Here is a 144,179-nt window from a genome sequence, read left to right on the forward strand (position 1 = left end):
ATAAGCCTTTGTTCAGGATACTTAAGTCTCTCACTGAGGAGAGCTCAGAAATATTCTTGCAGATTTTTATTCAGTGAAACAGCCCAAACTAAAGTCTAATTAAAATACCCCTCCCCATTTGAATATAATTGCAGTTTTTGAAAATCCAGCCTGATTCTAGGAGCAGATTTCAGTGGAACTAATGCTAGGTACACAGGGTTCCAGCCATGCAATTGAAACCCCTCATTATGAAGGTCAGTGAAAATCCATTGAAGACTCACTATGTTTCATAAGGCTGGAGATACCCATCTCAAAATTAAAAATATGGGCTTTCAGATTATACAGTACTTTGAATGAACCACAAATATGTTCCATTTCATTTTCTTATCTTGCCTAAAAGGTGGTTGCAATTTGTGTATGTCCTTCTTTGTAAGCAAAAAGTCCCAGTTATTCAATGTAATGAGATTCAGAGTTGTGCAAATAAACAGGGAAAGATAAATAGTCAAAAGATAATTAGTCAAAGGTTTCCCTTTGACTAATCATTTACTAGCTGGAGAAACAAAAAAACAGAATGTTGTTGATCTCAACTAAACAATAGGTTATTTTTTTATCTATTAATAATACCACCCAAGTATGGATTGCTGAAGATGATCAGAAATACTTGGGGGGGGGATTTATTTATTACATGTGCATTGTGCTTTCAGATTACTTGGAAATGGTAGAACCTCGGGTTCTGCTCATAATTGGGTTCATAAAACTATTTCTCCAAACAACTTATCTGGTTATTCTAATCTCAGTTATGAATCATATTGAACCTTTCCATGCAATCTGTCTGATCCCTTTCCTAATTCCTCCCATGAATCTCCAAACCCTTCCCTCCCACTCACTCACTTTCCTTGATTATGATTGTTTTACTTGTGTGATTATTTATAATTATTTGTTTCTCATTTTATGTTGTGGATTTGCCTTGGGCATGGTGGGCTTTCCACCATGCGGAAAGGCAGATATTAGTACAAAAAATATAAACATGAATGAAATAATCCAGATTTCAGCATTTAAACAACAGGTGATTAATCAAAAGAGTGGGCCCTTGGTCATCGCTATGTATATATGCTACATTTCTGTTCATTTAGTGATTCTATTTTTGTTTTATACACAAAGTGCTTCTCTTGCTAGAATTATTTCACCTTACCATTGATAGCACGCGGCCGTGAATGTTTTACTGGTAATTCTTTGTATTGAAGAAAAAAAAATCGAAATATACTTTTTTATTAAAAAGGAAGAAAGACATCAGCAAAAAGTGGGGGGCACAGATTTGCCTAAAATTTACATTAGTTGCAGATTTTGGAAATAACTATTATAATTTAAATAAAAATACAATGCATCTCACCATAGTGGGGAAGACCAAGTGACCTGTTTGCCTGTTTTGTCTGCTACCAGGGACTAACCCCTGATGGGCCACTTCAAGGCCTCGGCTCTCTCTTATTATGTTTTTTTAAAATATTTAAACTGGCCCTTTAAAGAAAGAAAGGACTCCTTCAGTTAAAGGACTGTTCTCTAAAGTAGGACACATGGCCACTCTAGTAGCTTTTGTCATTTCCCCAGCAAGGTTTCACCAGTAAGTGATTTGCACTTCTGTTCTGAGAAGCTGTACTTTGACCACTGTGTTCTAACTTAAAACTATCTTGAAGATGGATGGCCCCACATCCAAATCCACTTCTCAGCAAAGCATTCTTGGGTTGTCTCAGTATCGTCCCTCTTATTGAGATGTATGGTTTTCATTTTGCAGCAAATAACCAAGGAATGGCATCTCCGCAGCTGTGGTCTGGTCTTGCTGAGCTGAGCTGACTCTGGTACCCATTTTAATAACTGGGGTAGCTGCTCAGCACAGGCGACTACAAAATGAGGGGGGGAGACAGCCCACCAAATTAAGTGAGGGGCAAGAACTGCTCCCCCATCCTGCCCCGGGAGGGTCCTCACAGGACCAGCAGTGCCTATAAGCCAGTCCATCTGGAGAGGAGAACACCAGGCCCCTCTGAAGGGCTAGGCGGATATAACAGCAATTTATACAGCTATGTTTCCAGATCTTTTTTTAATAGCCTCCAAATAATACCACACCAAAATGGGGAAACAGGAAAAGCAATATAGAACCCAGAGCATTTAATCCTCCGCCTCTTCCATGCCTCAGGAGGATCATGGGAATCTTTTCCCACTCCCTCACTTGCTGACATCCCTCGACATGAAAAGAATGGAGCCCTAGTTGGGAACAGCTGGTATATTTTTTAAACAGGCTGAGGCTGTGAGCAATGTGTACATTGGGACATTCCCTCTGTCTCTCCCTGCAGCACCAACAGTGTATCTGGTTCTTCGCAGAGTGATATAAAAAAGGTGTTACAAGACCTGTGTTTTGAGACAAGGAACAAGGAAGGGGAAAGGAGACACACAACTTGCAATAATGTTCAATAAAGCACTTTCAAGCGTTCAAGGTGCTTCACGTGCTTTTTACCCTGTAAGTTAAATCAGTATTATTATCCCACATAGCTCCTGCTGCTGTGCTTACAACCATGACTTGCCTCTCGACTCTTGCTCTTCTCTCTCTCATAAAGCAGCAGCAATGCTTCTGCTTCTGGGCAGAAGTTGGCTTCTGGGCAGAGCAATACAGTGATACCTTGGTTCTCAAACTTAATCCATTCTGGGAGTCCGTTCGACTCCCAAAACCGTTCAAAAACCAAGGCACAGCTTCCGACTGGCTGCAGGAGCTTCCTGCATACAAGTGGAAGCTGTGTCGGATGTTCGGCTTCTGAAAAACGTTCGCAAACCGGAACACTTACTTCCGGGTTTGCGGCGTTCGGGAGCCAATTTGTTTGGGAGCCAAGCCATTCGAGTACCGAGGTACCACTGTACTAAGAGTAGGAAGGCAACATGCATTTTAAATTCCATTCAGGAGCGAGGCTACTGCCATCCAAGCTGGCCTGAGCATGGCAAAGGAAAACAAGCCTTTAAAACAGAGTTTGACTTACACCACCCTTTTTTGCTGGCATACGTTCTGCTGTGTTGCCAGGCCATGTGACTGAGCTGCAAGCATTTTTTAAAAAATCTCTTCTTTCCCCCTCCTGCCCCCACCACACCACTGGGACACACTTTCAGGGGACATATGCTGGCAAACATTCTGCTGGCTGAAATCAAGGGGTGGGGACAAAACCAAACACTGTGGCTTTGTTTAACCCAGGAATGGAGAATCTCAGTCCCAGGTCCTGAATGTGGTCCACCTGATCTCTCTATTTGGCCCATGTGACTCTTCCCAGGCCGCATCCCTCTCTGACCACACTCCTCACAGCCCCTCTCCCAGGTGGTTTTGCTGGGCTGGAATATGTCCTTAAACTGATAAAGCCTCTTGTTTGCCTTGATGGAGGACACAGAGGGGTGTGTACGTAGAAACGAGCCTAAGGTACAAAAGTAACCTTTACATTAATTGTTCCACCCACACCACATTAGCCTTTGTCCCCACCCACCTCTGGCATGTGATGTGGCCCTTAGAAGGTTGTCCGGAATAGAATGTGGCCCTCAGACTAAGAAGGATTTGCCCAACCATGTGTGTGTGCGTGCGTGCGCGTGTGCATGTGCATGCATGCATGGGGGCTTTCTTCTGGGTAGTTGGAATGGAACCCCAGGTTCAGTTTGCCAACATGTCTTATCTGATGCAAAATTTTAATTCATTTCTGGTGCTGAATATGCGTTCCTATACCCACATACCTGGAAGCCAACCCCACCGGCCTCAAGTGGGACTTGATGCTGAATTAGACATGTGCAGGGTCGGGCTGTAAATCTCAGTTCCGAAAGTCCTGGGCTGTTCGGCAATGTGGTTTCGGGTATTCAAGAATGTCGATGTAAAAAACAAACAAGCCCCGGAGCACAACAAACCTCTTGTATATGCAATCTTGCTCAGTCAAGATGGGTTCAGAGGGAAACTCACTGGGTTTATCGTTTTAGTATATTTTCCCTGGGGGAGGGAGAAACATTCCTGAATGAATTGGTGTATATAGCGAGACGCCACACATGAAAATGCAATTGATGACTAAGTCTGTGCGCCTCTTCCAGGAGGCCGGTTAACTCAAAAGCAACACGTGCAGCTAGTGCCTGTGTTGCACAATAGCATGATGGAGCCTGTGTAAAAAGGCTATTAATACTCTCTGATTCAGTTAACGGGAGGCTTGCTCTGATGTGCTGCCAGGGACCTTTAAAGTAGCCCATCCAAACAGATAGAGGAGGGCCTTGATGATCTTGTTTATCTAACCCTCACACATCCAAAACCCTCTTGCCCCCAAACAGAGTCATATCCTCATAAGGCATTCCCAGAAATGCGGTCTGGAGAAACAGCTGGCTGGATTTCTCCAAACTGGTTGGCTTAGTTTTTCGTTTGCTGGGCCTCCACTAGGGATGCATGCATGAACTGTGAGTGACACGCAAAGGAACAGACAGAGCTCCCGTTATTGAAACACTTTTAAGAGTTGCACGGAACAGAGTCTATTGGCAGGAACAGCCTTGTAAGGAAGACCCAAACCAGCCCTTACAAAGCTCTTTGCTGTGATTTGTTCTCAAGCCAGGAGATGGGGAGGCATATCCTGAAACATTTCAGAGGCTGCTTATTTTAATCTGCTTCAAATAAGTGTTTGCTCTTCTCCTCCCAGAAGGTGATGGTGCAATGCCAAAAATACACCGGTTTGGAAACCGAATTGATTCACTATTTTGGCCCACCCTTGACAGCTTGTCATGCAAAGCTGCACTTAGTGAAATCCCCTCTTCTCTATGACTGTTAAGGAACTGTGTCCTCCTTTCTATCTAGCTATGAAAAAGCACTCTAGGCCTGTCCCTCAGCTCACACCTAATAAAGTCTCAGATTGCCCTGAGAATCAGCTTTCACCTAAAAGCTGGAAATGATATCAACAGAGTCCCCTGAGATTGCACCCTCAGGCTTACTCTGCAGATGAAGTGCTAAGAGATGTGAACTGGCCAAAGTCTCTCGTGAAGTTTGTGGCAGAGAAGAGAAATGAACAACACTGAGGATGAACGGGGTGGCCATATGTCCTATTTTACTCCAGACAATCCTCTACTTGAAGGGCTGTCCAGGCCAAAGTCTGGTTTGAATATATGTCTGGTTATCAAGGCCTTCCCCTTGAAGATGATAACACTTCATGTGTTTGGCAATATGGGCCCTAGTCTGTGAAAGCTTAGGTCATAACTCTGTAACCTTTGAAGGTGCCACATTGTTTTGCTGCAACAATCTAGCATGGCTGCCCCTCTGAAAGAGATGTTGCCTCAGATATGCCAGTGTGCTTTCAGCTTTCTTAACTGATAACTTTTATGAATCAATTTATGCATTCATTTTTCACCACTCTAGGCATCCTCGAGGTGACATGCGTCACAAAAATAACACCACTGAAGTACAATCCCCTCCCCAAAGCCAACAGCAATTAAACAGAGAGACTACGGCTGCAGGCACCCCATACATTTAGAGCACATTTAAAGCATATTACTTCTTCAAAAGAATAATGGGAACTGTAGTTTACCCTTCACAGAGCCAACACCCATGTCAAACTACAGCTCCCATTATCCTTTGGAGGAAGCTGTGTGCTTATAAATGTATGATGTGTATGCAGCCTATTGATTTCTATAGGAGCAGTTCAACCATTTTGATTTCTCTCTCACAGAGAGAGCTCAGCTTTAGCTTATAGTCGTTCTTATTTTACTAATATGTTATGGAATAAAATGGGCAAAATTATAATACGCCAGAGGGGGAAACATAGCTACCTACCTTGTGGTTTTTGAATAAGACCTTGAGCCAATAAGGTCATTTAAACTTACATCCCTTTCCCCAAAGCTGGTCCATAGAAACAGTTCTCCCCTGCCCCACATGAATATGCATGCCTACCTATAAGGCTTCTCTTTCTCTCTCCCCCTCCCCTTCTCTCAGACTTCCTGACAGAATTCTTACCCATCTGAGTGGCCTTCAAGAATGGACTGTAACTCTGCTCAGTCTAAAGTGGGGAGAGGGGGAGACAGGCTTTTCATTTAAACGCACCCCCCCCCCTCGATAAAGAGTAAACATTGTTCCTTTCACAAAGGAGCAGATTGTATTAGCTGGGAGATCAAGATAGAAGGAGAGACTCCTATGAGCAGAAGGCAAACGGGATGTGAATATAAATTCTGCAAATATTTTCTTTCAGCCGCTGTGCGTAATCCCAGGAAATGGATCCAGTTTCGTTGCTGGAGGTGGGGGAGAGGATAGCACTCTGCATTCCAGTTGCCACAGGTTTCTTTGTGACTGTTTAAATATTTCATCCATTGCGGGGGGGACGGGGACTTTTCTTCAGACATTATTTAACCATGCTCATATCTGGGGGAAAACACACACAAAAGGAAGCAGCAAGAAAAAATGGCAACAGGTATAGGTTTTTGTAATGTGGGAATGGTTATCGTTCAAGATAACGGAAGTGAAAATAGGGACACTTTTGTTTTCAGCACCCCCTTTTTTGCACAGGAACATAGGAAGCCAGCCCTATGTCAAGTCAAACCACTACTCCATCAACCTCCATCAGCAGGAATATCTGGTTGGCCGCTGTAAGAACAAGATGCTGGATAGGGCCTTTTGTCTGATCCAGCTTTTATTTTGTTCAGTACTGTCCACAGTGGCAGGCAGCGGCTGTCCAGTGTTTCAGATGAGGGAAATTCGCAGCTCTGCCTGGAATTGTCTGGGATTGAGTTCTGAATGCAAAGCAGATTCTCTATCACTGAGCTATGGCCTTTCCCCTCCAGAAATATAGGAAAATACAGAAATGCTCAAACACAGGAAGTATCAGTGCTTGGTCTCTTTCCACAAACCCCACCCTCAATCAGAACACGATTTCTACAAACCAGATGTTGCCATAGGTTTCAGAGAGCCTCTTAGTTGCTCTTTCAAAAAACCGGTGAGAGGCACGATCTCGTCTTTTATTCAGGTTTCCCAGAGTTTCTCTTGAGCTGGGTGGGCTCAATTGCATTAGACCACAATGTTTCTCGAGGCCCGCTATTCCATCTGACAGAAGCCATGAGGCAGCACTGTGGTGGTGTATGTGGTACACCACATCATTAAGATGCTCTCGCTGGATCCAAAAAAGGTTTCTATCATACACTTCAAGTTACAAACGCCAGCATCCGCCAGGTCCACCAGATGGCTTCCATTAGAGAGGCCCAAAGTGGTGCCAGTCTCAGGTCTATTTGGCACATGAAAGGGGTGCATTTTATGGGGCAATGTAGCAAATAGAGTCAGAACAAGAAGTAATTATAAAGGGCTGCCACCAATTTGAAGGTGACCCAGAAACTACAATTAATCCTGAATGCATCAGCTAGACTGGTGACATATAACTCTGGTCCTGAAAGACCTACTTTGGCTCCCAGTACGTTTCTGAGCACAATTCAAAGTGTTGGTGCTGACCTTTAAAGCCCTAAATGGCCTTGGCTCAGTATGCCTGAAGGAGTGTCTCCACCTCCAGTGTTCAGCCCGGACACTGAGGTCCAGCTCCGAGGGCCTTCCGGTGGTTCCCTCACCCCAAGAAGTGAGGTTACAAGGAACCAGGCAGAGGGCCTTCTTGGTAGTGGCACCCGCCCTGTGGAACACCCTCCCATCAGATGTCAAGGAAATAAACAACTCTCTGACTTTTAGAAGACATCTGAAGGCAGCCCTGTTTAGGGAAGTTTTTAAGGTTTGATGTTTTGTTGTGTTTTTAATATTCTGCTGGGAGCCACCCAGAGTGGCTGGGGAAACCCAGCCAGATGGGCAGGTATAAATAATTTTATTTATAGTAATATTTATTAATTATATTATTATTAATAGTCATTCATGACTGATTTGGCTGCATGTTTCACCTTTATAAAGACCAGGCATGGGGTGGGTTTATATTTACACTATAGGTTGCCTCAGGGGTCTCTGACAAGCGCAAATAGCTTTCAGTTCAGCTCCCATTGGTTATAGCCAGACTGCTGATAGACTGCATTTAGTTTCTGCAATGTAGGAGGGTGAAGCAGATAGGAGGATGGGATGAAACTCAAACCAACATTCTATTTTCTTGCAGGTATGCTATAACTAGGGATGGTCCATTTCAGTTTCTTTCTGCTTCTATTTTTCCAATCTTAAATTCAATGGCCCACATTTGTTCTGCAATCTGCATTTTTTTTAAAAAAAAAAATGTAATGGAAATTAACATTTTATTGCAAATTTCATGAATTGACATATGCATATGATGATGATGATGATGATGATGCTATGCCTCACCTGGAGAAGAGCCTCAGATAATGACCACAGAGGTTTGGATGGGAAGAGGTAATCATGCAGGAAGATGCAAACATATGTGTAGCGAAATAAACAATAGATAGCTGCACTGGCAGAGGAAGAGGAGTGGGGGGGGAGAGCACTGCCCCCAGCAGCGCGACCCTGGTGGGGTGCCATTGCAGCTGCCCCCCTCGCCCGTGCTGGCCGCCAGGCCCCCAGGACTCACGCCCCATCCCAGGACACATGCCCCGCCCCAAGGACATGCGCCAACCCCGCCTGCTCTCCCCCCCCCCCCCCGGTGCTGGAGCATGAAGCTCCGCCACTGGTTAGCTGGCCTCACCTGTGGGCCAAAAAGTTGCTGTGACTTCTGTTTTAATGTTATCTCTCCCTGCAACCTCAACATGGATTAATGTAGACAATTAAATGGGCTTGTGTGGAAGAGGAACCAGATAAAGTGGTATGTTGTTAAGATCCACAGAGAAGCAAATCCCTACCATCACAAGAATTCAGTATGCAAGAAAGATGACATCAGGTGACTGACAGGTGGGTTGCCCTGCCTACCTGTCAAAGTCGCTTGGGCACCCAACAGTCAGCTGGTTGTCGGGTGACTGGGAACTGCAGCACAAGGGGCTTTGTTGAGCATAAGGTTGGCAAATCTGCTTTCTGCAGGAATTGGCTGTGTGATCAAGTTACCCATTGCAGGTCTTCAAGCAGCAATTGGACAGCTTGGGGGTAACTTAACGCTGACTTTTCTGCATCATGCAGCGGGTGGTTGAACTCTAAAACTATATGTTTTAATTGGAAGGGGGGGGGACAGATGACTTCAGCTCTTGAGAGAGATGGGGAGCTGAGGGGTAGAGCATTTTAGACAAAACACTCAAGAATGTCCATAGAAACGTCATGATAAGAGGCTGTGTGACAGAACTCCATTGTTTACACTAATTCTCCCTTTGTTAGGGACCCCTCTGCTTTAAATTTTCCACCTTAACTTTGCTCCCAGGTTTTTCTATTATTGCCACCCTAGGTTTCCATAGAAATAACCAGCTCAGGGAAACAAAGGACTGTTGACGACGCAGAGCAAGGTGCAGAATGCAGAATGAGTTGCATCACAGCATCACCAGAGATGGGAGGATGGAATGGATGGACCACTGGTTTGTTCCAGTCTGACAGCCTCCCAGCTGTTATTCAGGAGCTGAGAAAAGGATTAAGAAAAATGCCCAATTACAATTTTCTTTCTGTCTGTTGCACATTCTTTTTAGTCTTTTGGCAACTAGTGAAGCAACTGTGTCTAGAATCCTCTTAATCACTCCTCCCACCCAGCAATAACACAATAGCTGGGATGATGCTCCTTTGCGTCTCCCCCCCCCCCCCACTTCAGAGCTTAAGAATGCAGTTCTTTCACTTCACCACATCACTAGTAAATTGATTTGCAGGCCTCACCCAGAGGCATTTGCCTAGACTTTTCAATACCAGCATATTGCATACGTATTGTTCTGCCTGGGACAGAAGACCAAAGGCCTCCCTGCAACCAGGTCAAGATGCAGAGTAACCGAGGTCAGTCAAATTTCTTTGGGATCCTACAAACCCCTCTTCCTTTCCCCAGCAAATAGCTGCTTCTGCTGCTTCTCTTCTTCTTGTTGTTATTACTACTGCTACTATTTGGTGCAGTTACCTGAGGCAACCACTTAACTCTACCCAATGATAGGGCCAGCTCTGCCTACAAGGAAAAGAACAGGGACCCCACTTCCAACTCAGAAACAGAAATTCCTTCAATATGGTTGGCACCAAGAGCTCCCAGGTTAATCCATAGACGAGTCTGAGGTGGTGGCAATGGACAGAGGAGTGATCTTGAACTGTGTTGGAAGAGCTGTGACAAACTTTGAGGATGCTATTAAAATACTGCGCCTTGTCAGTGTAAAGATTTCTACTTGCTCAACTTGCTCTACTTCTAATTCCTCCATTCTCTCCTGTATGTCCCATGCTCTCCCCAAATCTGCTCCCAAGGGGTGGGGGAGCCCCTAGGACAGATTTAGTAGGCATTGGAGGGGGGAGGAAAAAGGGGGAGAACGTTCTCTGGTGCAAGCAGAAGTCTTTGCACAGATGAAACATTCATATAGAATCATAGAATTGCAGAATTGGAAGGGGCCACAAGGGTAATAATAATAATAATAATAATAATAATAATAATAATAATAATATATTATTTAAATCCCGCCCATCTGGCTGGGTTTCCCCAGCCACTCTGGGCAGCACCCAAAAGAATATTTAAAACATGATAAATCTAGTTCATCCACCTGCAACACAGGAATCTTTTGCCCAATATGGGCCTCAAACTCACGAACCCTGAGATTAAGAGTCTCATGCTCTACTGACTGAGCTATGCTGACACAGTGCTGCATAGGATATAAACCTGAAGCTTTAACCCCTGTTGAGCTTCCAGTGATGCCATCAGGAGCATGATGTGGTACAGAGTCTTCTGTGAAGCCTGGGACATCTCTTGGATGGGGTCTTCCTTGCCATAACCACTTGCATTGCTTCTGGGAACAAGGGCAATGGGCAGGGTTGAGTCCTGGTTGGAAAGGGTTGGAATAGGCTGTAGGGAGGCATCAGGCAGCCTGCACACATGTTTTTGAGATATCTGGCATCACAGAGACTACAAACAGAGTTGGGTTCATTTTCAGATGTCTGCTGAATTAATCCTTTTATCTGATTAACTTAGAATCACATGTAGGGAGTCCACCCGTCACCCATTATTGGAGGGCACATGGAAATTCTACATTACATTTGCTGCTACTGCTTGTTGAAGGCAACTAGTACTGATATCTCACTATCTTGCACTTTCCAAGTTCATTAATGTCAGATCAAATTTCCTGGAACTAAAATTCAGTTTGCTATAGTTGTATGGTGAACAGTCATTTTACACTGGCCTGGATGACTGCACTCGGATTTCTGAGAAAAATCATAACTGAGTTATCCAGATCATTATGGAATAGATTATCCTGGTCCTTAGATGCATAGTTTGTCTAAGGGTTTGGCATTTTCATCTTCACAAACTATTGATTTTGCTAAGTGAATTTCCCATTGCTATTTGGTACTCACGAGAATGGGTTTATGTAACATGTTTTGTATAACTTGTGTTTGTTAAAAGTATGTGCTGCATATGTCCTGGCAGTGGAAGGAAGTGTCTCTTAGATTCAATAAAAGTTGTCAAGAATTAACCAAAGCCAACATTGCTGAAACAAACAAGTTGGCTATATCAGTTAAATGACAATGGGTTTGGAGCTGGATAGGAGACAACAGTGTAAAAAAAAAGCCATTTAGGTTGCATAAACGCAAATGTAGGGCATGTAATTCATGGAAATTAAAAATACTACTCTAGTTGGCATTGGTTAAGCCTCCCTGTAGTGTTGTTGCTGGTTTTGATCATCGTCTGAATAAGGATGCAAGGAAACTGGTCGTCCCCCCCCCCCCCCCGTTCAGCACAATATGGTATGAAGAAAGGAACTTCAAAATTATAGTGATGTGTCAAATGTTCAGTTTTTGTATCAAAGGAAGTACTTTCAAGGGGTAGAAATATTTCTTAGAATTTTTGGGGGGAGGAAAACACTCACTTGTTCTGACCATTTCTCCACTAGCTGTTATTTCTTTTTATTTGGTGGTTCACTGCCACAGCGGTGGAGTTTGTCTTCAAGGTGCTCAGGGTGAGCGGCTGCACTGGGTGTGTGTGTAGAGGGTGACATGAGGAGGATGCAGTAGGGCAGGCACTTGTTGTTGTTTAGTCGTTTAGTCGTGTCCGACTCTTCATGACCCCATGGACCAGAGTATGCCAGGCACTCCTGTCTTCCACTGCCTCCTACAGTTTGGTCAAACTCATGCTGGTAGCTTCGAGAACACTGTCGAACCATCTCGTCCTCTGTCATCCCCTTCTCCTTCTTGTGCCTTCAATCTTTCCCAACATCAGGGTCTTTTCACACCCTTCCAAACAGTCGGATTGGGCTGATTTTCAGGGCGCATGCCTGCTGCATCCTCCTGGCGTTGTCCTGCCAGCCTCATGCTGCTTTGCAAGGCTGGGTGATCAGAGACACAAAGCAGCGCAGGGGTGGCAGGGGCAGCATGAGGAGCAAAATGCGCTCTCAAAAAAACCAACAACAAACCCTGTGTCCAATGCAATGCTCCCCCCTCGCCCATGCTATGCCTCTGCACTGGCATGCAGGGGCCGATCTGCTATGAAACTATTCTACTTCAGGGCCCCTAAACTCAGAGGGGCCCCAGAAGCAACCTTAATCCACATTGCTTAATTTTTTGGGGTCTAGTAGACCCAGTCTGAGTCGCACAACTCAAATTGCTAGTTGTTGTTGCTGTTATTTTAGTGTATTTTTGGTCTCTGTGGAAGCCGCCCAGAGTGGCTGAGGAAACCCAGCCAGATGGGCGGGGTACAAATAAATTGTTGTTGTTGTTGTTGTTGTTGTTGTTGTTGTTGTTGTTGTTGTTGTTGTTGTATTTCAACAGTCTCAAAGCTTAAGAGCCAGACCCTCATAAAAGTGCCTGGCCTAAAACCGTCTATCAAAAACTCCACTCTTGTGGTCTATCCCCACAACACCTACTCACTATGGGCCTCACTAAAGCAAACCGTCTAATTGGTCAACGTCTAAAAGATATTGAACATCTGAACATTCTGACCACTATAAGGAAATTCTGCCCTTGGTATGTTTATTTTCCACCTTTCCATTTTGATTCTCTGGCCCCATATCTGCACAAACTTATTATCCCCAAATACAGACGTGCTTTTACACTTGCAAGACTGGGTGTTTTGCCATCTGCAGTACTTGAGGGTTGATTCCAAAAGATCCCACCTGAGAAACATCTTTGCCCCTGTGGAGACGATAGCACCGAAACAGTGGCACACATCCTCCTGTCTTGCACTCTCTACAAAGACCTGAGGAACAAGAACATCACCCCACTCGTACTATCCCAGGGTGCTCAACAACTGCCACAATGTCCTTTCTTCTAACAGATCAAAATGAGTGCAAAGGTTGCTAGGTTCATAGCAGGGGCAATCAGAATAAGGGCCACTAACTGACTGCTGAAGGTCCATATAGATAAAGCTATGGTTTTCCCAGTAGTGTGGGTATGGAAGAGCTGGACCATAAAGAAGGCTGATCGCCGAAGAATTGATGCTTTTGAATTATGGTGCTGGAGGAAACTCTTGAGAATCCCCTGGACTGCAAGAAGATCAAACCTCTCCATTCTGAAGGAAATCAGCCCTGAGTGCTCACTGGAAGGACAGATCCTGAAGCTGAGACTCCAATACTTTGGCTACCTCATGAGAAGAGAAGACTCCCTGGAAAAGACCCTGATGTTGGGAAAGATTGAGGGCACAAGGAGAAGGGGACGACAGAGGATGAGATGGTTGGATAGTGTTCTCAAAGCTACCAGCATGAGTTTGACCAAACTGCGTGAGGCAGTGGAAGACAGGAGTGCCTGGTGTGCTCTGGTCCATGGGGTCACGAAGAGTCGGACAGGACTAAACAACAACAACAACTGACTGCTGATTCAGGACTTTAAATTGTGCTCTTATATCAGATTTCCCTTTCTGCATATACTGTAATGTTTTATTGTTGCTATGGCCATTGGCTAATGCGAATAAAGTTTTTATCTTATCTTATCTTGAGAGCCAGTAGCACAAATGTTGTAAAGGTGTGGTGATCTGCTGTGGAACAACTCCACTGCAGAAGGTAACCGTGGTTACCCAGACCATTGCTGGTTGCGAAAGGATGGCAGTTCATCCTTCAGGGCCCCCCAAATGTAGGTCTGCCACTGCTGGCATGTACCGTGTCCTTTTCATCTTACATTATATGAGTTATTTCAGTGGTGAGCCTGTCACTGTCTCTTAGCCTAACCTACCTCACAGGGTTGTTGTGAAGATAAAGTGGGGAGGAGGAAAACTGTGAAGGTCAGTTTGAGCTCCTTGAAGAAGAGATAGGATGTCAAAGGAAAAGTAAATAAATAAATGGGCTTAAGGACAGAAATATAAGGCTGAATGGTCATGGAGAGTTTGAAAGCAAGGACAAGAAGTCTGTGCTAGATCTGGGAGCAGAGAGGAACATAGCGCAAGGATGCGTTCATTAGAAATGATCACGTAGATGTGCAAATGTTTTTGTGGGGTTTTTTATGTATATATAACTCCTACACAAGAGTGGTATCAGTGTAGGAAAATCAGGCCTCAAGCAGCCCCAAGAGGCTGAGAGGATTCAGATAACCATGTTTGCTGTTTTTGGAGCAGGGTATAAAACCCCATCGTCTGTGGAGTAAGTTGAAACAAAACAGGTTTATTAAAATGTAGTGAAAACCAGAGTTTGTTTGTTTGCTTTGAAATGTCAGATACATAGGAGCACTTTTTCTTTTGGCAAAAAATTAAAACGTACGATATTGGTTGACAAACCGTGGCCATAATTCAAATGAATGGCTTGTATGTCCTATAACTTTTAAAAAAGAAGATGGAATATTTATCTTCTCAATGGAATGAATCAACTGATAATTTTGGATATAGTTTAATTATTCCATACCGGCATTATAGACTTGCTAAAAGTTTCCAGATGAGACCAAGGCTTTACTGACGTTGGATGCTTTTTCCTTGAAGCTTTGAGCAGTTTAAAAGTTATTTTGATGGGTTTGCAGCAAAGATGCCAAGACTTATGTCATTTGTTGTAGCTGCGATGTTATCCTCAATGCTTATTAAATCATAAACTCCTCTACTAATGTGTGCTACAGACTGAGAGGCCATAATGCATGTTCCATAATTGTGTAGAAGTATGAATGAAACAGAATCTCTGGATAATCTCTCACAGTTACAAATCAAGTCTGTGGGAAGTAGTAGCATAAACAGAAAAGGACACCTACCATTCCCAATGAATGTGCATTGAGGGTTAATTGCATGTTCACATTTGCATTCATGGTTTCCTCAGAATTTTTACCCTTGCTTGTTTGTTTAACCCAAAACCTCTGCAGGAAGCCACTTTGAATCAGGACTGGAAGTTTGGGTAACGGGAAGAGGATGCTTATTTCTATTGCTGCATGCTGTCTATCAAGTAATGGTCAAGCACTCTGCTACCAGGGTGAGGTGGGGATGCGTGACCAGAGCTCCCATTTTAATTTTAACTTGGAGTGGCCCCATACTATGCATTTACAGCGTACCCCTTCTTTATTCAATTTTTACAGGGCATCTATATATTATCATCAAACCCTTCCTGTGTTTTCCCTGAGCTCTTTCTGAGCTGAATCCAACAAAGCTTGTGTGTGTGTGTGTGTGTGTGTGTGTGTTTTACGTTGTAAATTGCCCTATGGTCTCTTGATGAAGGATGGAATATACATTTAATAAAGAAGAAGAAGAAGAAGAAGAAGAAGAAGAAGAAGAAGAAGAAGAAGAAGAAGAAGAAGAAGTCACTCTGTGAGCAGAACAATTTCCACTCACAGAACCCTCCTTCTCCTCCCACAGTGTATCGCCCTCCAAATCTCCTCCAGTGAGATTCCTCAAAGCAGAATTGAGAGGCAGTGCAGGGAAGAGAAGGAGGGAAAGTTTTGTTGCGCAAGTGGACGTTGTTCCGCTTCTGCAATGTGTTAGTTGGACGTCTTGTTAAAGTCTGTGAGGAAACCGACTTTTTGGAAAGAACTGAACAGTAGCACAATCTTTACAGGTGTAGCCAACCTTAGCATTACCGTTCCATCTTTGTCGATTCAGAGTTGTGAGTTTCCAAACAATAAAACACAGAGGAACCATGTACATGTGTGTGTGAATCAGACATAAGAAGCTGCTTTGTGCACCAGAGGCCTCCTGTCCTTCAGCAATGAACTATGGATTTGTATAACTGGTTGCTGTTCTATTTCAGCACTAGGTGAACATCCAGATGGATCCCATTCTTATTAATGGTTCAATACACATTTTGACCACAGGCCAACAGGCGTTCAGCAGATGGGATTTTTTTTGAGGCTTGCTGAACTTGTAGTGACCTGAGATTGAAACATGTATTGAGCCATTTACAAGATGAAAATATGTGTGGGGTTCCGTGATGAGGGGTGGCTACAGAATGCCACCTTATCTTGGAAAAATAACAATAACAAAGGTTGTAGGAATCATTCTTCAAACTGTTGCTGATTGGGAGACTGTGTTAACATGGCTAAAACTAAGTTTGTGCTTACTGGAATAAAACACACAAAGTTTTGTGTGACTTACATTTCGACAGGAGCGGGCAGCGTGGTGGGGCAGTACCATTTGCCTCCTGTCGGTCATGTTGCTGCTGCTTATTGGGAAGCGGAGCAGTGAGGTGGTGGTGATGTTAGTGCAGTGCAGACATGCCAGCAGAAATGCTGGATTAGCTCCATCAGTGCACTTGCACCACAGCAACCTTGCCACCAACTCATCCCTCTGCCTCAACTACTTGGTAAGCTGCAGCAGTGTGACTGACCAGAAGTCTAGTATTTTTTTTATTTTTTACAAAATAATTTGAATATTTCTGCAACCACCTCTGTTCACTGAATGCCACAAAAAAAGTATCTTTGTAAACAACAGGCAAATTTATGATATATGCAGAATTGACAGGAAATTGGTCCTGTCAATTGGAATGTTCTTTTGCAAACTACACTGGGCTATTTACTTATGTAATGATGTCCCATCCAATTTGCATCAACTGAGGACTGGAGCCATGCACATTTCCCCCTCCCAGTGTGGTGTAGTGGTTAAGAGCGGTAGTCTCATAATCTGGGGAACCGGGTTTGCATCTCCGCTCCTCCACATGCAGCTGCTGGGTGACCTTGGGCTAGTCACACTTCTCTGAAGTCTCTCAGCCCCACTCACCTCACAGAGTGTTTGTTGTAGGAGAGGAAGGGAAAGGAGATTGTTAGCCGCTTTTGAGACTCCTTCGGGTAGTGATAAAGCGGGATATCAAATCCAAATTCTTCTTCTTCTTCTTCTTCTTCTTCTTCTTCTTCTTCTTCTTCTTCTTCTTCTCCCCTTGAAAGTGCTGTAAAAAAATTGCTCTCTTTCTTTTGGCAGAATGCAGTGAAACCAAATGAATTCAGCCCAGGAAAGAGGGTGAATGTTATAGACTGTAGCATCTTTATCACCTGTGGTAAATGATTACCACCAGAATTAGTGGTGGGATCAGGCTGGAACACAAGACGTTCTTCATTTTGCAATACAGCACTAGAAGATTTATATCACACAGCCTGTGATGCAAGATGTTGCTGGACTACATATCTCATCATCCATAGCTATTTGCCATTCTGGATGGGACTGATGGAAGCTGGAGTCCAGCAGCTTATAGAGAGGCACTGGTTCCCCTCACCTGATTCCAGTAGTGGCCATTATGGAGGGGCGAAGCTGCAGAGCCACCCTCCATATACGAGCATCCCTGCAAGTTATCTGGATAGAGTAGGGCAGAGCAGCAGTGAGGTTGGGGTTGTGGAGGTGCAATGGCAGGAGAGCTGATTTAGCTCCACCAATATACCTGTGCAGTCCCTCTGAGCCACTGCCCGGGTCAGTATTGTAGGATGGACAAGGATGGTGGAAGCAGCTGTGCCTGGCCAGCCCTGGAGGAGAAGCACCTCTGTTTGCAATACTAGGGGCTATAAGGTTCTTCCACTGATGTCACCCACCCACAGCAGCACACATGGCAGCGCAGGGACATAGGAAACTGCCTTCTGCCAAGTCACAGCCTTGATCGCTCTAGTCCAGCATTGTAGACAATGAGTTTTGCCGGTCTGAAACTCCACAGAGCCTCTGCAAAACTCATTGAGGTGCCAGTGATCAAAACTGGGACCTTCTATGGGCAAAGAAGATGTTCTGCCACTGAACTATGGCAGTTCCTATATCCATTAATGGACACATATGGGGCAGAACCCAAAGTGATGAGGTTAGATGCTAGATGAAGAGGCAGCAGTAGCTGTCTCAGCCAGTGCTTCTCTCACAAGAAGAACAAGAAGAAGAAAATACTGGCATCAGTCCAGGTGGTCTTCCAGGGCCCTGAAGTGGGCCCTGGCATTTGGCCAACTGTGCCTTGTGTCTACACTGAGTCTGTCAATGCTCAGGCACAATATACATCTATACAGTAGATACTGGAGCATACAACAGTGGAAGCCTGCTTTCTTCATGCTCTGTTTGAGTGCTTCCTTGTCTCACTTAGTTACAAAATGCGGGACAAGATGGACCTTATGTCTGATCCTTAAAAAACCTAACGTTTGTATGTTTTTATTGGCAGAGGTTTTTGTAGCTGAGTATCACATGCAGAGGGAGTTGGGATGAGTTGAGACATAAGACTGTGATATAAAATGCTCCCAGAAGCTGTAGCAGATGAGGATCAGGGCTGCCAGGAAACACTTTTTTTTGGTATGAAGAGTATCGTGAACTTGGAGAGCATGTTTTCAGGGTCTGTGTTTTGGAGCAGATTTTGGAAGGAGTGGATGGAGAAGTAGACAGCTTCCTGATCCGTAAACTGATAATTTTTGGAGTATAACTGAAGTTGGATTGTCTGATCTCTCTTTCGTTTCAGTTCTGGCCTATTGGGTTTGTTGGGTGGTTTGTGTAACAGGTACGAAGCTGGAAAGAGTGCTGCACAAACCAGCAAACAGTTGTCTTTTAAAACAGGTTTGGGCAGCTGGGGTTCATGGGAGTTGTAGTTCAGCAACATCTGGAGGGGCAAATGTTCCCCACCCATTTTTAACAACATCTGCATGGCTGGCAGAGGTTCAACAGGTGAAGCTTTGCCCATCATTGAGTTACAACAATAAGGGGCATTTTATCTCTTGAAAATGTTCTGCCTCTGCCTGTGGAAGCCTCCTCTTTCTTTAAGGTTTTTGATGAAGATGATGGCTTTTTTTGATGTGACGGCAGCAGAACGGTTACATATTGATTACATTGTCATAGCAACAGGTCTTGAGCCAGTCAGAGGCTAACTGCATTACTTCATTAAATTAGGGACTAAGCATGCACGGGAAATTTTTCTACTCTTGTGCCTGGCCCCTCCAAATACCATACCAAATACTACTCCCCTTCTAAATCATGGATGTGTTTCATATCACCAGTTGAATAAGACATCTGTTCATATTTCTGAAAACTGTCAGAAATGGAGAGGATAAGAGAGAACATTCCCCTTGAGGAATATGTGCTTTCATGCTCCAAATCTATTATGGATTTCAGCTGCAATATTCTCACTGACAAGAGTCAGTTGCTGTTTGCAAGGCATTCTTGGTGAAAAGGAGCACACAGGGTTTTGAAATATCTGTATCCCTTTTATTCATCTTCTGTGTTGTTTGTTTGTCTTACATTCTGTTTATGCCTGATTGTGCAATTGCAGTCATCTGCATATAATCATATATGCTTGTGCGGGTATGTCTGTGCAGTTGAGCTCTGGCAATGATATGCATTCCAGAAAGGATATGATTGTCTCTGTTGTTGTCGTTTTTTAAACAGAAGCATTTCTAACCTTCATAGTTGATAAGGAAAATACACATGAAGATGATAAGCAGATGAAGGGAGAATTGGGGCACTGAAATAATTTTTTCTTTTGAGGGTGCTGTGCAGCTCTGTAGACTCTGAGACATGCGGTGCACTCTTACAGGATTCCTATGAGTGACCAAGCATGTTTCCCTTTGATGTAGCAGTGTCCAGACTGCAGCAGTTTGTGTTTCTGCATAGGTAAAGGTAAAGGGACCCCTGACCATTAGGTCCACTCATTGCCGACTCTGGGGTTGCGGCACTCATCTCACTTTATTGGCCGAGGGAGCCGGCGTACAGCTTCCGGGTCATGGTGGCAGCTGGGCATGATGAGGGGGCAGGGCAGAACCCCGGATCTGCTGCAGGGCATCACCGTGGGGAAGAGGCAGCGCCAGGGCATTTTGCCTACAGCAGCAAAATGTCTTTGGCCAGCTCTAATTGGACACAGAAAAAGAGATTGACAGAAGCGCTTGGCCAAGCCTCTGTAAATTCATAGAAGTATAAAATATATGTGGGACAGGGAAGTATGCATGGCTTTGGGGTTTTTTGTTTTTTTTAATAAATATTTATTAAAGTTTTCACAATATTACATAAAGAAAAAAGAAAAAATAGGAAATAAAAAACAGTTAAAAATAATTCCATCTTTACATCACTTATCTTTCATTTACTTGTTTCCCGGACCTCCTCATACCTCCATTTTTTGTATTCCAGTTCAGTTTATTAGTTCAGCAATTCCTTTCCCTCCTTATTATCCTGATCTTTAATCTTAATATATTATAACATTAAATTTTTACCTGTTAAAAATCCATTTTTTCCATATTCTTTTAAACCATTACAGCTAGAAACCACTTAACTTCAATCCAACATCATTCTAACATTCCTTAATTTTGCAATATTTCTGTAAATAGTCTTTAAATTTCCTCCAATCTTCTTCCACCGACTCTTCTCCCTGGTCTCGGATTCTGCCAGTCATTTCCGCCAATTCCATGTAGTCCATCACTTTCATCTGCCATTCTTCCAGAGTGGGTAAGTCTTGTGTCTTCCAATACTTTGCAATAAGTATTCTTGCTGTTGTTGTAGCATACATAAAGAAAGTTCTGTCCTTCTTTAACACCGATTGGCCAACTATGCCCAGGAGAAAGGCCTCTGGTTTCTTCAAGAAGGTATATTTAAATACCTTTTTCAGTTCATTATATATCATCTCCCAGAAAGCCTTAATCCTTGGGCACGTCCACCAAAGGTGAAAGAATGTACCTTCAGTTTCTTTACATTTCCAACATTTGTTATTGGGCAAATGGTAGATTTTTGCAAGCTTGACTGGGGTTATGTACCACCTGTATATCATTTTCATAATATTCTCTCTTAGGGCATTACATGCCGTAAATTTCATACCTGTGGTCCACAACTGTTCCCAGTCAGCAAACATAATATTATGTCCAACATCTTGTGCCCATTTAATCATAGCAGATTTCACCGTTTCATCCTGAGTATTCCATTTCAACAGCAAGTTATACATCTTTGACAAAGTCTTAGTTTTAGGTTCTAACAGTTCTGTTTCTAATTTTGATTTTTCCACCTGTAAGCCAATTTTCTTGTCCAATTTATATGCCTCCATTATCTGATAATAATGAAACCAATCACGCACTTTGTTTTTTAGTTTTTCAAAACTCTGCAATTTCAATCTATCTCCATCTTGTTCCAATATTTCCCAATATTTCGGCCATTTGACCTCCATATTGAGCTTTTTCAAGGCTTTCGCTTCAATCGGTGGCAGCCACCTTGGGGTTTTATTTTCCAATAAGTCCTTGTATCTTATCCAAACATTAAACAATGCTTTCCTGACAATATAGTTTTTAAATGCTTTATGCGCTTTGACCTTATCATACCACAAATATGCATGCCATCCAAATACGTTGTTGAAACCTTCTAAATCCAAAATATCTGCGTTTTCAAGAAGCAGCCATTCTTTCAACCAGCAAAAAGCTGCTGATTCATAGTAAAGTTTCAAGTCTGGCAGGGCAAATCCACCTCTTTCCTTTGCATCTGTTAGTATTTTAAATTTTATTCTGGGCTTCTTGCCCTGCCAGACAAATCTAGAAATATCTCTCTGCCACTTCTTGAAACAGTCCATTTTGTCCACAATTTGCGATGTTTGAAACAAAAACAACGTTCTAGGCAATACATTCATTTTTATCACAGCAATACGGCCTAACAGTGAAAGCTTCAAATTTGACCAAATTTCCAAAATGGCTTTGGGGTTTTTAGGAGGAGGAGGAGTTTAAACAATGGCTTAACATTCTCTTTGGGAGGGCTATGCCCTAGTAACCTAACTTGAAGAGCTTCCAATGTCTGTGTGTCCTTCCAGCTTCAAATAAATGAATCTGCCTCTGTGCATGAATGCTGAAAGGGCAGAAAAGCACAGCTTATGTGTCTGAGATGCACGAGGTCCCAGAATACCATTCAACACAGAGCTCGCTACACTGAATTCTGGCACAAGGCCACGGTGACCTTTCATTCTACTTTTCAGTGCACATCCCAGAAACAGCATTTCCTAGTGGTGTAGTTGACATTTCCTGAACGGCCCAAAGGACCAATGAGTTCTGGCAGCAGAGGGTGGGAGCATGGGATGCAGATCAGAAGTGATGCGGCTTGGCACTTGGCAAAGCTTTCTGGGACAGTTTGTACAGTGCCTTCTCCTTGCACAATGGTTGTGTCTAGCCATCGCGGTCCAGCTCCCCTTTTTCATGAGCAAGCCGTTCAACCGAAAAGTAAACAGGAAAAACGTGACCATCTCAGATCTTATAAATATCTGATTGTACATTATTTATAATGCTACTTTCTCCGGCGTTCAGATTGCAACACAAAGCAGTACGTGACTGCTTTTTACATTCTGCATTTTTGACATAATCTGTGTAAAAGGGTGAACAGTATGCTATCCCCCTTCAGGACAAGGAAGGCTCCATAGCTTTATCAGCAATAGTTTCTACCAAGATGCAAGGTGAGCAGCAGAGACTGATTTCGCCGTGAAACGTTTTCTGCACCTTTACGCAGCAGCACTGCGTAAGTCCACATGTAGTGTTGTAAGGTTGGGCGTTTGGACAGGAGAGATTAATGGAGACAGAAAAACAGTTGAAGACGGCCATAACAGCCCTGGAAACAGGGGCAGCCAGTGGAGAGGGGCACCATTACAAACTCGGTCTCCCATCATTGGCATCGCTGAGCTTTTGCTGCAACAGACTAACATATGTTGGCTACCCATCTGGAAACTCCCTTGCTCGGAATAAACCAGTTCAGTTCAACAAAGTGTACTGAATTAGTTCAAAAATCTCAAAATTTCAAACTACACCCATAATTACTGGGTAAGCTGAGAGCCCATCCACACTTAACTTTTGCCCCCTGCTTTTTAGGCACAGATCCATATTTAAAGTGCTGTGTTTGAGTGTCTTTTTTCTTATGCCCTGGAGCTTTTCCTGCAAAAACCCACTCTCTACTGCTAAATTGGAACAAGTGGCAATTTGGGCAAGCGCTGTACTGCTCAAGGAAGAGGGGTTTTCTTTTGTCTTTTTACATCAAAAGCTTCTACACAGAGACTGAAAGCCACCTATTGAGGATCCTGTTGCAGCAGATTTCCTGGGTTGTGTTACTACACAATCTTCCAGTTCTCTGGTTCTGAGTTGGACAAGTGTAACAGTATCTTCTAATGCAGGATAATGTAATCTCCCATATGATTTTGAAATCCAGTAATCACTCTGTGCTAGTTGATGTACTCTCTCATTTCATGCTGCAAGCTTCTGCATTCTGTGCTTCCTTTTCATGTCTGATTCACTTATTCAGAGCAATCCGCCACAGAACTGAGTGCTCATTGATCTCAGTGGTCTTAACCACAGCTAACTCTCTGCTGCTCATGGCCTTTTGGTGATGATATGGAGAGCTCATTAATGGATTTTGAGGTTTTCCTCCTGTCAGGGCATGGTGAGAGTGTTGATCATTCAGCCACTTTGCCATGTGCTCTGTTCTCAATTTTTCTACATCTTCCCGCAGTTTCCAAAGCTTTGTGGGGGCACAGTAAATCAAGAAGGGGAGCAGTTGGTGAAACCAGTCCAAAACCACATCACCACACCACCCAAGAGGCAACCCTCCCCTCAAGTACGTTCATACAACACACAACACACATTTCATTCTCTAAACATATCTATGCCAAGCAACTTGGCTCCAGCTCCTGTAACACCTATAGGGGGGGAATTCAGCAAAGCGAGAGAATGGGCCCATTAGACAGCCCCAAATAAAGACCTTCCCTTGGAGGCAAAAGACCAAAGTCTTGGCCTGAGCGTTATCCTAAGTGACACTGACAGCTGATCAGGTTGGGCCTTTTAAACAATGTCTTAATTACAGGACATCCTCTGCTGTGACGTTTTCTAGGGACACTTTCAGCTCTTTTATAAAGGAGCCTTCTCTGCCCTCCCTCCAGATCGGCAGCCAGGGCTTGAGCAAGAGCTGCTGAAACAGTGAGGATATTGTTCGGTTCTCAGCCTGAGCAGCCTTGGCTTCATCAGCTGTGAAATTGCCTAGAGAATAACTAAACAAACTAGAGACAAACACTTCTTTAAAGCAGCAATTTCCCCTGCCTGGCATCTGTGTTCAAGCTGCATTTCTTGCTTTCCTTTCCCTGCTTCTCCTTTCCTCTCCTGCTCCTTTCTCTGTCTTTCAAAGCCTAAAAGTGTTCTGTGGTGCCCCCAGTAAAGAAAAGGGGGACCCTATCAGCTTGTTGGGAATGCTAAGCAATCATTGCACCAGCACCCTCTTTATTTCTCCCCAGGGACCCAGGAGCACTTCAAAACTTTGAAACTCTTTTCACGTCTTCAGTGAACTCACAGAGGGTGAATATGGATTGTGCCCATTTTCCGCTGCTCAAAACTCTATGCAGTCAGCTACAGGTCCGAATAGAGCCTGCCTGAGTGCAAATAGTGGGCACCTAGCTATCACCACACAATTGTTGCACAACTCCATGGACAAAACTGTTTTTTAAGGTGTTTGCACACAGATAAACAAAGACCTGTGTTCTGGTCCCGTGGGCTAACCGAGAGGCGAGGTCCGAGTCCAGTCTGAGGTTGATGGTGCAATATGGAGGCAGTCCGTAGAAGTTGAAGCTGGGTGCAGGGCAGGGAGTCAGGTGAGGTCAGGAGCTCCGGCAGAGAAGCAGGTCAGGGATCAGGCTGAAACTGACAACCAACAATGTTGCTCCCACAGCTTGGGACTGGGGCTGGCTGGCTTTTATCTGCCCCAAGGCATAGGGCGGCCCTGATCCTCAGGTGACTCGCCTCTCTTGGCCTGGAGGCGAGCACTCCTCCTGTGGGAACTTAGTTCCGTCCGCCTCTCTGCCCCGAGCCTCTGCAGCTCAGGAGAAGCTGGAGGGTAACCGGACCCAGTGGCAACCTCAGCTTCCTCTGACAGGGCTGAGAGTGGAGCACCTGCAGGCAATAGGTCCCCCATCACCTCAGGAGCCAGAGCAGACTCAGCTGGTGCCTGCACCTGAGGATCCAGCACAGGTGAGGACCCTTCAGGCCTAAGTCCCAGCCCCGGCTCAGCTGGTTCTGGAGGCGGGGAATCCTGTGCAGGCTGGGATTCCTCAGGTTCAGCATCCGAATCCGATTCCCAGGCCATCACAATCTGCTTCCATGCCATCAGTTGCTTTCACAATTATTTGTGTTGTTTTTAATGCTGTTGGATGTTTATAATTGTACAGCACACAGATATTTTGTGAGATGGTGGTCTAGAAATACTGCTATAAATAAACAAAGGACCTCAGGTTTCTGGAGCTTCCAGAGGGCAGGGAAATAGGAATTGAGGGGAGGGGCCAACCATGCACAGCACAAGTATTAAGATTCTGGAGGCATAAAACTGAAAGCACTTGTGCGTGAATGACAGTGCACAAATGTGCACATGAAAAAAATCAACCCACGTGCACATTAATGACCTAGTCTGACTAGGGATAGAGTAATCTGTCAATTTCAATTTATCTCTTTCTAATTTCCCCAGTATTGAGTTCACTTCTCCACATTTAACTTGACCGACTCATACCATTGTTTGCACTGGTAGAATATTGCAGTCTTTGCCAACCTGCCATCCTCCAGATATTTTCGACTCCAACTCCCAGTTATGTTACCAAACATCTGGTAAATGCCAGGTTGGCAGAAGTTGAAGTATTCTGGCATTGTGGTAGGCATTTCACTTCAATTTTCCATCCAATGTGACAAAACACAAAACAAAAATGGGCACACAGGTTGGGAAAAAAGCCCTTAAAGTGGCCATGTAAACAACTAGCTCTTAATTCTTCTTCCCATTTCTGGCATTTAGACTGTAAGCTTTCAGTGGGAGATCTGAATTATTTATTTGTCCTTATTAACTACTTACATATAACCTTTTCAATGAGTTTTGCAATGTTCTAGCAACATGTGAATTTAATGTGTCAAGCTGGCAAAGGCCAAAATATTCTCTTAGGATGAAACTATGTATCTCATTATTTGTATATGTAAAATCACACTTAAGTATATATGTAAAAACATACTTAGCTACAACTCAGTCCTGTACATGCCTACTCATAAATAATTTCCAGTGAGTTCAATAGGCCTTACTCCAGATAAATGGGTATAGGGTTGCACCCCTAAACTGGCCATTTTAATTTTGAAGAAAAAGTAAACACAGAACCTCAGTCTGGAATGTGGCACCAGTTTCCTGACCAAAATCCACCCCAAGCTGCTATTTGCCCTGGCAGTGCTGCAAAGAGCACATTCAGGGGCAAATAGCAGCTGAAGGTGATCATTTAGCGGGGAACTAGCTTCAGGTTGCAGACCCTTGACTGTTTTCTTCTTCAGATTATAAATGTAACATATAGCTGTACCCTCAGTAGGAGCCCAGTGGCCAAAGGGTCTCCTTGTTTTTCAGAACTTTGCATAAACCTAGCTAGAGAACATTTATAGATGTCAAGGAGTACCACATGACCCTCACTAGACTGTTAAGACACTTCCTTGCTGGCCTGGCTGATTTCCACATAATTCCCTCTTTGGGGCAGAGCTGGGTGATGTACACAAAATGAACCCTCATCCATCATCTCTCAATCCCCCAGTTCATGCTGGAGTCCTGACTCAACACCTTCCCATGTGTGACCATACTGTTCCGCTTTTGCAGAACGTAAATGTAGATATCTATTTTTCACTTTCTGAACCAATACATGAACCAGAATGCAGCTGTTTTCTGAATTTTGCGGTCCAGTACCCCAATCAGAAAATGGGTACGAAAGTTGCATACAATAAAAAAAAAAAAGCAGAGACATCACCTTTCTGACAAAGGTTCGTATAGTTAAAGCTATGGTTTTCCCAGTAGTGTGGGTATGGAAGAGCTGGACCATAAAGAAGGCTGATCGCCGAAGAATTGATGCTTTTGAATCATAGTGCTGGAGGAGACTCTTGAGAGTCCCATGGACTGCAAGAAGATCAAACCTCTCCATTCTTAAGGAAATCAGCCATGAGTGCTCACTGGAAGGACAGATCCTGAAGCTGAGGCTCCAGTACTTTGGCCACCTCATGAGAAGAGAAGACTCCCTGGAAAAGACCCTGATGTTGGGAAAGATGGAGGGCACAAGGAGAAGAGGACGGCAGAGGGCAAGATGGTTGGACAGTGTTCTCGAAGCTACCAGCATGAGTTTGACCAAACTGCGGGAGGCAGTGGAAGACAGGAGTGCCTGGCGTGCTCTGGTCCATGGGGTCACAAAGAGATGGACATGACTAAACGACTAAACAACAACAAGGGAATGTGCATACAAAAATTAGGGGAAATAGCATGCAAAACTGCTGGGAAATACTTGCAGAAATGTGCCTATTAGAAGCAACATCCACAAAAATGCACATGCAAACTTTTTTTTTAAAAAAAAAATGCAGACTGATGGGGCGACTGAATTTAAAACTAGATAACAAAGATGTCATACAACCCAATCTCTGGCAATAGTGATAAATTTACTGGAAATGAGCTTGTCGCTATAAGTGCATAGTAAATATAATGAGGAAGAGAAACCTTTCTCAAATGCAGGAGTCTTGGTCTGACTCCATATTATTGGGCACTTTGCAAAAGATTTGATTGGCCTTTAGGGGAAGTTCAGGGATATCTCAGGAGAGGCAGCCTGGCTTCTCCAATCCCCCCACACCCTCGAAAGCCAATAGGTAATTTCAGCCCTCCTATTGAAACTTCATTTCCTGTTCCAGTGACACAATCTGTAAACAGAACCTTTGGCACAGGAGAAATGAAAGGACATGTTTGAACTGCAAGGTGCTGAGATGGGGTTGAGCTATTTAAACGGTGTGGAAACGAGTGAATGATTTCTGAAGCAGATGACATCATATTTTCCTGCTGGAAGGCGCCCTCTTCTCGGCCCTAACGTCTTACAGGAAAGCTTTGGCTGGAGGAACAGAACAGAGAGTAGGTCTGTGTAAAAATAAAAACAAACTACCCCACGTTGCACCTGGCTCGGGGACGACTGGTGTTTGCTTTGAGCAGGTAATTGCAGCAATAGAGAACCACTCTTTTATGGTTTGTATCCTTAAAGCTCCAGCTCAATTTCCTGGACAACCTAGAGCTCTGCTTCATAAATGTTGGAGAAAGAAGTACCAAAGAGCCATGCAGAAATGATGGTATATTTCAGACCCTCCAAGTGTCTATTTTCCAGGAACAGTCCTGGATTTACAGAAGTCGTCCTGGTTTATGATTTGATTCCGGAATGTCCCACTGTTCCTTAGTATGTCCCTATTTTCATCAGATAATTTTTGGAGGGTATAGAGTTATGCGACTCCCGAGCCAAGGAGATAAGTAACTATGCAACCTTTCAAAGACATCTGAAGGCAGTCCAGTATAGGGAAGGTTTTTTAAAAATAAAATTTAAAAAATGTTTTTATATATGTTAGAAGCCACCCAGAGAGGCTGGGGCAACCCAGTCAGATGGGTGGGGTATAAATAATAAAATTGTTGTTGTTGTTAATTATTATTATTATTGAACAGGACATCCCTATTTTCAGTGGAGAAATGTTGGAGGGGATGTTGATCAAAATTAACAGGGATGCTTAAAGTAAGTAAATGTAAAGGGGCCCCTGACCATTAGGTCCAGTCGTGACAGACTCTGGGGTTGCGGCGCTCATCTCACTTTATTGGCCAATGGAGCTGGCGTACAGCTTCCGGGTCACGTGGCCAGCATGACTAATCCACTTCTGGCGAACCAGAGCAGCGTACGGAAATGCCATTTACCTTCCCGCCGGAGCGGTACCTATTTATCTACTTGCACTTTGAAATGCTTTCGAACTGCTAGGTTGGCAGGAGCAGGGACCGAGCAACGGGAGCTCACCCCATCACGGGGATTCGAACCGCTGACCTTCTGATCGGCAAGTGCTAGGCTCTGTGGTTTAACCCACAGCGCCACCTGTGTCCCTATGCTTATAAGTAGGGATGGGTAAATCTGTGAAGTTTAGTTTCTTCTTTCTCCACTCTTTTCGGTTCTCCACTGGAGTTTGCAGTTTTTTGTGGTGGTGTTTTTTTTTAAAAAAGAACTCCCTATGAAAATTCACCAGCATTCTTCTTCTATACAGATCTGTGCATGCAAATTTGCCTAATAGACACACCTTTCCCTTATATAATCCATTTTTGTATGCTATTTTCACAGACACATGCATTACACACACTTTATTGTATTTTAATATTCTGTTGGAAGCCGCCCAGAGTGGCTGGGGAAACCCAGCCAGATGGGAGGGGTATAAATAAAAAATCATTATCATTATCATTATCATTGTTTTGGAAAGTGCAAATTGGGTAGGTAAGGCTATAAATGGAACCTGAATCAAATCCCACTCCCACTCCCCCCCCCCCCCGCCGGCCGCTCACCCCTACTCATAAGGAGAGTTCTGCTGGAGCCGGCTGAGGCCCATCTATTCCAGGATTCTCACAGTAGCCCATCAGATGCCTATGAGAAGCCTACAATCAGAACTTGAGTGCAGCAGCTCTCTTCCGACTTGTGATTCCCAGAAACTGTTATCCAAAGGCATAGTGGCTCTGACATAGGAGACAGAACATTTCCATAGTGGTTAGTAGCCACTGATAGTCTTATCTCCATGACTGATCACAATTGACAGGCTGATAAGCAAGCAGTGTTGTGTAAGGAGTCTTCTCATTTGGGGCCTATTGACATGACCAAGCCAGCAAGCCCACAGGTTTAATGCATATGTAGTACATATGCTAAGCAGGTCAGCATCCTTTGGTCTTACGTTATCTGGCACATTTCCCTATAACAAATGTGTCTGTATACCTGCAGTTGATCAGACACTGCACTGAAGGGGGGGCAGAAGTATCCTTTCAACACATCATTTCCAGCAATGAGATGCATAGCAATACAGTAAAATATATTCACTTGCAGAGCAAAACAGAGCAAAACAATATCTATTAAAAAAACCCTGCGCTATAAAAATCCACAATATAAGAACCACCACATAAAGTACAGCCAGCCAAAATAAGGCTTTTGAATAGCAGTTCCCAGGATGTGAAAGTTCACTTCTGAGGCTATAAAAATTCTCTGAAGTAATGCAAAAATTATTTTGAGGCTGTAAGATTGCTCTGAAATAATGTAGAAATTAATGCGTGTCTCTGGTGGTATCTGGAAAAACTCAAGAGTCTCACTCCAGTGGTTAGCTTGGCACTTGACCTATTTCAATTTATCTTCATGTGTTTTAATATAATATACACAGCCTCAGTGACCCATATCTTGTGTGTATTCCACAAATGGTTCAATGACCATTCTTGTATCCTTATTCTGGCAGTATAAGAGATCTTCACATCTTGAAAAGTCTGTACACGGTAATATTATGAAGGGTGATTAAAATATCATTTGAAAACATGATAAAGAGTAAGAGTGTACATGGGCCCCAAGATTCATTTTGTATCTGTAGCTATTCATTTTTATTAAATCTGTGATCTCTCTGCTTCTATCTGTGTTTCATTTTCCAAGCTACCCTATCTAGAATGAAGCTCTGTGGCTTCATTCACTATCATGGCCAATCTAAAAACAGTTTTAATTTGTCTCCCTTTTGGTGAAAATGGATGAAAGTTACAGGCACAAGCACCAGTCCAGAGTGGATTACGTTTGCCAAAGAGCAGACAAATGCGCCAATGGGGTTTTGGGGGGAATTAAAATGGATTTCATTCTCCTCCTTAATCCATATTAGTTTCATAGTTTTGGAGAGGCGGAGCAGGGATTTGTTTGCCTCTTGCTCATTCTTACCTTAAAGAAATTAAGAAATGGTTGAGTGGTGTTTCCTCTTGTTTGCACATTTTAAAATAAACTTCAGACCTTTGCACTTGCCTTTCCAGTGCTAGGTCGTACAGGCACCTAATAGGCTTGGTTGCCATTAGAACATGAGGTTGCCCAGAACGCTGGTGCAGAACTCTGGAGAGCTGTGAAGCAACACAGGATTGAAATAAAATTTAAACAAAGCCCTTAACTACAACAGTAGCAGGAACAATCCTTGGCTCTTCCAACGTTCTTCAAAATGGCAACATTTTGGACAGCCTCGCTTCTTGCAAAGCTCATCTGCACCTAGAAAAACATTGAGACAAAGTAAAGCAGAGCATTATAAGGTTAAAAAAAAAGTTCAGAAATAAAGAGTGACATGAGGGTTTTAAACACAAAAACCTGAGTTCCTTATTCTGAAGTAAGCACAGAGAACAAAAGCGCTGGCAGACTCTGTGGGTCGATGGCAATAGATGGGTCTTTTTCATCAGGCTTTTAACTGGTGTATGTAATATATTTTGTTTTTGTTTTTAAATGTTTTAATGCGATTTACGTTTTGTGAGGCACCCTGGTTTCCTTTCGGGGAGGAAGGGCATGCTATGGTTTTCACAGAATAATAAATAAATAAATAGATTGATGTTGTGCCAACATGCTGGAGAGAATTAACTTTGGCCCCAACTCCACTCCCGTGCATATATTTCTGTGCAGAAAAAAAGGCTTTCTCTGCAACAGGAGTGGCTAACCCCTCAACCCACTGGGCTGATCCGGATGGCTCCCCCAAGAATTTTTTTCCCTTGCCAGCTAAGACCCCTGTGGTTTTTTGAAACAACGTAAAAGGGGGCAGGATTTAAAGTAGATACAGGTTAGCAAGTCTGATGTGGATATAAATTGCTCCTCCCTCATCATCAGAGCAACAATTTCTCTGCAGGTTTTCTCTGCAGGTCTGCACAGGTTAGCTGAGAAGAGCTCTCTCTCTCACACACACACACAAACACACACACACACACACACACACACACACACACTCACACAGAGAGAGAAAGAGCTCTGCTTCGCAGGGGGGGGGAGCCATATACCGTGGTACCTCGGTTTAATTACAATCCTGTTTACAAACAGTTTGGTTTATGAACTCCGTAAAACCGGAAGTAGTGTCCCGGTTTGCGAACTTTACCTCGGTCTAAGAACGGAATCCAAACGCTAGAAGGGCACTGGTGGCGGGAGGCCTCATTAGGGAAAGCGCGCCTCGGTTTAAGAACGGTTTCGGTTTAAGAATGGACCTCTGGAACGGATTAAGTTCGTAAACCGAAGTACCACTGTATATGTTCCACATCACTTACCACTGGCATCTGCCCACCCCCCAAAGGTTGGGCGACACTGGGTGTAGACCCCTGCACTATAATATCAACACATTTTGCTAGAAGTCACAGCAATCCTCAAACCAACAGAAAAATGCACTCTTTTCACTCCCCCCCCCCAGAATTAAATACCAAGATAAAAAAAACCAACCATATATTTATTCAATGCTATTTTTGTAGGAAAAGAGGTGCCACAACTCCCCATGAACTCACCCTTGTTCTCTTTTAATGGCAATGGCACCCACTTAAGAGGTGAAAAAAAGCCCTTTATGTATTTCTCGTTGGTATAAACTTCCTCCTTATATTAATAATATAATATATTTTCAAGATAATTTATCGTTTTAGCCGGAAGACATATTGTGTGCTTTCTTTAACTGATAGCTAATAATAATAATAATAATAATAATAATAATAATAATAATAATAATGCATATCCTTCACATATTAGCAGCTCTATGCAGCTGACCCAGGGAATGCTGGAGTTTGCTTTTTACCAGGTAATTCCAAGGACAGTGAGCCAGTATTTTATGGTTCTCATACTTAAAACTCCAGTGCAATTTCCTGAACATGTTGTCATGCCTCTTCATAAATGCTAGGGGGAAGTGGGGGGTGAGCAGGTTGTGCAGCTCTGTAATGCGTCCCTGAAAAATCACAACAGCCCATTAGATATCTTCATAACATAGAATCATAGAATCATAGAATCATAGAGTTGGAATAGACCTCAAGGGCCATCGAGTCCAACCCCCTGCTAAGCAGGAAACACCATCAGAGCTGCCTCAGACCATTGTTCCATCTAGTTCCTTATTGCTGGTCGACAATGATGGACAGTTGTTCCAGAGTCTTTCTCAATGCTGCTTAGAGATGCCAGGAACTGAACCTGGGACATTTAGCATGCAAAGTACATTTTCTCCCTGTGTGTGTGAGCCACGACCCTACTCTTCATCTCTTGTGCAAGCAACAGAGGTCAGAGGTGCAGTAAGTGTCTGTGAAACCAGAACTGGCCCATAGCAAAACCTGAGGGCAAGAGACAGCCAAGGGTCAGTTTCCTGGCACTTGGCCTCACTCTTTGTGATGGAAGAGAAGAATTTCATTGGGTTGGCATTGCAACCATCCAGAAGGAGAAGATAACAGAGGTTTGTCAGCACCAGACCAATAAAATAAAAAAATGTTATTGTGGGCTGTAGAAGCTCTGTGGTTTTATGTTGTTTCTGTGACATGATGTGAGACTTGTACATGGTGTATTTTTGCCCTCTCCAAGAATGCTTCAGGAAAGCTTCACAAACACTGGGCTGTCCCCCACAGCCAAGCCATAGCCAGTGAAGCCAGAATATCCTCAGCAAGAATTTGTGGGAGTGAAACCAGGATATTATTCTTTAGAATCATAGAATCATAGAGTTGGACCAGACCACAAGGGCCATCGAGTCCAACCCCCTGCCAAGCAGGAAACACCATCAGAGCACTCCTGACATAGGGTTGTCAAGCCTCTGCTTAAAGACCTCCAAAGGAGGAGACTCCACCACACTCCTTGGCAGCAAATTCCACTGTCGAACAGCTCTTGCTGTCAGGAAGTTCTTCCTAATGTTTAGGTGGAATCTTCTTTCTTGTAGTTTGGATCCATTGCTCCGTGTCCGCTTCTCTGGAGCAGCAGAAAACAACCTTTCTCCCTCCTCTATATGACATCCTTTTATATATTTGAACATGGCTATCATATCACCCCTTAACCTCCTCTTCTCCAGGCTAAACATGCCCAGCTCCCTTAGCCGTTCCTCATAAGGCATCATTTCCAGGCCTTTGACCATTTTGGTTGCCCTCCTCTGGACACGTTCCAGTTTGTCGGTGTCCTTCTTGAACTGTGGTGCCCAGAACTGGACACAGTACTCCAGATGAGGTCTGACCAGAGCAGAATACAGTGGCACTATTACTTCCCTTGATCTAGATGCTATACTCCTATTGATGCAGCCCAGAATTGCATTGGCTTTTTTAGCTGCCGCGTCACACTGTTGGCTCATGCTTTACTGCAGCCGCAAAACCTAGGAGTTCTCTTTTGTACCTCTTCTCACTATCAGCTCCACTCTTTTTATCTCCTTTCATAATAAAAGCCTGTTGGATCAGGCCAATGGTCCATCTAATCCTGCATCCTGTTCTCGCAGCAGCCAACCAGATTCCTGTGGAAAACCTGCAAACAGGATTCGAGGACCAGCGCACTCTCCCCTCCTGTGGTTCCCAGCAACTGGCATTCAGAAGCATTGCAAGTGCAAACAGTGCTTAGCTGGTGAGAGGCTGGCTCAGTCACCAGAGCTGAGGGGTGAGCTCCCCTTGCTCTGTCCCAGCTTCTGCCAACCTAGCAGTTCGAAAGCACACCAGTGCAAGTAGATAAATAGGTACCACTGTGGCAGGAAGGTAAATGGCATTTCCATGTGCTCTGGTTTCCGTCACGGTGTTCCGTTGTGCCAAAAGCGGTTTAGTCATGCTGGCCGCATGACCCGGAAAGCTGTCTGTGGACAAACGCTGGCTCCCTTGGCCTGAAAGTGAGATGAGTGCTGCAACCCCATAGTTGCCTTTGACTGGACTTAACTGTCCAGGGCATAGCTGTCAACATTTCCCTTTTTTTAAAGGAAATTCCTTTATTCCGAATAGGATTCATCGCAAGAAAAGGGAAAAGCTGACAGCTATGGTCCAGGGGTCCTTTGCCTTTTTACCTTTCCCTAAGGACACTATTGCTTGCATTCCATCAATGCTATTATTACCTTCTAGTTCCAAAATTCATTCCCACTGATCCCGTTCATGCCTTCTGCTAGCCTCACTTCCAACCCACTGCCTGGGATTTCATATTGCATTTGCCTTTTGCATCCACTTCATCCAATGTGCTGCTGCTTGCTGCTACCCGAGCAATTTTGTGAATGACCATGAGAACCGTGAATAGGTTTTAATGTGGATTTGGACAGGCTCCATCCTCACTAGGACATGCAGTTAATCTCGACAAATCACAGGAGGAAGGTTTGCCAAGCCAGCGATAGGGCTGTGTGACCACTTCAAGCAGACATATTTCCCCCCATGAAGAAACAGGGGTGGGGGTGTCTTTCCTGAGGAGCTGAAATCTCTCCATCTTGAGACCCCCAGACAAACTCACATGCCTTCTGCGTGTGAGGGAGGGGGTGGCTGGCTACATATGACATGAGATGAATACTTCTCTTGTAGAGTGGTGAGCACCCATTGCATCCAGCTGCTCAGTCTTTATGGGTGTCTGTGTGTTTACATTCCTGAAAAGCGGGACTGGGCATCTATTCCAGGGTAAATCACAGAAAACCTCCCCCATTCCCTGCTTTTTAAGCTTTCTATTGCTTGGAATGTTAGGGAACATCCCCCAAGGCTTCAAGCCAGAGGGGCTGTTGGCCTGGGCCTCTCTTTCTGCCACCCACAAAGCACACAGATACCCATGAAAACAAGGCATTTATAAGGAGTATAAACATATGCTCTGTCTGTCATCCAACACTCGATTTGCACAAATAACTTGGGCATCAGCTTTGTTAACATTAACTAGCACTGTGTTCTCTGCCTGTACTGCTTAATGCCCCAGCTGTCCATTGAGAAGTCTGCATGGACAAAGTTATTTTCCCCAGATGCCACTTTTCATGAGAACATGGCATCCACACAAGGCTGAGAATAGGCTGCTGGATCAGACCAAAGGACTGTCTAATCCGGCATCATCTTCCCTGAATGGCCAACCTGAAATGTCTTTGGGAAGCCTACAGGCAGGACATCAGCAAAACAGCCACCCTCCCACTGTTGTTCCTCAGAGGCAGATATTTTATTTATTTATTCAGTGTTGTTTGTTGTTTTCTCTTGCCCAAGGCAACTTGAAGCAACTTGCAACCAAACGACAAAGAAGCCCATGTAGAAACATTAAAACCAAGGGGGGGGGATACATTAAAAAAATCCCATGCACTCTAAAGGGTGACAGATAGAGGCCAAAGGCCTGGTTACAGAGAATCATAGAAACACTGAATTGTAGAGTTGGAAGAGACCCCGAGGTTTGTCTAGTCCAACCTCTCTCAATGCAGAAATCTCGACACATTTTTTCAGGAACAGAATATGAGAACAGGCAGTCCTTCAAGGTCACTGGTCTTAAGCCATGGTGGGTAGGAAAAGTCAGAACCAGCACTTTGAACTGGGCCCTGGAATCAGTGCAGCTGACATAACCCATTTGTGATATGATCATAAAGCATTCTGCACTAACCGCAGTTCCTAAACAGTCGTCAAAGGCATCCCCAAGTGAAGTGCTTTACAGTACTTCGTTTTCTGGCAAATAAGGAACACTGTGGAGATTTTTTGGGAGGTGGGAAGATGGTGCTGGTATCTTTCATCGGCTCTACAGCCGATGCAAGATAAACAAATCAATTGCCCCGGCACACACTTCCAAGAAAATCTTTTACCCAGGTGGGAAGGGAGGTCAGCGCTTGCTGATTTGTTGACCCATGAAAAGAGGCAATTATTCAGGTGATTACTCTGTACAGGTGCTAATTAAAAAGCAGATCAGGGAGAGGAGGTCACTGTTTGGTGTCAGTCTCTTGTGAAATTAGCCTCTAGGTGGCTTATATTGTGCCTCCTTGCACAGAAAATAACACCTTCTTGTCAAATCTCTGTAGCTGCCCTCTGTCAAACCACCAGTAGTTTATAGCTCTGCTATAGCAGGGACACAGCAGTAAGTAGTTTGGTGGCACCTAAGTCCATTTGATGTTCAGTTCTGCACAGAATCAGGCTGCCTATGTTCTGACTTGTGGGCAGGCAGCATATTCTAATGTAGAATGTTGAAAGTAGGTCAGGCTATATGGCCGTCTACATGTTTAGAGATGCTCGTTCTCTCCACTGCACTTCATCAAATGCATGGAATGTTGTATTGAGTTGGCAGGCAGGTGGGCACAGGGGGTGGGGGGCAGATGGGTGGAGCAAGGTATCCGTGAGGTCAGAGTGAAATGAAATGCAAGAAATACAGACACCATTGAATACATAAATTGTTCAGACTGTGGCAGGAATCCACCTAGCACTCATGGGAAAATGTGACTTGATCTCTTAGAGCAATCAAATGAAACTTTTAACACATGGCACGATAAAAGTCTGTGATTTTATCAGGACAAGTTACTTGTTGTTTACTGTTGTAACAATTGTTTTCTCAAAATTTATCTTCTGCACTATGAAAACAAATAAAAATAGAAAGAAAGAAAGAAAGAAAGAAAGAAAGAAAGAAAGAAAGAAAGAAAGAAAGAGAGCCATTGATAATTGTGCGAAAGGTTAAATGCACGGAATATAATTAAAGCGACCATTCACAAAGCAGTGTTGATGACAGCACAAACATACGGGCATTTATGAATTAATAAATCAGCACATCAGGAAAAACTTTCTGACAGTAAGAGTTGTTCGACAGTGGAACGGTCTCCCTGGGGAAGTTGTGAACTCTCATTTTTCAGAGGTTTTTAAGCAGAGGTTGGATGGCCATGTGTCATGGATGCTTTAGCTGAGATTCCTGCATTGCCGTGGCTTGAACTAAATGGGCCTCAGGGTTCCTTCCAACTCTACAATTCTATGATACTCCATGATACCTGTTGGTGGAATAACAACCCATTATCCTGATTCAGGTCACAGGTGACAGAACTGAACTCCTTAGCATAACTTGAGTCACCCTTTGAAATCCCTTTGCTCATGAATGGCCACCATAGGTCACTAACAGTGTCCTGTGAAGTTGAAATGTTCTTCTACAGGTTTCTTAAAGGGCACCAAAAGCCTCGAGTTCCTAAGCAGTCTATGAGGTTTTCAGGAACCCGGTATCCAACCCCCACCCAAAATTTAGGACTTGATTGCATCACTATGCAAAGTTTGCTCACACCAACTATTTTTCTGCAGCAGCCACATCAGATGAGGCTTACATCGGCCCTGCTTCTGTCTGCACAAAGCTGGGTTAATGGCAGTGTTAGATAATTTTGCAAATGATAGTGATACAGTTTTAGGCCTGTTGTTTCATTCTATTGGAATAAGAAACATGTTTCTCCCCTGTTTTCATGTTGGGGAAGGACCTTTTATTTTGGTCACAGCCAAGGGAAGACTGATGGATGCTATAGATTTGCATTCTCTCCCCCCCCCCTTCTTGTTTAAAAGGGAGTATTCTATAACTGGTGTGCCTCCTATTCCTTCACCTGGTGCTGCAGCTAAAGAGTGTTATCAGTTCTGGCACAGACACAGCCTTCGCCCTGCTTTTCAAAATTACTCACCTTTCTGGTGATATGGAGTGACCTCTGCTGGACAAAGGAGGCGATGTTGTCCAGTGATGATTTATCCTGGGATAGCTCACTCAAAAGACCCCCTGATTGGCTGCCCTGGGGGCCATTCAAAAAAAATTACATGAAGATGGCAATCAGGTACGAGAGAGGTCACGAAGGCCTCTCTGGATTTTTGTGGAGTAAACTTGACAGCCTTCCAAACACCTATAATCAACTTTAGATGTTGACTAAAAATAGGAGGAATAGATAGATGATTGTCCAAACACAAAGCTTTATCTGAATACTTTTATTTAATTTTTGTGTGCTTTTAGCAACTTGGCTAGAGTAGGCAGGACAAGTTTTCATTAATCTGTTTCAAAGCCGTCTCTGATCCTGAAGGCTCTTGGCTTGTAAATAATATCCGAAACCTGCAATCCCATGCACACTTACTAAGAAGTAAGCCCCAGTAAACTCAACAGAATTTACCTCTACATAAGCATGCACAGGGTTGACTGTACGCATAGGCGCCGACTCCATGGGGCCTGAGGGGGCCCGAGCCCCCTCAAAAATTCATTTGGGGGGGCTCCGTCCCCCCAATAATCTCGGGCGTCCCTCCAGCAGAGCACCACCACCGCCCCTCCCCCAGCCCAAAATGCACAGGGTCGGGCTGCATGCCTCCTGCCCTCCCTCCCGAGCAAAAGCTCCACCCAATTTCCTTCGGAGCTGATTAATAGGCGCAGCACGCTCTCCCCTATTCGCTCACAAGGAGGCGGCGCCACTTTATCTGCATATTCATGAGCTTATTTATTATTCATGAGCTTTCGCGGGCTCCCCCAATATTTTTTATAAGTCGGCGCCCCTGACTGTACGGCATATAAAACAGGCATTTTAAATCAATGAAACAGATAAGCCACAATTCTTTGGCAGGTAACAGAATAAATAAGTCTACCATGTCTACTCAGAATGAAGTTGCATTGAATTCAATGAGGCTTACTCCCAGGTGCTAGGATTGCAGCCTTAGTTCTCTTCATGCTGGGGGCGGGGAGTCACTCACTGACTAAACCCATGCTAGTAGAGAAAGAAGAAAGGCTGATCTTTCTTTTGAAAAATGTTACAGTTTGGAGTGAATTCTCTTCTCTTTGGATTGCCCTGGACCAGAACCTCACTGGTAGGCCTCAAAATGGCTCAGTGTCTACCCCATGAGACAAAAAAAAAACCCTAAACCAGTAGCTGCACAGTTATGGGTAGGGGAGAAATTTGACCATGAGCCTACCTAATTCTCATTCCCTGAAACAATTTATGAGCTGAAATGCAACACACTTCTGCAATTTTCTGATGGTGTTCTCCAACTGAAAAAGTGCAGAAAAATGCTTATATTAGGAGAAAGTGTGGATAAAAATGCATATATAAGTGAAAATAACATGCAAATTGCATACAAAAAAGTGTTTGAAAGGCAAATATGCATACAAGAATGTGTATGTTGGGAGAAATTTAATTAAAACCCTAATGAATTTAGAAAAAGATAGAAACCAAAATTGACCAATTTATCAATCCAGTTAGTGATTCCGTGGATACAGTACAGTTGTACCCCAGGTTAAGTACTTAATTCGTTCCGGAGGTCCGTACTTAACCTGAAACTGTTCTTAACCTGAAGCACCACTTTAGCTAACGGGGCCTGCTGCGCCGCCGGAGCACGATTTCTGTTCTCATCCTGAAGCAAAGTTCTTAACCTGAAGCACTATTTCTGGGTTAATGGAATCTTTAAAGCGTATGTAACCTGAAGCGTATGTAACCTGAAGCGTATGTAACCTGAGGTACCACTGTAGTTTGGGCCTGGCTTCATATGTCTACCTTGTGTGGGCAATCTCCTCCTCCTCCTCCTCCTCCTCCTCCCCCTCCTCCTCCTCCTCCTCCTCCTCCTCCTTCTTCTTCTTCTTCTTCTTCTTCTTCTTCTTCTTCTTCTTCTTCTTGGTTTATTATTATTATTGGTAGTAGCACCCTCCCTGTGGAACACCTTCCCTTCAGAGGGCAAGGAAATAAACAACCATCTGACTTTTAGAAGACACCTGAAGGCAGCACTGTTTAGGGAAGTTTTTTTATGTTTGATGTTTTATTGTGTTTTTAATATTCTGCTGGGAGCCGCCCAGAGTGGCTGGGGAAACCCAGCCAGATGGGCAGGGTACAAATAAATAATAATAATAATAATAATAATAATAATAATAATAATAATAATAATAATAGCAGCTATGGTAGTTAAACCATTATAGAATTGTGTGTGGGAATAGCTGTCACTGTACCATTAGACCACCCAACAGTAAATGATGACACACACACATTTCGCCAAGGTGATGGCAATGATGGGGGTGTAGTTACTTAATCATCATGTCACTGAAAGGGACATTCCTGAGCCGCTGTGAGATCAGAAATACTCATGGTGCTTTGTGAGCATGGGAAACATAGAGGGAAAGGTGGACTTCTGGGTTAGTTTAGCCCACACAGGGGACACTCAAATACTGTACAACTAGGCATAGTTCTTTATATATACATATATCTTCTGTTCTTTATATATAGTTCTGTATATATAGTTCTTTATATATACATATATCTTCTGCTTTGCATAATTCTATCCTTGTATATAGAAAAAAGATCTTGTATAGGTATTGCTGAGAAAGATCACAGAGTGCCAAGAATGCTAGAACTTCTTGGCAGTAACTGTGACAAACCATAACGGGGCACAAGGTGAGATGATGGTGTTTACCTGACCTCCTGGCAGTGGAGTCACTGCTGCTTACCAGGTGGGAGAGTGGGAGGGACAAGGTGGCAGAGAAGTCAGTGCTGTGCAAACCCACCAGCAGAGCCAATGCAGTGCTCCTGCAGATGTGCTTGCACAGTGTCAGCCTCTCTACCGCCTTGCTCCTCCTACTCTCCCTCATAGTAAGAAGCAGCAACTTTGCTGTCTGGAGGTCAGGTAAACACCACCATTGCATTGTTCACTACTGGTGACAAGTAACCCTTCCACTGACATGACTTGCTTATTGAGCATTCAACCTGATTCATTTACATGACATTGGCACTTCAGTTATGTGGTGTTGCTGTATAATGAGCATTAATTCTGGTTGGTGTGTGCACAGGTTATACGACATTGCTATTATCCCACACTTTGCGCATGTATCTGTAGAAAGTGGAAGTGAGCATTATTTTCAATTGCTAGTGCTGCTATGCCATTTCTGCAAACCTTACAGATACAGGAAATGCAAAAGCCAATTTAAGTGCACTGTCAACTTTCTCTAAGCCACATTTCAAGAAAGTTCCAAACCCCACCCAGTATGATGTGATCTCAACATACAGAACAATCAGTCAGTATATGGCACTATTGCTTTAGTAGCACTTTTAAGTTGCACAGTACATATTCTTACCTTGTTTATCTTCGCAACTTACCTGAAAGGTGATCCCCATTGTCAGCTGGGGAACTGAGGCTGAGTATTGGCCATGTTTACACATGAAAGAAGTGTGATATCTATTTGCGAGAGCAAATCCCAGTTTCTGAGGACAGTAGCCAATGCTAGTCTTACCAAGAGTGGATCCACTGAAATTAATGGACATGGACATCTTATGTTGATTCATTTTCAATTAGTCTGCTCTGGGTAGGGCTTAGCTGAATACAACCTTAAGACTGCGTATGCACTCCTGTTTATTCTACATCCAGTGTGCTACCATCACTGGTTTGGGAAAATGTGTACACATAACATAAGCCACAATCCATATCTACCCCATTGCTTCTTATTAAAAACTTCATTTTATATAATAATAATAATTTATTATTTATACCCCACCCATCTGGCTGAGTCTCCCCAGCCACTCTGGGCAGCTCCCAATCGAATGTTAAAAACAGTACAGCATTAAATATTAAAAACTTCCCTAAACAGGGCTGCCTTCAGATGTCTTTTAAAGATAGGATAACTGCTTATTTCCTTCACATCTGAAGGGAGGGTGTTCCACAGGGTGGGCGCCACTACCGAGAAGGCCCTCTGTCTGGTTCCCTGTAACCTCGCTTCTCGCAATGAGGGAACCGCCAGAAGGCCCTCGGCGCTGGATCTCAGTGTCCGGGCTACACGATGGGGGTGGAGACACTCCTTCAGGTATACAGGACCAAGGCCATTTTGTTGCATTTTCCCGAAAACCAGCTTCAATCCAAATTGAGGGGGGAAAATATCACCTACCTGCGTCTTAAGCTGGTATTGTATACACAGTGAAACAATTGTGTGTTCACCACTTACAAGAATCTCTATGAATGTATTGGAGAGGTACTGCAGGTCTGAGTAGCTGATGACTTGAACCCAGGTCTTTTAGGTCCAAAGTCAACAATATATCTAATGTTCCAAATGGACTGAGGGGGTCAAGGAAAGGGGAAAGTTCAGAAGATCAGGTCAGTATGCAAACAATTGTGATAATTTTACCACTTTGAATGTTTTGTGGCGACTAGATCCATGGGAATGAAAAACAACTGCGCTTCTTACTAACACTTAGTATCTTAAGATGAGATCTAGCAGAGGTCCAGTCTGTCCAAACTGCACATCCATTCTGGAAGCTGTTCTATAAAAGCCACACACACCCCAAAATGCGTTGGTTGTGTTTATTTGCTTTTGGTGGGAAACAACATTGGAGAAGCTAAAAAAGAAAAATGCATGCTCTTCTTCATTGTCACTTGTGTGCTAGGCCTATGACCTGGTCAATGGAAACAGGCCCTCCCCTAATCTGCCACACAGGTGACAGAAGGATGTAAGGTGTTGTTGTGTTCACTGAATCAGACAGTTGGCTCACCTGGCCCAGAATGCTCTCCCACTAACACTGACTGGTGGGGCTCTCAGGCTGTGCTACCTAAGAGCAGGTGATTGAACCAGGTGGTGCAGCATATGAGGTTGGAGGCATCGGATCCCTGGAATTACAATGGTGGCTTGTGCCCATTGGGAGTGGTTGGGCTGAAGATAGGAATACTGGCAGGAGGTGAAGCCAGTCAATGACAGACAGAGCCATGCTCTGGCTGGTTGCCTGTAAGAAGCCTGGCAAGTAGGGACTGGGCAAGAGCTGTCTGAGACTGGTGTGTAGACCAGCCTCCACTGGCTACAGTGCCTTTCCCTTATGGCAGACTGGGGAACCTAGCCATCAAAGAGCAACCCATCTCCCTACTTTGATGCTTTGAAAAAGGAATAGATGGCAAAACCCCGAAAGAGCTCTGCGTCTTTCCCCAGTGTGATCTGTGACACATCGCTCCCAGAGGAGGCAATGATGACCAACAACCTGGAGGGCTTTAAAAAAGAGTTAGACAATTTCATGGAGGATTAGGTTCTCAACCTGTGGGTCCCCAGATGTTGTTGGACTACAACTCCCATCATCCCTGAGCTCTGGCCTTGCTAGCTAGGGGTGATGGGAGTTGTAGTTCAGCAACATCTGGGGACCCACAGGTTGAGGCTGGCAATCATTAGGCTATTAGCCATGATGGGGATGCTCTGCTTCCACAGCTGGAGGAGGCAGCAATGCTTCTGAATAGCAGTTCCTGGAAAGCCCAGGACGGGACAGTGCTCTTGTGCCTGGGTCCTACTTGCAGGTTTACCACCAGCATCTGGGTGGCCATTGTAAAAACAGGATGCTGGACCAGGACCAACCCCCCTTTGTCTGTGAGCTACTGGGGTGCCAGCTGCACATGGCAGTTTACGTGGCTCAGATGTGCTGGATCGGGGCACCAGAGGCCTAAGAAACGCACAGCCCCCGGCCAACATTCCCTGAAGCTGGCATCCTTGCCTGGGGCATCCTCCTCTCCACTTTCTCTTGTCTCTCATCCCTGCCTTTGTTTCCCTCTTCCTCTCTCTCTCTTTTTAGAAGGCATTTGTTTGATGCTGCGCTGCGGGGGTTCGTCCCCCGATTGGTAGGGGTGCGCATTTCAAAGGCCCGCCGGCTGGAGGAGGAGACGGCTGGAGTATTATGCTAATCGGGAACGAGGGACCCGCCTCCCTCTCTCCGGCCGTACGAGGGGAGCCGGGGCTGAACTAGAGCGAGCCGAAGAGCGAGGAAAGGTACAAAAAGAGAGACTTGGCTGGCGAGCGCGGAGCTCCAGCAACAGCGGACGGAGATCCTCGCCTTCGCTTGGCCAGTCTAGGTTTGGGGAGAGGATCTTTTCCCCGCGCGCCTTAGAAAACTGGATGAAGAACTTTGCGTAAAGGAGCAAAGCGCAGCTCATCTTCTCCCCTGTAGGGTTCCCCCACCTCCTCCAGGTTTTTCCCCACTTTGGAAAGCGAAGAGCAAACTGGCTCCAGCCAAACCTCCTTCGGCGGATCCTCGGTGAGGGGGGAAAAGGGGAAGAGTTCGTCGGAGCCGCGCATCTCCCTCGCTCTCCCGGGAGAACATGAACAGGGCAAGGCGATTCTCGGCGGGAGCTTTCTCTGGCGCGTCCATCTCGCTGCTGTGCGCCCTGCTTGGCCTCGCCGATGCCAAAGGGACCTATTATCGCCACCCCGTGCCCATCCCTTACGGCAACCGATACAACCTCTACACCTCAGGATCGAGCCCCCAGCTCACGCCGGGAAAGCCCATGGGGAAGCACAAGTAAGCGCTGCGCCTCCTTCCTCGCTCCTTCGGCTCACCGAGCTTCCTCGCGCTCTCTCCCTCCTTCCTTCCGTTCCTCTCTCCTTTCTTCTTCTCAAAAAAGACCCGGGTGGGGAGAAAGGATGGCGAGGGTCTCTTCATCCGAGGGACGTTCCTAGCACAGTGGCATTACTGGCCAATTGCACCCGGTTTGTGGCAGTTTCACCCACGGGGCAATTCCTTGGAGGGATATACGTCTGGGCGCGTATGCACAGATGTGCGCATAGCTAGATAGAAACAGACATATGCATGCCTATTTAAATAGATATCATGAGATATGTCCAACGTTAGCCTTACTGAGAGTAGAGCACTGAAAATAATGGGCATGACTAATATAGACCTATTAATTTCAGTAGATTTGCTCTAACTTAGTTGGATACGACCTCCCACTCCCCACTTTAAGGCACAGCGATGTGGGACAAATGATGGAAGTTGGTTGTTTCTGCCTCTGGGTGTAAAGACTCGATCGAAATGCTTTTTTCTTCTGGTCAGTCGCGTATATACCGTTGCCTTTCCCCCTCTCCCTCACACACCCCTTTCCATTCTTCCTTCCACGAAAAGCGGATCTGCCAAAAATTCATATGGATTTTAGCATTCTGGAATGCTCAGAGAAGGGGTGGGTCGGCGGGGAGATACTGCATTGAATGGCGGGGAGGGTGCCCCTTTTCTGGAGAGTGTGCTTTGCACTGCTTTGCTTTCTGCGCAGGAGAGCTTCTTTTGCAAAGAAAAGGATGCAGATTGCAGGACAGAAGGAGATGTTTCTCTCTCCCCGGCCGCGCCCTTCCACCCATGCATCCATCGCCGATGGTTTTTCTCTTCCTCTCTCGCACACATACCGGCAGCAAAGGGAGATTTTCCGTCTGGACGCCGTGAAAACACCGGGCCGAGCACTTTGGCGTCTAACTGCAAGCCGCAGGTGGGGAAGGATGGTTTCTCCAGCCAGCGCTGCCCCGTAACCTTTTGCCTGACTGGCTAAGGACCTCTCTCTCTCTCTCAGAATTCCTCGGTCTGAATTCATCTCCTAGCTGGGTGGAGCCGGGCAAAGTTTGCACTGTGCTGGAGGAGGAGCGAGCGCGTTGGAGGGGGCATTTAGCCGGGATCAAATCTCTCTGCCAAAGGCGGAGGGGATCCAGGCGGTCAAATCCAGGGGAGCAGCAAACCCTGAATTGGACTTACTTTTTTAGATATGGGAACAAGAACAAGGGAAGAATGCATTTGTTTCCTGGCGCCCCCCCCCCCTTTACAGTGCTCAGAATTCTTGGAAGGGGAAAAACGTGTTTCAAATGTGCTTTAAACGTATAGTGTGCACTCAGCTCTAGTCCTGAAGGAAGGTCTCATTGATTGTTTAAGCAGAAGTCACCAACGTGGTGCCCATGGGCACCCATGTGCCCTGAGAGCTTTCCCTGGTGCTCATGGGGTCGGTCCCCTTCTGCCACTCCGTCTCCTGATGAAATAAGGCATGAAAGCAGCATTATAGCATAGCAAATAGAATCGGTTGTGCTTGGTTTCAGTGTATTTGTGGCACCCACAACTATTTCTCTGGTTTGCAGTGCCCCAAAGGTTGGTGATTCTGGCCTTACAGTTACTATAAGGTTAGCTGAGTGAAGTCATAGATGGAGGACCAGTTCAATTCAGTTGTTCATATTTATCACTGATTTGGCCATTTTAAACTGGAAAGTGCTTCAAAACTTTGTTGTTTTCCTCCTTGCAACTATGTGAGGTACAACATTATGCTTCTCATTTAATGGGGAACTGGGAGCACTTTCAGGGCTGAGTGGAATCAGAAGGAACAAGGAGTGGGGAGAGATTTCCAGCCTAGCTTAATAACCTACTGGTAGATATAGTCAAGATTAAATTGCAAGTGGCCGTTTATTTTGGGAGCATTTGCTGCTGTTGCTTTTTATGCCACACAGTAACTTCAGCAGCATTATCTATATCTGGACAGGACAGTCGCACGCATGCTTTTTTTTTTAAAGCAAATCAAAGGGGTTTCACAGAATCATCAGCCTGGAAGAGACTTTGGAGATCATTTAGCCTCCAGATCATTTAGGATCTGTGATGCAGTGTGCAAAGGTCACATCCCCAACATACATTTAAAGCACATGGTTTCTCACTAAGAATCTTGGGAACTGTAGATTGACCTTCCCCTACAGAGAACTATAATTCCCAGCAGCACTCTTAACAGACTACAGATCCTATGAATCTTTCTGGGGGAGTCATGTGCTTTAAATGATCTCTAAATGTATGGCGTGGATGTGACCTCAACATCCCTGACAGGTGGACATCCAGCTTCTACTTAAGTATCTCTGGCAAAGGAGATCCCATCGCATCCCGAGGCTGCCAGGTGTGTGCTCACAGAAAGCTGCCTTATGCTGACCATCAGTCCATTTGCTCAGTATTATTGCAACGGTGCTACTCCCAGGTTTCAGACAGAAACCTGGCAATGCTAGGAACTGAACCTGGGGCTTTCTACAGACAAAAAAGGCACTGTACATTATCGCTGGCATGTAAGTCCATGTAATAATTTATAACAATTGCTGCTCATTGTGTAGAAAGCTTGGCAGAAGTGCTGGTAGTTCTGACCCATAGTCACAAAGGGTCTGAAATGGAGTCAGGGGATAATCCCTTGCCCTCCTTAAATGTCCAATGAGCATCCTGGGATGGAGGCTGAGAGGTATGGACTTGCCTAAGAGGCCGGACAGTAAGTTCTTTGAAGGATATGAAATTGTGGTTTGGAAGAGGGCTGCTTCTTGCCTTCCTCTCTTCCTCTCCCCTCCCTCCCTCCCTCCCTCCCTCCCCCATAGTACATAGAATGTGGGGTCACCCAATGGCAAGGCATTCACCAAGTTAGGCAAACTGCACAGAATTAATTTATGGAATTTCCTGCCCTGAGATATGGTGGTAGCTTATATGGCTTAAAGGGGGATTAGAGAAAGCCATGGAGGATAGGCTAATCAATGAATACCCGTGTGCAGAGGCAGCATGTCAATGGACACCAGTTGCTGCTGGCAACTGCAAGGGTTGGGGGGGGGAGGAAGCTGTGGGTTTCCTGGAAGTATCTGCTTGGGCACTGTGGGAAATGGGATGCTGACATAGGTCTGATGCAGCAGAGCTTTTCTTAAGTCTTGAGCATGGATGGATGGAGGTTGTGGGGGTTGTTATGTGTGGGTGGCGGGGGGTGGATGAGAGAGGGAGTATGCCTTTGGAGTGGCCCATCTCACTGCTGGGGTTTGATAATAACAGGAATGAGATTTCACCCCCGAGACTTCTGATTTTGAGTCTGTCCATTAGACTGCAGTAGTGGTCACTGAGAGCGCACTTCCTCCCAGTGGTGTAGCGGCAAATTCGGAAATGCAGGGTCCATTCATGACGGTCAACAGCCACACCCCTTCTGAGAGTATACAGCCTAAGATTATACTCACTGCTATTTTTATAGAAAAAGTGGTGCTGGAACTCACCATGAACACCTCCCTTGTTCTCTTATAATGGCAATGGCACCCACCTGAGAGGTGCTGGAACTGAGTTCTGGCAAGTTCCGGCTGAAAAAGAAAAAGCCCTGATCATATCATCATTTTACAAGTATACAACAATAATAATTGGGGATGCATTGCAACAATGGGTTCAGATCTCCATGTGTTGCTTTTCAACTAGATCTACTATTTTCTGTGCACATATGTGGGCAAATAATTTGGAGTGCTCTCAAATCTTTCAGAATGACTTAAGCTGTGCTTTCCTTGAAGTTCCATTATGCATAACAGGACTTGCCCACCGTTCTCTTGAAACAGAAGCACCTTGTGTTTTCAGTGTTCCTGACTACTTAGGTCCAGAGCATATCGTGGCTAAAAGGCTCCCCATTAATTTTTATTAAATGGCTCTATGATGCTGGAGACAGGAACCGCGCTGCAGATATGGAAACACACCTTCAACCTCTTGTGACCCTGGACCACGACACCATGACTTCCTCCCTGATCCTTTCAACACTGAGAAGTTTACATTGTATTTCAAACTGCAGCAGACAATATACTCATAGATGGGATATGAGCAGACTGTAGGCGTGTAAGCCGTGGGTAGGGCTGGGAACTGCATGAGGGTGTCCACTGGAATCCATGCCCTCCCTCTGTCCTACCCAACTATCATAATATTATTCTTGTGTTCATACAATATTCCATTTCCAGCTGTACATCAAGTCTGCTGGTAAGCGTCACATCTTGTCTCCTGCTGTAACAGCTAACCTCCTAAAGGCTCAGAGTGTCTCGCCACAAAAAGTGTCACACTTAGACTGCAACAATCCCAAGCATGCTTTTGTGGAAGTAAGTCTCATTGCAGTAAGTGTGCAAAGGATTGGAATATTAAGTCCATGGTTTCAAGTAAGCATGACTTTCTATAAGAAAAGAAACAGCTGGCTATCCCCAGCCACAACTGAGGAGAAGCTGACCTTTGCAGAAACCATCAAAGCAGACAAAATGGCCAGACAGGCCAATGAATGATATGAGCTTTGTGTGCTCACCTTACCCGACTCTCCCCTTCCTATACAATGTAATATACACAGTCAAAGTAGCAGTACCAACAAGGAGAAAGCAGGGCCAAGTTGGATGAAATTTGATGTCCATTAGTCAAGTGGAGGACAAAGAGCAGAGCTCTTCTTGAGGTAGAAGAATAGGATATTGTTGCAAGGGGACTGGACATTTGTAGGTGTGTTACACATCCGTGGTCTATATATGCCAGTATTATTTGCTCTGACCATCAGCAACTCACTGAGGTCATAGACCCAGGGCAGGGTCCTCCAATTGTTGATGGAGTACGGCTCCTAGCATATCCAAGTGTACTGCTGTTGATTACGTGGTTTGTTGTTACACCATCAGCATGCATGGTGCTTTAAGGAATACATTCACCCCAGGGCTGGATTCACCATGGTGCAGCATACAGCACAATCAGGGGTTGTGTGTGTATTCGGCATTCCCACTGTGGGGTTTAGAAAAACCAAGAAGCTCTCAAGGAGCTGTGTAGAAGGATGTGAGGTAGGCAAACTGGCCATACCTTGCATGCCATGATTTAAAGAAGCTTAAAGTTATGAAGCAAATATATGCAAATGGACTTGATTTGCATAATTTACCCAGGTCAACAAATCCAGCTTTACCTAGCATAACTTTCAAGCCTGGTTTAGCTTCAGACCCCTGGCATACTGAAGGTTGCCACTACTTTCTTTTGCATCTCTGAGAACTTAACATTGTGGAGTGTGGAGTTCTCCTACTCTTTGGTCTCCACTCCTCAGTTCAATTACTTATATATCTCATGTTAGAAGAGCGGGAGTGAAATGAAGGAACATGTGAAGGATGTGAGGTGGGCAAACTGGCCATACCTTTCATGCCATGTGGAAGGAACAGCCTGCACTGAAAGCCCACTGTCTACATGTAAGCCTGGGCAATGTATCACTACATCATCCACCACTGGTTTGAGGGCTGGACCGCAATGGTGTCTTGACCTGGCAGTATATTGGGTACAGGCGGTGGGGGGAGTGGCGGGGGCTTCACCCTGGTGCCTCATGGGGCAGGGGTCAATGCTCCTTCCTCTGCCCAATGCATGCTCGGTCAGTGGCAGAGGAAGCCACTTGGGTGCCTGGGGCAGCGCGCCCAGGGGCAGGGCAGGCTGCCCATAGGGGTGGGGTGAGGACAGGGTGAGCTGCCCATAGGGGCAGGTCACACCACTGGGCCTCAGGAGTCTGCCTGCCTCCTCCCACTCAGCCGCCCTACAGCTGGGGGAGAGGTAGCAGGCAGGCCGTTTGGGCAGTGTGGAGCCTGCACACCCCCAAGCCACTGCGCCTCTCCCAGGAGAGACGCATGGCTCAGGAGTGCTGCAGGCCCTGCGGTGAGTGCCACCTGGTATTTTATCACCCTGCCCCTCAGCGGTGACACCCAGGGTGGCCTGCACCCACCGCACCCCCTTCCTCCACCCCTGCCTTGGGTGCCAACAAGGGGGCTTCACGCCGGTGCTTTGTGGGACCAGGACCGAGACCAGTGCTCCTTTCTTTTCATGATGTTGAAAACCTGATATTTTCCAGCCCTGTCTACATGCTCTGGTGGACTATAGGCACTCTCTCTCTCTCTCTCTCTCTCTCTCTCTCTCTCTCTCTCTGTGTGTGTGTGTGTGTGCATGGGGCTTTCATAGGGGTCAGCTGTAACTGGTCTGCTGAACCATCATGTGCCCAGCCAGTCCCTGGGTCTGCACTGCTCTTTTACCTATGAGGGAATCATAGTGAGTCCAGCATGACCCTTACCACTTATATGGCAAACTACATAAACTGGTGCAGGATGCTACTGTACTATAACATACTTAATTTTGAAAAATGTAATTTCTGTGACAGGGCAGACTGTGTATGCCACCTAACCTGCCCTAACTTGAACCCCTTAAACTAACCTGCTGATCTCAGGTGCAGCCCGAGCAGTCTGATCCGTTTTTGTATGTGGAACAGAATGTATGATATCTTTGTTCCAGGCAGCAAAGTGCCTTGGGATGGTTCATGTCCTGCTTGTGAGCATCTCTTAGGCATGCCGGACTAGGCAGGTCTTTGGTCTGATCTGCCAGTCTCTCCTTATGTTCTTAGCAAATAATACCAGTCACTTTGGTTGGAGTGAGGTAAGACAGTGGAGGTGGGCTCCTGTCTTTCTGCACTGCTTGGGGGCTTTGGGGAAGAATTCTGTTGGTGACCAGTGGTCTGATCAAGACAGAGCTGCTCTTGTGTTCCCTGAAAGTCTTCTTTTACCCTGGGACACATGAGGTCTTATCTGCTGCCTGCCATAACTAAGGGCTACTTCCTACAGCTGGGATGGGGATCCTGGGACACCCCAGAAGTTACTGGATTCCAGCTCCTATCAGCTCAAGCCAGCATGGCTAATAGCCATAATAATGTATAATAATTTCTATTAATACCCTGCCCATCTGGCTGGGTTGTGATGGGAGCTGTTTTCCAGCTGCATCTGGAGTGTACTTGGACATGGATGCAATTGTAAATTGGTTTGTTTTTATTACACTGTACGTGGCAGCTTATACATTATAGGGATAACTAAATAACTAAATAAAAATAGCACATGTGCTGCCCATGCACATTTTGGCATTTTCTCCTTTAAGATGCAAGTGATCCCAGCTCCAGCCATCCCTTGTGTGAAGTGGAATGCATCGACACACTCTTCCTTCTCGACAGATGGTATTTGTGTTTTGTTTTGGGGCATTCATGCCTGGTATGCACACCCACACTAAAAGGGCCCCTGAGTGCCCTGCTGCATCCTGTAACCATCCCCATCGTGTCGTCTTCTACTCAGTGTCCCATCTTTCCCGTGGGTGGGGAAGACAAAGATGCTCCCTTTGAGCCTGGCTGTGGATTGTATAGTTGACTGGAGCTATTTGTCACCTGTTGAGCCTAGCCACTCAAGGCATGTGCTCATTCGCTCTCATTCTCCCTCCAGTCTGATGAGCTGCTGTTTCAGCTGAAAAGTGCTTGGACTACATAAAATGAAAAGTCCAGGCTCAGTCAGTGTATGCAGCATGAGAACCTGACCTTCTCTCTCTCTCTCTCTCCTTGGAAACTTTTATACTTGCAGTGTAATGAGTTGATTTGTGGAGAGATAAAAAGCACGAGTGAGCCTTCATTGTGGCAGTCAGCAGATGTGGAGATTGTTCGTTCCATCTGTCTATTCTATCACTCCCTCTAACAGCAAGCTCAGGTGGTGAGCGCTGACACACACGGAGCCACAATAAGATCACTGAGGAGAAAGCAGACAGTATTGACAGTGTTAAGAAACCCCAAGGTTTGCAGGAGTTAAGAAAATCCAAACACACACTCTCTCTCTCTCTTTCTCTCCACACACACACACGGAGCAAAATCTTTCTCCCCAAACTAGCTCAATGAGGACTGAGCATGTTCAGTAACCACAGTGGCTTAAAGCACATTTTAAGCACATGACTTCTCCGAAGGATTCCCAGGGACAGCAGTTTAGCCCTAACGCAGCTACAGTTAACACACTTGGGTTCCCTGGATTCTGTGGGGGAAGCCATTTGCTCCAAATGTATGGTGAAAATGCAGTCAATTTTGTTGATGTCTGTTGTGGGGTGGGGGGAAGCAGAAAATTGGAGTGAATAGAATACAGTGGTACCTCGGGTTAAGAACTTAATTCGTTCTGGAGGTCTGTTCTTAACCTGAAACTGTTCTTAACCTGAAGTACCACTTTAGCTAATGGGGCCTCCCGCTGCCGCCACACCACCGGAGGAAAATTTCTGTTCTCATCCTGAAGCAAAATTCTTAACCCAAGGTACTGTTTCTGGGTTAGTGGAGTCTGTAACCTGAAACGTCTGTAACCTGAAGTGTCTGTAACCCGAAGTACCACTGTACAATGTTTATCCTGCAGAAGGGAATAGCCGGTTTGCTGAAACCCTAAACAGTAAGACTCTTAATGGAGATGGGGGTGCCCTTGTTCCATTCTTTTCCTGTCTTCAATCAGCATCCTTTTGTCCCCAGTACAGCAGCCTCCACTATCCCACTCATAGTGGGCATCTTTCTTTGCAATGGCGTCATTATATGAAGCCCACCACATTTCTTTGGTGAAGCCTGTAACTTACACTTTTGTAAGAAATGCTAGGACCAATTTTAAATGGACTAGAGTTGGAAAAAATGTCAGGAGGGGAAAATCTCACCCAGACTCATTTTATATGGGTATCTTAAGAGTTCAACCTCTAAGTTCAAATCTATTGTGTGGACTTTGGATTTGGGAGTATATTTTTTCCGTTTGGTGGATGCAGGTTTGTATAAGTGTGTAAGAACTGCCTTAGTGGATCTCATAAAAGGCCCATCTATTTTGGCAACAGTGGATGAACCCCGCTGGCATTTTTATATATATAAACTTTTAGCTAACTTCCCGCACTCAATATTCCCCAATAAATCCACTAAAGATTTGCAGCACTTTCTAATGCCGAAGAGATGTTCAGGATTTTTTTCCCTTGTCCTTTGCTATGCATGCCAATTTTCCTTTCCTTTTTTCTTTTTAAACTGAGTTTCGTTATTATCAAATTGCAAACACATGGCATTCCACTGGCAAATTGTTACAGCGGTTGCTCCAGTATTCCTAACTAGGATTGCAATGGATTTCAGAAGATAACATTGTATGTCAAACCCTCACATTTCAGATTTCCTGTATTTCAAATCCTCAGGTGTCAGATGCACTATGTATCAGGTCTGATAAGGACTGTATTAGCATTTCCTTTCAAATGATGAGATCTCAAACAGGAGACTTGTCCCTTATTCTTACATCATTGCCTACTAGAAACAAAACTACTACATTTGACATTTCCAGTGAGATCTTACACCTTCCTCTGAATAATATCTCCACTCTCAGCATCCTGAGCTTCATCTCTTCCCATCTGCCATGTCACAGGGACCTACTATCCCCATCTTTCCCCTTTATCCCTGAATTCTTTCTCCTCTCATAGTACCATCTGCTACAGCCCTGTGTCCTTAATCCTCCTTTGCAGTTTTGCCATCTTTTACTCACCGCATCCTGAATTTCTCATCATATCCCATATGTTTTCTGTTTGCATCCAAGAACGCTGGTTTGAAATCCTGTCTCAAGTCTCCATCTGTCCAGCACTATACACCTGCAGTCTTCCCTCACTGTGACCTTTCATGCAGAATCTATCCTACCTTTGATTGCTTAAGCATAGAACCTTAAAAAGCCAAAAGATGATTTAGCCCCATGCTTCTGCAGCTGGGTGTGACTTTCAATGCAACTCAGCCAATAAGAAGAACAAACATTATTTCTTTTTTCCGTGGTGTGGTAGTCAGCTAAGTCTATAGACGATAAATTATTGGACCTAATTTAGTCATGCTCATTGATTTCAGTTGGTCCCCTCTGAGTAAAAGTTAGTTGAATATCACCCATCCTCTTCCCTTTCTTTGAGTTAGTGGTATGGCATCAGTGAACTGGTTATTCCCAGAGAGCCCTTTAGCTATTTCACCCCAGGAGAGATCACCCCGGCAAATAAGTGGGCAATTGCAGGCAATGCCTGGCCTGGAGTTTTTGGAAGGGGTTTGGGAACCAGATCCAGCAACCAGATGTTTGACCAAATCTTGCTTTGTTTCAAATGCAGGAGCTACTGTGCATATGTGGTGCAGAGGAATGTAACTTGCACCCTTCAGGATGGAGCAGAGAGCTACGTGAAAGCCGAATATCACAAGTGCAGCTGGGGACCCAAGTGTCCTGGGAAAGTCCTGTAAGTAAACGTTGGGTTGCAGTTGTAGCACAGAGGACTATTAGCATCTTCTGACATGGTCAGAGGAAGCGGTTGCCTCCATAGCAACTCCTGTGGATTAAACGTCATAATAAGTAGCAGCAGATGTCCGACACGCATGAACATTTTTTTTCCATTTTCCTATCAAATCTCCTCCCCTTATGTTCTCTGCCTGTCTGGCCATTGTTTCTTTGCTGCCACAAGGGGGCCCTGTTGAGCAAATGTGCCACATGTAACCTTTCTAGGCACCATTGGTTTAGCTGCTATGATGTCACAGAAGTTAAATCTAGTAAACTAATTGCTAAGGGTGGACTTGGGGGACCTTGGGAGTGGAATTCTCATCATTCAGTGCTTAAGAACTGCCTATGCGCCATGCTCATTGTAGCTGACAAGATTGATTGAGTGACTTTAGATCTTGCAATGGAAAACCATTGAACAGAGACAGACAGCTGACACTTGCTGCTTGTGGTATGTGATGCTTTATTTAGGGCAAACCAGGCAGCAGCTTCCCATGCTCCCATTGGGAGTTTTGATTTCCCATGTCATATATTTAAGTGACAGAAGTGCTCTTGTATCGCGCAAGCTTAAAACTTGGAAGGCTTCTTATGCTTGCCTGTTTCCAGCAAAAGGCCCATGCTAGCCAAGAGTCCAAAAACAGCTCAGCATGACCGTGTATTTCTTGGAAGTTCACCCAAATATAGCATAAATCCTTCGCATGCTGTGGAGTAGGTCCAAAGCACCATGAGTGGAAGGAAAATAGCCGTCAGCACCATTCCACAAACACTTGCACAAGAGAGTTCAGGCAGTGCTATCAGAGGTGGGTTCAATAGCAGTTCTTGTGCTTGCGCAAGAGAAAACACAGTTAGGAGAACATCTTAGGAGTTAGCTTCACCATTTTTATCATCAGGTGGAATACAGTCCTTCAATGAGCAAGCAATGTCTTCCATATGCAGAAAGGCACTTCCCGATTGTATATTCCCAGACAAAGGAATGGCAAACAGAGCAATGAACGTGAATGTATCAACTCAGTGCTGCATATTTAAGGCTGCAATCCTATACACACTTGCTTGGGAATAAGTCCCTTGGAACTTGGTGGGACTTATGGTACTTCCAAGCAAATTTGTTTAAGGCCATGCTTCTAACAGATGCATTTCATTAGCAGGACTGAGATAGGGGTAAAACATGCAAAGCTCTGATAGGGACTTACCAAGCTCCAAATGGCTTTCAAAGTGTCTAGGGAGAGTTTGTGGGATTTGGGTGGCACTGTGGTCTAAACCACTGAGCCTAGGGCTTGCTGATCAGAAGGTTGTCAGTTCGAATCCCCATGACGGGGTGAGCTCCCATTGCTCAGTCCCAGCTCCTGCCAACCTAGGAGTTCGAAAGCACGCCAAAAAGTGCAAGTAGATAAATAGGTACAGCTCCGGCGGGAAGGTAAACGGCTTTTCTGGTTTCGCTAGAAGTGGCTTAGTCATGCTGGCCACATGACCCGGAAAAACTGTCTGTGACAAACGTTGGCTCCCTCGGCCAGTAAAGCAAGATGAGCGCCGCAACCCAGAGTCGTTCCTAACTGGACTTAACTGTCAGGGGTCCTTTGCCTTTTTTTCTTAGGGAGAGTTTGGGACAAGATAGTTTTTGCCTGGTTGTGTTAAAGATGGAGGGAGCTGATTGAGAAAAGCAGATCCAAGCCAAGTTAAACACTTCTAGTTACCCATCGGTGCCACCTCTGGTTGGGCAGTTATATGTGCATATGGCATGCTTCCTAACCATTTGGCTATTATTATAATAATTACTGTTATTTATATCCCACCTTTTGGGGGTAGAAGTTTGTCTACAATACATCCAATGAATTAAGCCACTGAAGAAGGAAATGGCAGTCTTTCCACCCTGACCAGTTAGGTAATTTTAGACTCTGGAGTCTTACAGAGAAGTGAGTCTCTCTAAAAGGGAACGTGTTCACTTACTTCAAGCCAGCCTTGCTGCATTGAGCTCTCTTGCTCATTCTCCTGAGTGGGAGCCTGGGCTCCTGCCCCAAAGTCCTACTACCATGGCACCACCACAGTGGCGTAGCATGGGTTGTCAGCACCCGGGGCAAGGCAAGTAATTTGCGCCCCCTAACCCATGGATTTGCGCCCCTAACCCGTGGATTTGCGCCCCCTAACCCTAACCCCCAGATGTTGCACCCGGTGCGGCCGGCCCCCCCTGCACCCCCCACGCTACGCCACTGCACCACCATCTCCACCCTTTCATAACAAGCACAGGGCATTTTTTAAAAGGATGTTTTTTCGAACCAAGCGAGTCCTGCCAGTTGAACTTTCTACATAGCTTGGAAGACTGAGAAAGAGATGTAGCTTTTTCCAGCCACCAGGGCCACTGGTAACTGTTTATCCAGCTGCAATAAATACTTCCTGTTGCTGACATGTGGAGTGGAGTTTTTTGCACTTTGAAAGGACTTTTTTTTCCTGAAAAGAAGCAGCCTCCTTTCTAAGTGAAAGCAGCACTTAAGGGCAACATGGCACGGCCGAGGCACCTCTATGCCAACTGCCTTCCCCCTTTAACCCGCAAAAGGTTCTGCTCTCTTTACAAGCCTGACTCCCTGCCAAGAGAAAGAGAGAGAGGTGGGCAGTGGCCCAGATGTCTGCAGAGAGCCAAGCCGATGGCTCGCGCCAATGTTGTTGTTGACAGTGGCTCAGCTGGGCAGCTTTCTCTGGACTCAGCAAGATTTCCAAGCGGGTTTATGCGCACCAGAGCTGTTTTCTTTTTTAAACTACCGCTGTAACTTGGAGGCTTCTGCAGGGAGCCATAATCTGTAAAGGCCTGCATTCTCCAATCCCACTCATCTCAATCAATGACAGAGAGAACAAACAGACATTTACGGCAGGTTCTGGTACAGCCTGGAGTTCTGTGGCAGCTTCCCAAAAGAGGGCTGCCAGAGAAGGAGCCTCTTCCAATGTCCAGTGGCTCACCGGAAAAATAACAACGACTCATCCAGTCCTAAGCACATCACCGCAAACAGTTATCATAGGAACATTACATAAGAAGGGCCCTGCTGGATCAGGTGGAAGGGCTGTCTATTAAGCCAACAAACCTGTTTGCCGACAGATGCCTATATGTAGGGCTGCCCCTGAAGACAGTTCAGAAACTTCAGCTAGTGTAGAACCAGGTTGCTCACTGGTGCAAGATGGTTTGAGCATATTACACCGGTCCTGGCCCAACTGCCCTGGCTGCCAGTTAGTTTCCAGGCCCAATTCAAAGTGCTGGTTTTGACCTATAAAGCATTAAACAGCTCAGGACTGCAATACCTCAAGGACCACCTCTCTCCACATGAATCTACCTGGATCATTGCCTGGGGGCTTTCTTCATATGCCTCTTCCACAAGAGGTCTGGAAGGCAGCAAGACAAGACCAGGCTTTTTCTGCAGTGGCTCCCCATTGGTGGAATGCTCTCCCCAGGGAGGTTCAGCTGGTGCCTTCAGGATACACCTTAGTGCACCAGGCGAAAATGTTCCTCTTTAACCAGGCCTTGGGCTGATTGACATCTGATACCCTTCTAAATGTGCTGTGGAACAGGAGTCTCTCGGGTTGTCTTTTTGTTTTTATTATTTTCTGTATTTTTTATGTTGTGATTTTATGTTGTGAACTGCCCTGAGGTCTACGGGTATAGGGCGGTATCCAAATTTAATAAATAAAACTAATTTTTAAAAATACAGCGGAACCTCGAACGTTCTGGCTCCCAAAAACCGGAAGTAATTGTTCTGGTTTTCAAATGTTCTTTGGAAGCCGAACACCCGGCTTCCGCAGCTTCTGATTGGCTGCAGGAAGCTGCTGCAGCCAATCAGAAGCTGCGCCTTAGTTCCCAAACTGTTTCAGGAATCGAACAGACTCCCGGAATGGATTAAGTTCAGGAACCAAGGTTCCACTGTATGGGAAACCCAAAAGCAGAACATGGGTCCAACAGCACTCTCTCATATGTTCTCCAGTGACTTGTCTTCAGACAGTGGTTTGGTGCCTCTGATTCTGGATGAATAGCGGCCATTAATAGCCTTATCCCACCCCTCCCACAAATCGGTCTAATAATCCCCTTTTTAAAGTAATCAGATAGGGGGTGGGGCGGGGCGGTAATTCTTGTGACAAAATCAGCACTGAGATGTAGTGGGTTAAGCCAAGCCGTGATGCCTATGAGTGTGTGACAAAGTGGTCATATTTCCATCATGAACCAGCACCACTTAATTCCTGAAAAGAATGAAATGTTGTGCATCCGATCAGGGCTACATCCAACCTAATCCACAGCATTTTCTAGAGGATTACCATTAGCCTTACAGATATGTAAAAAATTAGCTTAATAGCATGAAATATGCATGTGTGACAACAAGGAGCGCCGTATAATCTGGCTCGAGGGATCTTGTCAAGGAACCGCACAGCCGATTCGTTTTGTGTCCAACCTGGAACCAATTGGACCAACTCACATTATTATTATTACAGTGGTACCTCGGGTTACATACACTTCAGGTTACATACGCTTCAGGTTACAGACTCCGCTAACCCAGAAATAAGAAATAGTGCTTCAGGTTAAGAACTTTCCTTCAGGATGAGAACAGAAATCGTGCTCTGGCGGCGCGGCGGCAGCGGGAGGCCCCATTAGCTAAAGTGGTGCTTCAGGTTAAGAACCGTTTCAGGTTAAGTACGGACCTCCAGAACAAATTAAGTACTTAACCCGAGGTACCACTGTATTACTTTAGATTTCTTACCTGCTCTTTGCGCCTTAAGGTTCCAGGGCAGGTTAGAACAATGTAAGGATACAATATAAAAATCGGCTAAAACAATTTGCAAGCTGAACAACAGAGTGTTGGTCCTAAAAATATGCTTCTCGGGGTCAAAGGGCTGAATAAACAGGTGCATGTTCAGCTGACAGCAAAAACTGCATAATGAAGGTACCAGATGGAGGAAATTCCACAGTTTAGGGGCTTCCACAGATAAAAACCTGCTCAGGCTGCAACCCCCCTAAAAAAACTTCTGAGATTGGTGGCACTTCCATGTGTTCTTGCCATATCAGAACCAGATGTAATTGGTTCCAATCATATATCACAAGCACTTTTTGGGTCGGGAGAACCAGTCCTTCAGTATATATGCAACATGCATACACAGGTCCACGAATGTTACAATCTATGCATCTTCAAGGGCCGATTCTCACATGAATATAAATCATAAATGTGGTGATCCTAAACTGATTTATTGGCAGGTAACGCTCACTGAAAGCCGTGGGGCTTCTCAGCAAACATGCTTAGGATGTCTCTGGCAGTGTCATGACACCTGGTGATCTATCACTCAAGGTCTGGCAGCTGAGCGCATGAGGAAAATATGACAGTGTTTTGAAGTCATGTTACATGAGATGAAAAGCTCTGCTTTGATCAGTGATAGCTGTTTCAAAGACAAAGCTCATCGCTTGTTATTACACTCATCAGGTGATGTACTTGGATGCTTTCACTGTAATGTCCACTACAGTACATGATTGTGGATGCCCACAGCATTTTAAAATACTTCATTTTATTTTATTTTATTTTTAAAAAAATGTGTACATGAGTAGGACTAAAACCCCAAACAACCCTAACTCATTTATTTGCTGCTGCTGCTGCTGCAAATTTTAAGTTCTGATCATTAGATTGGCCCTTGAAAGCTGGCCTGCAGCTTTTGAATAGTCAATGCAACTTAAAGACCAAAATGGCTCTGGAGTGCTGATTAATGTTGCCTGATGCCTGAGCTCAGTGGGGTTTCATATTGGACTGTAAGTGTCATTTCTGCCTTTGTAAATCTCCAGTGAATCCAAACTTCAATGTCTAAAATCCCTGGTAGAGGACAAGGATCCTGAGATCACGTTAAGGGAAGCCAGATTCTGTGCAATTGCCATAAAACTTGGAACAAGCTGTGTTATCATAATGATTAAGGCCTTAAATGATAATTTCAGGTTATATGTTAGTGACTAAGTTTTAATTTATAAATTTTTTAACTGTTGCTATATCTGTATTGTCCCTGTTATACCTAATTGCAAATTCAAATGTATCCCTATCGTGTTTTATGACTTCCTTGATATTATATGTGGGCTGGAACTGGTCTGTGACCAAAATAATAAAAATTCATTCTCCCTTTGTAGATCACATTCCTTTCCCTAAGCAGTGTAAAATGTGTTAGGCTTTATGGGTAAGCTGCACGCACCTATGTAGCTGTGCATTTGAGTTCAAAAGACAAAATCAATAATTCAAAATCAATAAAATATTAAACACACATACACACACAATCCCTGCATTTAAAGACATATCTATGTACCTGTATATCTTTTTATCTGGGGATTACATATTTCTCTTTAAGCTGCTTTCTCCAACCTCTGGTTTATGAATCCCAGATGATACTACCTCTTAAGAGTGTCTTGAGATTCTCCACTATAAATGCAAAAGATTATCATTACCATATTCCCTGGGCAAAGAATCAGAAGAGTGATAGTACAGGCAGGACATACAACTGCTGGGCAGCTGCTGCCCTCTAGTGCTAAAAGACAGCACTTTTAAGATTTAATATCATGCGCGGCTTAGAGTGGAGAGGCAGATACATTTCCCCCGCAGAGAATCATAGAGGGCTTGAGAAGAGATCAGCAATAGATAGGGATGAGTGCATCCATCAGTTTCAGCTTATCTCAGTTTCTCATTTCTCCATCCTTAAGTTCAGTCCTCCACATTTCCACATCAGGTTGCATTTTTTTCCTTTTAAAAAAAAAACCCTCCTGAAAATTCACCAGCATTTTAGTTTAAATTTCTCCTAATATACAAACAATTTCCCATAATATAATGCTGGGCCTTTGATCTGATCCAGCAGGCTTATCTGATACTTCCATGTGAGGAGAGATATCATTTTCCTATACAAATTACGGCAATTATTTCTAAATTTGCTCTATACATATAAATTACCAGGTGTGCACACTTTATGCATGTGTTACCTACCACTGATGCAAATTGTGTGCGAGTGCTACCAAGATTTCCTTGACCTACACATTATGGAAGCTGGGACGCAGAGGTACCGCTCTTAATCTTGCTCTGCCTTCTTTCCTTCAGGTACCGCACGTTCTTCAGACCCAGGTACAAGATTGGCTACAAGACAGTGACTGAGATTGTGTGGAGGTGCTGCCCAGGCCTCATGGGAGAAGGATGTCATGACAGTCCTACTGACCAGCCAGGGCTTCTTCCCCAGCACCCCAGTCCCAAGTTGCCTCCTACTCAGAAGATGTTCCCAGGTCCTAGAGTTCCCCCTCACCCCAAAATTCATGCGGACTCATTTCCAGGACCAAAAAAGAACCACTACGGTGAGTCACGGCTTCATTTAGGATTGTCTGTTGAGTTCCATTCACAGAATCCAATGGCATGGCTAACTCAGGAAGCTCGTGGGCTAAAGATGCAGATAAAGAACACTTCTCACCCGTCAAGAAGGTCCCTGCAGGGCAATGCTGTTTTTCTAGAAGAGGTGCTGGAACTCACCATGAACACCTCTCTTGCTCTCTTAGAATGGCAATTGCACCCACTTGAAAGGTGCCAGAATTGAGTTCTGCTTGAAAAAGGTCCTGCTGCTGTACAATGTGAATCAGGCCCTTGCTGATCCTTCTGCCCTAATCCTTCTCCAGATGTCACTTTCTGGCAGGACTGGGGAACTGTGCTGGGCCGGGGGGTAACCCAAGTAATGTGGTCCAGGTCCTGTCCCAAATCCAAGGGTTCCATGAGAAGTCAGTCTGACAGGGCCAAGGCAGGACACGAGGCAGGAAGCCAGGCAAGGTCAGATACAGGATCACAGGCAGGTTCTGGCAAACAACAATGTTGCTCCCACAACCTGGGACAGGGTCCAGCAGCCTTTTATCTCTGTCCAGGTAACGGCCAGTCCTGATCCCCCAGGGACTCACAACCCTGTCTCGCCCAAAGGCGAGCACTCCTCCTGCGAGTACTCAGGTCTCTCCTTCTCTCAGACCTGAGTCTCTGCAGCTCGGGAGAGTTTGGTGGGTTACTAGACCCAGAGGCCGCCTCAGCCTCTCCTGACCCAACTGGTAGTGGAGCAGCTGTAAGTGATTGCCCAGCTGAAGGCAACGAGGTAATCCCTGCACCTGGAGCCAGGGCAGGCTCAGGCCCCTGACTCGGCCCAGCTGGTGCTTGTTGCAGGGGAACCTGTGCAGACTGGGGCTCTTCAGAATCAGACCCCAGTAGGCTCAGCTGCCACCTGAGGCCAAGGATCCGGTGTGGACTGGGACTCCTCTGGCTCCGAGTCCGACCCTGAGTCCCAGGCCATCACAGGAACCTTTTTCAGCCCAAGGTTCATATTCCCTCAATAATAACCTTACTGGGGCTAAATTCCAATGATGGGCTGGGCGACTGGAGACAGTGAGCATATTGATGGAGGTGGTGCATATTTTTCTACAGTAGGCTACATTTCAAATGGAGAAGTCAGATTACCTTTATCCTCCATCCAGGCAAGCAGGATTGCAGCTCAAGGACACATTCCAGCCAGGCAGAAGCATTTGAGGAGGACAACACCGTCTGGATGTTGTGCAAAACTTGCTACTAGCTATGATAGCTCCATGGTTGGAGGCAGTGATGCTTCTGAATGCCAGTTGCTAGAAACTGCAGGAGGGAGAGTGCTCTTGTGCTCAGCTGCTACTTGCAGGTTTCCCACAAGCATCTTGTTGGCCACTGTGAGAAGAGGATGTTGGACTTGATGGGCCACTGATGTGATCCAGCATAGCTATTCATACATGTGCTTTCCACACTAAGTGTGGGTCCAGTTTGATTTCAATAGGTTTATAAGCAATTTGTAAGTAACTTTCTTCATTTGTGATGAACTGGAAAGTCTAGGCAGCCGCCACTTGAACATGCCCTCGGATAGGGAAATTGTGCCCCTGATTATAACTGAGGTTTGCTTCTTCTTGTTTATAGGTCGAAAAATGCCTAGTGTGTTTGGAGACCGACTTGATCGGCTAGAGGATGAAATCAGACGTCTCTCACAGTCCTATGACACCCTACACAACATGGTGAATGGCCTGGGGGACCATTTGCGGCTTGCCATCCAGGAGGACACCAGTAAGATGATTGGATCGCTGATGAACAGCCCAAGTGTGCCTGATTCAACCATGGGGTTTGGAGTCATTCCTGATGGGATTGTGGATGCCGCAGACAAAGCAGACCTCTCCCCTTATCCACCAGTGGGTGAGATCCTAAGCAAAGTGACTGAGATGAGTGATTCACTGAAAACCAAGACTAACTTGCTGGACGAGGTGCATGGCATGGTGCTGGACCACGATGGACAGATCAAACACTTGCTGGAGTCAGCCCGGCCTTCTCCTCTCACCTCCATTGATATGCTAGAAGAATATGTGGACAGTAGGCTTAGCAATTTGCGGGTGGAGCTGCTGGATGGCTTTGAGAAGAAGCTGGTGAACATTCAGAGCACATGCGACTACCGGATCAAGGAAGTCCAGCAACAATGTGAGGAAGAGAAAGCTGCCAATCTCCGTCTTCAGCAGACCCTGGATGGAAAAGAGCTGGAAATCAAGAAGGAGATCTCCCAGCTGGAAACCCAGATCCAAGGGCTGACCGTTGTGGAAAGCTGCTGTAGCAACTTAAACTACCTCACCAAACGGATGGATATCCTAGAGAAGGGCTTGCACAGTATTTCTGAATCTCAGAAGAATCTACACTCCAGGTTGGACAATGAACTTTCCACTGTTACCTTGGGGAACATAGTTGAAGGGCGCTTTGAGGACTTTGAAGCCAGGCTGAATTTTACAGAGAGGGAAATGGGAAGTTGTTGCTCCAGTGTAGAGGACAACATGAGAGGTCTGTTGGGGTCAGAGCTGGATGGCACAAGGACATTGTTTGAGGACAAAATGCGAACCTTGGAGGAAAGATTTATAACCATTGTAGGAGATGTGAACAATGTCAGCTCCACAGTGGCCATAGATGGAGCTGTAATGCCCCTCTTGGAAGGGGAGCTTGCTATTATAAGAAAGGGAACAGATGAGAAGTTGGAAGTACTCCAGAGTCGGCTGACTACCTTAGAAAGCACATGCTCACTGGGTTGCCTGGCCACCTCCAAAGACGTAGAGATTTTTCGCACAGAAATTGAGGACTGCCAAAGCAAGAACCAGGATTTACTGCTCAGAATGGACAGCAACTCTGACCTGCTTCGGAAACTTAATGCTACTATCCTGGAAATCCAGAGGCGGATTGAAGAGGAAGCAGCTGAGTCCTTGCAAGGTGAGATCACTCTGTTGAAGATCAACCTGAACACCATGAGCAAGTCCTTAACTGGGCTGAAGGATTCTGTTTCTCAGTACTCGGACACGGTGCTCCACGTCAACTCCTCTCTGGACGAGCGCGAGTGCAAGATAGAAGATGAGGTCCACTCCATTCAAGAGAAGATCAACAACCAAGGCTCCCAGCTTCTGTTCAGCAACAAGCGAGTCCTCAACCTAAAAGGAGACCTTGAAAGGCTCAAGTCCAGAATCATCAGTGATTTGAGCAACTGCAAGAGTGTGGCTCATGGCCTGCAGAAGGAAGTGCTCCAGTTTGATGACCGTGTGGCCCAGGTGGAGGACATGTGTGGCAGACTGGGCATGGTAACGGGAAGCCTGGACCACATCAAAAGTGAGCTGGAAAATAACGCAGGAAGTATGTGGGGCTACATGGACCATATGAACGCAACCTTAGCTGCCCACTCTCAGGAAATAACTGTACTCAAAGATAACTTGTTGGACTGCCAGGCAAAAGTCACGGAATTAGCTGAAGACATCAGCCTCTTAGAAACCAAGCTGCAAGGCAACCAGCATTAGCTATGTCAAACCCAAAGTACAACTAACTTATATCATACAGACTCCAATGTGATGATACCAGGATCTTGTTTTATTTTTGCGGGGTGGGGAGGTTACTAAATCTTAAAAGCTGCTATAATCCCATATCTCATTCCGCCCCTGGAAGAACGACATTTTCCCGCTACAGTTTAAGCTGTACATTTGCCATTACTGTATTCTCTGTGGATATTTAGCAGCTGTACGTATGTAGCAAAGTGCCTTCCCATAGATGGGGTCACATTGGGTTACATTTCCAATATGCGGTTCAGTTCAGGAAGAAACTGCAGAGGAGACAGACCTATCTATAGGATTATTTTCTTTGGGAATAATGAAAAACCTGCTATTTAAGAGCTGGGGCAAAGAAAATCGGTTCTTGGCCATTATATCTATCTACTCGATGCAAAGGTCTGGTTCAGGGACCATTCTAAGCAATACTGCCAGCTATGAGAAACACTTTGGTTTTAGCTAAGACTTTCCCCCACTTCCGTATTATACATGTGTACAAAAACTGGACTGGAATTCTTCATGGCAGCGTTGATTGATGCAAGCATAAGGAACACTCAGTTCAGAAATCAACAGGTATTGCATGGGTGCATCCAGGAAGAGAACACCCTATATTCACTATCTTCTCCTCCAATGCATTCATTGCTACAAAGTTCAGGACAGTTTTCTGGCAGTTGTTGTTCTCAAGCACTGTGAGTGCAGAATGCGCTTTGTATGAAAGAACCGGGGGGCAGGCTGAATGCACCACCTGCTTAGGACCAAGGTAGCTCCATATCTGTGTCCATAAATGCATGGGGCACCTGATCTGGATTCAGTCCCTGGGAGAGGCCATAGTTCTGCCTGATCCCCCAGCTAATCTGCAATGGGGAAATGCTCCCCCCTTGAAGCAAAAGGGGAGCAAACTGCTGACACAGGAAACTTGATCCTAACTGGAAGACAAAGGGTTAATACCTTCCCACTCCCACACAGAGGCCCTCTGTGCTAGGGATTGTGCTAAATAGTGCTAGGGATTGTGCTAAATAATTGCATTAAACCTGCACTGAAGGACACAAATATGAAGCTAATGTACCATCAAGTCTGGCCCTTAGGTGGCTTCCTGTAAGCCTAGAGACTAGCAGAAGGAAGCACATGAACTTCTCCATATGGTGCTGTAGGAACACTATGCTGTCACTCCCTGCCATTGTAGAGAAGGAAGGAGGGAGACATGCAGGTCAAAAGATAAAAGACCAACCTGTTTTGAACAAAGTTCCTCTTCAGGGACACTCTTGAACACACAATGGCAGTCCTACGGTTGTATCCAACTAAGTTCTACTCAGATTAGCCCCACTGAAATTAATGAATGTGTTAGTCAGGTCAATTCATTCTTGTGAGTCTACTCTGCATATGACTAGCACTGGGTGCAGCCCTCGGTGCTCCAGAAGCACTGTGAATCATTGCACGCACATCTGACGCAGTATTAAGGCAGTTTCTTATATTCCCCTTACGGGATGGGCAAGAACGTTGCCTTCTAGCAGGTGGTCATATAAGTAGCGGCACATTGTGAGGGGCCTCCATCATTTGGGTTCATTTCACCAGCTTGCCAGGTCCAACCTGCTTTAACTTGATCTCCCTGTACCAAAGGGAGAATGTCCTTAAAATGATCAATGGTCATTCATCTAGCCCAGTATGTGAGTGGCATGAGGGGGAGTGAGGATCTCTTATTGGATCTGGAGTATGTTCAAGTGAAGCTATTCATTTGTCACCATCTCAACTGCAAAGGTTTTTGTTTTTTGTTTTAAAGACGTCAGTATTTCTTTACACAAAGCATTAAGTATTCAGAGGGTTCCTAATGCTACCCATTCTATTTCATAACCTCTACCCTCAAGCATGGCAGCTAGGTGGTAAACACGTCTACTTTGAAATGAATTCCATTGATGAAAATTATATTCTCATTCAAGGAACTGAGCGTTTATCCACACCTCCATTTTGCCCAGCCGACTTTCGCTGGGGAAACCCGATATTTAGTGCTGGACTGGAACAAACGGCAATCCAGGGATTGTTGTTTGTTCCAATTTAAAGATAAAAAGTGAGTTTACCATTGGAAAGGAGCAGGAGGAAAGCTTCTCCAACCCAGTTCCTGCCCAGTATTCTGTTTTAAATTGTGGCCAACCTTATATCATAGGAAGCTCACAGATTTTCCCCAGCATCCAGAGGCATCATGCTTCTAATAAGAGAAGCATCATTTGTTTTTCTAACCTCCCCCTTTATTCAAAAGTTCTATAAGCCAGTGGCCATCACTGAATGCCGCAACGATGGACTCTGCAATTGACTCATTTCACAAAGTGCTTTCTTATATCTATCCCAACCTCCTCAGAACCTCGGCTTGGGGTCCTTGCATGTTGAGAGATGGAGAAATAAAAGCTCTGCTGAAATAACTTGCACCCGTAACCATCTCGGATGGTGAAGCAGTTTATCCATGGGAAGATTACATATGCACCCTGTCGTTTCAACCCACTTACTGTGTGCGTCACCCAAAACCCACATATTAGCACAGCCATGTACAGCAGGTGGGGCTGGCTCAAGACATTACCCCCAGCATCCATTGTATGCAACTGCCCCACTTTGCCTAATGGTAGTACTGGCCCTATCAGGGGTGAGGAGGAGGAAATTTGCCCCACTGCCATACTAATACTATGGGCATACAGGGCAGCACAACAGCAGGTGCATTTAAATGTGACAGGCTGTGCATTGGATGCCTACACTAGTGTTTCACTAATAGGTCCATATTACATATAAACTGGGCACCAGTTTGAAATGTGGGATAGAGATCAGACGGGCTATGCAAATCCTAAAAAAAGAAACTCCTTATTTAAAATAGGAGTTTAAATAGTATCACAAAATCAGAAGCTAACCTAATCTACAACCTATTTCTTGTAGACTGCTGGTTGGGAGTTTTCTGTGAGCAGAGTTTGAGAAATAATGGTTATGTGACTATCTCTCAGCAATGGTGCTAATGTCTGCATTTATTTCTTAGCCGGGAACTTGAATATTTCAACATTTTTCACAGTTATCTGTTTTCTTCGTTTAAAGACTAAATCACTCTGTGGTTGCTTTCAAGAAACAGGGCATTGTGTCACTTTTGAAGAAAGACTATGACATTCAGTTGCTGGTCCTGATGGGGTTTCTGCCAATGCTGGTAACAGATCCTGTTCAGTACAGTTTGTATTTTTTTTAAAGATATTGTACATTTTGTTCAGATTGTAAAAGTTGAATGACTGTTTGTACTGTTGGGCAGGAGAGAGAAAGACTCTCACCAAGGTTTCCAGGATTGGATTACTGTATCTTCTAAACATAAAGAGCCACACACAAAAACCCCCACCTACAAAACATGAGGTTTGAGTTACTGAGAAAATCAAACAACACCCGTCTAGAGTTTGTTTTCCAGATTGCTGGTGGGATATGTGGGTTGCTATATATGGATAAACAGGTGTAGGTTCGTAGCAGTTACAGTATCTACAGCTCTTTGCGTGCAACCACTGCCCAACATTTTCACCGCTTGTGAGAATGAAATCTTTGCTGCTCCTTGAAACCTGCAAGATGCCATTTCCTGCAGCTTCTTAGACATTCCCATCTAGGGCTCAGTTCCTTAAGAGCCAAAATCCAAATTAGCTGAATGCATGAGCACTGTTTTCAGTTGTGTAGACCCAGTACTGACCTCCATATTGGCCCAATAGAAGCATAGTTCAAATAATCTCAGCCTTTATCAGAGCAAGGATTGCAGAGGGGCTAAAGGCCAAGTTACAGATGAAGAAGGAGATTATATCTACCACCCTGGGGTTTTTGTTTTTGTTTTGTTGGGCTAAAAGCAGCAGGGAGATTAGAGAAGGGAGAAAAACCCATTTGGATCAGGTCTGTAGCATGGATGGGAAAGTGCTTTAATTGTTAGCAAAACAATACTGAGCTTTAATGCAAAGTTAAATGTCCATGTCCAAAAGTATTAGCCATGCAGAAGGAAAGATTAATAGCATGGCTAATGGAAGCTTTGGCAGGGTGTTTGCGTGGGTGGATCAACCAGGGGCATGACAATTGAGGAAAACGGCATTATAGTGAATGGTTAGAGATGATGGGATTTCTAATTCAGCAACATCTGGAGAGGACCACAGCAGGTTTCTCATCCCTCAAGAGATTTGACTTGTGAGTTAAGCAGAAAGACCCCACTACAAATCTCACAACCAGTTAGTCTTTGGCAAGTCACTCCTCTCAGTTGCATTTTGTCTTCTCTCTACTAAAACAGCTCTACGTACAGCAGCAAAAAACAAAACCAAAACCAAAACCAAAAAAACCCAACCACATATTGGGGAAAAGAGCATGTGCTGAACACAAACTACCACTCATATCTGCTTGGAACGTGAAGGTTGGGAGGCATGCAAAAGGGCTTTGAGGTTTCTTTCTACAACCAAGAGGTATATAAATTCCATGAAATAAATTATGAAATGAAAGGGGAAAATAAGTTTGCAGATAAGAGCACTTTCCTCATGCTTGTCGTGCCTGTTCTGTGCCCGCCTGTAGCTAATTAAAGGGCCAAAGTGTTTGTCCATTAAAAAACAACCCTGAAATATTAGATTATACAGATCTCAGCAAGGAAAGATGTCTTGCTGCTTTTTTTCTGAAGCAGAGGTAAATGCAACTTGGGGGAATGGGAAGCAGAAATGTTTTCAATAGAAATATGGTGAGAGAATCAGTCTTCTGCTTCAAATTGTAGCCTCAGAGGCTTCAACATATATGATTTGAAAAAAGAAATGACATGGAACTATATATAATGTAGAGTTCCATTCGTAGACTGGAGGTAAAGCAAGTCAACCCATCAGATTTCCTCCAGATATGCTAGGATTTTGTGATCAAGGACAGGGCTAGGTCTTTAAGCTGGGTGGGTAGCAGCTGCTTATTATGAAAGCATCTGGAGTTTTAAGGCTAAGATAGGTGGAAAGCTAGCACATTCTTTTCACATGACACTGGCAATGAATTAAATAGGGAGGCCATTGATGGGCTGCTACACCTGCCACCAATATGGACAGCTCCCCCCCCCCCATTGCTCTTTCTCCCAGAGAAAATTTCAAGCCAAATAATCCATGCTGCACGTAATCTAGTTTTAAGATATGTTGGCCCTATAAATGAGGAAGCCATGGCTCTCCCAGACATTGATAAACTCCAACTCCCAGCAACCCTAGCTACAATGGCCAATGGCCAGGGATGATGGGAGTTGGCTCCTATTGGCACACTGAGAACCCCTAGGAGCCAAGGTCCCTTCACCTACCCAATAAAATATTTGAGGGGGCCAGGTGCCCCCAAAGTTGATGAGCTTTGCCATTCAAAATGGTGTATGTGCAAAATGGTGTGTGGGAGGGCAACACCAATTGTCCCACATCCAGAGGGCCAAAGGTCCCCCACTTACCTGTTAAGAAATAAATAAATAATTTATTTGCTGCCCATGTGACTGGGTTGTCTCAGCCACTCTGGGCAGCTCCCAACACTCTGGGTGGCTCCTGTTATGGTGATAGAAACTATTATAAAGGAGAATGAAGTTGCAACTAAGAAATGGAAATCTGTTGCTTGGGACAGCAGCAAATGGAAAGCCACTGGTGGCGGTAAACTGAATAGTTTTAAATATGGACCCAGGAAAATATTTTATAATAAAGTCGGAACATTGGTTCATTCAGCAGAGTAACATTGATTCAGATAGGCAGTGGCTCTGTGTAGTGTGTCTTGGGCAGAGGCCTTTCCCATCTGATGTTTCTCACTGGATGTGCCCAAGATTGGAGTCCCTCCCTCCTAGTTCGGTGGAAACACAGATTTGATGGAAACCATGAGAGATGCACAAGATGTTTCAGACATGCAAAAAAACTTTATTGCTGTATCTGCACAGTAGAGTCCTTTGGCTCCAACTTATAGTAGCTATAGTCTAATCCACCTCTTTGTGCACTGAAGTACCATCTAGTTTCACAAAAGGAGGTACGTAAAGGTGAGGTAGAACAACAATTGGTGCCTAAGTTTAGAGACTATCTTCACAGCAATGTTCAGAAGGGAGGGGAGCCCGCAGAACTCCTCCAAAAGTGCCCCAGAGTGACTTGACTACTTCTCCACTTCATCATCTGTCCTTATGTGTTTCCTTCCACCTTTCCCCTCCCAACTGCTAATCCAAGTACTTTAAAATGCACATTATTTTGGGGTGGGAATGGAGGAACGCATCACCATACATCTTTGGTGCCTTCCCATGCAAAACACACCCAGCAGCAACAAAACAAAGAACCCCATAAGCTACACACACCTTGGGGTATGAGAACAATCACACCCAGTATTTCAGGTATTATTATAACCAGCTAAAACATGGGGCTCATAGTAGCTGAGTTGTCTTAGTTTCTGTCCAACTTTCATTGCTGATCAAACTGGATGTGCTAATTTTTTGAAATGCTAAAATCAATACCTGAGAACCGAGATGCCAGTAGAAGTTGTGTACAATAGCAAAATTAGCACCTTCAGCTCTTTGGGGGAGGGAGGGAGGGACACACAGCGAGACTCAGACAGATAGACCACCCCATCAAAGATCATTAAGGCACATTAGTGTCCAGGCACATATTGATGCCATTACTGAATACTGACCACAATCCAGAGAAGAGCTATATGACAAAGCCAGAGGTATTCATTATCCCAACAGGCCAGAGCTCCTAAATGTCTATTGGGTGAGTATTCTTCTCCTGTTCTTCCATCCAAAGCTTGTGGTTTCTGCAGCCATAAACTATGCAAGTCATCAGGCAGAAACGGGAGGGGGGAGACTAGCAGCCATTATTAATATTCAGTCAAACCCACTGTCACCAACTCTTAAATGCACCCAGGTTTCAAGGTTGCAGGTAAAATGCATTCTGTCATACGGCATAAACACGTTTGTCAAACCCTGGGTTGGGAAATGTATCCCCCCCCACACAAATGGGAAATGGAGTCCTAGGTGTCCCCCCTCTCCCTGCTATCTGAATGCTCAAGTATTGCACATTGTGGAAAAGATGCTACAAGAGGTGTCTGCTGCCTGTCCGTCATACTAGAGGACCAACAGTGAAAGATGCTTTGGAATGTTGTTGGCTCTGCATCACAAGACAAAATCTTCAAAGTCAACAGTAGCCAATGGAGGTCTCCAGTAAGAGAACTGGCTGAATTCTGGGGAAGCCAATGAAATGCTCACATCCTTGCCAATAGGTGGAAACAGGAGCTCTACCACCTCACTCAGTCGGTCATATCTAGAAAAAATAGAATATAAAGGATTAAAGACAGCAAGCCTCCTTCCTTGCCCTCTCACCCACTGCCCTGGAAGCACACATCTCCCTTGAATTTCAGTAAGGCAACACACACAGTTTTATCCACATACAGGGCAGGTGTAAGCAAGTTGTCACACTGCCAGTTGGGGATCAGGACAAGCAAAAGGGTGGGAGCAGACATTACATCCACACTGGGGATGCCATTTTCAGTGGTGAGTTCTTTCATCCACCTATTACTTTTAGTAGTGCTCATCAGGTGACTCAATGACATTGCAAGCTTCCACTGTCACCCTCCCCCATCAATGACTGCTGTTGATTAAGGGAAGAAAACCCAAACATCACACTGTACCATGTGGCATTTAAATTTTACTGGGGCAGGGGGGGGGGAACTGCTGTTCTGGCTGCAGAGTTTGCTTTTCATGGATTTTTTTAATGCATACTGGTGTGGTATAGTGAGTAGCGTGTCACACTGGGACCTGGGGAACCAGGGCTCAAATTTCCACTCCATCTTCAGGCAATCAAAGGGCAGTCACCCTCTCTTAGTTTAACCTATTTCACAGAGTTGTCTCGAGGATATTAATGTGGAAAACCATGTATGCCACCTTCAATTCACTTTAAGAAAGGCAGGATAAAATTGTAACAACAACGTTAAAAGCACCGTGTCTACAGTCTTGCAAAGAGCTTCAAATTCAATGCAGGAAATGCTGTGGATAAATTTGAAGGCTTACGTTGACTTGTGGATTTTTATGTGCTCCTGTGTCAATTCCCCCTTGGGGTTCACAGTGAATATACGAGTTTCTGGTAATGCCACTTCTTTGTAGGCATGGACATCCTGCTCAGGAGGAAATAGAGAAAGACCAAGGTCATGGCAAGGCAGGAATTCCCCACAAGGAAGACCCCCACCCCCTTCACACACTAGATGACCCCACTCACATTTGGTCTGTTCCCAAAAGCAGCGTGGAAAGGTTGCTTGTTGCAGCCAAAGAGGTTCCGGATGTCAGTCAAACAAGCAATTTTGAACACCTCTGGCTTCTTCTCAATCACTTCCCTATAACAATGGTGGGCAGACATCTCATTAGTACATAATAATAATAATTTATTATTTATACCCCACCCATCTGGCTGGGCTTCCCCAGCCACTCTGGGTGGCTTCCAAAAAATTATTAAAATACTGTAATACATCAAACATTAAAAGCTTCCCTAAACTAGGCTGCCTTCAGATGTCTTCTAAAAGTCTGGTAGTTGTTGTTCTCTTTGACATCTGGTGGGAGGGCGTTCCACAGGGTGAGCGCCACTACCGAGAAGGCCCTCTGCCTGGTTCCCTGTAACTTAGCTTCTTAGTACCACGGCGGGGTGCTGCTCCCGCCCATCCCCTGGCCAAATAAGGTAAGAATATAAGAGAAAAGAAGAAGAACTGACACCAGCTTTCTCCAGCCTGGTACCCTCTAGATGTTTTGGACTGCCCAAGTCAGCACTGTAATAGCTGGAAGGTGTCAGGCTGGCAGTAGCTGATGTACCCATTCCATAACAGAATCTAAAAAACTAAACCAAAGGGGGACGGGAGGTCAGACTGACTAGGTTTTAGTCTACATACACAATTGCACCACATTTTCTCTCAATAAATCAGTGGCTGCCATCAGTTATTTTGGGAACAAGTAAACGTTCTTCAGTTCAAGACACTTGTAAGTATGGTTAAAACATTAGTTAAATGAAGGCCATACATTTTAACACCTTACAAAACAAATTGCAAGACTGGAGTGCCTGGCATGCTCTGGTCCATGGGGTTACGAAGAGTCGGACACGACTAAATGACTAAACAACAACAAAACAAATTGCACATTTACAGTTTGGATACTTTTGGAAATCCTCTCCCTTGCAAGATGCTGTCTCTCATATTCCATGCACATGATATTAAATGTCAATAGGAGACCTTTGTGGCTTATTAAGGATCTATTATCTGAGTGTTGGTATGTATGGAGAATTGTTTTATTGCAATAAAGAATTCTGTTTTGTTAACACTTTCTTTTCTGTTTGACTTGGTTTTCAGTTGCAATCTGTGGGTGGGTGGGCACGCGCACTAAAGATCGTTTGTGTCTTTGTTGGTTGAACCTCATATTCCATGCATTAAACAAAAAGAATGCATTCCAATGCATAAAATGTTCCCCAAATATATCCCCATGTGCTTAATTAGCTGCCTGTACTTCTCTACATTGGAGAAGACAAAGCAAGCAGAAAATGGTGAAACACCAAAGTCCAGCTGCATAAAGCAAACAAGCTGTGTTGCATCAACACATGGTGAGGGATGGAAGAGGGAACTTACCTATGGAAGGCTGAGATGAGACTGCTGGGCGCCAACAGTATGGGACCTTTTGGGAGCACACAGCCCTGGTCATTGACACATGTCAGGTATCCTTTGGTGATATGTGCCATGCCAATGGATCTGGCTGAACAGTAGAGAAACTTGTATCCGTTCCTGGAACGAAGGTATAATTAATACAAGGAAAATATCTGCATAATGCCCAGTCCCTTTGGGTCACATCCACACCATATAAAAACACTTTTATACCACTTTAACGGTCATGGCTTCTCCCAAAGAACTCTGGGAGCTATAGTTTGTTAAGGTTCTCCTAGCAGCTCTCAGCACCCTTTACTAACTACAGTTCCCAAGATTCTTTGGGAGGTATGGTATGAATGCATGTGATCTTAGTGTCCACCTCCAGTTTCAATGGCTTGACTTTAATTACTCACATCCATTCCTTACTCTTAGAGTAAAGCAAGGCTGTAGTTTGGAGCACTGAAATATTTCTCAAAGACCCCTCTAGTGCCAATAACATTTGCCTTTTAAAAGTCATTGTCACCCCTCTCCCATTCTGCTGCTGCTTCATTGCCTTTGTCATATTGGAAGAAAGTGGGATATAAACAAAAGAATATATGAAAACAATAGTAGGGACATAGGAAAATAGTACCAGCAGAATACAGACATTGTTTAAGGGAGAATGGTTTTTTCAAAAATCACTTCCTAGGAGATGAGTTGTCAAGAAGTATGAAACCTCTTTAACCAACTGAGCAAGAGGAAAAGAAGAAAATAACATTTTTTCCTAACTTGCAGAATTTGATATGCTGAGCAGTTGCAAAACATATCTGAATAAAAAAGTATATCCTACTCTCCAGTGATTTTACATACTTGGCACATTAATTTGGTGAAGCCCGTAAGTAGACCCTGCTCTCACCTAAGCGACAAGTTTACCACCAAAGATGGACTACAAAGTAGCTACAACTTACAAGTGGATTTTGTGGAAGAGCTTTGCAATGCCTTGGTGGGTCCAGTCTTTCCCAAGGTGTGGCAAGATATGCCCTAGAGCATCAGACCTAATGGGAAGAGGCATAATGAGAAACGCATATGCATATAAAACAACTATGAACTCCTTGCAGTGTAGCTCATGGTTCAGGGTCTACCTTATAGTGAAAATCTGGTGACCGTTATATGTTGTTATGTGGGATTGGCAACAAATTGTTACAGAGCTTCTTCATTTCCTAAGGGAAGAGCTTCTGCTTAGACTTTCAGTCCGGCACTTAGCCATGCCATCCTCCAGGACAGCATTAGGTATAAAAGGCCCAAGCAATCCAGTCTAACCACCCACCTTCCACTAGTTTTCCATTTTTCTTTTCCAACTGATACTTAACATTCCATGGCTGCTGGAAACATGTGAGCCTGCACAGTCCTCATTATTATTAAATTTTTTTGGGGGGGGGAGATTTCCCTGCCCATTTCAGTATTTTGTTTTTGTTTCCCAGTGTATGTTGACACTTTACTTTTGTTTCTCAGTGGCCCCATTTTGCCTCCAATCCTGCTGCCTTGACGGCACCATGTTCAATGTTATGCGATGCCAAAGGGACTTACCTGGTGATAGTTCCATCAATGTCAGAGATCACCACCTTGTCATCCCAGTTCCATAGATAGATGTTGGCTTCACAACGACATGTGCCCTGGTACTGAGTGGTCACGCTGAACACTACCTCATTGACACCATCTCTCAGGTTCAGACTTTTCTACAGTAAAGAGAGAATTTTTTTTAAAAAACCAAAAAAAACCACACACCATGTTCAGCATCTGTCCATTGCTGTTAGTGTAGATTAGCCATCACATAGTGGATAATTATTATTATTTTATTTTTTTTAAAGTCAGGGGAATAGGGATGCAATTGGTGGCAATGATGAAGGATGATCTACACCATTCTTATACCGTTATATCTCTAAGTGACGTATAGAAAACTGAAGCAACCACAGACAACATAAGCAATAATATTACAAAAAATACATGAGGTTATAGGGAACCAGGCAGAGGGCCTTCTGGGTAGTGGTGCCTGCCCTGTGGAATGCACTCCCATCAGTTGTCAAGGAAATAAACAACTGACTGACTGACTTTTAGAAGACATCTGAAAGCAGCCCTGTTTAGTGAAGTTTTTAATGACTGATGTTTTAATGTATGTTTAATCTTTTGTTGGAAGCCAGATGGGCAGGGTATAAATAATAACTTATATTATTATATAAAAATGTTACTAATATATAAATGAATCAATATCAGTTCATTTTCCTTCTGATACACCCTCCCTCTCAGCCTCCAGGTTCTTACTCCAGGTCCAAACAAACTTTCAGACCCCCCACAAAAGTCTCATAACAAGAAGTGTTCCTAGTAACAGCAGACATCACCCTAGTCTCTCAGTCTAGACTTGCTTTTTATGAGCTGCCCCAAGGTGGATGGTATGTCCTCAGCCTGCCCACTGCTGTGTCTCATTCAACTGCACTCTCCACACCAAGTTCCAGATAAAGCAGGTTTGTTGAATTTCTCAGGGGGTCCAAAGGCTGGGGAAAGTGCCCTCCTCTACTCATAGCTCTTTCTTCACCCTCTGTACTCTCCTCCTTCTCCAGCTTGCAATGATAATGGGAGCTTTTTTCTAAGGGTGATTGCCATGTCCAGCCAAGATTACCATGTCCTTACCAAGATGGTGGGGAGCAGAGAAGGCTTTAAATTTATGGTCCTCACATGCTGCAGTTCCAATGACAATCACTCATAACCTCAGCCTAGTATTTATTTATTTATTTTAAAAAAACTACAGCTGCTCATCTTACGCCATTAACACATGGCTTGAGAGCAGTACATGTGAAAAGGATCTAGGAGTCTTGGTTGACCACAAACTTGACATGAGCCAACAGTGTGACGCGGCAGCTAAAAAAGCCAATGCAATTCTGGGCTGCATCAATAGGAGCATAGCATCTAGATCAAGGGAAGTAATAGTGCCACTGTATTCTGCTCTGGTCAGACCTCACCTGGAGTACTGTGTCCAGTTCTGGGCACCACAGTTCAAGAAGGACACTGACAAACTGGAACGTGTCCAGAGGAGGGCAACCAAAATGGTCAAAGGCCTGGAAACGATGCCTTATGAGGAACGGCTAGGGGAGCTGGGCATGTTTAGCCTGGAGAAGAGGAGGTTAAGGGGTGATATGATAGCCATGTTCAAATATATAAAAGGATGTCATACAGAGGAGGGAGAAAGGTTGTTTTCTGCTGCTCCAGAGAAGTGGACACGGAGCAATGGATCCAAACTACAAGAAAGAAGATTCCACCTAAACATTAGGAAGAACTTCCTGACAGTAAGAGCTGTTCGACAGTGGAATTTGCTGCCAAGGAGTGTGGTGGAGTCTCCTACTTTGGAGGTCTTTAAGCAGAGGCTTGACAACCATATGTCAGGAGTGCTCTGATGGTGTTTCCTGCTTGGCAGGGGGTTGGACTTGATGGCCCTTGTGGTCTCTTCCAACTCTATGATTCTATGATTCTATGTGATGTGTAGTTAGGCCCTTAACATCCAAAAGCCATTGGGATCTAACCCATAGTTAAGGGGTTTGAGCTGTAATTGCGAAGGACCATCCAGAAATTCCAGTGAGACAAGCCTGTTTGGAGGCCCATCTCTCAAAGCAAAGAAGTCATATTAATATACATACAAAAGGCAGCAGGGGGGGGGAGAACCCCTTAAAACTACGTACAATTTGATCTGAAGAGAGCCTTAAGGATTTCTTGTACGTTGGAAGAAACTTCTGGGTGAGAGCATCTGGTACGGGTCTCTCCCCTCGGCCTGAGGATATAGACTCGTCATCACTGGATGAACCATCATCTCTTCTGCAGTACAAAGAAGCAGAATGAGAATTCAAGAGTGAAAATGGGGCAAGGATCAAGAATAGCAGCCAAATCCCAAAGAGCGGGGAAATGGCTATTCACTATTTGAGGGAAAACAGAGGTGTCACCCTATATAATTCTGAGGAATCTGAAATGAGTCAAGGTCATCATCTAAACCACTTGTGGCCTTCTAGAGGGTGCTGGATTCCCAGTTCCCACCAGTCCTAGCCAGCACTGCAAATGGTCATGGATAATCAACTCCCATAGATAGTAAACTCTAGCAACATCTGGAGGGCAAAAAGTTCTCATTCCTGTCCTAAGCAGTTACCAGCAAGCATAGACTTGCCTAGATGTTAAGTAGTAGATGCTACGTAAAAAAGTGTGAAAAAATTCACGGAGGATGATGCAATCAACGACAATGGTGGCTATGCTCTGCCTCCGTGGTCAGAGGCAGTGATGATTCCAGATACCAGTTGCTAGAAGCCACAGGAGGGGAGAGTGCTTTTGTGTTTGGGTCTTGCTTTGTGAGTTTTCCACTGTGAGAACAGGATGCTGAACTAGATGGGCTATTGGCCTGATCCAGCAGGCCCTTCTTACGTTCTTAAGCATTGTTCTCCAGAGGCTATAATACAATATCCAGAATAAACTTGGCTCTAGAAAACACAGCAATCTTCCTGAAGGGAGGAGAAACAAACAGCAGAAGCATTTCATAGAACCATTCTCAGGCAGGTTTCCATGTTAAACAATGAAAGGGAAGGGAAGGAATGTTTGTAGCTCAATGATGCAGCATCTGCTTACAGAAGATCCCAGTTTCCATTCCCAGAATTTACAGGTAAGGCTGGGAAAGGCTCTCTGTCTGAAACCCTGGAAAATTGCTGTTAGGAGATGCAGACAAGACAGGCGTATACAGTGGTGCCCTGCAAGACGAATGCCTCGCAAGATGGAAAACTCGCTAGACGAAAGAGTTTTCCGTTTTGGAGGTGCTTCGCAAAACGAATCTCCTATGGGCTTGCTTCGCAAGACGACAATGTCTTGTGAGTTCCTGCTGGTTTCCCCCCCCCCCCTTTTTCTAAGCCGCTAAGCTGCTTATCAGCTGATCCGATCAGCCGCTAATAGCGCTAATAGCGCTAATCCATCAATGGGCTTGCTTTGCAAGACGAAAAAACCGCTAGACGAAGAGAATCACAGAACGGATTCTTTTCGTCTTGCGAGGCACCACTGTATGGCCCAATTGAGACAGGGATTGAGGGCTTTGCAAGATTTAAAAATAAATATGGTTTCCTCATTATAACTTTTAAAAAGCAAAAAACAAAACCAGTAACTTTGTCCTGAACATTGCTTCAGCTCAGGGCATGCTGACATCTTACCTCCGCAGTGAGGAATTTGCTCTCCTAGATTTCTGTGCACTGGATTCATGCTGTGGACACAAGAGATTGGAAATCACTAATCTTCTTTAAGCAACAGTTCAAGCAGAAAACCAAGGTCTCAGGCACACCACAAAGAAGCAGGTGCAATGGCATCTCCAAGCACAGACAAATATACCTAAGAAAATATTCTTTCCTCGGGGGTGAAGGAACTCATGGACCTCAAGCTATTGGTGGATTCTCAACAGCCTTAAAGAGGAATTTCAAGGAGCACAGGTCCCCTATAGTGTTCACAACGTGGCACATTTTCATAGGCAATAATCCCAATTTTAACCCTGAGGAATTGGTGGGAGGAGGATCACCCAGCCAAGTATGGCAATGTGAGCTTGGGTATACTAGGAGCACTTTGACAAAGTATCTCCAACACACATGGAAGGAACAAGTCTGAAAATGGGCCCTTAGCACTTTTTAATAATGCAGAAAGGTGAAAGTGAAAAGGTGACAACAGAGAGATTGCCTATCTATTTCTGGTAGACAGAATCATATTGGGTTCAGAGTCAGCCCTCCTCTGCCAGAGGATGTTTGCAATTCTAGCAGCTAAGCTGTCATGTTGTGGGGAAGCTAGGCCTTTGTATCTGGTATTTTGACATTGTAATGACACAGACATTTTATTTATCTACTGATGTCTCACAGGACTCGAGTCAGGAGGTGCTGTGTACTATTTTGGGGGGTGGGGGGAGGAAGGAATTATAGTGAAGCTGGTGAAGAGACAGGGTGACTAAAGGAAGTTGACCTGAGAAGCAGGAGCCAGAGGAAATAATGGCCAGTGGAGACAGCAAATTCCCAGAATTATTTGGTCAGGGGGGAGCCAAACCTGATTAAAGTGGCATATCAGCACTTTAAATGTAAGGTGTGAATGTGGCCTCCTCCAAATCTACCTCTGCAGCACTGAAGAGACTGTATCACACCTTTTTCCTGTGCTTGAGCAAATGTTAGAATTTTATCCAAAGGGAAAATATTCCACTTTCACATTCATGTTAGCTAATCCCAAGTTGAAGTTCAGCTCCAGATCAGTTGCCTACAGAAGTTCAGTCCAAAATGTTGCAATGCCACAGAACAATGTTTCCTTCTTGCAGCGTAACTTCATAGAATCATGGTGCACAAAGTACCTCCTCATGTGAAAGTTCTCTTCGCCGCCAGGAAAACCACCACCTGCCACCCTTCTTGGGCATCTTTTCCTTCATGAGCCTGTCGACAGTACTCTGATGACATGAAGAGAGAACGAGTAGTGAATTAGGTTCAGCCCCAAATGAGATCATCCACATACCATGACAGGATGTTCTTACTACCTTAATTAAAAACAGCAATTGATGAGTCATACAGATGTAGGATATGGCCTAGATTCCAGAGCAGCCAGTATCAAATGCTTAGGCCCCATCCACATTTCACATTTAAAGCAGTATTATTCCACTTTGAAATAGTCACAATTGTCCACAAAGAATCATGGGAGCTTCAGTTTGCTAAGGGAGCGGAAAGAAGACCCCTATTCCCCACACAGAGCAACAATTACTATCCCAGGAGAAGTAGTATGACCAAGCAGGCAGAGAGCCCCCAGAATGAACAGCTGATCAAGAACTAGCACTAGCTTGTCTTCCAGACCAGACGTGCAGAGAATTATGATGTGTTATAAAGGTTTAATAAAGCTTTGTGGGGTGAGAAGCTGCAATTTAGCCAAAGAGAATGCCCATGCATATAGAGACGGGACATGTCAAAGTCAGCTTAGAAATTCTTGCTCTAGAATACAGGTACCAGCTTGTCAGTGATCTGGAATGAAGGAGGTAAGAAAACTTCTGCTGTGTCAAGACTCCAGCTATCAAGGTGAAGTGAAAATAAAAGCTTTTAAAAGGCTGGTAAACCAACCAAAGTCAGACATTGGTCCTCATAGCCGCTGTGGCCTGTGACAACGATGGATCCAGGAATAACCTCATGCTATGCACTTGCTCCTTTCCATCTAGAGCTGGCTGTCTCCAGATATTAAATGTCTGTGCCAAAGCATTCTTTGAGTTTTGAGACCTATGAGCTTAAAGAAGGCGTTTCAGTTCTCCAAGTTTGTTTAGACTACTTTAGCTTACCTTGGGAAGGTCCTTTTGGAAAGCTTGTAGGGAGAGGAGCATAGGGGCTGCAACTGCCCAGTTATAATATCTGCAAGCAAAGAAAGGGGAAGAAATTTCACTCTGCCTATAGCCCCATTCATGTGTTAGCAAAGCATTGAGATATGGATGTACCAGCGAGGATACAGCATGAAAAGGCATGCATTCAGAACACTCCTACACACACACCTGGGCTCACTGACACCTTTTGGGGTGCCCAAACTGTTATACTTCCACAACATATAGAAAGGTGAAATTAGGCGTGCAGTGCCCAAGACGACTCTGAAAATGGCATATTGGTAGGGTTTTCCTCTGTACAGTGCAGCATGAATTCTACCCCATAATTGCAGCCATCCACACATGCACTACAAGCACTACAAGCCAAGCCTAGCCCAGCACACCTTATTTATACTGTTGTCAGTGACAGTGAGCTTATAATGAAGGGCTGTGGGACTTCATACATGTCAGCAAACTTTAGATTGTACAGGGAGTATTTTCAGCACAGGCAGAACACAGCACACACAGCAGAATAAGAGAGGAATGAAAGTCCCACCTTCATCTTTGATGGATGTGGGCAGTGGGAGGCAGATTTCTAGGAATAGCCAATAATTTATCTAGGCTCACATAATGGAAGCTGGTTAATGTGTGCATGCATGTTTGCACCTGTAAAGCAGTTATTGGGGGGGGGGAGCAGAGCAGAAAATGCTCTTTCTACTAACTTCTTGTGGATCTGGATCACCAAATTTGGGTCCTCGAGTATTGCTGGGTTCTCCATAAACTCTTGGTAGGAAACTATGTGCTTCGTGAACTTCTCTGCTAGAAATGGAAGGGAGAGAGAAATACATGCCAGTTGGCCAGCAACCCTCCAGCAACTTGCAAAGCTAGTGGTGGCTGCTAACTAGAGGATCATGACAAACAAGGAGCCTCTCCACCTTGCCAGCGGTAGGGGGGAGCCACCCTCTCAACTCCAGCATCACTGCAGTTTACTGAAAATAAAAAAAATCCTTCCAGTAGCACCTTAAAGACCAACTAAGTTAGTTCTTGGTATGAGCTTTCGTGTGCATGCACACTTCTTCAGAGTGTATCTAACTTAGTTGGTCTTTAAGGTGCTACTGGAAGGGATTTTTTTATTTTGACTATGGCAGACCACCACGGCTACCTATCTGTAACTGCAGTTTACTGAGACAGTGCTGGGGCAGGACAGCACTGAGGATGGAGATACACAGGCACACCCATGAAGCCAATTTGGCACTCCAAACAGTGCACTTGTACAATCCCGATTGTGCTGCCCCCTCCCCAGCCCCTCCAGGTAAGCTGCAGTGCTGACAGTGTCAGGAGGGGGGCTTTTCCCCACCACACCGGCCACTGCTGCCCAAACTTTTGTTGCTGTTATGACAGTTATCCTGCCATGGTTTCCCGGAAAGAATCCTGCAAAATACAGTTCCCTGGGGAGGACAGACACTTAGACCTAATAAGGTTTGTAGTGTAGATAAAGCTAAAGGTAAAGGGACCCCTGACGAATAGGTCCAGTCGTGGCAGACTCTGGGGTTGCAGCCCTCATCTCACTTTATTGGCCGAGCTGGCGTACAGCTTCCGGGTCATGTGGCCAGCATGACTAAGCCGCTTCTGGTGAACCAGAGCAGAGCAGGGAAATGCCGTTTACCTTCCCACCAGAGAGGTACCTATTTATCTACTTGCACTTTGATGTGCTTTCGAACTGCTAGGTTGGCAGAAGCAGGGACCGAGCAACGGGAGCTCACCCCGTCGTGGGGATTTGAACCGCCGACCTTCTGATCGGCAAGTCCTAGGCTCTGTGGTTTAACCCACAGCGCCACCCGTGTCCCTTTGTAGTGTAGATATGTTTCCCCAAATTCCAATTTACTAGGGCTCTTGTTCCACACAAGCATATTTAAGACACAGCCTGGCAAGGAGTCATAGAGCAAATCCACTATGGAGTGTAGACCACCAGCTGGCCTGCCATTCAATTTCACTTTTCCAGCAACTTGAAGCAGGTTTTCTTTATTTTTAGCCTCAGCTGGATTCTGCATAACCAGCTGCAAGGAAGGTGAGTGGGTGGGGATGTACCATCCAGAAACAGAGTGTGCCACCCCTGCCTCCTGCAGTCACCACCCTCTCCTAGGAACAAGAGCAGCAGTGTGGGGCAGACAGTGCTCCCTCCTCCAAAAGAAAAAACAAAAACCGGCCAGCATCAAACACGCCCGCTCCCCGCTCCCCAGTCAACCAAGGAACAAAAAGCCCAAACCAGTCTGTTTTGTGGGGCGGGAGGCCTTAGTGAGCACAAAGATGTGCCTGAAGGCCTTGTGAGGCACCACACACTAGAATTATTCCCTCTCCTTCAGACGTACCATGAGATAATTCCCCATCATCCCCAAGACCTCCACAGACAGACAGCAGCATGTGAGGCACCTGGCTGCTTTCTGAAGGCTCCGAGAGATTATCTGCGCTGTTGTCAACAGTAGTAGCACCACCACCATGCGGGTGCTCAGAAGAGAAGCTGCCAGGGTCAGATTGTACTTGGCCACTCAGCTCAGCATCACTGACAACAGAAGAACAAAGCATCGATAGCATGCAGGCCACTCAGTTACTACATTTCTTTCAAGAATTGAACAAAAGTGAGAAAGGAGAAGGCAGCAGGACCCTGGTATTTTAGGAAGTTCTCCCTGGTTTTAATTATCTGGTCGGTAATATTAAGGTTCATTCTTATTTCAGAATGTTGCAGTTACACTCAAGTGCACAGCTTTCTCAAGAGCTGTCAAGCCACCAACTCAAGAGAGCCACTTTGACTGACATGGGTGGTGCTGCAACTGTGGGTGCTCCCATTTCAGCCCAGGTATCACAGAGGCTTCTGCGCACGTGATACATTCCAACGTCATGCGGATGCTGCTTATATGGTATGTAATCACATAATCACAGGGTGGATAAACATCCAATTAAAATATATATAAATATTACTCTTGAAAAAAAGAAATGCAAATGCCACATTTCCCTTAAAGAATAATTTGGTGAATATTAAATGATCAGAATATAAACTTGTCGGTAAAGAGCTGGTTTGTGCATAGTGCTAAATCATGGTTTAGCATCATGTGCATGGCCCCTGGGATTCTGCATTCTCCTTTCCTCTTCCCTCTTGCAGCACAGCCATGAGGAGACGGGAAGCATTTGCTGCAGTTTGTCATGATGTCCAAAGCAGGGCAAACTACAGTTGGTTTTTAACTATGGTTTCTCCAAACAAGCTAGGACAGGGATCAGCAAACTTTTATCTCTCTCCCCCTCTCTCCCCCAGCCCTTCCTCTCCCCCTGCTTTCCTACCTCCTCTGCTGCTCTGCCTGCGGTTGGGAGCTGGCAGTGGTGGCGGCGCATCTCCTTTCCGGGCCAGCTTTCCCAAGCGCTAGGCTCCAGCCAAAGCCCTTTGATGCACCCGTCACGATGCCCAAAGCGAGGCCATGGACGGAGAGGCCGGCGGGCGGGTGGCGAGTCTGGGCCGCGCCTCAGTGCGCAGGCGAGGATTTGGATTGGCTGGCTGCTGGCACCAATCAAAGCCCTGCTCCCTTCCTCTGCAGGGCGGGGAGAAGCCAGGAGGAGGGAGGGAGGGAGGAGGCACTGCTGCGGTGTGTGGGGGGGAGAGAAATGGCACCCCCAAAAAATTGCAAAAAAAATGGCACAGCCCGAACGATCACGCCGATCCAAGCAGCAATTCCAGGACCGTCCACGGGCCAGATCCAGAGGGCAATTGGGCCTGTTCTGGCCTGCGAACCTTAGTTTGCTGACCCCTAAGCTAGGATCATTAATGTTTTTTTAAAAATAATTCCATCCATGAGTTGGCACAAGACATTGTGCTACCTGAGTTAGGCGGGCCTCCCCTCCACCATAGTTTAGACCCCACACATAAACTGCTTTTGCCTCATGGCTTCCTGAGCTTGTTCTAAGAAAAGGGCCTTTCCTCAGAGGGAGGCACAGAGATAAGGCAGCATGGGACAGCTCCAGCATCACAGCTTTTCTGCAATGGCAGGCAATAATGGTCAACTTACACCATGTGGCTCTCTGTGACTTATATTAGAGCTGACTCTCATGCAAATGAATAGAAATTATTGTGCAAACTTTTCTTTATTTAAGAAGGTTAAGATACCTTTTAAAACATTTCCAAAACTGCTCAGGAGAGGATGCTTTCTACTTGGTCTGGACATGATCTAATAAAATGTCCAAGACAGATGCAGTAGAATATGTACATATTTAGTGCTGGTCATGTTTGGTGGAGTCTTCTTTTAATTTTCCAAGAGAATAGTTTTAAGATACGTTAATTTCATTAGGAACCATGGTGAAAAACATACAGAAATGAATATACCAACTCAGGCATGACAGCTTGATGATGCAATAGCCATCAAGCATCTTGAAAGCAGGCTTCTTCATACATCCTTGCATATACTACGCAAGAATTATTGAACGAATCATGCTTCATACCTTTTAGGGAAATAAAGTGCTATTTGCTCTGCATCCAGGTTTGAGAGATCCTCCAAGTAAATATCTGTGGGTCCCAGATGAGAGCTTCTCCTCATGGAACCTGATCCAACAAGAATTATCATTTCAGTAAGGAGACCTTGCTCAACAGCCATTTCTGCAATCATTCCCTCTAACAGCAGACCTCAGTGGTCAGAGCCTATCATTTAGGAACCAAAATGGGTGATCCAGAAATAAGTCAAGTGGTTTGTACATACTTCAGGGACTCCCTGGATATGAAAAAAAAATGTAAATTGAAAGAAATACCTTTTTTTAATCCACAAAACAAGTGAACAAGCCGCTGTCTAGTTTCTTCATTGTTTCTGTGGATAGCTCACTAGCAGCTTACAATATACTGGAGGTGAGCATTAAGGTTCAGGGTAGGAGGAGAAATGCACACCGTTGTTTTTCTTTTAAAAAGCAAAAGTTCCTCTCCAGAACATTACACACAAAGAAAGCTATATGGTGGCAGAGTTAGTCCCAAGCTGTATTCAGTGATATAGCACAGTGGGTGACAGTTTTAGGAGTAGGAACAACAACAACAACAACAAAAAGTCCTGTCTGTGAACTGCAGGTAGAACTATGAACCTTTTGTTCCAGGCTAGCTGGAGCCATAAACAGAAACACTCTTTTAGGGGGTGGGGATAAGCTGCAACATTTTGTTGTAGCTCCCCACTTGCACACATTTTACATGTCTTCAAACTTGTCTTACCCCTTCTCTTCTCCTGTTTCAACTCTGGGCTGCTGCAGGGCTCCGGGTTTGTCAAACTAGCTTTCCTTAAGGATGGCACTTCCACATCCAAAACTGGTTCAATAATCTCCTCAACTGATGCTATTCCTTCATTCTCTGCAGCAGTTGCTGGGACTTGCATATCACTTGAAAGGCCGGGAGTAGTTTGTAGAGCACTGCCAATGGGTTGAATGGAAGAACGGGTCTCTTCACTCACTGGGAGGCCATTCCCAGAAGGAAAGACTGGTGTCGGCCTAACTACAGGAGCAGCTGGAGAACACAATGCTTCATCAGAGTCTTCCATCTCGAGGTCACTTTCTGAGTCTGGTGTAATGGCAGCGAAGTGAGTCGTCTCTCCTACAGGAATGGTTGCAGCTGTCATGGAGACACTTGTGGCAGACTTTGCTGCTTCTACTCTGTCAGATTTGCTCACCTTAAAGGAGGAGAAACGTCTTCAGTTTGGATCACAAAACAGCACAAAAAGAGGAAATGTAGGATTGTTTTCAGAGGCTAGATATGTGACTGAGGCTAGATAGAAATCTGTGATTTCGATGGCTTCCACAAGTGTGGGGGGGGGTAGGTGTGGGTGCACAAATGATTGGGATTTTTTGTTCGTAATAATAAACAACAGTGTGCTTAATCAATTTATGACATTTCAAAACAGATAACTCTTACTAGAACTCAAACAAAGGAGGACCAAGGATATTAGAATCTCTGAAGAGCCACAGTGGAAGGAAAATGAGAAATTTATTCACCTCTAACAACAATGAGAAATAAGGGGCTCCTGGGGAATAATCATGTGGTTTTCAAAAACACACACACAATCACATGTGCATTCATTGCAAATGGTACCCTTTTGCTTAGATCACTTTGTAATAGAAGTCATTTGAAGAATACCTCTCTTCCACTACAGATTACACATCAAAGTAAATACTGCATGCACAAAGCAGAGGGGCCCAAAAGGCACTCAAAGTGTCTAAATATTGTTTCTAGAGTAGGAATTACACTTTCCCAGTTTGGCAAGGGCAATTTAGTTAGAAACAATATAGCCAATGCTAATAGCAGCATATGAAATACACAAAGTGGCGCGCACCAGGGTTCCCTTTCGAACCACGCTCACCTCAGGCAACCTTCCCCATGACCACTGCATGTGTGATTCAGAGCAAAGTGGCATTTCAGGATTTCGGATCTCCAACTCAGAGTCACTTTTCGGGGCTGACGCGCAGTTTGGAGGAAGGCTGTAAAAAGAAGATAAAAGCAAACACTTTTTACTAGCTGTTGTGGAGAAGTCTACTGGGGCAAGCAGGGGCAGGGCATCAGCAAAAGGAAAAGGGGCTTAGCCCAAGGCATTTCTCGCCCCAAGCAGTTCTCCTGACCTGAAACTCATCAGGATAACATAAGGAGAGCCAGCAGGATCAGGCCAACAGCCCAGCACCCTGCACTTGCAATAGCTACAGGGCCATCTTTAACCGGGGGTGCCGAATGTGTACTGGTCCCTCTCAATTGGCAGCAGTGAGACGCAATGGAGTGAAAGTCCCTCCCCCCCATCACTCTGTTACTCCGTAGCGTCAAATATTCCCAACGAGTCAGGAAAGAAAAGCAGTTTTTTCTGCTGCGTCATTGTTACAGGTGAGCCCCCCCTAAGAAAGGTCAACAACTTTGACTTCCCCCCTCCCCAAAAAGCTCAATAAAACTTAATAAGGGGGTGGCTAAACTAAATTTGGGACAGGGGTGGCACTGTGGGTTAAACCATAGAGCCTAGGACTTGCCGATCAGAAGGTCGGCGGTTCGAATCCCCGTGACGGGGTGAGCTCCCATTGCTCGGTCCCTGCTCCTGCCAACCTAGCAGTTCAAAAGCACGTCAACATGCAAGTAGATAAATAGGTACCATTCCAGTGGGAAGGTAAACGGCGTTTCCATGTGCTACTCTGGTTCGCCAGAAGCAGCTTAGTCATGCCGGCCACATGACCCGGAAGCTGCACGCCGGCTCCCTCGGCCAATAAAGCGAGATGAGCGCTACAACCCCAGAGTCGGTCACGACTGGACCTAATGGTCAGGGGCCCCTTTACCTTTTAAACTAAATTTGGGGGTGCTGGGTGGATCTTTGCACCCCAGCGGCGCATATGCTAAAGACGGCCCCGAGTAGCTAACCATTACTGCCTTTGACCATGGAAGCATGGTCATTGTGGCTAGAGAGATGTATCCTCTTTGAATTTATCTAACCCTCTTTTAAAGCTATCTAAGTTGGTGGCCATCAGTACTTCTTGTGGGAGTGTATAACATTTGGGGTCCCATGCTTCTGGCCAGGCTAATGGAATATCTCACTCTACCTCCAAAAACCTTTTTCACATGTGCTCAAGGGGCTGTATTAACGCGTGGGCTTTTTGGAATTCATCAGCATGGCAATGCATAAACCACCTATGACTCTACAGTCTAAATGATGTCAAGAGAAAAATAGGATGTGGTCAATATGCAAACATAGCACATGATCAGTAGCCTAGGGAGTCCCCTTACTGTTCTGACAAGCAAAATACAAACCAATTAGTCACACAGATATCCCAAGGAAAGACCCCACAAATGTCCTAATCATTATACTATAAACTTTTTCTTTTAAACAGTTTAGCCTTTGGCTCTCTGCTGCATCATGGAGCATCAAATACTGACCTCTGTAGGGGAGCTAGCTCTCCATCAGAATAGGGATAAGCTTCTTTAGGTTGCAGACCTCCAGCTCCTTCATTCTGAGTGTCAGTGAATGAGTAATACATTGTGTTGCTGGTAAGGAACATTACAAGGAAAATTAGGTACAATGACAAATAAATAGTTCTTAACCGATTGCTGAACTGTCTCCATAGGCCCTATTTGCACGGCTCTGTTTTACATTGACTTAGCATTACTCCCACGGCAGAATACAAACTCAGAGCATGTCATCTGCAAGTTTCTTGCATGTATTTCTTCTATGCAGCCATGGCATGGGAAGTTCATGTTTTGCTTTCAAGCCACATTTCCAGTCCTCCAAATAATTACAGTGGTACCTCGGGTTAAGTACTTAATTCATTCCGGAGTTCCGTTCTTAACCTGAAACTGTTCTTAACCTGAAGCACCACTTTAGCTAATGGGGCCTCCTGCTTCTGCCGCCACACCACTGCAGAATGATTTCTGTTCTCATCCTGAAGCAAAGTTCTTAACCCGAGGTACTATTTCTGGGTTAGCGGAGTCTGTAACCTGAAGTGCCTGTAACCCGAGGTACCACTGTATGGGGAATTTGGACAGACCTCTAAAACAAAACCACATAGCCTGTTATAGTTTCTTGACATTAATCTTGGATGATCACCCAGTATGTTCTGAGATACCATATGGGAAATTCATCAGCATGGCAATGCATAAACCACCTATGACTCTACAGTCTAAATGATGTCAAGAGAAAAATAGGATGTGGTCAATATGCAAACATAGCACATGATCAGTAGCCTAGGGAGTCCCCTTACTGTTCTGACAAGCAAAATACAAACCAATTAGTCACACATATATCCCAAGGAAAGACCCCGCAAATGTCCTAATCATTATACTATAAAAAAGCTGTATGTTTCCTTTTCTCTTAGCTTAGCCTTCTAATATGGCTATGAAGTTGGACAACTAAATTTAGGGTGTGCACACAATGCGTGATAATATACTGTACATTCAGTGCAGGGGACTTTTGACAGCATTGTACAAACACAGCATTATCTTCATGTTGTTCCTGTCCCATGCCATTTGTCAATCAAAAGTGCATTCTTATATGGTTATAATCAGTGCTTTTTTTCCTTAAAAAAATGTTTAGGAGTACTCTCATTTTCCTACTCATATTGAAATACTGCTCCTCAATAAGGTCAAACTTAGATTCACAAAATGTTTAGGGTATGCGTACCCCTGCATCCTTGCAGAAAGAAAGCGCAGTTTTGTGCTGAGAGAGCACTTTCTCAGGTTACCTCTTATATACTGGCATTGCAGGGCTGTGCCACTCCCTTTCACTGTAATTTCCTAAAAAAGGATGCATCTGCCCCACTTGACCTCTGACTATTAAGGAGATTTAAACAGTCGTCTAGCCCCAGTAAATGCTCTCCTGTCCAACCCCTGAACTCCCAGCAGCAAAGCAGCAAAACAACAAAATGTATTGCACAGCTGCAAAGCTGGTGCAAATACCAATGATGGCTGGCCTTTGCAGGAATTCAACACATGATGGCAATCCAAGTTTTGGTTACAACCTACTTACTTGGAAGTCAACAGCTTTCGCTTCTCCTCCAGAGATTTCTCACTTTCAGTCGCTCCTTCTTCTTCTTCTGAAGTGGAATCTCCCAGTGACACCCTCTTCTTTGGTTTCTTCTTGTGCCATCTTTTCTTGCGAAGGGCTGTATCTGAGCCCAAGACTTCAGGGTTTCCATGCAAGCTGGACGATCTGGACACAGGCTCTGCATTTTTCTCCAGTGGGATGGGAGATGTGCACATGGAAGTGGGGATGCTTTCCTGGAACAAGGGGAGGGGCGCACACAAAAATGCTCAACCTCTGACCCAAGTTAGGAGCTGATTAAACTATAAAACAGAAACAGGGAACCTGTGCCTCTCAATGTTGTAGAACTTCACTCCCCATCAACCCCACCCAGGAGTGATGGGAGTTGTAGTTCAGCAGCATCTGAAGGGCCACAGGTTCATTGCGACTACTATAAAACCAGCCAAATGAATACCTGGAACGGCAAACAGAAGGAGTGCACACTGTGGCCTCTGCAACTGGTCAGGAGACAAAGGAATGCTGGGAGCTTGAACCCCCTCCCTCTTAGGAAACAAACATCACAGCAAGGGGAAGAACAGCCTGGCTCAATGCCTCATCAGCCAATGAAAGAGTAGCTGTAGGGAGCCTTCTCCCCCACTCCTCCCCACCAGAAAGAACATTTGGCTTTAATGGTATGTTGCTCTGAGACTATGCAGTAGAAATGAAGAACACTCAGGACCCCATATATTGACTTGAGGAGTAAGGGCTATTGATGTGCATCTGTTATTGCAATCTCTTGTAATATACCTCGGGGATCATTTCATTGAATGCTAGGTATAAACCCATAGAAACAAACAAAGATAAACCTTGGATAAAATTGTAAATTTATGCGTTAGGGCTCATCCTGACTTTCTTTTGTGGTGTGCTTTCCAGTGTTTTTCCAAGTGCATGTCTGAACAAAGGTCCGTATAGTTAAAACTATGGTTTTCCCAGTAGTGATGTATGGAAGTGAGAGCTGGACCATAAAGAAGGCCGATCGCCAAAGAATTGATGCTTTTGAATTATGGTGCTGGAGGAGACTCTTGAGAGTCCCATGGACTGCAAGAAGACCCAACCTCTCCATTCTGAAGGAAATCAGCCCTGAGTGCTCACTGGAAGGACAAATCCTGAAGTTGAGACTCCAATACTTTGGCCACCTCATGAGAAGAGAAGACTCCCTGGAAAAGACCCTGGTGTTGGGAAAGATGGAGGGCACAAGGAGAAGGGGATGACAGAGGATGAGCTGGTTGGACAGTGTTCTCAAAGCTACCAGCATGAGTTTGACCAAACTGTGTGAGGCAGTGGAAGACAGGAGTGCCTGGCGTGTTCTGGTCCATGGGGTCACGAAGAGTCGGACACGACTAAATGACTAAACAACAACAACAACCTCTGAATTGGAACAAGTGTCAATCTGCAAAAACCCTGATTGTTCTGATTCAGCAGTAATCAGCAGGTTTTCCCAGGGAAAGGTGTAAGGACCAAAAAACAAAAACCCCACTTGGATACAGACCTGGAAAGCACAGTGCAAAAGAGAGACTGGATGAGCTAGTCAAATGCAAAGGATCAGCAAGCTTTATCATCTATCTGGGAGACCAATGCAGGAAGAATTCGGAATCCCATTCCTTGCTTCATCCCAGGGATTGAGGCGCACAGGCTATTAAGTCAGAATTGCTTCTCTCATTTGTTATGGTGAACTTTGGCATGATGGGAAGTTAGTGATGAAAAGGCAGGGACATTTTAAGAAAGGCCCTTCCTTCCTTCCTTTTTTGGCCACTGTTGTAGGACCAAATTCTTGGAGTACTATTACTGCCAGAGAGTGGGAAAAGCCCAGGATATAGAAACAGGTAATGAGGATAGCAAATGAATAGAGTGCGGAGAGAGGAAAAAAAGAGGATAACTCCAACTTTTTTCATGTATTCATTAGGGGACAATGAACATACATGGGGGTGGGTCATTGCTTGAAAGCTGCCTCTCCTAGTTTATATTGTTGGTAATGAACAGCTGAAAGACATCTATAAAATGCTTTATCAGTTGCTCCACCTCTCTGAGTGAGCTTAGAAATACAGGAAGCCTACTATCCAGTGCCACAAAGTCAGAATTCCACACCCAGAGAATTTCAGCGGAGAATGATGGGCTTTTCTCTGAGCATGTTTCTCTGAGGATCCATTTAATAGATGAACTTTTTCCTCATGAACTTTTTCCCCTGAAGAGAAGCTTCTCTTTCACACAAAGCTTTGGTCATCTATTGAAATGTGATCATTTCTTGTTGAATGAGCCAGAAGAAGTACCTGGCAAAGTCTCAAAAGGTGGATAGAGTTGTCCGATTTCAAGAGAACAGGGCTTCAGAAACTAGCCAAAACAGACAAAATATATCTAAAATGAGAAAATATGTGCAGATGTTCTTGATTTGCTATGCTCCAGAGAATCAGGGCCTTCTCAGTGCCAACTTCGCACACATTGTAGTGGTTTCGAGGAAGAGAACAGAAAAGCCCTGTCGCAGGAGATTACCAAGATCACACCCGCAAAATTTGCTTCCCCCCAAAAATGTAATTTGTTAGAGGAATTGTAACTCTGATGGGTAAAGTTCCCAGGATCCTTTTGGGGAGGGAAAGAAATGTGTTTTCAATGTGACCCAAGGAAGGGCCAAGCACTGGACTAGCAAAAAATAAAATAAAAAGCAAGACAAGAAATCCAGTAGATTATGGTCTGAGATATATGTGGAATTTATCAGGAGGAATTTATCTAGATTGTTGAGAGGCATGGCCAAGGACTTGGGTAATCTTTTTGTGATATGGTGCCCTGTGTGAGGCAAAAAAATGACACCTCTGAATGGATCTTCTCAATTTTGTGCCCCCTCTGCTTATTGCCCTGTGCAGGAGAACTGCCCGCACTACCCTAAATTCAGTGTTGAGGACTTCAGGAGTGAGAAGTAAGGCACAAGAGTATCTGGAAAACAACAAGCCTTCAGTGTAGTCTATTTGGAAGCTGAAAAGTTGAGGGGTGGTTTTTGATGTCTTTTCTAATGTTAATATCTTCCCACCTTGCATTCCTCTGACTCCTGGACAAAAAAGGCTTCTCCATTGTCACCCAGCTTCATATGCAGATTGACTGGCTCGCCATTAATTTCAATGTCAACCTAAACAAACAAAAAAAGGTTAATTGTTTTTAGCCTAGGAAGCAATCCCAGAAAAGGCAATGGCGAAGTTAACACAAAAAGCATTCTAACAGCTTTCCATATCTGGGACTTAGAGATGCATGAGGAATTTGATCTTTGTGAATTCCAAGACCAAGCTGACCTCATCAGCATTGTGAGGAATAGTTATCCCCTGCCTTTCACACTTCCAAAATATTCCAGTGCTTCAGCTCAAAAAACAATAAACCACACAGGGAACTTATGTATTGGGATGACATGCAGTTAATTAACAAACACATTAAAAATGCACTTTTTGAAAGACAATACAACAGAGAAATTTGTATTTTGATAGATGTTGATGAACGTTTTCATTTTTCATTTCTAAAAATGAATTTTCATGCAGGTTATTCATAAACACATATTAGATTAGTGCAGAAATAGCACAGCATGGAATCGTGTAATGTTACCTCACCAACTTTGATATGAGTTGCTGCTTTTCATAGCAAGAGAATAAAATTAAACCAGGCACTGCCTAGTTTATAATCTCAGTCGAAACACATGCACATGCAAATTCATAATTGCACATGCTAGACTTTTTCAGGCTAAGTGAAAGAAAAATAGTCCAGCCTGGGTTTTTTGTTTTTGTTTTTTTAAAAAAGATCAGCCTGGCTGCAGGCCTGGTTTTACTGTGAGAACTTTTGACACAGCACATTCCAGTGATATAATTCTAATTTAAATGGGGGCTTGCTTTCCAAATGGACAACTGCCTCTAGCGTCCAAGAAAGCACCTCATCTCTCCATGCCATAAAACTAGCCTTTCTCCATCACGAACCCTCTTTAGCGGCCCATGCTTCCATTTTGTCCCCTACCCCCCCCCTACATTAACAGGACTTTGGTCAGAGACAAGGGAGAAAATACACTTAGTCACATTTCCTTTCATAAATATTATGCCTCACTTAAACCCCATCATCACCAATGAGCATAGCAGATTTGAGATTGCAGGAAGCCAGTGGAAAGGTTGAAGTACATGTTGTACCTCATTGTGTATATACATTTTTAAAAGGTCAGGAACAATGTGGCTTGAGATAAAGCAACAAACAAGCTCGTCTCCCCACACAGCAGGCACATCTTTGTGCAATAGGGATCACTTGGCTGTATTGTGCAGAACACAGGCCCAATTCAAAAATGGCCCTCAGTCTCAGGATGCATGGCAAGTACCCACCTCCGCTGTAAAACTGGTAACAATAACAATAACAATAACAATAATAATTTAATATTTCTACCACAGCCACTCTGAGCGGCTTTCAATAGAACATTAAAAACAGAATAAAACTTTCAAAAAATGCAACATCGATGGTATCTAACACCATGGAAACTTTCAAAAATGTATAAAAATGTGTCAAGTAATTGTTGGAGATGCGGAGACTCAGGAACATTCTACCATATGTGGTGGATATGTAGGAAAATACAGGTATTCTGGGAGAGTATACATGCAGAACTGCAAAAAATGCTAAAGATCTCTTTCAATAAAAAACCAGAGGCCTACCTCCTGGGAATAACAGATTTGGATATTCCACAAAAGAGGAAGGGTATCTTTTTATATGCGACGGCGGCAGCAAGAGTTTTCCTCGCAGCAAAATGGAAGAGTAATGAAATCCCCTCTATACAAGATTGGATCCAAAAGCTGACAGAATATGCCGAATTAGATGGTTTATCAGAAAAAATAAAGAATAAATCAAAACAGGAATTTGTTTCTAAATGGGAGGTTTTCAAAGAATATCTGAAAAATAAATTAGTAGTTTAAATTCTGTTGCAGCATTCGAGGAACTTCAGTGATAGTTGCTAGGTAGATAGAAGAAATTCGATTTATTGAGAATAAGTTTAATTATGAAAAAAATGTGTATTGGCAATAAGTAATATGAATTTGAAATATGGAATAGACGGGAAGTTGGGTCTTTAGTGTTAAGACCAACAGATGTTTTATTGTTTGCCAAGAAAATTATGTGTCTATGGTTATTTTTGTAATTTGTGTGTAATTTGGTATTTGTGTTTTTTGTGTTTTTTTCTTGTTGTATAAATATTTTTTTTTTAAAAAAAAACACAGAATAAAACTTCAAACATTAAAAACTTCCCTAAAGAGGGCTGCCTTCAGACCTCTTCTAAAAGTCGGATAGTTGTTTATTTCCTTGACATCTGATGGGAGGGCATTCCACAGGGCGGGCGCCACTACCGAGAAGGCCCTCTGCTTGGTTCCCTGTAACCTCACTTCTCACAGTGAGGAAACCACCAGGAGGCCCTCGGAGCTGGATCTCAGTGTCCGGGCAGAACAATGGGGGTGGAGACACTCCTTCAGGTATACTGGGCAGAGGCTGTTTAGGACTTTAAAGGTCAGCACCAACACTTTGAATTGTGCTCAGAAATGTACTGGTTATGTTGTTTCAGCCAATGTGACCTTGGACCAGTGCGTTTCTAGATTGTGCTTCTGTGGCTTCCCATATGTCTCACAGGAGACGAGAGGACAGGTAACAAATTTGGGCTCAAGGGTTAATGGAAGATCAACTCTTTCCTATTTGGCAGGCATGTTTAGAGAATTTTTAACCAATAGTCAATTTTTATTTTGTGAAATAAGTCTGAAGTTCTGAATGGCACTTGAAAACTATGGCCCATTCATACAATCTTTTTAGCATGGCAGTACTGTACGCAGATTATGAAATTTGCTCAAATGTCACAAGACCAGTAATCCATAAGGTTTTGTGCTGAGAAGAATGTATGAATGGGCATCCCCCACACAAGTTACTTATTTTTTTATTTAGCAAAATAGTAAGTGATATATACATATAAGTGGTTTGCAATGCTGTCTAAAATACACATTTAAAATACCAATAAAAAGCAAATATTTTAAAGAGTTAAAAAAATACATACAAAATAAAAATAGTAATTTAAAAACACTCACGGCTGCTAAAATCACCTGCCTGGATAGCCTTGCTGGGACTAAAAAGTTGTTAGTAGATGCCAAAAACAAAATCAACTTCCCAGCAATAATCCATAACCCACATCCTGCAACATTAAGGTTACTAAGCGTAACTTTGTGAGAATTGTTGATCGTGGTGGAATTTGGTAGTTTCCACATTTGACCTCCTTGATCCTCAAGCATATTAGTCCTTGTCAACACACATCAGGTGGCACTTACCACTTTCTCACTGGAATGCAGAACACGTAGCTTCCCAAAGCGCACATGGAAAGGTGAACAGAGGAAGGAGCCATCTGGTTGCCTCACCACAATGACATCAATGCAGCCTGTCAGGGTGGCTGGGTTCAGGCCCTTATACAGCTCCTTCACAGTGCCAAACACTGTTTCAGCGAGCTGCCCCACATAGTTCATTGTCCGAGACTACAAACAGAAAGAAGGGAGAGACAGATTTTTAAACGTTTTCGCATAATCATGTAATACAGGGTCCCCAACCCATGGATGCCTTGTTGTCTAGGAATGCTTCCATTGGTATCACTGGGCAAGTCCCACAGACACTGAGCTTCCATTTTAAGAAAAAGAAGTAATGGCTTATCCCCACTTACCCTTCCTCTGCTCTTTCCAGGCACGGTCCACACTTTAAAGGTCTGTGTCTGTGCACCCTTTCCTTGGGAGCTCTCCTCGTGAAAACCTGCTCTTTAAAGCTCAATCAGAGCAAACAGCAATTTGTGGAAAACCTGAATTGACGTTTGCTCTGATTGAACAATAAAGAGGGTTTTTTGCAGGGAGAGCTCTGGGGCAAAAACAAAAACAATGCCCTCAGACACAGAGCTTTTCAGTGCAGACCTCTGCCAGGAAAGAGCGAGGCAGAAGGTAAGTGTGGATAAGCCCTTTGTCTCTAGCCTCCTGGAAAGAAAGCTACAGGACAAAATGTGCACATACCTTCTAACCAATTTATGTGACAATTTATAGTGATGTATATTTTTTTCTGGTACTAAGGAATGCTCCCTGTTATTAACACCATCAGAGAGAGAGAGAGAGAGAAAGAAAGAAAGAAAGGGAGAGGATGAGGATAATCTGTATTCTGTAATCTCCCACAATCAGGGCATAACTGACTTCCTATAGCAAGAATGAAGTTGTCAGGATAGTTGCCTCTCTAATTTTGTGTTATGCTATGCTCTCCATAATAGCCAATTTTGGGTTATGCTTTGCCCCCATGGCAGCCATTTTAGGACCGGCACCCCCAGCACTCCTCCAAAATTCAAAATGTCCCCACAGGTCCAAAAAGGTCAGCAACTTTTAGTATACGGCACCTTCAATCCAAAGGCGGTGTTATGCCATTTCTGGACTACTTTGTGTTCTATATGATACTATCTGTTCTGAGAAGGATCTGGAAGTTCAGCCACATCCCAGCTCTAATTTTATGAAGTTTGCAGTGTGGGCAGTTACCACTTGGCAAACAGTCATCTATAGTCAGCCATTGTGATATGACTCCTGAAGCCTAAGGACACCACCAATGAAAGCAGACATATTAGGCTTTCCTGCTTCCTACACTCATTCTACAGAATGCATGATGGATGATTTTACACATCGGAAGTTACTGATTCCAGGGTTCTGTGTCACCCAAGATAACTAGGAGATTCAGCTGGTAAGAAGGATATCATCAGTGACATATGAATAATGGCTTCCTGAAAACAAGAGGTTGCAAATGCCACAGAGCCAACAGATACATGACTATCATAGAGAAACCAAAATAGTTTCCCCTAAGCCATCTTCCCGGACAGGCTAGTTTTCCATTTTAAGAGCCACTGGGTGTGTAGAGAGGTTTAAATCCAGTTGGGCCACACCTGCTGGGTAGAATGACTAGCTGAACAACACAACACAATGGCCAATAACAATGGCACTAAACACTATTTATAGACTAATACAAATGATCAGGGTAGAATGACTAGGTAGGAGAACATCTAAGCACCCGCTCTTACTCAGTTCTCCCATGCAAGTATCTCCCACAAACATTTTGCTGTTAAGAGGCAAACTCAAGTTTCGGAATCTTGTGCTTCCCTTGTAATGTCTAGTTCTGCTTTCAGGATACAGAACCAGCAAGTGGGTTAGAAATAATACATGTGTCCCTAACTAATATTCCTAGGTGTCTCTGAAGCATTGCAATGGAAGGAGACAGAATTAGAACCACTTGTGTGGCCCTTTGCTCCCTAAGGAGAATCAGCAAAGTGAAGATTCATTGGCTAGGGGTAGCAGACTGATGTACCTATCCTAGCTTCTATTTTCTGCCTAGATCTAATGCCCTCTCTCTAAGCATGAGATTTTTAACAGACACCACAGAAATGAACATTCAGCAACTGTATCGCCAGCCAATTAATTATATGGGTTTTAGCTGATAAATCACTTTTACTGATGAAATTTTCATATAGGTAAAACATTGGTTCTGAAGCAGCACAATTTGATTTTAGAGGATGCACACAAATGCCATAGGAGGCATTGCAGGAAAAGGCATGTCCACCTATGCAAGAGAAAGGGGAAATGCCCTTTGGCCTTCTATTTTTTTTAATGTTTGTAAAATTTTACTCAAGGGCACCTTTCTAGTCAATTAAATTTTATATATATATTAATCCATTCAATTCAACCAATGTGACAGCCTTGCTCATTAGCTGAGTTTCCATCCTTGACATCCAAGAAATTAAGATCAGGAACAAACAGAATACTTGAAGAAACTTGCACCTCCAGTGTTGATCGATGTTACAACTTTGTTTTTTATATGAGTCACCCGGTGTGCACTCGCGTTATACATGGGAAAAGCTTTGAACCTTGTAATTAAGTCACGAGGAATTATTAAGAAGACTTCAGATGTCTATACTAACCATGCACTGATGCCCCTTGGCTGTGCCAGTACACTACACACCTACGCAAATTAAGTAATCATGATGCACTCTTCTTACACTGAAGATGTCATTACAAGCTTATTTTACATAAAACACATAATGGACAGCATAGGCAGAAGCCTTAGTCGTTATTACAGTCTATAGCAAAATGGACAAAGAACTGCTTTGACCTTGACTGTGGAAGAGCTAAGGGGCAGGAAAATATGTGGCATCCTCCATGGGGCTCCCTGTAGAATCAGGAGTAAGTCAGCCCACCACCACTCTTACTCCAGACACCTATTACACAGGAAACATAATGCTCTCTCTGATATGAGCAGCCATCTACAACAATTTAATTTTGTCTAAAAATGAATGGGGGAACTAGTGAAGGGAGATGGTAGCATAAAAGTCACTGGTACATAGGAAGTTGCCCACAAATGGAACCAGAGAGTTACCACTGCCAATTCATGCGGAAACATTAAGGTAAACCAACACTCCCAATTAATAGGTAATAAGATGTACAATTAAAATAATAATCCAGTGCTGAAATAAGGCATCATGTAGGAAGAGAATCATCTTGGCAACTGATTTAATAACTCAACATCCAATCGCAGTTCAAAAATACTTCAGTTATCCTTCAGTGTGTGAAATGGCTTACTTTCTTTTTGGTATGAAGTGGCCGCATGGAATTGTTTCATAGGAACCGGCACAGTCAAATTAAGCGTAGTGCTATTTGTACATCAAAGATGCAATATTCATCTTTGTTCAAATCCTTGGGTCTCAGGTCACCCACTTGTGCACACAACTTTTTCCTCACGATGAGATATACTACAACAAGGCATGATTGTATCATGCCATTAAAGGCATGATAACAGAGAGCGAGTCAAGACCACTTGCCAAAAGGCTGAATAGTTACCTACCAGGGATGCTGGAGCAGCGTATTTCCTGCATTGTGGAAAACTAGATGACCTGCGATTCTATGACTAATTCTCAAGGATGTCATCTGGCAGCAGTTCATTCCCCCAACAGTTACTAATGGACACCAAGGTCCTAACATTTCCATTTCTTATTAAAGAGCCTCATTGAAAGCAAACTCTAAATAATGTCTCTGTGTGTTTCTGCCCCTTTCGTGAGTTCATCTTTTTCAAATGGCTCTCACTTGACAATCTATAAATGGTCACTGGGGAGGAAGTAACATCACAGGGACTTGATTTATTTGGTACACAATGTCATTTAGCAGTGCTCATTTAGACTTTTCAACCCTGCAACATTTCATAAAAGAAAATAAGAACAAGTGTGTATTTTGTAACATCCTGTGTGCTGTGCTCATTTGTTAAGCCACAGTCGGCAATGTACTGATGTAAAGAAAAAGAGGGTATTTGTTACCCACATTGTCCCATCATATTTAAAAATGAACACTGCTCCATTACACTACATAGAGTATGGGTCTAGTGTCCAAAGTGTTTTGAAATGGTCAAGGAGAAAGGAGAAATTGGGATTGTGCCTGTCATGGGCATGGCCAAGATTTCTATTGAGGGGGCAGAACCTCAGTTTGCTATGTATTTTTATTGATTGGGGGGCAGCAGCCCCCCTGCCCCACCTTGGCTATGTCCTTAGTGCCCAGTTGCTCCATCCCTGACCTCCATTTTTGTGCAGGAGCTTACATGAGTGCTAACACAAAGTGCTGGGCACATGACTTGTGTCCTGAAAAAATACAGAGTGTTCTAGTGTTACCCTAAATGTGTCTCTCATGAAGTAAGATACGCAAGAGTCCAACCAAGCTTGGTGGGGCTTACTTGGGAGGGTCGAGAGAACCCCAGGACAGAATTCGGGGGGAGAAGAGGGGGTCATTCTATCAGCCAAATGCTTGCATTTGGGGATCTTTCTCCCTAATGCTACCATGAATTACTGTAAGTATAAGCAGTGCTTCAGAATGCAATAGCCACAGCAAGCAGAATGCAAAAAGACACCCTCCAGCAGCGAAACTTTTGTATCCTGAAAAAAACGCCATTTACCTACGACAGTGATCCTCTATTGGGAAAAGAATGCTCCACTGCAACTATTATACAATTACTGTATGTGAACACACACAAAATCCATGAACCCATGGAAATGCCCACAGCCATGTGAAGAGCATCTCAAACACACACACACACACACACACACACACACACACACACACACACACAGCAAAGAAAGCTGCTTCTTACCCAGCAAATTTGGGGCAGTTTCACATTGCCTCCCTCCCTAGAAAGAAACCCACCTCTGCTGAGCAATTTGAGAGAGCCGATCTTGCTCCCAAGCATCTCATAAGGCCCTCTGGAATCTACACTGAGACAAACTGAGTCAGCATGAGGACCAGGCTTCTCTTTCTAAGCAGACAACAGAAGAGTTTGCAGGTGTTTACCTTTCCTATCCTGCAAATATCAAGGATAAAGTGATTCCTAGAGAGGCAGGGGGGAGGGGCCCTGGCTGACTCTGGAAACTTCATTGCCTCTGTCAGCTCCATGCTGTTCAGAGCCGAGAGAAGGTCATGAGACAGTCCCCTTGCCACAGTAACCTGCTGAGCTGAGCATTCTTTGGTGCAATTTAATTGGCAGCTATGCAGGCAAGCTCACAGCCCATAGCACAGAAATTGTTAGAGCTCCCCTCTCTGTCCTCAACAGTTATGTTCACCTAAAGTCTTGAGGGCACCTTTGGAAAGCATTCATAAATAGTGTGCATATGCACAACTGTGTAAAATCACACTTTGTTGACACAACATTGTTGTGGACAGGGTCCTGGGACAAGCAAAAGTCAGCAGCAGGGGCTCTTTTCTCAGATCTCCATGCTGGACAAAGCCATCAGAGGCCTGCAGCTTGCACTCATAAAGAAAGCAACATTCATTTGTGGTAGAACAGTATATTTGTGAACTTCCAGCAGAGTACTCTAGAACAGTCATCTTCAACCTTTTCAGATCCAGCGCCCACTTTTAACCCAAACATATATTTGAGGAACCATTTCTTAATCTTTTATCATATAATTGCATGGTGGTCGTGCTCCTGTTGTGACCGAGTTTAAGAGAAACAGTGACAGTGGCCAGCTGAGAAACTGGCAAGCTTAGATGCAGCTTCAAGTTCAGCCATAGGTAGATCCCAGGCCTGAGGTTATGGGAAGACTGTCAAATGACACGATCCAACACCAAGAGCTAAAAGGTGGAGGGTATACTCTTAAACCAGGGGCTGGTTGCCAATCTGATGTTCTCTAGATGTTGCTAGACTGAAATTCCCATCATTCCTGGCTATTGGCTGGGGATGATGGGAGTTGGAGTATAACAACAACAACTAGAAGACACCCCAATGAGCTACCCCTCTCTTAAAAAATGGTAGTGGTTCATTAGAGCAGAACACAGGAGCAGAGAGACTGTAGGCCTTCTGTTGCTACAGGATAGAAAGTGGTAGGAGTCAGAATAACAGGTCCCAAGGCCCACTGTAATTTCTCAAGAAAGCCACCTCAACCTTCTGCATTTCTGACTTTTTACACAGGCAGCTGATGATGTTGTCATGAGCTCATCAGTGACTATAGTTCTGTATCAACCTTTAGATAAAACAGGAAGGGAATGCTTCCAGTGAGCCAGAGCTATGAAGTCAGTGAATCACATTAATAAATGATCCGCCTTCAGAGTCATGGAGTCTCGTGGAAGTCGGACTTTAGAACTCTACCCAGGCTCGAGAAATTTAGCTATATAAAAGGCTCAAAAATTTTGATAGGAACATTGTCTTACCTGGCTATGAAATCTTACTAAGAGAAAGTTACATCTGTATGAGGGCATTCTAGACACATTGTAAGGCCTATCAGAAAAGTGTAAAAACTGATCTGAAGGCTGTAAAGCCTACTGGGAGGAGGAGTTTGAACTTGATATCCTGCTTTTTACCCCCCTTAAAGTGAAAGCACCTAACAATCTCCTTTCCCTTCCTCCCCCACAACAAACACTCTGTGAGGTGAGTGAGGCTGAGAGACTTCAAAGAAGTGTGACCGGCCCAAGGTCACCCAGCAGCTGCATGTGGAGGAGCGGAGACGCGAACCCGGTTCACCAGATTACGAGTCCACCGCTTTTAACCACTACACCACGCTGGCTCCCAAACAACCACCAGAAAGAAAAGCTGACATGAAACTACAAAGTTTTTTTTTTTAATGTACAAGCAAGAATACACACCATTTGGCTGCTTCTTAATTATTTTAAGGTAAGAGAGCAAGAGACTCCCAAGCCTCCCACAGTGGCTGTTGCAACAAAAAGGCCCTGGACCAATTACCCTGCAATTTGGTATGTTTAAACCACTTTGAAGGGGCTCCTGTGCCCATAAATTTCATCTACTTTGGCCAAAAGGAGAAAAGGATATAACCTTTTTTAGATTTCCTGTTATACTGAATTGGGAAACACAGTGCTTTTAGTTCATAAAGAGTTACACAGGAGCTGAATTGCAGATCAAAGGGATAGCACACAGAGTGACTCAAACAGGCTGCAAATGCACAGATAAGCACACCTAGTATTTATCTCGGACCTGAGAACACTGAAACTTTACATTCATTGGAGCACACACTTCTCAGAGGTAATACCCAGGGCTCCAAATTTTAAAATTACCTGGTAGAAGAGGCCAATAATTCAAATTCCTGAAAGCTGTTTGCAACAACACTCATAAGGGAACTTCAGATCCACGAGGGTCATTGCTGCTTTCTAGTACAGCTCTACCAGAGAAGGCTTTCCCTGCTATTGAACCTCTACGCAGTAAAGGGAGAGACAGACACACCAGCTGGGTTTCTGTCTGTCATTAGTAATTAAAGGCACAAGTGCCCTGCCAGGAAACAAAGCAGGAACTCTAAAGCCAGCCCTGCTAACAAGAAATTCAGCTGAGGCTTCTTCTCCTTCCTGAACTGCTAAGTAGGCCAGGATGGCAAAGAAGGCATCCTGTACCCTTATCAATGTCAATGCTGTGAAAGCCACCATTATTTTCTTTACCCACACACTAAGTACCTGCAGGACAGCCACGTGATAAACAAAGCATTCTTCTCCCCAGCTAGAGTACACTGAGAACAACCACATTTTGTCATGATCATGCACCAGTATTTCTAAACTGCTCAGCCCTTTCTGCAGTCGAGTACTTCACTCCTAGACTACTGCTGTCCTTTGCATTTGCCACCCATCTTTCCTTCACCTGGTGACTGGCACACCTTAGAAAGAAGCTCTACTCCGATCTCCCTATCTCCACTTGCAACTTATTAAATTGGGTTTCCGTACATGCTCAGTGTATTTGACTCAGTTCTCCAACATTGCTCATAGGACATCTGTAGCAACTTTACACACCACCCAACAGCTGAGTGGTAACAACACAGCAGGTAGAAACATGCAATTTTTATCTGCTGTCTTTCAACGACTCCCACGGAAATGAGGCTGGACTGTCTCACTCATGTTCTATCAAGCCAGGTGCAGGCCACAAGGAGCTTAACAGCCTTTCTGATTTTGCTGCCTGGCCATAGCACAAGGACAGGCTAGCTGTCAGGTAGTGGGCAAGCAACAATGCATAGCTTGTGAGCTGCTTGGTGAAGGGTGATGGGTCACTCATCAAGCATCTGCTTTGCTTGCAGAAAGGTGCCAACTTCAACCCCTAGCAACTTAACTTAGAGCTGGGAGACATCCCATCTGAATCTCTGGAGGGCTGCTGCCAGTGTAGGCCATATTGAATTAGACCAGGGATAGCCAATGTGGTGCCTGCCATACGTTGGTCTCAGCAGTATGGCCAATGGTCAGGATTAATGGGAGGTCCACCACACCTGGATGACATTATATTGGCTACACCTGAGCTAGATGGACCAGTGGTCAGACTTCCTATGTTCCTATGTTTGGATTCATGTGTCACAAGATGTGAACAGACCTTCATTAAGGGATGCCATACAGTTGTATTAGAAATTGCCCCATAAACTGCTTGTTAATCCCATATAAAACAGACATAATATTGCTTTAGTGTATTTTTGGTTTCTATGGAAGCCACCCAGAGTGGCTGGGGAAACCCAGCCAGATGGGCGGGGTACAAATAATAAATTATTATTGTTATTATTAATGGTTACATGCTGAAATAAGGGTACAACATTGTGATTTATATTCTAATAGTAAAGTGAATTGTTCCCGTTAATATTGTTTGAAAACAATTATGAGAAGAGGGCTGAGGTTGAGACCCTGGGAGGCATTAAACTAATATAATGACTAGTGCTAGTGCAAGAGGATTTCCCCATCTTCTCCTGCATGTACCCCATGCCATTACCAAATCTGCTCCAGAGGCTTGAAGGAATCACCAGACCAGATTTAGGGGGTACATGGGGAAGAAGATGGAGAATGCTACACCTCACAAGGAAAAAAGCTTTTTACTACCTTCGCCTTAGTACTATATTGAATACAGCCCCATACATTTAAAGTACATGACTTCCCCCAGACAATCCTGGGAATCATAGAATAGAATCATAGAATCATAGAGTTGGAAGAGACCACAAGGGCCATCAAGTCTGTAGTTTGTTCACTGTGCTGGGAATTGTAGCTCTGAACAGGTAAAGCCAACCTGTCAATCTGGCATAGCAGAAGTGCTTTTTCTGAAGGGAGGCGGCGCCTAGGCACAGCTGAAGCTGGCATTAATATTGCACGAAGGGAACATAAGAGGATGCAGCCAGAAAGGCAGCTTCAGGTCAGGACCGGAGTTAAAGGCAAGCCAACAAGGTTTAGATGCAATACAGAAATTTAGTTCTTCCCACAGACCAGAACAGCAGACAGAGGAGCACCAGGGAAAGGATTAACAGGATTCTACAAGAGGACAGTACATAAAGACAACTTTATTTTTATATTTCTATTTCACCCTTTCTCCAAGGAGCACGGGGCAGGCTTAAATGGTCCTTCTGTTCTCCATCCATTTTATTTTCACAACCACCTTGTGAGGCTGGTTAAACTAAGACAGTAAGCTGAAATTCCTTTGGCCATACAAATCTTTAGCCCTACTGAATTTATCCCCCGCCAAAAGAACCTCAGCTTGCTGTCCAATTTGCAAGCTTCATTCCATTTATGCTATACACATAAAGAAAACATCAAGCAAACAGAACTGTTTCCTCATTGTCCAATATACCAGACAGTTCAGTGAGATACTTCCTGCACACCAAAATCCCCCACCCCAGGCTGTGTGCCACAATCTTCAAGCTGCAATCCTATACTCACTTACCTGGAAGTAAGATCCTCTGAACTCAACAGGTCTTATTTCTGAGTAGGCATTATAGGATTCCACTGTCTGACTGTTTCCAAACAGAGCACTACTTGCTTACATTCTCTGCCATAACAGCTCCCCAAATGTACACACAAAACAACAATAGTCTTCTCGGTATACTTGCCAGCCAGCTTGCATTACCTGGATAGGACCTTCAACCTGACTTCAGTGGTTCTTGGACTTTGAAATGAGCACAGTCTCAAGATTCCAACAGGTTGCTACCTACAGACACATCTTTTCTGTGCTCCACCTACTTACCTGGTGCTTCCTGTTTTCCTCACACCTGAATGAGGGGAGGAGTCTGTATAACAAGCATCACCAGGTTACTGCGGGCTGAGCCTATGGGGACATCAGAAATCTCTCCTGGGCTTCCTTGTATTAAGCCGCAGATGAGTGTTTGAGCTGCAGGTATTTGACAGTTCAGCCTCTCTCTCTCTCACCGGCTTATCAGACCTGACAGATTGCCACTAATTAGCAACAAGGAGCCCCCTGCTGTTTGATTGATCATTCATTTTGCAGGCAATGGATTTTGCTATGTGATTTCCAAGAGCTGGATTTTCAAGCGGCTTAAGATTTTGCAGAACGACAGAAGTTGGACTCACTTGACTGTGAATGTTTTCGTGGAAGGACTAATTCCGTGTGAGTGTTGCAAGCAAGGTTTAAAAGCTCGGATTGTGTTCAACTGGACAACATTGTGTGTCTCCTGTTGTGTTGCAAGGAAAGAGTGTGGACCTATGCTCTTGTAAAGTGAAAGTGCTGAGAATGAGGGTTGCGTTTTGAGCACAGGATACATTTAAAGCACATATCTACCCCCTCCCCAAATCCTGGGAACTGTAGCTTATTAAGGGTGCCGGGAATTGTAGCTGTGTGATGGGAAAAGTATTAGTTCCCAGGATTCCTTTTGGGGGGAATGTTTCTTTAAATGTCTTTTGTGCATGCAGTCTGAAACAGAGAAATTAAGGAGGTGAAGCTTTTAAACCCATTTAGCACCATCTCAGAAAAAGCTCTGCTAAGGGAATTTCCACTAAGCATTAAGATAGTTCCATCTGTCTGTCAGTAAAACAGATTGCCTTGGAAGGCAATCTATTCTCATTTTTTAAAAGATGTTTTTAAACAGAAGCTGGATGGCCACCTATCAGGGATGCTGTAGTTATTGTAGATTCCTGCAATAAGCAGGGGGTTTGGATTACCAGATGGTTTTCAAGGGCCTTTCTAGACTGGTACTTTATTACAGGTGTATTCTGCCACATGCTCCTTGCCCAGTAATAGTGAATTAATTATGTTTTTGCTTTTTCTGCAATGCTTCCCCACATTGTTGATGTCCAGAGGGACTATACAGCAACAAAAGCAGGACAAAAATAAACAGCATATGCACTGATTGGAAATGAAACAATGTGATCAGCCCAAAAGTTTTGCAAGCACAAACAACATTGGAAGTGGGGTCGCATGTGATGACACCAAGAGCATCATGAATGTGCAATAAAAACGAGGTCAGGGGGGTCCCCAAGATTCCTTCGCATTGTGTTATTCTATTGCTTTCCTTCTAGATTTACCTATCTAGGCCTATTAGGAGTAGATTAAAATTCATAGGCTTTTGGCTTTAAATAAACATTCACAAACTTTTTATTGATAATAATCAGCTAAATAGTTTGAGGATCTATACAACTGTGTAAGATGCAGAAAACAGCATTTTTAGAGAAATCAAAGACGGGAACTGAGGGAAGTCGGGGGGTGGGGGTGGGTGGGTTCTGTGGGGGGAGGGAGGGGAGGGAGGAAAAATGGGGAGGGGAATAAGGATGGTATGTTTCTGGATAATATGTTTTGTTTTAATTTTGAATAGAAAACGTTATTTTAAAAAACACACCATAGGCTTCAACTGGGATAGTTGTCCTGTTCCTGTTATTCTGTAATATATTAATTTTGTACTGCATGTGATGTCATAAAGCCACACTTTCTTCTTTTCCTACATTTATATAGCTGTTCTATAACAGGAGTTCTCCAGGTGGCTCACAAAGCGTTCATGAATTACCCCAATGCTTTGTCAAATCCCACCTGAGCGAAAAAGTAATGCACAGCCATCTACCAACAATGAACTCATTTTCCGAGTGTAGGATCCTTATGCTGTCCAAATGCGCCTTCTGTGGACAGGGAGGAGATATCAGCATGGCAGTCTTGAGCAATTTTCACAGTTTGCAGACGTACAAAATAAACCTTTGTACAGGAAACCATAGAAGGGAGGGGAGAAGGAATCCCAAAAGAGCCCAATGAGGACTAAACACAGTGAATGGCTCATGGAGGCATGGGAGAGAAATGGAATGGTGCATTCTGGGAAAGAGGATGGCTGCTGGCTGCTCAGAACCTTTAACGTGAGCCTTCCAGACTGCAACATTTAGTTGCAGCTTGCAACGCCACCACCGAGGGAACAGCAAGTATTTCATTTCACCACAAGATGGCAATGGTCTATCTCTACCAAGCTATATCGTGGCCTCAACTTGTATTGGTTCTTCCCCTCAATTATGTACATGCCTTCGTTTTCGAAAGAAATCTGACACACACAGAGGAATGCTAAGTATAGGAAGCGGGCAGAGATGCCTGCTTGCACCACTGTCTGGCTTAGATTTCTAGCTTTCATTTTAAAAAGAGAGAGAGAAAGAAAGAGACCTTGTAGAACTGAACACACGAGGCAAAATGTGCAGACAGTATTGTGCCCAGTGGTTTTATGAAAAATGACCACACGCCTGCCTTTTAGTGTTTTTGCCCATGAGTGAAGTCTTACTTATAAATGGTTGCTATTTAGGGCAGTGGTACTAACCATAAAGATTTTTAAAGTGTACATACTCATTGCCCAAAGCAGGGACTTACTGGTTCAGTTTGAATTCCTTTATTTGGTCTTCCCTGGTGGAGAAGGGGAAGGAGACATTCACAGCTCAGCCCTGTACATCAGGGATAGGTAATTATACTTTTCTGTCAAGGGCACATTTCTTCAAGGTAGAGATCAGGGAGAAATTTGGTTTCATTAAAGTTATGCTTCCCAAGACGATAAATGAACAAACATGTATTTTGCAATATTTATATACTGCTTAATCAACAAAACCCTCCTTGTGATTTAGATTAAAAAACCCCTCCCACAAAATATTCATAAAAATACCAATAATATCAAACATAAAAAACAAATTGACCCAAAAAAGAATCACACTATAAATCAGCAGTTTTAAAAACAAATGCACAATAAAATTATATGTTAAAAGTGACTTGTCTGGGTAGGCTTGCCTATGCAAAAGGGTTTTCAGCAGGCTCCAAAAGCAATACAATAAAGGAACATGACAATACGCATGGAGACAGGGTGGGCTGTGGCACTGGTGCCTACCTGAAAGGGGGCAGAGCTGAGTCCCGCCAGCTGAAAATGATGCTGATAGGTTTTGGTGATGCAAGGTTTGGAGTTTCCTACTGCTGGTTTTTGTTATTGAAAAAACGAATTAGCACCCCTACACCGCTGCTTTGCAGATTAGTAAAATGGTGCTCTGGGGTCCTTCTGAAGTCTTTCTTACTGTGTTTTTCCATATCCCGCCCCCCATGGAAACTTCCTCTCTATTAGTTGGGGGGGGCAATATATATGCCATACCTGCCTCCCCCCTCCTTCCCCTGCAGAACGAGTGCCTCTTTTCTGGGGGGATGCAGGGGTACGTATACCCCTAAACATTTTGTGAATCTAAGTTTGGCCTCATTTAGGGGTAGAATTTCAATATGAGTAGGAAAATGAGAGTACCTGACACGGAAAGGGGGGGCATGTCTTCTTCACCCCTTCCACCGGTCACCAGAGGGCCCGAGGCAATGACCTCAAGGGCACCCGGCCCCACATGGACCCCTCAGCCCCCACAGTGTTGCACAAGCACCGATTTTCTTGCTTTTGGTGCCAATCTGCTCAATTTCTCTAGGACTCCATGACACCTCCACTGTCCACCATAATCCCTCAAGCGAGGCATCATGTACACACAGGAAGACCCTAATCCTGTCAAATCACTCTGCCAAGCCTTTCCTCCGGGCAGTGCCAGGTGGCAGACTATGCATACCTGGACCATTGTTCTTTCATCACCGGTACTCAGGATGTACTGATCTGTGCATATCTTCAGCTCTGCATATTCCCCCTCCCTCCTCCATATGTTAATCCTCTGTAACCCAACCTCTCCCTAATGTATTCATGATGTAACCGTGATGTATTTTGCACTGTATCCTGGGACATGGAGGGAAGTTTTAAAAGTTCATGTCACCCCTTCCTCGCTGTTCAATCTCGCCTTGAACCTGTTGCGCAATAAACTTGGATCTTCTGCATCTTGCTCCTGTCTCCGGCTGAGCTCATTTTCCTCCGCAGGGACCCGCGGACTTAGTCCGACGAGCTGGGTGGCAGAGCAGCCTCACACCCAGATTTTACCGTAACATTATTTTTTAGGGGAGCACTGGCTCTAGGGGAGGAGTGCAATTAAATTGTGGAAAGGGCAAGAGATGAAACAGATGAACATTCAATCCCCAGCCCTTTAAAAAACATTTTTTTAAAAAAAGGAAATGTTTTCAGTATGACAAACTGGTAAGTTTTCAGTATGGAAAGCTTGAGAGATTCTAATCAGCCATCATCCGTGTCATGTCCTGTTTGGCTGAAACTGAGGGAAGTTTTGTTAGGAGGAGGAGCCAGTGTGGTGTAGTGGTTAAGAGTGGTGGACTCTGGTAAACTGGCTTCGTGTCTCCACTCCTCCACATGCAGCTGTTGGGTGACCTTGGGCTAGTCACACTTCTTTGAAGTCTCTCAGCCCCACTTACCTCACAGAGTGTTTGTTGTCGGGGAGGAAGGGAAAGGAGAATGTTAGCCGCTTTGAGACTTCTTTGGGTAGTGATAAAGCAGGATATTAAATCCAAACTCCTTCTCCTTCTCCTTCTCCTTCTCCTTCTCCTTCTCCTTCTCCTTCTCCTTCTCCTTCTCCTTCTCCTTCTCCTTCTCCTTCTCCTCCTCCTCCTCCTCCTCCTCCTCCTCCTCCTCCTCCTCCTTCTTCGGAAACCAGAAGCAAGTAGCAGCTGAAATTTCCAGCCTAATCTACATGCCTAGGCACACCTAGGAGTTCTCTTTAAATGAACCAGTTCTAAGACAGTGATACTTTCAGATCCTCTCTGTCTTACAGCATCTTCCAAATAGATCCTCCTCCCAGTCTAAAGTCAGGCAGATTGATCAACATAATCATCATCATCATATTTTTTTTTTATTATTTATACCCCGCCCACCTGCATGGCTCCCAACAGAATATTAAAAACATGATAAAACACCAAACATAAAAAACTTCCCTAAACAGGGCTGCCTTCAGATGTCTTCTAAAAGTCAGATAATTGTTTATTTCCTTGACATCTGATGGGAGGGCGTTCCACAGGGCAGGCACCACTACCAAGAAGGCCCTCTGCCTGGTTCTCTGTAACCTCACTTTTAGCAGCAGAGGAGTCTAGGCACTGGTGTGGGTGACAGGGTGGAATGGAGGGAAAGGAGAGGAAGGGTGTTGCTGCACTGGTAATGGTTTCCTGTGAAGCGTCTCCACCCCCATCGTTCTGCCCGGACACTGAGGTCCAGCGCCAAGGGCCTTCTGGCAGTTCCCTTGCTGTGAGAAGCCAAATTACAGGGAACCAGGCAGAGGGCCTTCTCGGTAGTGGCACCTGCCCTGTGGAATGCCCTCCCACCAGATGTCAAAGAGAAGAACAACTACCAGACTTCTAGAAGGCATCTAAAGGCAGCCCTCTTTAGGGAAGCTTTAAATGTTTAATAGACCACTGTATTTTAATACTTTGTTGGAAGCCGCCCAGAGTGGCTGGGGAAACCCAGCTAGATGGGCTGAGTATAAATAATAAATAATATTATTATTTCCTTCCCAGCTCTCTAACTCCATCGCCAGCCACCCCTAAGAGGCTGAAGTTGTTCCCAGCTCCTTATTTTCACAAAAATTCAAAACTGATCTGTTTGAGTGTAGCCCCCAGTAAGGAACTAAAGCTTCTATGTCCCCATCAGTGGTGTGTGGTCAGTCAACCAGAGGGACTAGGCTTATCCTCAAAGATTCCCCATGTGCCTCCTTCCCAAAGTCTGGCTTAGGGAGGGAGGCGCAATGCTCTGATGGGTCCAAGAAGCCTCCCACCACCTTTGCAAAGCCCGCCCGGCTTTGGGAAGGAGGCAAGAGGGCTCCAGCATCCTGTCAGAGCCCTGGCATCTCCTTCGCAAAGCCCAGGAAGATTCTGCCCAGCTTAGGAAGGTGCAATGCTCAGGCACGCAACATTGGGAGGTTGTGATGTCACACATGTGACATTGGCTCCTCCCTATAGCCCTTGCAAGCTGGTGTCTCTGGCACTAACTGTTCCCTGGTGAAAAACTGGTCCCTTCACTCCCAAATAAATTTATGGCAAACCATGTGGCACATAATGCATGTTATGATCCTAAAGTGACTTGGTCTACAAAGGGTACACACTAAAAATGTTGCATATCTTTTATTCCCCCTCCTCCAGCTTTCCCGGGAATTGCACAAATAGCCCACATGCAGGATTTCCCCATTCAATACAAGCTTGTGTGCACACTTTCATACCTTCCAAGTGTCCTAGAAACAATGGGACTTCCCATTTTTCACACGAGATCTTGATGGCCCTTTCAGGGTGAGAGCGAGGTGGAGGTAATGTGACTCGCCCAAGAGTGCATCCCGGAAGACGTGAGTCCTGGTTTTGCATCAGAAAAAGTTGGACGGTATGCACTTCATGCTCAATTCTTTACAAAGCGGAACTTCCCATTCCAAAATAGGAAAACAACATACAGTACAACCTGTAGGGGGAAATGAAGCAGGAAGATCTGGAGAAATCATTGTCAGTTATTCAATTTTCCTGTTTTGTGCAAATCTTATTGTGCTTTTTAAAAAACAAAAGCAGCAGCAGCAACAACAACAACACCCCCCTCACACACACACAGCTGCAGGGCTTTCCAGAAATTGTCACCACCACTGCCAATACTGTTGTTGTCCATATGTAGGGTGTATGGAAAGGGGAGAAACAAAAATGAATGCTTGATCTAACCCCAGGAAAAAACCGAGACAACCTACCCACTGTCTCGAGTGCCATGGCTTATAGTTGCATTTTTCAAAACCTATCCAATTATCCCTGGGTCAAGGAAACACATTTACAGAGGGAAACTAGAGAGATAGGAACTCTTTAATGGGGGTGTCATGTGGACAATGCAAAATAGGAACACAATCAGCTTCAAATACAGGTGTGGGCAAATCCTACACAAATGTGTCTGAGTTGCAGCTGTTCTGTAATTACAACAGGATGAGACTAAACAGTCTATGAAACAGTCTTCAATTTGAAAAAGGGAGACAGTTGTGTTCTGTGTTTCTAACGCTCTGTATTTTCCAGACACTAGCTCAGCAGGAAAATCCACTTCAGGATACAAGAAGTGGAGAAGTGTCTGCCTAATGTAATGGCTAGGGATGGCTAATATATTCCCCCCAGATATGACTGGATTCCAAATCCCAACAGCTCCAGCCAGAATGGTCAATGTTCAGGGATGATGAAAGTTGTAGTTCAATAACATCTAGACCACAGGTCTGCCAGCCCTTCTTTAGGAACTGGTGTGTGTGAGAGAGAGAGAAAGATGGGGTGGGGAATAGAGGTATCATAAGCAAAACTATTGAATCTAATTGGCTGGGGTGACCCACATGCATTAGAGTCAATGCCAGTGTGGGCCAATGAGGACAAAGAAGATGAAGAAAGAAAACTGCAGAGAGAACAGTGAGGTGTAATCCAGTGTTTCCCAACCACTGTTCCGCGGCACACTAGTGTGCCGCGAGATGTTGCCTGGTGTGCCGCGAGATGTTGCCTGGAGGGAGGCGGGTGGCGAGAGGTGGGGTGGCGGCGGCGAGGAGAGGCTGCCCAGCGCGGGGCTCTCGCCGTCTGCCTGGCTGGCTGCCTGCGAGCTCGGCGGACAGCGCCTCCGACCGCAGCGCCCGCCTCGCGGCTCTCATTCCCTGCCCCTGCCAAAGCTCACCCAGCCAAGCTGCGCTCTCCTTCCTGCCTCGCTTTGCTGCCTCCTCCCCCCCCCCAAAGCTTGGAGGCTCCCCGGCAAGGGGAAGGGGAAAAAATTGAAACTTACACTTTCGTGCGTCCCTCCCGGCGTGACGCTGCGCGCTGACGTCACGGGGCTGTAATGGTGGTGTGCCTCGAGATTTTTTTCATCAAACAAGTGTGCCTTTGCCCAAAAAAGGTTGGGAAACACTGGTGTAATCAATGCGATGTCCAGATGTCATGGACCTCCCATCATCCCAAACAATTGGCCATGCTACTAGGGCTGATGGGAGTTGCAGTGCAAAAACATATAGAGGGCACCAGGTTGGTTATCCCTGATCTAATTCAATATTGTCTATGCTGACTGGCAGCAGCCCTCCACGGTTTCAGGCAGGGGTCTCTTCCAGCCCTACCTAGAGGTGCCACACTCTGAACCTGGAACCTTCTGCACACACACAGATGTTCTCCCACTGAGGCCAGTGCCCTTCAAATGAGCACAAAACCATCTGGCTCAGCTCTAACTCCAGCTTAATTTCCAGCACACACTTGGCAACCTATCTGGTTATACTGATGGCATTGCTAGCATAAGCTAAACTTGGGCACTTCAGTTCCTCGGTATTGTAAGAGTATTAGTAATGGGGGAAACCAAGGCAACACCTCTCAAGAACCTGTTGTCATTGCTGTCGCTATATCCATTCCAAAGTGGCCCACAGTACAACAGAAAAATATCTAATAACATGCCATTGCATGTCAAATGCTGGTTCCCTACAGATACATGGAATATAAACAAGAAGATGGCAAGATATATAGAAAGAAAGTGTGCGTGTAGCAACTGTGGGTTTATCCACACTTCCTCTTCTCCTGCTGCTCCCCCCCCCGGGGGGGGACGGGACACAAACACTTTAGTGCTCAATCTAAGCCATGGGTAGGTAAACTAAGGCCCAGGGGCGAGATTCAGCCCAATCGTCTTCTAAATCCGGTCCACAGACGGTCCAGAAATCAGCGTGTTTTTACATGAGAAGAATGTGTCCTTTTATTTAAAATGAATCTCTGGGTTATTTGTGGGGCACAGGAATTCGTTCATTTCCCCTCCCCCCAAAAAAGTACAGTCCGGCCCCCCACAAGGTCTGAGGGACAGTGGACCGGCCCCCTGCTGAAAAAGTTTGCTGACCCCTGATCTAAGCAAACGGCAATTTGAGTTTACTCCAGACTGATGTTTGCTCCGATTCAGAGCTAAAGAGTGAGTTTTCCCAGGAAAAGGTGTGGGGCAAGGGCACAACCGCTTGGACTTGTGCCTAGATAGTGCAGGGCAAGCAGAAAACGTCTCAGACCCATGCTTCCTAGGCATGGGGCAAGTGGGAGCATGGATGAGCCCACCATGCTTCTTTAGCAGTCAGTCCAGGAATCCTGCTTTGGCAGACAAATAGCAAGCAAAAATATACAGTACTCGGGGAGGTGGGGAGTGAGACATTGTTCTGGGTTTGAACAAGTTATTGCTGCTGCTGTTGCTTCCACGTTGCATTGCTGTGGTCTAGAGTAAAAAGGAGACACAGCAGCCCTCCCTTAGCAACTGACTCTGTGACACCCTCTCCTTCTCTCTGCTTTACCACACTGCTTCAGGTCAGAGGGAATCCCCACTGAGAGGAGGAGGGACATTTAAAGGGATTTCCCAGCCTGCCCACTCTTCTCTCAGGAAGAGCGATAAAGAGCCATTTAAAGACACAGAGAGAGACATAGAGAGGAAGCCTGGCAAAGTGTGCTGTTTCTTCTCTCTGCCTCCTCTCAGGTGGTTCTCTGAAAAGGGGGCTCTAGTTTTCCTCAGAAGATCAACAAAGAGGCTTTTCAAAAGAGGTGATTCAGCAAACAGTAACACAGGGTTAAAAAAAATAAAAATAAAGAATGACTGAAACTCAGTGTCAGTTTCCCTGAAGAATGTAAATTCCCATGCAGTGAAACAAAACCTTAGCCACGCCTGGATGGATTCACTTTCAGGGCTGACTGATTTCAAAATGCAGTGATCATGGATTGTGTGCTTTGGAAAACATCAGGCATTTGTCCACAGTTTTGTTGGGGGTCTCTGAGAACAGGGCAAAGATAAAAAATGTGCACTCAGGAGATGGCCAACTCAGTTTGCTTGGATGTATCAAATGTCATTTCTAGCGCCGGATAGAAATATCAATTAAAACTCATTTAATTGATGAAAAAGATAGCAATTAAATAATAATAATAATAATAATAATAATAATAATAATAAGTGTAATATGTTTATAAAAACTGTGAATGGCAAGCAAACATGTCCATACTCTACAAAGTAGGTTGAAATTTTGGCCTGTTTTTTCTTTGTGGGAGTTGTTACAGGTTGTAAAGGTGAAATCCCCAGTTCTTTGCAACATTGTCTTGTACTCAGAAATAAATGGGGCTATTTTATCCAGCCCACAGCTTTATGGGCTTTTCAAGGGAGGTGGTTCAAAGTTGATTTAAGTAGCTTTAAAGGGGAGGGGAGGTTTAAAAGTCCACCCGACAGCTCCTGGAGTCTTTTACTGATAAAAGTTGGCAGATATTTTCATAGGTTGAGTCTTTTTATCAGGGTAATTTGATCATTGGAGCTCCTACTCACGCAGCAGAGACTCAGTTGAGACTTGACCTGGCGCCATCTTCCCCAGAAGTCCTCAACAAAGTATGTTTTTGCTTCAGAAATATTGCTTTTACCAATACTGTATGTAAATATAATTTTTAGCTTAGTCTATTAATTCACATATGAATAACAATTTAAAATGTCTTTAATAAGTATAAAAGCCTAGACATTTCACATATCATAAAATCTATCAAACCTAATTACTCTCTCACATGCATTTCCACAGAAATGTCTTCAAAACCAACAGAGACACTTGTGGCACCTTAAAGACTATAAAATCTATTATGACATACATTTCTGCAAACTATAATCAGAAGCCATGAAATGCTTATCCTGAGTTACAGGTGCACACATGGTTGTGGCATGGTGGAATTATAAACAATGCTGTCAGAGGGAAATTAAATGCAGAAGGTGCAGACTAAATATAAAGTCACTCAGGGCACATGAGCGATCTCAACTAGTGGGTCATGGGATTTAATGGATGAGTCCTGTGGTTTCTGGTTTTAAGGCTTAGAATCAAATCAGCCTTCACCAATCTAATGTCTTCCAGTTGTTTCCAAACTACAACTCCCATGCTGGTTGGGGTTGATCAGAGTTGTAGTCCAAAACACTAGGGTGGTGGAGGCTTATTTAAATCAACCCTTTTGTTTATATGTTCCTCCCATTCCGTGGGGTCTGATATTGTCTGAGGAGGTTCAGTTGATGGTTCTGCCACTGTTTGAGCTATGAGGCTTCTCAGTGTTGGCTCTCTATCTTTGGAACTCACATCCCCAAGCTCAATGTCAATGTTTCAAATGACAGTGAAGACTATTCTGTTTGGAAAATGAGCCTTTTGCTTTCCTGAGCTGGTACTGAAATTTTAATATTTATTATTGTGTTACCGTAAAGTTCTGGGATTGTGGCCAACCGGCAAATTCAATCTGCTACAATTCTCCCTCAAAGAACATAGAATTGTAGAGTTGGAAGAGGCCATGGGGGTCTCATGTAGCCCAACCCCCTGCAATGCAGGAATCTTTCACCCAACGTGGGACTTGAACCCACAACCCTGAGGTTGACAGTCTCATGCTTTACCAACTGAGCTATCCCTCATCTCAGTAGCTACTTGGCACCATATTATTCAGCTGAATTCCTGTAGACTTGGGGCTGTAGCCAATGTTAGTTTACTCAGAGTAGACCCAGTAAAATGAACGGACTTCATTAATTTCAATAAATCTACTATGAGCCTAACTTAACTGGATACAACTTTTCCCTGAGAGATGGTTTACTCATCTGCTGACCCTGAGTGTTGTGTCCTCATCTCCCACTGCAGTTATTTTAAAAGGAGTCACCCTCCAGTTGCTGCTGCCATCTAGGCCAGAGGCTGCTTCTTTCCTGCTGGTGACAAAATTATTGTAATTTTTGAAAAAGAAAAGAAATAGATTGTTATTGCTTTATTACATACTTTTCTTATTATGACATTGTTTTGAATGGTTTCATATGCAGTTTTTTGTGTGGTCATGCTTTTGTTGTAAATCACTTTGAGTGCATATTAAAAGTGGCATAAAGTGAGTAGTGATTATGGCCTGTTTGGTTTTTACGATTCTGTTGCATCATTTGCTTATTGCCCTTTGTTGCTGAAGCGTGTATTGGCATTTATTGTATTTTTTTTATGACTTTCATTCCATAGGGTTCTTTGGAAGCTCTGCTGAGAAGTGGAGCAACAGAGGTCAAACATCCACACCATACATTTAATGCACATTGAAAGCACATGACGTCCCCCAAAGAACCCTGGGAACTGTAGTTTGTTAATGGGGCTTGGGAGTAGTAGCTCTGTGAGTGGCAAACCATGGTACCCATGATACTTTGGGGAAAGCCATGTGCTTTAAGTATATGGTGTAGAAGTTAAGTCTCAGTATTTATGTTATTAATTTTAAGTATGGTAGCATTGAATTGATATTTGACCCAACTCAAAAAGCTGCATACACACCATGGATTTAAAGTGCATCATTTCCCCCAAAGAATCATGGGAGCTGTAGTTTGTTAAGGGTGCTAGGAATTGTAGCTCTGTGAGGTTCCCAGGATTCTTTGGGGGAAATTATATATGGTGTGCACACAATCTTGGAATCTTAAAAGATATATAGGTAAAGGGACCCCTGACCATTAGGTCCAGTCGTGACCGACTCTGGGGTTGCGGCGCTCATCTCGCTTTATTGGCTGAGGGAGCCAGCGTACAGCTTCCAGGTCATGTGGCCAGCATGACCAGGCCGCTTCTGGCAAACCAGAGCAGCGCACGGAAATGCCGTTTACCTTCCCGCTGGAGCGGTACCTATTTATCTACTTGCACTTTGACGTGCTTTCGAACTGCTAGGTTGGCAGGAGCAGGGATTGAGCAATGGGAGCTCACCCCGTCGCGGGGATTTGAACCGCCGACCTTCTGATCGGCAAGTCTTAGGCTCTGTGGTTTAACCCACAGCGCCACCTGCGTCCCTAGAAAAGATATATATAAATATATAAAAGATACCCTTTATATACTGAAAGCCCCTGGCATCCCCAGCTAAAGGGATCAGGTTATGGGACAAATCTTTGAGAGATGCTGTCAGTCAAACTAGACAATATCAGGTAAGCTGACCTTGTATAAGGTAGCTTCCTTTGTTCCTCCAGCCTCCATACAGGCACAGCCCCACCTGTTAGGTGTGGTGGCACATGCTACTGTTTGCACCATCATCCAAAGCAGATCTTCAGGGTGAGGCAGTTAAATATTGTTGTCCCATTGAAATCAATAGGTGCCATTCCGGTGACTCAGTGCAGGGTGAAGACTGTAGTCAGGTGTGCACAAATGCATCATTATCTAAACAGGCTGTACTGGGAAGCAATCCTGCAATGGAAATAGCAGGAGTGCAGGAAGTATATTGGCACATATTTTTATTTATAAAGTCACACCCGTATGTATGAAACATGTTTATGTTCTTTTTGGCCTGAACTCTGCAGGAGAGACAGCTTGAAGCCTGATAAATTGTACCTTTAAATTAAAAATGGTGAATACATTGTTGGTAACAAAAGTAACTGGTTGTAAACTGATGTGTTACTTTCTGAACCTACTATTTTCCCCCCACCCCCAAGTGTTCTCACCCCCAAGTGTTTTGGTTATTTTAGTGTGTGTGTTTTGTTTCATAGACATCGTATTTATTTCAATAATTATAATACTATGTTGCGGTCCTATTCTCACTTGACTGGAACTAAGCCCCATTACGCACAGTGGGGCTTACTTCTGAGTAAACATGCATGGTTTTTGCCCTGCATTCATAGTTAATCCCTTCTTTTTGAACCTTGCCCCAATGAGAAAAGTTTGCATTTTCGAAGCCATTCTCTGGAATATGAATAAACTACAAAACTGTCCCTGTATTGTCACATTGCTTGGTCTCATTACACAAAAAGTGTCCCTGAAGGATGCATTGCCTAAACTGCTGTCCTGTTGAAGTTAATAGAACTTACTTCTGAATAGACATGCATAAACACTGCACTGCTTAGGAAGCCGCAAGCTCCTGTTCTCTGAAGGTTTTTTTAAAAATCATTTGTCAAGTACAGTGGTACCTCAGGTTACATATGCTTCAGGTTACATACGCTTCAGGTTACAGACTCCTCTAACCCAGAAATAGTGCTTCAGGTTAAGAACTTTGCTTCAGGATGAGAACAGAAATCGTGCTCTGGCGGCGCAGCGGCAGCAGGAGGCCCCATTAGCTAAAGCGGTGCTTCAGGTTAAGAACAGTTTCAGGTTAAGAATAGACCTCTGGAATGAATTAAGTACTTAACCCGAGGTACCACTGTACTGTATCTTGCAAACATATGCCTTGAGACAGTACACAGCAGAAAACAAAACGAAAAACAGACTATTTTGTGAACATTTCTGACAAATTATAATTGTTTCAGAAAATGACACAGTTGCTTACAACCAGCTACAAACTACCATATCTAGCCATCTTTTTTAAAACAACAACACTACTACTTTTTGCTATGCTTCTCTAGATATCAGCTGTATCCAGTTCTGGCCCTCTACAGAACTGTATGCACTCCATGTCCCTACTGAGACCAGAGTCTGCCTCCCAGTGCCCTGGTTTCAAGAGATCTTTCCCCTGGTTTGTGGCTTATCGAAAGTGGTGATGGAAGGGGACACAACTTGGCCAACCATGTCCCAGATGAGATAAGCAGCCAATGGTACTTCCCCTTGCTTATAGTGCAATCCTAACTTACTCCCAGGTTAAATCTGATGTCAATTGAGTAGTTACCGTATTTTTCGCTCTATAACACGCACCAGACCATAACACGCACATAGTTTTTAGAGGAGGAAAACAAGAAAAAAAATATTCTAAACGAAATAGTGGATATATGATTTTTGTGGTTCATGCTGTGGCCACAGACATGTGATCTGACAGTGAGTTTGGAGTAGCCCAATGCAAAAATCCTGAGGATCCATGTGGATCCATGCTTTGTAACCATGGAGGAGGGAAGGAAGGGGAACCATGGATCCTCTGCTCACGACTGCAGCAGATCCCCCCCCCCCACCACCATTCGCTCCATAACACGCACAGACATTTCCCCTTAGTTTCTAGGAGGAAAAAAGTGAGTGTTATGGTGCAAAAAATACGGTATATTTAAATAGCCTTGTTGGTGGGTGGGTTACATTGTCACACTGCAAGTCAACTAGGGGACAAGTAGTTGAGACCTGTGTCCTATGCTAATCCCTGCACTCATCCACATGGCAGCGCATTCCAAAACTGTCCTTTCACAAATCCCCTTTTTCTTGCTCCCATGTGTCAGGTTTTAAGACCATGTGCTGTTTTTTACCCTATAAAGGTAAAAAGGGTTGTCGTCCTGTGCACTTCTGCTGCCTGAGGCAGCCACCTCAGGCTGCCTAATGGCAGAGCCGGCTCTGGGTCTATGGGCCTGGTTTGGAGGTTCCAACTGGTGCAAAACCCTGTGGCGGCTATATGGCTTTAAAAGGATTTAGACCAATTTATGGTGACAGTGGCCAGACGAGTAAGTTCTACCTCCACTGTTGGGAGACAGTATGCCACTGAGAAGAAAAGTTGTTGGGAATCAGAACTGGGGAGAATTCTGCTGTGCTCTGGTCCTGCTGGCCCACAGCTTGGCCACTGTGAGGACTGGAGGAGCCCTAGTCTTGATCCAACAGGACTCTTCAGATGTGAAGCATTGTGCCCTTTTTGCCATAGCTTGCAGGCAGGGTCAGATCTACTATGAAACCAATGAAGCTTAAGCTTCAGGACCTCTGATCCCATAGGGGCCCCATAAGCAACCCTGGTCCACATTGTTTAAAAACATTGGGTTTAGTGGACCCAATTTGAGTCGCATGGCTGAAATTGATTTGCTGTTGTATGTATGTATTTCAACCACCCCAAAGTTTGAGGGTCAGCAGCACAGACGTTGTAAAGGCGTGATCTGTCATGGAACAGCCCCATTGAAGAAGATAGCAGTGGTTACCCAGAGACCTCCTTGCTGGCAAGGGGTACCAACTTGAATAAAATATTGGGGGGGGGGAGGGGAAGATAAGCTCTACCCCACATAATCGATCACATGACATGGAGCACACACACTATTTGAATGGCAATGAATGCCCAGAGACCTCCTCGCTGGTCAGGGGTGCCAACTTGAATAAAATATGGGGGGGGGAAAGACCCCTGGACCCCTATGTTGCTGGTTGCGAAGGGGTCTCCCAAATGTAGGTCCCTCCATTGCAAATTTCTGCTCTGGTGAGCTGAGGGCCACCAATCTTGCTTTCTTTTAATAAAAGGAGAATTTAAAGACTATTTAGCAAAACATTTAAAGACTATTTAGCTAAATATGCTAAGATAACCTAAATAGAACTACTTGCAAGAACCAGATTGGCCTAGGGTTTAAATATGTGATGTTATAGAATAATATGTCTAAAGTTAAAATGAAAAGAAAGATGTTAATTGACTAAGTAAATTTTATGTGAAAATAGTTTTGGAAAACTGTTACAATGATATACAGTGGTACCCCGCAAGACGAACGCCTCGCAAGACGGAAAACCCGCTAGACGAAAGGGTTTTCCGTTTTGGAGGCGCTTCGCAAAACGAATTTCCCTATGGGCTTGCTTCGCAAGACGACAGCCCATAGGGAAATCTCAGGGACAGCGGGGAAGCGCAGCGCGTCTTCCCCACTGTCCTCGGACCTCCTCCGAAGCCTGGCGGCGGGGCGGGGACACCTCCTCCCGCCGCCGCCGGGCTTCGGAAGGCTCCTCCGAAGCCGGGCGGCGGGGCGGGAACACCTTCTGAAGGCGGGCGGGGGGCGAAAGTCTTTGCTCCCCCCTGCCTGCCTGTCCCGGAGGGCTTTTGAAGGCAGCCTTCTGAAGGCTGGCGGGGGGCAAAAGTCTTTGTCCCCCCTGCCTGCCTTCCCAGGGGCTTTTAAATCGCCCCGGACAGCGGAGAAGTCCTCCGCTGTCCGGGGCGATTTTAAAATGCCGCCCGCCAGCATTTTAAGATCGCCCGGACAGCGGAGAAGTCCTCCGCTGTCCCGGGGTTTTTTAAAATGCTGGGGGTGGGAAGAAAAGCCCTTGTCGTCCCGTCCCCCCAGCCTTCAGAAGAGGTCCGGGGACAGACTGTCCCCGGACCTGGTCTGAAGGCGGTTTCCCTAGGAACGCATTAATTGATTTTCAATGCATTCCTATGGGAAACCGTGCATCGCAAGACGAAAAACTCGCAAGACGAAGAGACTTGTGGAACGAATTAATTTCGTCTTGCGAAGCACCACTGTACATTGAAACTCAGCTAGGGGGAGTCGAGGAAGTCACCCAACAATGTAAACAAAAGTGGAATTAATACACTTAAGATTTATGTTTGTTTGTTTGTTTGTTTATGGAAAATCAATAAAAAAACTGGAAAATAAAAATAAAAGGAGGAAACGTGGAAACAACTGCTGAATTTGAGGGGAAAGGGGCGCAGAAAAATGAGAAGCCGAGGGAGAGAACAAGAAGCAATCTCCCCTCTCGCCGGCTGAGCAAAGCAACGTCGCCCAACTCGACTTTACCCAGCACGGCGCATGCGTACGCCCCGGCCCCGACTCCGGTGACGTCAGCCCTCCCCTCCAGGCCCAGCTCCCTCCCTCTCCCCCCGCCCTCCTCGCGGCCACTCCAGTGTTGCCAATCGGCGCTGTTTGCTGCGCCCGCCCGCGCCGCGCTCGCCACTCCGCCCGCCCGCCCCGCGCTCCTCCCCACTTCCCAGCATTGCGAGCCCGCTGAGTCCACTCCCTCCCGAGCCTTACGTCGGTTCGGCAGCCACCCCCCACGCGCCGTCCCTCCTCCTCCCTCGCACAGGACGGAGCCGCCGTCGGGGCCTCGGCAGCTGGGCAGCAGGACGCGCCTCCTCCTCCTCCCGCCTTGCTCGGGACCCGGAGCCGGTGAAGCCTTGACGGCAGGAGGTGAGTCCCGCCCGGCGGCGACCCTTCGTGGGCTCGAACTCAGCCTCCCCCCTCCCACGTCGGAGGGGCTGCCCATGGCTGGTCCCACTCCAGTAAGTGCCACCTGGGGGGCTCGCACCCCGTTAAACCCCCCAAATTTCCTTCCCTCTCTCCATCAGTGGCCCCCACACGCCCCCTACTCCTCGCAGACCCTCCCCGTCCATCATGCCCTCTTCTGTCCCCTGGGACAAGCATAGGACCCCTCCAAAGTCCTCCCCACCACCACCACCTTACACCCCCTCGGTTCCCACTCATGCCCTGTCCCCCTGACCCTTTCCTTCCCCAGGACCCCCAACCTGGGCTCCCAGGCTGTCATTGCTTCTCCCACCCCTTTCCGGGAACTCCCACCCTGCGCTTGTGGACACATCAACACATCCCAGGATCCGTGTCCCTTTGTCTTCCCAGAACCACGGCTTCTCTCTCCCCCCCACCCCCCGTCTCAGGATTCTCACTCCCCACCCACCCCGGACGGGGTGGCCACCCTATCACTCCATGCTTCGAGCCTGCTGTCGTTGATCTTTGGCTCTCCTGACTCTCTTATTTACGCAATCCATACCTACGCGTTCTTGTCATCCACACACACACACCCCTCTGGCCCCTGGACTTTTTAGTAACTTGTCCAATCCATCCTTCAGTTTCCCACTCCTCCATCTCAGCCGGGAAGCTGCCTCTCAACTCCATTCCTTAAATAGCTTTGCTTTTGACAGCCTGCCTCTTGCCTTAAGGAGAATGGCAAGAATTAGAGAGAGAGACTTGCTACCTTTGCTAAACTTTTCTAGGTTTCTGACTTCTATGCCCCTTCAGAACGTTTTTTGAAAATCTTCTCCATTGGTTTGTTTACTTTTATTTCCAATCACTGCAAGGGCTATATTTATGGTGACTCTGGTTTCTTCCAGTGCAATCAATTCTAACTACGTCTACTTAGAAGTAAGTCCTGTTGAACTCAATGGGGCTTACTCCCAGGTGAGTGAGGTTAGGGTTGATCATTGTTTCTCAGTCCCACCAGGATGTTCACTCCTACCCTAAAGTCTTGCTGGATAGCTCATTTTCTTTTGATTACCTGTACCTGGCTAAGGGCTACCCAGCCATAATAACACTGACTAACCTTACAGCAGGGGTGGGGGACCTAGGATGTTTTTAGATTGCAACTCCCATCAACCCCAGCTGGCATGGCCACTTATCAGGAATTGTGGGAATTGTAGTTGAACAACATTCAGAGGGCCTGCTTTACGGGATTTTAAAGGATTTCATCTAGATAATGCTTATGAAGCACTTTGAACACTTCCATGAGACACTCGAAAGCACTATACAAATGTTGTTATTGATAATATTTCGTCCCCTTGTTGGGTTCTGTCACATTGCCTTCATATTTTCCCACTGACTTCTTTACTTCTTGCACTGTGTTATTTTGCTAGGAAGGAAAGGAAAGCCTTGATAATTTTTTTTACCTGATCTCTGAGATTGCCATCCCTAGCTATGTTACTCTCCATGTGTGTGTTTGAGTGTGTGTGTGTGTGTGTGTGTGTGTGTGGCAGGGGGGACTGCAACAGAATGTTGTAGCACCTTGAAGACTACAAATTTAATGTGGCCTACGCTTTTGTGGCCTGGAATCTACTTAGATACCTGGAGTATTGTTCCCATTTGACAAGGGTGTGTGCATTTATCAGTGTTTATATAGCCACATGCACAAACAAACATAGGGGGGGGGAATATAAACTGAGGTCAAATGACCATGAAATAGTAAAAAGTACGGTCTGTGGTGATTTTATACACACACACACACACACACACACACATACAGTGGACATTATATATTTCCTGGTTTTATTGTACTGATTTTTATGAAGATTATTGTAAACTGCTTTTGAATTCCTAATGAAGGGTAATCTCCTTTTTTTTAAAAAAAATATGTTTATATGTTTGTGTATACACACACACATTATGCATACACATATAAAAATATAAAATAATCAAGCATCAGCTTTATTTGATGAAGTGGACTCTATTCTATGAAAGTGATTCCACATTAAATCTGTAAGTGTTTCAGGTGTCAAAAGATTTTATTCGCTGTTTATTCCAATAGGTATCTCTTAAGGTCAGAAAGCTGTTTATCCTGGAAGTTGCAATAGTAGGAAGGTGTTTTGAAAGTAGGAAAACATGATGCAGAAAAATATTTTTGCAATGTAAAGATTCGCTGTGTATTGGCATGGCTGTGTTGACTCTTGTTAAAAACAACTGCTCTATTCAGAAGTTGCCTACATTACGTACAGTTAAAATATATTGTGTAAATTACCTTGTAAGACATCAGTTTAGTACCAAGTTTCTGGTTTTCATAGAATGTGGATGCTTTCCCCCTTCCGCCCCAACACTATACACCCTCGCCCAAATATTTCTGAGGACTAGAAATGTGGATTTTAAACATGGAAGCTAAGATTTCCTCAGTGTGTCAGAAGTTGGTATTTGTGTATTGAGGTGCAGCCTGGAGGTGATACTCATATGCAGTGGGCCACAGTTGAGAGCAGTTGGTATGTGTGTCACAACAGCATTGAGTTGCATTGTGCATTGCACTTTTGCTTGGCCCTGATGTTGCGTTCATGCCAGCTTGTGGCGAACAGTGTATTTACCTGTGTCATTTCTCATTTATAATCCTGCGCCTCTGTAACAAGCGGCTGCCAGCGCAGTCTGTTTTTGCAACGTGCTGCTAACTTCAAACCGGACACAGCATGGCAGCCGCATTTGGTATATTAAAATAAACCACTGGCATTTTCTCCGGAGCCTTTTCTCCCTTTTTGAAAACAACACCACGTTAAGTACTTAGCTTGACACTGATGCATAAACATAACAGGTTTGTTTTCTTTCAAGTGGCTGTAGCAGCTGCCTAAAAAAGTTCATGACACACTTGGTCTTTGTTGCTTAGAAATTCAAAGAAAATGATTTTTTTGATGGTGTGGTCCAAGCTAGCCAAGAACTTTTTAATTTTTGTTCATTTAAAGCTTCTTTCCCCAATTCCTTATCTTTAGCCAAAAAATAAAGACTCCCAGAATGGCTTGCAAATCACTACCACCCCAAATTTAAAAAAACCACAGCCCCTTTTGTAATGACACAAAAAGAAAAAATGATTGGGAGGGAGGAGGAAATAAGTGAATACGCAAACTCAGGTTCAAGTTATTGGCTACAAGTTATCCTGATGACCAGCTGGAATGGAAAAGTTCAAGTAGAGGAGACACTAAAAGTTCCTGGACTCTGAGCAGCGCCAGTCAAAACTTAGCATAGCCACTCTTCCTTCTCTGTGTGCTATGGTTTTAGCACAAAATAACATTTTTTTTGAAGTGTAATTTTGTACAGAGTGAGTTCAGTTGCCTGTGGAAAATTTACGGACCAGTGGCAGTGTGCTTAAGCCTTCCCTCTTGAAGCACGCTTCCACTCAAAATCTGCCCCAGCTTCTTTTTTCCCTTTGTGGAAGTGTATGGGAACTGGTATATGGTTCGCTGCAGGGCTAAAAGCAGGTGGAAGCAATTTTTAGGGAGAGAGGGAACAATGGACAGGGACAGACTTAAACTCCCACAGGCCCTTCCGCTGCTCCCAATTGTTGCTTTTTCTTTTCTTTTTTTAAGGCATTTACTCACAATTGCATATAATGAGTAGACTGGTTGCATCCGTCTGGATTCCTCATCTGTATATTAGGAATAATAGTTACTTGCCTTTTTTTGAATTACTGTGATGACAGGTAAGATAATTTTTTTTTACAAAACACATTATGGGTTTTGTATAAATAACAGGGAACAGCAGTGATAAAAACCAACAGAAGCAACTGCTGTGAAATGATTTGAAGATGATCACTTGAAGAATTTGCAGCAATTATTGGAAGCAACACACATATCTTCCCATCCTAACCTAAGACCTAGGTTTTTCTGCTTCTCCTGATACCGGGAACCAAAACTAGTATGTCACTGATAGGAGTAGTGTTGTAATCAGGCCTTCTGCAAGACTTGCGTTGGCAGGCAAGACCTCTCTGGACTCAGGGACCTCTTATTTGCACTTAGCTAGCTGCAGAGGATCTTGGGAACTGGAAATGTTTGAGTGGGATGCCAATCCCAGATGGAAAGAGCGTGTGCTGGGGTCTTGCGTCACTTTCACTTGAATGGTTAACATTTCTGGGAAATGACTGGTCTGGAATTATTATGTTTTAAAAACTCTCCTGCTGGATTTTTTTTTTAAAGAAAGGAATAAATTCTGAAATCTAATGCTTTATGTACTCCCATAACATTTCTCCTTCCCCCATCAAATCTTTACTTTTTAACCTTTTCTCAATCTCACCCCTCAAGATTTCTAATCGCAGGTGTTGGGAACAAACACAGTGTAACCATTTATTATTTTGGGCAATATTTTCCCCCATCTGCAATTTTAATTTAGATTTTAGTTTACTCCATGTTCTTTCCATGTAAGCACTTGTATTCTGTTAGTCCCAAACTTGGGATCATTGTGTCCTAGGAAACTTTGCTGGCTAATTCTCCATGGATAGGCAAGAGCCAAAAGTTTTCTCATGAACTGGAACTACTTATGGCGAATTAATTTGACCCCCCCCCCCGTAAGAGCATGAAGGATTACAAAAGAGCAACAAAGTGGAGCAGAGAACCTGTGAGGAGAAGAAGGAAATGAACTGAAAGGAGAATTGTGTTTATAGCATCAGAGAGGCCTTGCCTAATTGTTGCTGTGTTAATTAAGTTGGCTGTGTGTTGAAGTGTTGCATATTCCCTGTTCCCTGACCATCAATTTTACAGTGCAGTCGTATGCATGCTTACTCAGGAATAAATCCCACTATAGCCAATGGAGCTTGTGAACAGCAGGACCGCAGCATGAATGTGCAAAGTGCTTTAGGAAAATTTCTTTCGTAGCTGAATGTATGAACATTCCCATTGATACGTTTACAAATCTGTATACATCTGTGCAGGATATTGCTTCAGTTTGTTTGTCATGGACTCCAGTCGAAGTAAACAAAAATGTATGTAAAGCTGCCTTATGGGGTTAGACTCGGGGCTTTTTTTCAGGGGGGGGGGCTCACAGGAACTCAATTCCGGCACCTTTCAGGTGGTTGCAATTGCCATTCTAAGTGAATGAGGGAGGTGTTCATGGTGAGGTCCAGCACCTCTTTTTCTAGAAAAAAAGCACTGGGTCAGACCTTATCTAGCCCAGCTTCGTCACCTTAGACTGACAGTGGCTTCCCTAACTGGGAATACATGGAATTGAACAGGGGACTTTGTGATTGCAAATGCATAGCGGTGGCTCTCCAAGGTTGTCTAGTCGCAAAGGCTGGATTTATTTATTTATACTCTTATCTCACACATTTTCTTCAAGAAGCTCAAAGTGAATTATTTAGTCGTCGTCCCCTACATTTATCCTGCACAACAACCCTGAAAGGTAGGTTAGATTGTGAAAGAGTGAATGGCTCAAGATCACACAATGAGCTTCATGGCTGAGTGAGGATTTGAACCCTAGGGTGGTATTCAGCTAAGGGCAGTTCCACACCATACAATTAAAGTATGTCCAGTGCACATTTAAAACACAGAAATCCTGGGAATTCTAGTTTCCCCCACAGAGCTACAATTCCCAGTACTCTTAACAGGCTACAGTCTCCAGGATTCTTTGGGGAAAGTCATTCACTTTAAATGTATACTGCATGTACTTTAAATGTATGGTGTGGCTCTGCCTTTTATTTTACTCAAGAGTAGACCCAGTGAAATTAATGAAGATAACTAACTCTGCCTTTTATTTTACTCAAGAGTAGACCCAGTGAAATTAATGAAGATAACTAACATAGATCCACTAATTTTGAAACTCGGCTGAATACCACTCCTGGCCTCCCAAGTCTTAGTTACTCTATCACTATCATATGCTAGCTCTATATGCTATCTCCAGAATAAGAGGTATTATAAAGAACAGGAAGAGGAGCAGCGGCAGCAACAAGTTAGATATATTGCAAGCTCATGTCCTGCTTGTAGGTTTCCCAGAGGTATCTGGTGGACTACTCTGGGAAATGGGATGTTGGACTAGGCAGGTTTCAGTCTAACCCAGCAAGACTCTTTTGTTCCTAAGGAACAGAACAAAATAATAACTCTCCCAGAGGGCCCTGAAATAGACACACAATTTGTCTTGTGTTGTTCTTGCTAATAGCATATAAACATTATGTATCATTTACATAAGAGCCCTGTGAAGAAGATATTCAATGTCTGTGTTATGCTCATTCTGGAACATAGGTGCTTTGGCACCTGAACCCATTTCTGCTATTTTGGTTTCTTCATCCGTACTGCATCTCATCTGTCAGCGAGAGATGAATTGTTAGAAACGGTTGACGCCGCAAGACAAACAAGTATTTGTGTTAGGCATCTTATGAAATTTAAATATATTTTCCTGTTGGTTTTAATGTCTTTATAAAAGCATGGTGGGACTCCTTTATCGCAAATGAGGAGCTGAAGTGCACTGCATCCTGACAAACCTTGGAGCTGGCATTAGGACGCAGGTCTGAATACAGTTTTGCTGCTGGGTATCGCTGGCTGCCAGCATTCACCTTTCAGAAGATTGTAAACGGGGTATATGAGGTGTTGCCAGCCCTGGGGTTTCAGCCTCTGAGGAGCTATATGAGCTTTGGTTCTCACTGTGCATTTAATGAATACTTAGAAATTCCTTTCGTGTTACTATGAGGTCAAAGGAAAGGAAGGGTGATTTCCTTGCTTGCCTCAATCAGCCTTTGAAAATCTCTGTGAAGTCGGCTAGAATTAGTCCATATTTGCAGATGAGGGACTAGAGCTGGAAGAGTAGATTCTCTCATTGGATTTGAACCCTGATTCAAAGTAAACATTGTGCCCACACCTCGCATGGAAGTTCTCTGGGTTAATTTTGTGCCCTGTAAACAAGGCAGTGTTGGCTTCTGAAAGTAAGTAGTTATTGATATTTCCACAATGGTTGCCAACTGGTACATTTTTCCACCGTGACAATTGGTTGTGTTTACTGTCTGTTTAGAAGTGGCTGCTTTTAACAGGTTGCCCGTTATACAACAGGTTAGAGGCAAAAGCTATATCATTTATTAGTAGCTCTTTTTAACTGTCCTTTATCGCTAACTTTAATATTGTTGGGGTTTTTTTGTAAACCACTTTAAGGTCTGTTAAATAAACAAATCCATTTTACTTAGACTGGGAATAATTATAACCCTCATTTACTGGGTAAGGGTAGTTAGAATAGGAGCAGAAAAGTGAACCCAACACTTCACAAAGTTTATTTAAAAATTTAGGGTTGTGATTGATTGGAATGAGAATTTTCTTTATTGGAATGCTTCTATTGGGCTAAGAATATACAAAACCTTTTACCTGCTGAAGCACTGTGTTTAGTTAAAAAGTTGGTGAGAAACTCAACAAGAAAAATGTTTATTGTAGAATATCAGGATGTTCATTCTTGCTTCATCAGTGTCAAGCACCTAGTAGGCTACATACACAACTGTTGGGCTGCAGTTGGTTTTGTGGATCCCATAGGTATTATTGAGAAGTATAGAATCTCAGAACTCTCAGCATGAGAGAAGCCCATTGTATTGAACACCAGATAGCCACTGTAGAAGTGTGAACCTTTAAGTGAGAGAGGTGCCTTTACTTTTCTCCAGCACAGTTGAAAGCAAGTGTGTTCAGGTAGACAATGAAATATTAAAGGCACCAGCTATGACAGCAATAAGGCCTGATTCAGAAAATCAGTGGCATAGGTCACCTACAGGCAGCACCACACGGAACAATATGTTTATTTGTGAAGCGGCCACATTTTCACCGTGACATTGCGAGCCTTCCATACATCTTGCTTTTAGTTACTTGTTCATTTCATTGTTGGCAAAAGCGTCTTCCCAAACAGAGTTACCTCATTTCTCGGAAATATGGGTTTGTTTTACTCCTCACATTGGAGTTAGTTTGCTCTGAAGATGTTTGTACACCTTTGTGGCAACACCAAAGCTTTGGTGGTACTGGAAAAATACTAGACACCAGAGAAAAGTGCGTAGGAAAGTTTTTTCCCAAAAAAAATTCGGCCCAGCTAAAGGAGAGATACCTAAAACTTGTCATCTAGTTCTTGTCATTTAAAACCAGGCATGACTTACTTATTTTAAGGAATAGAAAAAACATTGTACTATGGGTCCATATGCACACTTATGGTGATGGATTTATATTTACTCCATCAGATTTTTCCCTTCCAGAAATATAAACAAAATCCAATAAGGTGAGTTGAAGTTGCCTGGAAGCATTTCTTATGCTCAACAATAATCATTGTGAGCACAGTAGAATATTACTATTGTTTATTAAATTTGTATACCACCCGAAGATCACAGGATTGTTCACAACATAAAAATACCAAATGAAAACACAAAATACATAAGAAAACAGAAACAAACCAGTAAGCCTCCCCCCCCCCACACATTTAAAAAACCATAAAATGTTAAACAGCCAAAGGCCTGGTAATGGAGAAGAGTTTTCCCCTGGTGCCTGAATATATGTAATGACGACTCCAGGAGCTCCTCACTGGGGAGAGCATTCCACAAGTGGGGAGCCACCACAGAAAAGGCCTGTTTGTGTGTTGCTGCCCTCTGGGCTTCTTGTGAATGGGGCACAAAAAGAAGGCCCCCAGTGTTGATCGCAGGGTCAGGTTCGGTTCATATGGGGAGAGGCGGTCCTTGAGGTAATGTTGCAAGATGCGTTGATATCTGTTTCTGAATTCTTTTTTCTTTGAATATTTGTGTTTGAAAATGGTTAACAAAATAGCCAATGTATTGTAAGAGGGCTAATTTGGAATGGGCTCTAGCAGTAGAGCATTTGCATTGCATGCAAAATATCGTGGTTTAATTCGCAGCAGCTCCAGGTAGGTTTTGGGGGACCCTTGTCTAAAACTCTGGGTGCTGGTGCCAGGCGGTACTGAGCTGTATGAACTCAGCCGCCTGAGTTATATGAGAGCAGCCACCTGTGTTCTCAGCCTTTTAGTTCTCTTATCAGTTTGTTGCTTTTTCTTCCTTTTTAAAAAAAATCATCCTTTTGGTGCAGCCAAGAATGGTTGTGCTAGTCTGAATAGTTCATTAGCAGTAACCCTCTTGTTTTGTCCCTCCTCTTCCCGTGTTTACTGAAAATGTGATGCCAATTTAATGTCCTCCCGCTGTGCAGGAGTTTGGGGCATTTTTTAATTGCAGCAGGAGCAGGTGTGGTCAGTCCTAGGTTCAGAGGCTCTGTTTTAAGTTTCGTTTTACTTGTGATCAGTCAAATTAACCGCACTGTTCTAGCTGTGGGAACAAGAAGCAAGCATTATCTCTAGTGTGATATTAATCTTCCTGCCTGCTATTTTGATATACAAGTCTAAACCACACTCTCTTTCTGTATTAACAGTGCTGCTTACTACTACTTCCTGGGCACTGTTTTTTTTTTAATTATATAAAAAAGTGATGTCTGTAGCTTGTCTTCTAAGTTCAAGGGGGAGAGCTGCTAATATTTGGGTTGAAGAATTTGTAAGAAAATGAAATCACCTTGGGAAGCATGGAGGCAACATGGAGTGTTTTATTTTCTTCTGAGTCAATAATGACTCAAATGTTCTAGCCCTGTGCTGCAGTCTTGGTGTGCTAATACTGAGCCATCTGGCTCGTAACAAGCTTCAAAACTAAGATATTAAACACTTCCAGATTTGTTAGTTCTCTTTTGAGAATAGTCATTAGTAGGACTGATTCTCCTAACACTTTTGAATTTTGCGTACCTCATGAGATGGCTTGTGTTTTGGGCTATCTTCTTGTTTACAGTCTAGTGTTTGAAAAGAAAGAAGATAAGATTTGCAAGAGTTCAGATGTAGACTGGATTGACTTGCCAGAGTTCAGAAGTTCAGCATTTGGAAAAGGGAGTTATTGTTTTGTTGTTTCTGTTTTAAATATTTGTGTTTTTATATTGTGAACAGCCCTGAGAGCTTCTGAGGAAGGGTGGACTGTCAGTCTAATAAATAAAATAAATATATAAAAATAAGTGTTTCCTGACTATCTGGTTAGTTTAGCTAAGGGGACAACAACATTTTATGATAGAGCATCCACTGGGTACCTGTAAATCAATTTGCCAGCAGTAATTGGAGTGGATTCTATGGTCGTTCCAATGTTAAGTCAAACTTAAACTGTCAGCCAACCTAGCAGTTCGAAAGCACGCCAAAGTGCAAGTAGATAAATAGGTACCGCTCCAGCGGGAAGGTAAACGGCATTTCCTTGTGCTGCTCTGGTTCACCAGAAGTGGCTTAGTCATGCTGGCCACATGGCCCAGAAGCTGTACGCCGGCTCCCTCGGCCAATAAAGCGAGATGAGCGCCGCAACCCCAGAGTCGGTCACGACTTGACCTAATGGTCAGGGGTCCCTTTACCTTTAAACTGTCAGTGTGAGTTCACAGGTAGCTGCTGCCTTATACTGAGTCAGACCACAGGTTGACCTAGCTCAAAATTGTCTACTGTGAGGCAGGAACTGTTTCCAACCAGGAGATACCAAGGATTGAACCAAAGACCTTACACATTCAGAGCAGATCTCTACTACTGAATTGTTTGCTTGTGTTGCATTCACTAAAGATTAGTCTAGCATTCTGAAAACATGCATGGATTCTGTCAGAAAGCTAAGACTCTAATGCTTCAGATTCATTATCATCATGACATGACAGTTCTCTCACTGACAGATGTTGCTGAGATTACTTCTTTTCAAATATCAGGTTGTGGTCTAGGGGGCATATGCCGACAATTACCCTCAAGTTTCTTGCTGGCATCAAATTGCAAAACTCTTTTACGAATGCGGCATTAACAGAATGCGGCTGTGCACACACCAGGGCAATAATAGGTATGTGGATTGCTGTTCCATTGTGTGCAGTTGTGCAACTTTGTTCACACACAAGTGCTTTCAATTTTATGCCTCTGAAATCAGTCTTGATGTTTCCTGACCACACTAGTGGGTGGTCCTTCATGGAATTTATTTGTTCTGTATGCTGTTGTCCTCTCCCATCAAGTAGTATTTTCCTGTCATCCATAAGTTTTGGAAACCTGTTCAGCTGTGGCCATGCACACACATATTTGCTTTTCCTTGCAACAGCAACTTTTACATTTTTTTAATTTTTATTTTTGAAGAACAAGTTTTCTAGTACAGTGGTACCTCGGTTTACGAACTTAATCCGTTCCAGAAGTCCGTTCTTAAACTGAAACCATTCTTAAATCAAGGCGCGCTTTCCCTAATGAGGCCTCCTGCTGCTGGTGCCCTTCAACCTTTCAAAGTTCGCAAACCAGGACACTACTTCTGGTTTTGCAGAGTTCGTAAACCGAATCGTTCATAAACAGGACTGTTCTTAAACCAAGGTACCGCTGTATGCCAGATTTGCACAAAAGAGCAGTCAGAAATAATGATAATAAATACACTTCAATCTCTCCAAGTGCCATGGGCCCCTCGGCTCCATCAGAATCTGGAATACTTTGGCAGACTCAGATGGATCAGTAGGAAGGCAGAGAAGATGGTGTGGTGGTGGAAGATTGAGACCCAGGGTTGGAGAAGAGAGGTCCTTCCCATGTGATTCTAGATGTCAGAGGGCTGGATAACGGGTGGAGATGCTCCTTCAGGTATACAAAACAATACCCTAATATTGACGGTGGGGGAGGAGTCTGAGCAAGGAGGAATGCCTGTATGTATTCTAGGAGCTCTACTGAGCAATGAATTACTGCAGCCAACCTAGGAGCTTTTCACTTTGTTGATATTATGAATTCCCTTCTGTGTAGAGCCATACCCATTTAATTTATATGACAGTACAGTGAAATACAGACAGACATCTTTGTATAGCTGCAGGGATGGGAAATGGAAACCAAATATACAATACTTTATTTAGCATAGTTCAGCTGAAGTACACAAGTGATAATTGTTTCAAGAGTGTAATACTCAAGTGATAATTATTTCAAACTCAAATTGCTTTTCAAAGCATTATTTGGTATTGAATTATTAGGAATTTTGATTTCAGCTCACTCCCTCCCCCCACCCTGATGAATAGGAACTTCTTCTTTTTTCATTTTTTCAAATTTTATTTATACTTTTCAAGTTTATACATTTCACTAGTTTTATACATTTCACTAATTTTACAATCATTTCAACATTTCAAAACTTGACTTCCTTCCCCCTCTTTCTGCAGTTCCTTAAATTTATTTTTAATAGCCTCTGCATATCCAAATTAACTTTATTTGCTCATTTATTAATCTACTTTAAATATATACTCTTATAAAACTGCAGGTTATTACAATAATTGTGCCAATGATCTTATCTGTTTACAATTTATCTGTAAATTTTCTATAAACCATTTCCATTCTTTTATAAAAAGTTTATAAAAGAAGGCAGAGGGCCTTCTTGGTAGTGGTGCCCGCCCTGTGCAACGCCCTCCCACCAGATGTCAAAGGAAAAAACAATTACCAGACTTTTAGAAGACATCTGAAGGCAGCCCTGTTTTGGGAAGCTTTTAATATCTGAAGGACTATTGCATTTTAATATTTTGTTGGAAGCCACCCAGAGTGGGTGGGGAAACCCAGCCGGATGGGCGGGGGTATAAATAATATGTTGTTGTTGTTGTTGTTGTTGTTGTTGTTGTTGTTGTTGTTGTTGTTGTTGTTGTTGTTGTTATCTTGATTTCTTATTCTTCGGTGAATAGGAACTTCCGTGACTGTGAATAACAGAAAGTTTCTCTAGGTTCTAAAATAAAGCTAGACATTTGACCGAGAGTGACTGCCTGCATTTGCTATTATCTTGTGCTTGATATTTGATGAGGACCATCAAGCTAAACCAACTTATTCCCGAGACAGAATTGTGTTTAATACAGTGGTACCTCGCAAGACGAATGCCTCGCAAGACGAAAAACGCGCAAGACGAAAGAGTTTTCCGTTTTTTGAGTCGTTCCACAAGACGAATTTCCCTATGGACTTGCTTCGCAAGACAAAACGTCTTGTGAGTTCTTGCGAGTTTGTTTCCTTTTTCTTAAAGCCGCTAAGCCGTTAATAGCCGCTAAGCTGCTAATAGCCGCTAAGCCGCTAATACCCGTGCTTCACAAGACGAAAAAACCGCAAGACGAAGAGACTCGCGGAACGGATTAATTTCATCTTGCGAGGCACCACTGTAATCAGATTCCACGTACCTGTCCTTTTGAACCTCTTAAAAATACTGGGGAACGAATACTCAAGAGTCACCCCCTGTAAAATACTTTATCTTTTCTTTGAAAGAAAGAGGACCTCTTATTGCCTGGTAACCTTATGAGGGGGAGCTGAACGCCACTTTCTCTCCCCCCCCCCCAGTCACTGATTATGTCAGATGAACCCCATTCCAAAGGGCCCTGTACCTCAGAGCTGCTTCAAGACTGTCAGCGATGGCGGGCACTCTCTCTTTTTTAGAAGACAAGCTAAATATAGACGTAACTAGCATACAACAGCACAGTGAGCACCGGTCTTAAATGTGTATATGGGAAGCTGATTTGGGCTTTTAAAATTATAAATAGATGAAGTACAGTGGCACCTCTGGTTGCGAATGGGATCTGTTCCGGAGGCCCATTTGCAACATGAAAAGCCGGCGACGTGAAGCGCCCTATCTGCGCAGGTGCGTGGCGCAATTTGGCGCTTCTGCGCATGCGCTATTTAGCACTTCTGCGCATGTGCAAGTGGCGAAACCCGGAAGTAACCCTTTCCAGTACTTCCGGGTTGCCGCGGGACACAGCCTGCAAAAACGTAACATGAAGCAAACGTAACATGAGGTATGACTGTATAGTTATGGTGTAATATATTAACTTTGAAGAAACATGTGTATTTCTTTTTTTTTTTGGTGGGGGGTAGTAAATTCTCTTTGAACCTGTGAAGGAGACATTGGCAAATGGAATGTGTGGTTTGTTCATAGGAAACTTCATGTGAATTAAGGTAGGTCATGTCCACATGAACATTTACCTCAGGTTCACAGCCCTTTGACACATCTCAAATGTTGTTGCTACAAAGGGCACAACCAGGAAAGACAGGAATATGAGATGCACCAAAGGTAGCAGCTGGGGTTGGTGTGTCCGCACAGCCAAATAACACCTAAAAGCAATAGGTGACTAAGTCTATTGCTCTTTAAAATAAGGGGGGAAACCAGGGGGAGGCAAGCTAAAAACACCTTCGTATTAGTGGTCAAGCAAGATCAGCTGAGGGGAGTAAACAAGGTGACTATTTTTTTATTAACAAAATAAGTCAGCTGTTTGAGATCATGTTGTGAACTGCCTTGCCTACAAAGTTTCCTTTACTTTCTGCAGTAACTCTTTCATGCAGTCCAAACACCTTTAGTAAGAAGCCTGTAATTATCTGCAGTTGCTTAGGTTTCTAGATCAAATAAAGGTGACCGTGCTCAGAATGGGTGTGTGTGTGTAGAGTCCATAGCCAGAAAATATAAAGTGTCTCCTCTTTTTAATGGAGAGTCAATTAAACTGACCTAGAGCCAGATTACTGATGTGAATACTTTAGGCTAGGGGCTGTCACTTGAAGAGACTTACTGTCTATATATAACAAATTAGGAAACATAAGCATATTTATTGTACAAAAGCAGACCTTTGGTCAGGGCTCATTTGTGCATGAAGGTTTCCTCATATGTGGATCACTGCCTTTGGTTAGATTTATGTAATACCCTGCCTTTTCAAGTATTTCAGCCTGTTTCACGTGTACTGGTAAGCCTAACCATGGCTTAGTATGAATTAGCAAACATGCAGGCTCTTGGAGAGGAGAACATGACAGCTTTTCTCCTCCCCAGTCGTTCTGCTGTTGCACATAGCTAAACTATGGGTTGCTTTAATCCAGGCTTCCTCAACCTCGGCCCTCCAGACTCTTTTGGCCTACAACTCCCATGATCCCTAGCTAGCAGGACCAGTGGTCAGGGATGATGGGAATTGTAGTCTCAAAACATCTGGGGGGCCGAGGTTGAGGAAGCCTGCCTTAATCCAATTCTGGGTTTGTGGTTTAGCTCTCTCCAGACCAAACCATGAGCTGCAACTCAGGTTTGTGAAATAACTGCGGATCTGTTGCCTTTAAATATAGAGAAGAGATGCAGCCAGATCTGGGTGGACCATGTTACTAATGTTGCTAATTTCCCCCATAACTTTAGTCCAGAAAGCTGTCCAAGGGCAGGTCCACCATAGGTACCAATAAGTCCCTATGGCTCTACAGTGCCACCAGTAGGATGTATTCCTTGAGTTTTGAATATGTATCATTCACACAGGTGTAAGGAATCATTCATGAACAATTTTCTTGGAATTTTCTTTTAGACTATATAGAATGGTTTCATGGACCAGAGTTTATTAATGGGAAGCGACCCTGAAGTTAAATGTTAATTTGAGGGGTTGGGAATGAAGCTTACTGGAAACCATTCCCCCCCCCCCTTGTGCTAGGGCAGGTCCCAAATCATGTACACATTTATACAAATATGTAATTCATTATCCTCTTTTCAGCAGAAATGTTACTCTTGGATCCAAGTAAGCACAAAGTTATTTCACAGTCCAGAATCTTCCTCTTCTGTCCTCCCCCTCAGTTTTTATTGGCACAATATTTTGTTGCAAAATTTTATATTGTTGAAAATTACAAAGTAGTTTTCAAATTATGCTATTGGGTGCAAATTCTCTGGAGCATTCCCTAGAGGGGATAGGATTGTGGAATGAAACATCTGCATGTTTTAGAGCTGTGGAGAAAAATAACTATCCCCTCTTTCCCCATCCACACCCATTTCTTTAGAAAACAAATTTGGATAGATTTAAGCCATAGCCCTCAAAACAAAACTTTCCATATTTAAGATAAAATATTTCCAACAGCTTTCTTCTTGCATTTTCAAGAAAAGCTATTGATTTTTAAATTTATTTTAGTATTGCCATTTGTGGCTATTATTTTAAAAATGAAAAATTTCCCCATCTTCCCAAAGTTCTTGTTTTTAGCCTGTAAACTTCTGAGTAGGGAAGAAATGCCCTCTGCCTTGCCAGGCAAAAGAGTTTAGTCTGAAGTTATAAGATCAAGTGCAGGTCAAGTTTTCTGCCACACAAGCAAAAGTTTAAGGAGAAGGCAAAGTGATTGAATTTCCCACTGATGAGAACAAATGATATGTTAATTCTGAGACAAAAGGAATGTGGTGTACTTTGCTGCTGTATATGTGAATTGACCTTCCTTTCCACAGCTGTTTATCTGCCTCCCTTTGAAGCTAAGAAACTGCATTTCTAAGCCTAGTATCCAAAGGAAAACTTGTTTTCTGAAAATTGCAAATGCAATTTCTACTAAGTTTTACTTTGCCAAATTAGATTTTAAAGGCATGTCTTTACAGTATGGCATTCTAACCAATCAATTAGATATTTTTTTAAAAAAATCCTTCCCTTGCAACTGTACACACAGTGTCTCAGTTGTAACCTTCATCCGTTGAGAAAGACCTATAATGGGACTGAGCCATTGTGCCAGAAAAATAATCTGGAATTTCAGTTTTCTTTATTTAATGCTCTGGCACTTAATTTAAACTTGCTGTATTTAACCTACAGTGGTACCTCAGGTTAAGTACTTAATTTATTCCGGAGGTCCGTATTTAACCTGAAACTATTCTTAACCTGAAGCACCACTTTAGCTAATGGGGCCTCCTGCTGCTGCCGCACCACCGGAGCACGATTTCTGTTCTCACCCTGAAGCAAAGTTCTTAACGCCAGGTAATATTTCTGGGTTAGCAGAGTCTGTAACCTGAAGCGTATATAACCT

At 44.3% G+C, this 144,179-nt stretch overlaps 3 protein-coding genes across 7 annotated transcripts in view; 2 read left to right on the plus strand and 1 right to left on the minus strand.

Moving 5' to 3' along the window:
* The first annotated feature begins 44,768 nt into the window (after positions 1-44,768).
* On the plus strand, positions 44,769-67,459 carry EMILIN3 (elastin microfibril interfacer 3). Its single transcript, XM_083508643.1, has 4 exons — positions 44,769-45,295; positions 55,469-55,591; positions 62,706-62,953; positions 64,566-67,459. Exons 1-4 carry the CDS (start codon positions 45,096-45,098, stop codon positions 66,458-66,460), a joined length of 2,466 nt encoding a protein of 821 aa, XP_083364769.1. The 5' UTR covers positions 44,769-45,095; the 3' UTR covers positions 66,461-67,459.
* A 4,883-nt stretch (positions 67,460-72,342) lies between these two features.
* Positions 72,343-109,525, minus strand: LPIN3 (lipin 3). 4 transcript variants are annotated; one of them, XM_083508016.1, is made up of 20 exons: positions 109,373-109,525; positions 99,301-99,501; positions 96,018-96,113; positions 92,945-93,195; positions 91,360-91,467; positions 89,816-89,933; positions 88,678-89,128; positions 87,930-88,029; positions 85,817-86,007; positions 84,170-84,266; positions 83,433-83,502; positions 82,470-82,562; positions 81,304-81,353; positions 79,807-79,939; positions 77,666-77,814; positions 77,047-77,133; positions 76,085-76,237; positions 74,698-74,812; positions 74,493-74,596; positions 72,343-73,746 (listed from the first exon to the last, which is right to left on the minus strand). In XM_083508016.1, the coding sequence occupies exons 2-20, from the start codon at positions 99,490-99,492 to the stop codon at positions 73,599-73,601; spliced, it is 2,706 nt and encodes a 901-aa protein (XP_083364142.1). In that variant the 5' UTR covers positions 99,493-99,501; positions 109,373-109,525; the 3' UTR covers positions 72,343-73,598. The 4 variants fall into 4 exon arrangements, with proteins under 4 accessions (XP_083364142.1, XP_083364144.1, XP_083364143.1 ...); XM_083508018.1 differs by having other exon boundaries at positions 109,356-109,444; XM_083508017.1 differs by lacking the exon at positions 109,373-109,525 and adding an exon at positions 109,190-109,345.
* Positions 109,526-127,168: 17,643 nt separating this feature from the next.
* The window catches only part of ZHX3 (zinc fingers and homeoboxes 3), a 48,543-nt gene continuing 31,532 nt past the window's right edge, over positions 127,169-144,179 (plus strand). The window contains exon 1 of one of the 2 annotated variants that reach the window (XM_083508006.1): positions 127,169-127,456. The gene's annotated coding sequence lies outside the window, so the exon portion shown is untranslated. The remainder of the gene's footprint in view (positions 127,457-144,179) is intronic. The other variant, XM_083508004.1, reaches the window with a different exon arrangement.

This window comes from Podarcis liolepis (genome assembly GCF_965112155.1).
Source record: "Podarcis liolepis genome assembly, chromosome: 6".
Taxonomy (NCBI): domain Eukaryota; kingdom Metazoa; phylum Chordata; class Lepidosauria; order Squamata; family Lacertidae; genus Podarcis; species Podarcis liolepis.

Coding starts and splice junctions, on each gene's coding strand:
- EMILIN3 (XM_083508643.1), top strand. CDS start 45,096: ATGAACAGGGCAAGGCGATTCTCGGCGGGAGCTTTCTCTGGCGCGTCC. Junction 45,296..55,468: donor AAGCCCATGGGGAAGCACAA/GTAAGCGCTGCG, acceptor TTTCAAATGCAG/GAGCTACTGTGCATATGTGG. Junction 62,954..64,565: donor ACCAAAAAAGAACCACTACG/GTGAGTCACGGC, acceptor TCTTGTTTATAG/GTCGAAAAATGCCTAGTGTG.
- LPIN3 (XM_083508016.1), bottom strand. CDS start 99,492: ATGAACTATGTGGGGCAGCTCGCTGAAACAGTGTTTGGCACTGTGAAG. Junction 93,196..96,017: donor AGGAGTCAGAGGAATGCAAG/GTGGGAAGATAT, acceptor CCCTTGTTCCAG/GAAAGCATCCCCACTTCCAT. Junction 89,129..89,815: donor CATGGGGAAGGTTGCCTGAG/GTGAGCGTGGTT, acceptor TCCTCCTTTAAG/GTGAGCAAATCTGACAGAGT.